At 39.1% G+C, this 144,179-nt stretch overlaps 2 protein-coding genes across 15 annotated transcripts; both read right to left on the bottom strand.

Moving 5' to 3' along the window:
• Positions 1-25,450: 25,450 nt before the first annotated feature.
• Positions 25,451-46,109, bottom strand: zbtb16b (zinc finger and BTB domain containing 16b). Its single transcript, XM_039782302.1, has 7 exons — positions 45,981-46,109; positions 43,536-44,809; positions 40,777-40,874; positions 38,296-38,382; positions 30,607-30,777; positions 29,340-29,507; positions 25,451-28,136 (listed from the first exon to the last, which is right to left on the bottom strand). Exons 2-7 carry the CDS (start codon positions 44,711-44,713, stop codon positions 27,907-27,909), a joined length of 1,932 nt encoding a protein of 643 aa, XP_039638236.1. The 5' UTR covers positions 44,714-44,809; positions 45,981-46,109; the 3' UTR covers positions 25,451-27,906.
• Positions 46,110-52,646: 6,537 nt separating this feature from the next.
• On the bottom strand, positions 52,647-134,947 carry ncam1b (neural cell adhesion molecule 1b). Of its 14 annotated transcripts, none has more exons than XM_039823324.1 (24): positions 134,654-134,947; positions 99,291-99,365; positions 97,913-98,122; positions 96,674-96,817; positions 93,937-94,074; positions 93,225-93,342; positions 90,118-90,278; positions 86,066-86,208; positions 84,752-84,775; positions 74,653-74,682; positions 70,588-70,738; positions 70,157-70,344; positions 69,553-69,649; positions 67,984-68,154; positions 67,220-67,348; positions 66,423-66,437; positions 65,650-65,682; positions 64,917-64,919; positions 62,061-62,185; positions 61,191-61,371; positions 58,603-58,801; positions 57,617-57,733; positions 55,747-56,859; positions 52,647-53,320 (listed from the first exon to the last, which is right to left on the bottom strand). In XM_039823324.1, the coding sequence occupies exons 1-24, from the start codon at positions 134,703-134,705 to the stop codon at positions 53,200-53,202; spliced, it is 3,738 nt and encodes a 1,245-aa protein (XP_039679258.1). In that variant the 5' UTR covers positions 134,706-134,947; the 3' UTR covers positions 52,647-53,199. The 14 variants fall into 14 exon arrangements, with proteins under 14 accessions (XP_039679258.1, XP_039679263.1, XP_039679339.1 ...); XM_039823381.1 differs by having other exon boundaries at positions 53,186-53,320; positions 55,729-56,859; XM_039823389.1 differs by having other exon boundaries at positions 53,210-53,320; positions 55,711-56,859.
• Between the last annotated feature and the right edge of the window lie 9,232 nt (positions 134,948-144,179).

The raw sequence follows: 144,179 nt of genomic DNA, 5'->3' as shown, positions 1-144,179 counted from the left end.
TGTATGGGCAGATATTGTGTGTGCATGCACTGATGCTTGAGTTTCCCTATGTTTGTTTAGTTGTGTGAGGAATATTTTCATGCTCCTTATTCGTCACTGGTAACCTGTACAATAAAAATTTCCAATCACAAAAAAAAAAAAAATTGATGATTCTCAGGCAGGTTCTGGAACTATGAGGAATATCTTTTTTCTAAGATTTCTGAATGGATTTATGGACATTTATTTGCCATGAAGATCGTGATGTGACGTAAATAAATATGTTCATGATATCCTCAGAGAGTGTAACTCACAAAATATGTGTATCATGCCATTGTGTGTTCAGATTGAATTCTTCAGTGTCTGACATGTCCAAACCATACAGCTTTGGGTGAAATGCTTATTTTGATCTACAGTAGAAGCTAAACTATTCTATTTTGGGAATATACTGTACCTCAGATGTATAGGGTCAAGAATTACTGAATGGACCTTTAACTTTGCCAAACCATTGGCTGAGGTTGTTGGCAGAGTCATGACACAATCATTTGTTCAAGAAGTGAAGCCCACTGTAAGCTGCCAGGTCATGATGCAGCACAGGGTGAGGATAGAGACCACTAATCTATGCCCCCTTCAATCTCAACACACACACACACACACACACACACACACACACACACACACACACACACACACACACACACACACACACACACACACACACACACACACACACACACACACACACACACACACACACACACACAGCCAGACACTCTTCTCTGTGCTTCAATAATTGACTTGCTCTGCTGGCTGTCACTGAGCTCTGCCTTCTCTGGAGCAGTAAATCCTCTGAGCTCGAGCCCTGCAGTTTGGCATGGATGTCAGCTGTGGTAGCGTACTGCCCTCTTGTGGTATACTTGAAAACTCCATGTAGGATGTGCTCAGGATATCCATGCAGCAAAGTCTAAGTAAAAGCTGGATTTATTTTTGTGTGAATATTCAGCAGAAACCATGTTCATCAAATGTATGACTGGACGATTAGTTGCTCATGACATTTTCCTTCTTCAATATGTCGAAGGTCACCGCTGGAGGACCCACTTAATTAAGAAGGGGAGCAGAAATGTCTGAGAAAAAGTACCCATGTTGGACAGTTTGTGACTTTTATAGGCTTTGACAACTATTTTTAATTTGGAGATTTCAGTGTGTGCAGCATGTTGTAATTACACAACAATACATCTATGACAGGTCTAAGCATGAGTGTTGCCTTATCATAGCGGCTAAATGGTATGCAGTTGTGTCTGTATTGAAAGTGGCAGGATGAATAAATAGCTGTCATGTATGTGTTTGTGTCTTGTCTTGTAGAGGCTAATGATAGCGAGGGTGGGTATAAGAGCAGAGCTGCTCCCCACCAGATGGTGGGTAATGTGGTTTGGTTTAGCTGCCCACCACGCTCACTCTAATTAAACAGAGGAGATTACATTAACACTGGCTCCCACTCAATCTGCTCCTCCACTGAGCGTGGCCTTGCACTGAAGGCGGGGTGGAGATCGGAGGTGGAGGGGTTACAGAGGTGATTGTAGTTTGCAGAGTCAAAATAACATATTCGCTTCAAAGCTAAATTAATTTCTTGGTAAGGAAATGAACACCGGAGAAGTTAGAAAGAAAATCTTCAGTCCAGACGGTTAGATCAACTATCCATCCATCCATCTTCGTCCGCTTATCCGGTGTCGGGTCGCGGGGGGAGCAGCTCCAGCAGGGGACCCCAAACTTCCCTTTCCTGATCAACTAGAAAAATCTAAAAGCTTTTCCCACACTTTTTACAACTGCTGTGGACTCTGTTAATACCTTTGAGCAAGGCACTCAACCTCAATCTGTTCTGGTTATGAGTTCAGTGGACAACAACACATGACACTAAATCTACCGTATGCCGCACCTGTAAATTCTTGCAAATGCTCATAAACTAATGAATTAATTGAACAATGAACAATAAAGCAAATTATGAATAGTGAATTAATTCATTAATACAAAGAGATTATATCAGAATTCACCAATCACTATGTCATTAAATCAATGGATGAATAACTAAATAGATAATAGATAGATTTTACAAAAGCGAAACATAGCTGTTTTTATTATAGGAAAATAAACAGTGTTGTTTCTTCTGAAATTGCAGTTTGATGTAGTAATTTATTTGTTTTCTTTAACATTTGCTGGCTCTCTCATCATTAATGCAGCACTCTCCGGGTCCTTGTGTTGTCAAAACTTTACTTATATACTGTCATATCTAAGAAGAGCTCTCATCGGCAGCTGAACTTGCTGATGACGCAAGTAGCTGTAACTTTAAAGATGGTTGAAGTGAATTATGTCTGCTAACAAGTTCAGGAGTTTGAGACTGGCGCCTTTAATCTCACACCACTTAATGCTTATGTCAGTGGTTCCCAAACCTTTTGGCTTGTGACCTTTAAAAGCAAAGCAAATCAACTTGCAAAGACCTTCTCAACAGTTTCATATGTCTATATGTTGTGAGCACTGCAAACAAAGACTGTATTTTAGAGAGCAGAGGAGGTAAACAACTCAATATTTCTCCAGAAAAACTGCAAACAGAGTATACATAATTGTATGAAGCATAAATCTGATTTATTTTATATTTTTAATCATCATGCAACCCCTCCGACAATCCTTGTCCCAAGTCCACAGGTTGGAAACCACTGCCTTATGCTGCTGTATGAACAAGAATGTGTCAAAGACCTGCCAGACGACCTGGTCAGTTTTGAGAATACCGTCTAATAGTATTTAAACATATATTGATAATGTTGACACTGTTGTTCACTGAAAAGAAGTGAATGGAGTCTTATAGTGTAGATAAAAAAAAAGATCCCTGTGCGTGGCAATACTGACTGAACTGAAATAACACAAACATTAGAAAACAAGAGAGTGTGATCTTTTTAGCAAGAAACTGTAAACACTGCAGGCTGGAATTCAGCTGACGGGGTTGAAGTAATATAGCTAGAAAATAGATTACACAATAAAACAGTTACAGCGTACTCATATGGTAATATAAAGACTATAGAAAAGGAAACTAAAGGAATACATTGCAGCAGCACGAAAACCTGTTAAATCCCAAAGGCATTAGGTGAATATAAAAACCCGACATCGAAAAAATGTACAGTAAATGCTGCCAGTATTTGTAATAAATAAGAGGTCTCACTTTCACTGTGCTGTGCAGGGAGCTGTGGCAGACCTGATGTACTCAGTCTTAGCGCCTTTCACATCTGGGACAAAACACAGGCAAGCTGTGGCTCTGGCAGAGTGCCATCCGAGGTCACCGCAGCGCCTGGAGTGACTCCAGCTGTTTGCAAGTCGCCCAGATGACACATAAACTCTATAAACAGCTTGCGACTGTGAAGGTTTGTGGCAGGAGCCAATAAACCGTTAAGAGGGATCAGCAGCATAGTCTTTGTCCAGATGATGGGCAGCACTATAGCAGCGCTGTAAAAGTAAAATGTTCTGGTTGAATTAGGACCACAGAGGCTGTGGAGAAAGGAGTTAGACCAGTGTCTACCCAAGGAATATGTGAAACCCCAATAGTACTTCTGCTGCTGTCATTTTGTGGAATGTCTAAAGCTCAGCTGATTTGGAAATACAATAAGGAATTTGCCCATCCCACCGCTGTAATTAGAGAATTGTGGGTTAATTTGTGTGAACGTGCATAGCCGTCTGAAGGGAGAGCAAATGTACTCATGCTTTTCTATTAAACCTTCCATCTATGAATGTACAAAGTGTAAAAATTGTGTTTGTGACAAATAATTATTATGACCTGAATATACAGTTATACCTGTATATAACATATATATATATAGTATTACAGCTTCTACACCAGAGCTACAGCACTTTAACACACTGTACCATTGACTGTTTTAACTGTTTTTAAATGTTTTTTTAATCTGGTTTTATATATTTTAGTCTATGTATTCTTACGTATGTCTGTATGGCATTTCTTGTTGCACTGCAAGTGACTGGTGGAGAACATTTTTCTTTACATTTTCTTTATGTTTGTAAGTACACAAAGAACTATGACAAATAAATGAATCTGAATCTGAACTGAACTCCAACACCCTCCTCAACATCATCACAACACTCCACAGGACTAAAACTGGATTCATTATTTCCATACTGTAAATAAGGGTATGTGCAATAACACTATATAGCATGCAATAATATATCATAAACTGTAAATAGAATTTGACACAATGTACAAAATGCCACTTCTTTTTATTACTTATTGTTATTTTATCTTCTTTTTTTATTAATATAAATTTTTTAGCATGACTGGTGCGAGTATGTGTGTATGTGGTGTGTAAGCGTGCGAGCATGTGTGGAATGATCATTCACCTTCTCAGGAAATGCACAGGAAATTTAGTTGTATAATTTGCAATTTACAATAAACGTATTAATGCATTCTGTTATTACTGCACTATAATGTGAGAGTTGTGTGTACCTTTTTCAGATATGTATGATGCACCTTTTGTATCATCCCTTCCAAATTTACAGTTAATACTCCTTGGAGCACTGCCCTTTGCACTGGATGGGGCAAGAGAGGGGGATGTTATGACCCTGGGGTCATATTTTGTAATTTGTCTTTCACTCTGCACTATCAGTTGATCTCCTCTGAGTGTACACAGGTATTGGAGAACAGGTGCGCACACCGGATTGGTCCAGCGGAGCTGATTGCTGTCTCCTGATTGGTCGCCTGGAGGACAGCAGCCATTTTAAGCCTCATCGGACAGGAACTCAGTCTCTCTTCCCTCTGCCATTCCCAATGTGTGTCTGTGTAAATCTGTGTCTTGTGTTTCAAGTTGTTGTGAGTAGTGTAAACAGCCTTTGGTGAAAATGATTGATTTGATCTCTTGGATTTGTTATCCTTCAGCCATTTTGTTTTGGCTGTGAATACATTTTCTTTGTTTTATATTGCTAGTAGCAGTTTGGTAGGAGTGAGAAGTCCTTTTTTGTTTGTTCCCTTTTTCTCCTGTTTTGCTATCAGAAGCCTAGATTACAGTTTTGTCTTTTCTTTACATTTTGTTTTGGTTTAGGAAAGTTGTAGGTTGTCTCTAGAGTTGTTTTGTTTGTTGTGTTGGGGCCTCCTCTCTGAATAAAATAGAAACTGCTACTTTGCAATTCTTTGTCCTGGCTATGTTTGGGAGTGGGAAGAGTGGGGGGGGGCACACGTTATGTTGCGTCCGGTTTACCCCTAAACATCAGGTCGTAACGAGGATCAGAAAAGGTTGGAGATAAAAGCAAGGGAGAGGGCTAGGGTACAGGGGCAAGGAGTCCACTGAGAGTCGGGGAATATTAGTCTATATCAACGACATTCCACTTCCGGTATTGTTCAGGTGCCGCCGGACATTTTAAACTTTGGTCGATTTATAAGGATTGTGGTTAACTGCTCTTCAGATCTCTGCAGGGTAAATCAAGACAGTAGGTCTGGGCGATATGGAGAAAATCAAATCTCACGATATTTTTGACCAAATACCTTGATATCGATATCACAACAATATTGTAGTGTTGACTATTGATGCTTTCACAAAATATTTACACAATAAGATTTTTGATAAATAATCATCAGTGAGGTGGATATAATGAGTGGGTAAAGGCAAATAATAGAACAGTTACAACAGTCTGGTTAGTCGAAAAAAGTCACAGTATAGTATGTCAAAAAAAGAGATAAAAAGTAATAGTATAGCATATCGAAAAGAGTCATAATATATAGCATGTCGAAAAAAGTGATAAAATGGTAATTCAAAAAAAGTGATAAAAAAGTCATGGTATAGTATGTTGAAAAAAGTCATAGTATAGTATGTCGAACAAAAGTGATAAAAAAAGTCATAGTATAGCCTATCGAAAAAATGATAAAGAAATCACAGTATAGCATGTCAAAAAGTGATAAAATAATCATAGTATAGTATGTCGTAAAAAGCGATAAAAAAGTCATAGTGTAGCGTATCGAAAAACCAAAAAGTCATGGAATAGCACGTAAAAAAAATTTATTGTATTGTATATCGAAAAAAAATGATAAAAAAGTGATAAAAAAATCACAGTATAGTATGTCGAATAAAGTCGAAAGTCGAAAAGAAGCAATAAAAGGTTATAGTATAGTATGTCGAAAAAAGCAATAAAAAAGTCACAGTATAACCTATCGAAAAAAGTCACAGTATAGCATGCAGAAAAAAAGTGATAATAAAATCATATTATAACAAGTCGAAAGAAGCGATAAAAAGTCAAAGTATAGTATGTCGAAAAAAGTCATAGTGAGGCATGTTGAAAAAAGTGATAAAAAGTCATAGTATAGTATCTCGAAAATAGTCATAATATAGTATGTCGAAAAAAGAGATAGCATATCGAAAAGAGTCATAATACATAGCATGTTGAAAAAAGTGAGAAAATGGTAAAAAATCATAGTATAGTATGTTGAAAAAAGTCATAGAATAGCATGTCGAAAAGTGATAAAATAGTCATAGTATAGTATGTCGAAAAAAGCGATAAAAAAGTCACAGTATAGCCTATCGAAGAAAGTGACAATAAAGTCATACAACCCGAATTCCAGAAAAGTTGGGACGTTTTTTAAATTTTAATAAAATGAAAACTAAAAGACTTTCAAATCACATGAGCCAATATTTTATTCACAATAGAATATAGATAGCAAATGTTTAAACAGAGAAATTTTACACTTTTATCCAATTAATTAGCTCATTTCAAATTTAATGCCTGCTACAGGTCTCAAAAAAGTTGGCACGGGGGCAACAAATGGTTAAAAAAAGCAAGCAGGTTTGAAAAGATTCAGCTGGGAGAACATCTAGTGACTAATTAAGTTAATTGATATCAGGTTTGTAACATGATTAGCTATAAAAGGTATGTCTTAGAGAAGCAGAGTCTCTCAGAAGTAAAGATGGGCAGAGGCTCTCCAATCTGTGAAAGACTGCGTAAAAAGATTGTGGAATACTTTAAAAACAATGTTCCTCAACGTCAAATTGCAAAGGCTTTGCAAATCTCATCATCTACAGTGCATAACATCATCAAAAGATTCAGAGAAACTGGAGAAATCTCTGTGCGTAAGGGACAAGGCCGGAGACCTTTATTGGATGCCCGTGGTCTTCGGGCCCTCAGACGACACTGCATCACTCATCGGCTTGATTGTGTCGATGACATTACTAAATGGGCCCAGGAATACTTCCAGAAACCACTGTCGGTAAACACAATCCGCCATGCCATCAGCAGATGCCAACTAAAGCTCTATCATACAAAAAGGAAGCCATATGTGAACATGGTCCAGAAGCGCCGTCGTGTCCTGTGGGCCAAGGCTCATTTAAAATGGACTATTTCAAAGTGGAATAGTGTTCTATGGTCAGACGAGTCCAAATTTGACATTCTTGTTGGAAATCACGGACGCCTCCTAAAGAGGAGGGAGACCTTCCAGCATGTTATCAGCGTTCAGTTCAAAAGCCAGCATCTCTGATGGTATGGGGGTGCATAAGTGCATACGGTATGGGCAGCTTGCATGTTTTGGAAGGCTCTGTGAATGCTGAAAGGTATATAAAGGTTTTAGAGCAACATATGCTTCCCTCCAAATGACGTCTATTTCAGGGAAGGCCTTGTATATTTCAGCAGGACAATGCAAAACCACAGCTATTACAACAGCATGGCTTCGTCGTAGAAGAGTCCGGGTGCTGACCTGGCCTGCCTGCAGTCCAGATCTTTCACCTATAGAGAACATTTGGCGCATCATTAAACGAAAAATACGTCAAAGACGAACACGAACTCTTCAGCAGCTGGAAATCTATATAAGGCAAGAATGGGACCAAATTCCGACACCAAAACTCCAGCAACTCATAGCCTCAATGCCCAGACGTCTTCAAACTGTTTTGAAAAGAAAAGGAGATGCTACACCATGGTAAACATGCCCCATGCCAACTATTTTGAGACCTGTAGCAGAAATCAAATTTGAAATGAGCTCATTTTGTGCATAAAATTGTAAAATTTCTCAGTTTAAACATTTGCTGTTATCTATGTTCTATTGTGAATAAAATATTGGCTCATGTGATTTGAAAGTCTTTTAGTTTTCATTTTATTAAAATTTAAAAAACGTCCCAACTTTTCTGGAATTCGGGTTGTAGTATAGCAAGTCGAAAGAAGCGATAAAAAGTCATAGTATTGTATGGTGAAAATAGTCATAGTATAGTATGTCGAAAAAAGTGATAAAAAGTCATAGTATAGCATGTCGAAAAAAGTCATAGTATAGCCTATCGAAAAAAGTGGTAAAAAGTCATAGTATAGCAAGTCGAAAGAAGCGATAAAAAGTCATAGTATAATATGTCGAAAATAGTCATAGTATAGTAAGTCGAAAAAAGTCATAGTATAGCAAGTCGAAAGAAGTGATAAAAAGTTATAGTATAGTATGTCGAAAATAGTCACAGTATAGTATGTCAAATGAAGTCATAGTATAGCCTATCAAAAAAACAAAAAAGTCATATGTCGTATGTCGTAAGTCGTATGTCGAAAAAAGTGATAATAAAGTCATAGAATAGGATGTCGACAGATGCAACAAAAAGCCATAGTATAGTATGTCGAAAAAGTGATAAAAAAAGTCATAGTATAGCAAGTTGAAAGAAGCGATAAAAAGTCATATTATAATATGTCGAAAAAAGTGATAAAAAGTCATAGTATAGCATGTTGAAAAAAGTGATTAAAAAGTCATAGTATAGCAGGCCGAAAAAAAGTGATAAAAAGTCATAGTATGTCAAAAATAGTCATAGTATAGCATGTCGAAAAAGTGATAAAAATGTTGTAGTATAGTCTGTCGAAAAAAGTGATAAAAAAGTTACAGTATAGGATGTCGAAAATAGTCATAGTATAGTATGTCCAAAATAGTAATAAAACAGTCATAGTATAGTATTTCGAAAAAAGTCATAGTATAGCATGTCGAATAAAGTGATAAAAAGTCATAGTATAGTATGTCAAAAAAAATGTCATAGTATAGCATGTCCAAAAAAGTGATAAAAAAGTCTAGTATATTATGTAGAAAATAGTCATAGTATAGCATGTTGAATAAAGTGATATAAAAGTCATAGTATAGCAAGTCGAAAAAATTCATAGTATAGTATGTCGAAAAAGTCATAGTATAATATGTCCAAAATAGTCAAAGTATAGCATGTAGAAAAAAGTCATAGTAAAGCATGTAGAAAAAAGTGACAAAAAAATAGTTATAGTATAGTAAGTCGAAAATAGTCATAGTATAGCATGTCGAAAAAAGTAATAAAAAAGTCATAGTATAGCATGTCGAAAGAAGTGATGAAATAGTCATAGTATAGCGTATCGAAAGAGTCATATAGCACGTCGAAAAAAGTCATAGTATAGTATGTCTAAAAAAGTGATAAAAAGTCATAGCATAGCATGTCGAAAGAAGTGATAAAAGTCATAGTCGAAAAGAGTCATAGTATAGTATGTCAAATGAAGTCATAGTATAGCCTATCAAAAAAACAAAAAAGTCATAGACTAGTATGTCGAAAAAAGTGATGAAATAGTTATAGTATAGCATGTCGAAAAAAGTGATAATAAAGTCATAGTATAGTATGTTGAAAGAAGTGATAAAATGTCATAGTATTGTATGTCGAAAATAATCATAGTATAGCATATCGAAAAAAGTGATAAAATAGTCAAAGAATAGGATGTCGAAAGATGCAATAAAAAGTCATAGTATAGTATGTCGAAAAAAGTGATAAAAAAGTCAAAGAATAGGATGTCGAAAGATGCAATAAAAAGTCATAGTATAGTATGTCGAAAAAGTGATAAAAAAAGTCATAGTATAGCAAGTCAAAAGAAGTGATAAAAAGTCATAGTATAGCATGTTGAAAAAAGTGATTAAAAAGTCATAGTATAGCAGGCCGAAAAAAAGTGATAAAAAGTCACAGTATAGCATGTCGAAAGAAGTGATAAAAAGTTATAAAATAGTATGTCCAAAAAAGTCATAGTATAGTATGTCCAAAAAAGTAATAAAAAAGTCATAGTATGTCGAAACTAGTCATAGTATAGCCTGTCAAAAAAAGATAGAAAAAGTCATAGTAATGCCTGACGAAAAAAGTGACAAAAAAAAGTTATAGTATAGTAAGTCGAAAAGAGTCATAGTATAGTATGTCGAAAGAAGTGATGAAATAGTCATAGTATAGCGTATCGAAAAGAGTCATATAGCATCTCGAAAAAAGTGATAATAAAGTCATAGTATAGCAAGTCGAAAGAAGCGATAAAAAGTCATAGACTAGTATGTCGAAAAAAGTGATAAAAGTCAAAGTATAGTATGTTGCAAAGAGTCATAGTATAGCATGTCGAATGAAGTAATGAAATAGTCATGGTATAGAACATTGAAAAAGGTCATAGTATAGCCTATAGAAAAAAGTGATAAAATAGTAATAGTATTGTATGTCGAAAAAAGTGATAAAGTCATAGTATAGCAAGTCAAAAGAAGTGATAAAAAGTCATAGTATAGCATGTTGAAAAAAGTGATAAAAAAGTTACAGTATAGCGTGTCGAAAAAAGTGATAAAAAAGTCATAGTATAGCATATCGAAAAAAGTGATTAAAAAGTCATAGTATAGCCTGTCGAAAAAACTAAAAACTCATAGAATAGTATGTCGAAAACAGTGATTAAAGTCATAGTATAGCATATCGAAAAAAGTGATTAAAAAGTCATATTATAGCCTATAGAAAAAGGGATAAAAAAGTAATTGTATAGTATGTCGAAAAAAGTGATAAAGTCATAGTATAGCAAGTCGAAAGAAGCGATAAAAAGTCATAGTAAAGTATGTCGAAAATAGTCATAGTATAGTATGTCAAATAAAGTTATAGTATAGCCTGTCGAAAAAACCAAAAACTCATAGAATAGTATGTCGAAAAAAGTGATGAAAGTCACACTATAGCATATCGAAAAAAGCGATAAAAAGTCATAGTACAGCAGGTCGACAAAAGTCATAGTATAATATGTCCAAAATTTCATAGTATAGTATGTCGAAAAAAGCGATAATAAAGTTATAGTATAGTATGTTGAAAAAAGTGATTAAAAACGTCACAGTATAGCCTGTCAAAAAAAGTGATAAAAAGTCATAGTAATGCCTGTTGAAAAAAGTGATAAAAAAGTTACAGTATAGCGTGTCGAAAAAGTGATAAAAAAGTCATAGTATAGTATGTTGAAAAAAGTGATTAAAAAAGTCACAGTATAGCCTGTCAAAAAAAGTGATAAAAAGTCATAGTAATGCCTGTTGAAAAAAGTGATAAAAAAGTTACAGTATAACGTGTCGAAAAAAGTGATAAAAAAGTCATAGTATAGGATGTCGAAAATAGTCATAGAATAGTATGTCCAAAATAGTAATAAAACAGTCCTAGTATAGCATTTACAAAAAAGTCATAGTATAGCATGTCGAATAAAGTGATAAAAAGTCATAATATAGTATGTCAAAAAAATGTCATAGTATAGCATGTCCAAAAATGTGATAAAAAAGTCTAGTATATTATGTAGAAAATAGTCATAGTATAGCATGTTGAATAAAGTTTTTTGACATCTATACTAGATGTCAAAAAAGTGAAAAAAGTCACAGTATAGCATGTCGAAAGAAGTGATAAAATAGTCATAGTATAGTGTGTCGAAAAAACTGATAAAAAGTCATTGTATAGTATGTAGAAAAAAAGTCACAGTATAGCATGTCGAAAGAAGTGATAAAAAAGTCATAGTATAGTGTGTCGAAAAAACTGATAAAAAAGTCATAGTAAAACAAGTCAAAAAAGTCATAGTATAGTATGTCGAAAAAAGTGATAAAAAAGTGATAGTATAGTATGTCGAAAAAAGTGATGAAAAAGTCATAGTATAGTATGTCGAAAAAAGTCATAGTATAGTATGTTGAAAATAGTCATGGTATAGTATGTCTAAAAAAGTCATTGTATAGCATGTCGAAAAGAGTAATAGTATAGTATGTCGAAAAAAGTAATAAAAACGTCATAGTATAGCATGTCGAAAAAAGGGATAAAAACGTCATAGTATAGCATGTCGAAAAAAGTGATAAAAACGACAAAATTATAGCATGTCAAATAAAGTGATAAAAAGTCATAGTATAGTAGGTCAAAAAAACGTCATAGTAAAGCATGTCGAAAAAAGTGATAAAAAAGTCTAGTATATTATGTAGAAAATAGTCATAGTATAGCATGTTGAATAAATGAGGGAATTACTGGAATTGTTGGAATTGTTGGGGCTTTGTAAATTATAGAGTGTGGTCTAGACCTACTCTATCTGTAAAGTGTCTCGAGATAACTTATGTTATGATTTGATACTATAAATAAAATTGAATTGAATTGAATTGAAATTGAATGTCGAAAATAGTCATTGTATAGCATGTCGAAAAGAGTAATAGTATAGCATGTCGAAAAAAGTAATAAAAACGTCATAGTATAGCATTTAGAAAAAAGTGATAAAAACGACATAGTATAGCAAGTCGAAAATAGTCGACTTGATAATAAAGTGATAATAAAGTCATAGCAAGTCGAAAGAAGCGATAAAAAGTCATAGTACTGTATGTCGAAAATAGTCAAAGTACAGTATGTCTAAAAAAGTCATAGTATAGTATGTCGAAAAAAGTGATAAAAAGTCATAGTATAGCATGTCGAAAAGAGTCATAGTATAGCATGTTGAAAAAAGTGATAAAAAGTCATAGTATAGCATGTCGAAAAGAGTCATAGTATAGCATGTCGAAAAAAGTCATAGTATAGCCTATCGAAAAAAGTGGTAAAAGTCATAGTATAGCATGTTGAAAAAAGTGATAAAAAGTCATAGTATAGCATGTCGAAAAGAGTCATAGTATAGCATGTCGAAAATAGTCATAGTATAGTATGTCAAAAAAAGTGATTAAAAAAGTTATGTATAGTATGTCAGAAAAAGTAATAGTATAGCATGTCGAAAAAAGTAATAAAAAAGTCATAGTATAGCATGTCGAAAGACGCGATAAAAAGTCATACTATTGTATGTCGAAAATAGTCATAGTATAGTATGTTGAAAAAAGTCATAGTATAGCATGTCAAAAAAAGTGATAATAAAGTCGTAGTATAGCAAGTCGAAAGAAGCGATAAAAAGTCATAGTATTGTATGTCGAAAATAGTCAAAGTACAGTATGTCTAAAAAAGTCATAGTATAGCATGTCGAAAAGAGTCATAGTATAGCATGTTGAAAAAAGTGATAAAAAGTCATAGTATAGCATGTCGAAAAGAGTCATAGTATAGCATGTTGAAAAAAGTGATAAAAAGTCATAGTATAGCATGTCGAAAAAAGTCATAGTATAGCATGTCGAAAATAGTCATAGTACAGTATGTCGAAAAAAGTGATGAAATAGTCATGAGTATAGCGTATCGAAGAAAGTGATGAAATAGTCATGAGTATGCATGTCGAAAGAGTGATGAAATAGTCATGGTATGGCGTGAGAAAAAGTCATAGTATAGTTATGTCGAAAATAGTGATACAAAGTCATGGTATTGTATATCAAATATAGTCATAGTATTGTATGTTGAAAAAAGTCATGGTATAGCATGTCGAGAAAGAAGTGATGAAAGTATAGTCATGTATAGCATGTCGAAAAAAGAGTCATGTATTGCGTAGTGAAAAAGTCATAGTATAGTATGTTGAAAAAAATTATAGCGTCATAGTATAGCATGTGGAAAAAAGTGATCAAAGCGTCATAGTATAGCGTAGAAAAAGTCATGGTATAGCAGTCGAAAAGTAATAGTATAGTATGTTGAAAAGTAATAAAAACGTCATGGTATAGCATGTCGAAAAGAGTCATACTATAGCATGTCGAAAAAAGTCATTAATTATAGCCCTCGAAAAAGTGGTAAAAGTCATAGTATAGCATGTCGTAAGAAAAGCGTCATAGTATAGCATGTCGAAAATAGTCATAGTTACAGTTATGTCGAAAGAGTGATGAAATAGTTGATAATTATAGCAGCGTCGAAAAGAGTCATATAGTATGCCGAAAAAGTGTATAAGGTATGTCGAAAAAGTGATACAAAAGTCATGGTATAGTATGTAAGTTGAAAAAGCGATAAAATTAAAGTTGGTATAGGTATGTCAAATGAAGTTATGAAATAGTCATGGTGTAATGAAAGAAGTGATGAAATAGTCATAGTATAGCATGTCGAAAGAGTGATGAAATAGATAGTGTATCAGCACGTCGAAAAAGTCATAGTATAGTATGTCGAAAATAGTTGATACAAAAGTCATAGTATTGTATGTCAAAAATAAGTCAGTATTGTATGTTGAAAAAGGTGATAAAACGTCATAGTATTGTATTTCGAAAATAGTCGCAGTATCGTGTATGTTGAAAAAGTCATAGTATAGTATGTCGAAAGAAGTGATGAAATAGTCATAGTATAGCATGTCGAAAAAAGTCATAGTATAGCATGTTGAAAAAAGTAATAAAAACATCATAGTATAGCATGTCGAAAAAAGTGATCAAAACGTCATAGTATAGCATGTCGAAAAAAGTCATAGTATAGCATGTCGAAAAAAGTCATAGTATAGTATGTTGAAAAAAGTAATAAAACGTCATAGTATAGCATGTCGAAAAAAGTCATAGTATAGCATGTCGAAAAAGTCATAGTATAGTATGTCAAAAAAAGTGATTAAAAAAGTTATGTATAGTATGTCAGAAAAAGTAATAGTATAGCATGTCGAAAAAAGTAATAAAAAAGTCATAGTATAGCATGTCGAAAGACGCGATAAAAAGTCATACTATTGTATGTCGAAAATAGTCATAGTATAGTATGTTGAAAAAAGTCATAGTATAGCATGTCAAAAAAAGTGATAATAAAGTCGTAGTATAGCAAGGTCGAAGAAGCGATAAAGTCATAGTATTGTATGCGAAAGTAAGGTCAAAGTACATTATGTCTAAAAAGGTCATAGTATAGTATGTTGAAAAAAGTGATAAAAGTTGTATAGCATGTCGAAAAGAGTCATATATAGCATGTTGAAAAAAGTGATAAAAGTCATAGTAAAACTAGCATGTCGAAAAGAGTCATAGTATAGCATGTTGAAAAAAGTGATAAAAAGTCATAGTATAGCATGTCGAAAAAAGTCATAGTATAGCATGTCGAAAATAGTCATAGTACAGTATGTCGAAAGAAGTGATGAAATAGTCATAGTATAGCGTATCGAAGAAGTGATGAAATAGTCATAGTATAGCATGTCGAAAGAAGTGATGAAATAGTCATAGTATAGCACGTCGAAAAAAGTCATAGTATAGTATGTCGAAAATAGTGATACAAAAGTCATAGTATTGTATGTCAAATATAGTCATAGTATTGTATGTTGAAAAAAGTCATAGTATAGCATGTCGAAAGAAGTGATGAAATAGTCATAGTATAGCATGTCGAAAAAAGTCATAGTATTGCATGTCGAAAAAAGTCATAGTATAGTATGTTGAAAAAAGTAATAAAAACGTCATAGTATAGCATGTCGAAAAAAGTGATCAAAACGTCATAGTATAGCATGTCGAAAAAAGTCATAGTATAGCATGTCGAAAAAAGTAATAGTATAGTATGTTGAAAAAAGTAATAAAAACGTCATAGTATAGCATGTCAAAAAAAGTCATAGTATAGTATGTTGAAAAAAGTAATAAAAACGTCATAGTATAGCATGTCGAAAAAAGTCATAGTATAGTATGTCGAAAAAAGTGATACAAAAGTCATAGTATAGTATGTTGAAAAAAGTAATAAAAACGTCATAGTATAGCATGTCGAAAAAAGTGATCAAAACGTCATAGTATAGCATGTCGAAAAAAGTCATAGTATAGCATGTCGAAAAAAGTAATAGTATAGTATGTTGAAAAAAGTAATAAAAACGTCATAGTATAGCATGTCGAAAAAAGTCATAGTATAGCATGTCGAAAAAAGTAATAGTATAGTATGTTGAAAAAAGTAATAAAAACGTCATAGTATAGCATGTCGAAAAAAGTCATAGTATAGCATGTCGAAAAAAGTAATAGTATAGTATGTTGAAAAAAGTAATAAAAACGTCATAGTATAGCATGTCGAAAAAAGTCATAGTATAGCATGTCGAAAAAAGTCATATTATAGCCTATTGAAAAAAGTGGTAAAAAGTCATAGTATAGCATGTCGAAAAAAGTGATAAAAACGTCATAGTATAGCATGTCGAAAATAGTCATAGTACAGTATGTCGAAAGAAGTGATGAAATAGTCGTAGTATAGCGCATCGAAAAGAGTCATATAGCACATCGAAAAAAGTCATAGTATAGTATGTCGGAAAAAGTGATACAAAAGTCATAGTATAGTATGTTGAAAAAAGTGATAATAAAGTCATGGTATAGCAAGTCGAAAGAAGCGATAAGAAGTCGTAGTATAGTATGTCAAATGAAGTCATGAAATAGTCATAGTATAGCGTATCGAAAGAAGTGATGAAATAGTCATAGTATAGCATGTCGAAAGAAGTGATGAAATAGTCATAGTATAGCACGTCGAAAAAAGTCATAGTATAGTATGTCGAAAATAGTGATACAAAAGTCATAGTATTGTATGTCAAAAATAGCCATAGTATTGTATGTTGAAAAAAGTGATAAAAACGTCATAGTATTGTATTTCGAAAATAGTCATAGTATCGTATGTTGAAAAAAGTCATAGTATAGTATGTCGAAAGAAGTGATGAAATAGTCATAGTATAGCATGTCGAAAAAAGTCATAGTATAGCATGTTGAAAAAAGTAATAAAAACATCATAGTATAGCATGTCGAAAAAAGTGATCAAAACGTCATAGTATAGTATCAAAAAAAGTCATAGGGTATAGTATAAATTTTAAAAATAGTTTTTAAAAATTTATAATATATTCAGAAAAAAGTAATAAAGTATATGTCGAAAAAAGTAATAAAAAGTCATAGTATAGCATGTCGAAGACGCGATAAAAAAGTCATACCATTGTATTGTCAAAAAAAGTCATATAGTATGTTGAAAAAAGTCATAGTATAGCATGTCAAAAAAAGTGATAATAAAGTCGTAGTATAGCAAGTCGAAAGAAGCGATAAAAAGTCATAGTATTGTATGTCGAAAATAGTCAAAGTACAGTATGTCTAAAAAAGTCATAGTATAGTATGTTGAAAAAAGTGATAAAAAGTCATAGTATAGCATGTCGAAAAGAGTCATAGTATAGCATGTTGAAAAAAGTGATAAAAAGTCATAGTATAGCATGTCGAAAAGAGTCATAGTATAGCATGTTGAAAAAAGTGATAAAAAGTCATAGTATAGCATGTCGAAAAAAGTCATAGTATAGCATGTCGAAAATAGTCATAGTACAGTATGTCGAAAAAAGTGATGAAATAGTCATAGTATAGCGTATCGAAAGAAGTGATGAAATAGTCATAGTATAGCATGTCGAAAGAAGTGATGAAATAGTCATAGTATAGTCGAAAAAAGAAGTATAGTATATCGAAAATAATGATACAAAAAGTCATAGTATTGTATGTCAAATAATCATAGTATTGTAAGTTGAAAAAAAGTCAGTATAGCATGTCGAAGAATGATGAAATGGTATAGTATGTCTAAAAAAGTCATAGTATTGTAATTCGAAAAAAAGTCATAGTATAGTATGTTGAAAAGTAATAAAAAGGCCATAGTATAGTACGTCGAAAAAGTGATCAAAACGTCATAGTATAAGCATTTCGGTCGAAAAAGTCATAGTATAGCATGTCGAAAAAAGCAATAGTATAGTGATGTTGAAAAGTAATAAAAACGCCATAGTATAGCGTCGAAAAAAGTCATAGTATAGTATATTGAAAAAGTAATAAAACGTCATAGTATAGCATGTCGAAAAAAGTCATAGTATAGCAAGTCGAAAAAAAGTCATAGTATAGTATGTTGAAAAAGTAATAAAACGTCATAGTATAGCATGTCGAAAAAAAGATCATATTATAGCCCATCGAAAAAGTGGTAAAAGTATCATAGTATAGCATGTCGAAAAAAGTGATAAAAACGTCATAGTATAGCATGTCGAAAATAGTCATAGTACAGTATGTCGAAAGAAGTGATGAAATAGTCGTAGTATAAGCATCGGTGCGAAAACATCGAAAAAGTCATAGTATAAGTATGTTAAAAAAGTAATAAAACGTCATAGTATAGTACGTCGAAAAAAGTCATAGTATAGCATGTCGAAAAAAGTAATAGTATAGTAGAAAGTAATAAACTACCATATATAGCGTCACGTCATAGTATAGCATGTCGAAAAAAATAATAGTATAGTATGTTGAAAAGTAATAAAAACGTCATAGTATAGCATGTCGAAAAAAGTCATAGTATAGCATGTCGAAAAAAGTAATAGTATAGTATGTTGAAAAAAGTAATAAAAACGTCATAGTATAGCATGTCGAAAAAAGTCATAGTATAGCATGTCGAAAAAAGTCATATTATAGCCTATCGAAAAAAGTGGTAAAAAGTCATAGTATAGCATGTCGAAAAAAGTGATAAAAACGTCATAGTATAGCATGTCGAAAATAGTCATAGTACAGTATGTCGAAAGAAGTGATGAAATAGTCGAAATAGTAGCATCGAAAAAAAGTAATATAGTTACTGATCGAAAAAAGTCATAGTATAGTATGTCGAAAAAAGTGATACAAAAGTCATAGTATAGTATGTTGAAAAAAGTGATAATAAAGTCATGGTATAGCAAGTCGAAAGAAGCGATAAGAAGTCGTAGTATAGTATGTCAAATGAAGTCATGAAATAGTCATAGTATAGCGTATCGAAAGAAGTGATGAAATAGTCATAGTATAGCATGTCGAAAGAAGTGATGAAATAGTCATAGTATAGCACGTAATGCCACGTCGAAAAAAGTCATAGTATAGTATGTCGAAAATAGTGATACAAAAGTCATAGTATTGTATGTCAAAAATAGTCATAGTATTGTATGTTGAAAAAAGTGATAAAAACGTCATAGTATTGTATTTCGAAAATAGTCATAGTATCGTATGTTGAAAAAAGTCATAGTATAGTATGTCGAAAGAAGTGATGAAATAGTCATAGTATAGCATGTCGAAAAAAGTCATAGTATAGCATGTTGAAAAAAGTAATAAAAACATCATAGTATAGCATGTCGAAAAAAGTGATCAAAACGTCATAGTATAGCATGTCGAAAAAAGTCATAGTATAGTATGTTGAAAAAAGTAATAAAAACGTCATAGTATAGCATGTCGAAAAAAGTCATAGTATAGCATGTCGAAAAAAGTCATAGTATAGTATGTCAAAAAAAGTGATTAAAAAAGTTATGTATAGTATGTCAGAAAAAGTAATAGTATAGCATGTCGAAAAAAGTAATAAAAAAGTCATAGTATAGCATGTCGAAAGACGCGATAAAAAGTCATACTATTGTATGTCGAAAATAGTCATAGTATAGTATGTTGAAAAAAGTCATAGTATAGCATGTCAAAAAAAGTGATAATAAAGTCGTAGTATAGCAAGTTGAAAGAAGCGATAAAAAGTCATAGTATTGTATGTCGAAAATAGTCAAAGTACAGTATGTCTAAAAAAGTCATAGTATAGTATGTCGAAAAAAGTGATAAAAAGTCATAGTATAGCATGTCGAAAAGAGTCATAGTATAGCATGTTGAAAAAAGTGATAAAAAGTCATAGTATAGCATGTCGAAAAGAGTCATAGTATAGCATGTTGAAAAAAGTGATAAAAAGTCATAGTATAGCATGTCGAAAAAAGTCATAGTATAAGCATAAATGAAATAGTCATAGTATGTAAAATTAAAGTGATGAAATAGTCATAAGGGCTAAAGAAGTGTATAAAAAAGTCATAGTATAGCAAGTCGAAAGAAGTGATGAAATAGTCATAGTATAGAGTATGTCCAAAATAGTAATAAAGCAGTCATAGAATAACATTTTCGAAAAAAGTCATAGTATAGTATGTCGAAAAAGTGTTCAAAAGTCATCGTATAGTAAGTCAAAAAAGTGATAATAAAGTCATAGTATAGCAAGTCGAAAGAAGCGATAAAAAGTCATAATATAGTATGTCTAAAAAAGTCATAGTATAGCATGTCGAAAAAAGTGATAAAAACGTCGTAGTATAGCATGTCGAAAATCATCATAGTACAGTATGTCGAAAGAAGTGATGAAATAGTCGTAGTATCGCGCATCGAAAAACTCATTTAGCACATCGAAAAAAGTCATAGTATAGTATGTCGAAAAAAGTGATACAAAAGTCATAGTATAGTATGTTGAAAAAAGTGATAATAAAGTCATGGTATAGCAATTCGAAAGAAGCGATAAAAAGTCATAGTATAGTATGTCAAATGAAGTCATTGTAATGCCTGTCGAAAAAAGAAAAAAGTCATAGACTAGTATGTCAAAAAAAGCGATAAAAGTCATAGTATAGCATGTTGAAAAGAGTCATAGTATAGAGTATGTCCAAAATAGTAATCAAACAGTCAAAGAATAACCTTTTCGAATATAGTCATAGTATAGCATGTCAAATAAAGTGATAAAAAAGTCATAGTATAGTATGTAGAAAAAAGTGATAAAAAAGTCATAGTATAGTAAGTCGAAAATAGTCATAGTATAGCATGTCGAAACAAGTGATGAAATAGTCATATTATAGCATGTCGAAAAGAGTAATAAAAAAGTCATAGTATAGCAAGTCGAAAGAAGTGATGAAATAGTCATAGTATAGCGTATCGAAAACAGTCATATAGCACGTTGAAAATAGTCATAGTATAGAGTATGTCCAAAATAGCAATAAAGCAGTCATAGAATAACATTTTCGAAAATAGTCATACTATAGCATGTCGAATAAAGTGATAAAAAGTCATACTATAGTATGTAGAAAAAAGTGATAAAAAAAGTCATAGTATAGTAAGTCGAAAATAGTCATAGTATAGCAAGTCGAAAGACGCGATAAAAAGTCATACTAATGTATGTCGAAAATAGTCACAGTATAGTATGTTTAATAAAGTCATATTATAGTATGTCGAAAAATGTGATAAAAGTCATAGTATAGCATGTTGAAAGAAGTGATGAAATAGTCATAGTATAGAGTATCGAAAAGAGTCATATAGCTCGTGAAAAGAAGTCATAGTATATCATATCGAAAAAGTGTTCAAAAGTCATCGTATAGTAAGTCGAAAAAAGTGATAAAAAAGTCATAGTATAGTATGTTGAAAAAAGTGATAAAAGCGTCATAGTATAGCATGTCGAAAAAAGTAATAAAAACGTCATAGTATAGCATGTCGAAAAAAGTCATAGTATAGCACGTTGAAAAAAGTGATAAAAACGTCATAGTATAGTATGTCGAAAAAAAACATAGTATAGCATGTCGAAAATAGTCATAGTATAGTATGTTGAAAAGAGTCATAGTATAGTATGTTGAAAAAAGTAATAAAAACGTCCGAGTATAGCATGTCGAAAAAAGTCATAGTATAGCATGTCGAAAAAAGTCATAGTATAGCATGTCCAAAAAAGTGATAAAAACGTCATAGTATAGCATGTCGAAAAAAGTCATAGTATAGCATGTCCAAAAAAGTGATAAAAACGTCATAGTATAGCATGTCGAAAAAAGTGATAAAAACGTCATAGTATAGCATGTCGAAAAAAGTGATAAAAACGTCATAGTATAGCATGTCGAAAAAAGTCATAGTATAGTATGTCGAAAAGAGTCATATAGCTCGTCGAAAAAAGTCATAGTATAGTATGTCGAAAAAGTGTTCAAAAGTCATCGTATAGTAAGTCATAAAAAGTGATAATAAAGTCATAGTATAGCAAGTCGAAAGAAGCGATAAAAAGTCATAGTATAGTATGTCGAAAAAAGTGATAAAAAAGTCATAGTATAGTATGTTGAAAAAAGTGATAAAAGCATCATAGTATAGCATGTCGAAAAAGTAATAAAAACGTCATAGTATAGCATGTCGAAAAAAGTCATAGTATAGCAAGACGAAAGAAGCGATAAAAAGTCATAGTATAGCATGTCGAATGAAGTGATAATAAAGTCATAGTATAGTATGTTGAAAAAAGTGATAATAAGTCATTGTATAGCAAGTCGAAAGAAGCGATAAATAGTCATAGTATAGTATGTCAAATGAAGTCATTGTAATGCCTGTCGAAAAAGAAAAAAGTTATAGACTAGTATGTCAAAAAAAGTGATAAAAGTCATAGTATAGCATGTTGAAAAGAGTCATAGTATAGAGTATGTCCAAAATAGTAATAAAACAGTCATTGAATAACCTTTTCGAATATAGTCATAGTATAGCATGTCAAATAAAGTGACAACAAAGTCATAGTATAGCAAGTCGAAAATAGTCATAGTATAGAGTAAGTCCAAAATAGTAATAAAACAGTCATTGAATAACCTTTTGAATATAGTCATAGTATAGTATGTCGAAAAAAGTGATAAAACAAGTCATAGTATAGTAAATCGAAAATAGTCATAGTATAGTATGTTTAAAAAAAGTCATATTATAGTATGTCGAAAAATTTGATAAAAAAAAAAATTATAGTATAGCTGTCAAAAGGAATGGAATAGTATAGCATAAAAAATAAATACAATATATAATGAAAACGTCATAGTATAGCATGTCAAAAGTGAAAACAAAGTCATAGTATAGTATGTCGAAAAGAGTGATAATAAAGTCATAGTATGTCAAAAAAGTCATAATATAGTATGTTGAAAAAAGGGATTAAGAAGTCATAGTAATGCCTGTTGAAACAAGTGCTAAAAAAGTCATACTAATGTATGTCGAAAATAGTCATAGTATAGTATGTTTAAAAAAGTCATATTATAGTATGTCGAAAAATGTGATAAAAGTCATAGTATAGCATGTCAAAAAAGTGACAAAAACGTCATATCATATCATGTCATATCATGTCGAAAAGAGTCATAGTATAGCATTTCGAAAGAAGTGATGAAATAGTCATCGTATAGTAAGTCGAAAAAAGTGATAAAAAAGTCATAGTATAGTATGTTGAAAAAAGTGATAAAAGCGTCATAGTATAGCATGTCGAAAAAGTAATAAAAACGTCATAGTATAGCATGTCGAAAAGAATCATATAGCTCATCGAAAGAAGTCATAGTATAGCATCTCGAAAAAGTGTTCAAACGTCATCGTATAGTAAGTCGAAAAAAGTGATAAAAAAGTCATGGTATAGTATGTTGAAAAAAGTGATAAAAGCGTCATAGTATAGCATGTCGAAAAAAGTAATAAAAACGTCATAGTATAGCATGTCGAAAAAAGTCATAGTATAGCATGTCGAAAGAAGTGATGAAATAGTCATAGTATAGTATGTCTAAAAAAGTCATAGTATAGCAAGACGAAAGAAGCGATAAAAAGTCATAGTATAGCATGTCGAATGAAGTGATGAAATAGTCATAGTATAGCGCATCGAAAAGAGTCATATGGCACGTCGAAAAAAGTCATAGTATAGAATGTCGAAAAAAGTGATAATAAGTCATGGTATAGCAAGTCGAAAGAAGCGATAAATAGTCATAGTATAGTATGTCAAATGAAGTAATTGTAATGCCTGTCGAAAAAAGAAAAAAGTTATAGACTTGTATGTCAAAAAAAGTGATAAAAGTCATAGTATAGCATGTTGAAAAGAGTCATAGTATAGAGTATGTCCAAAATAGTAATAAAATAGTCATAGAATAACCTTTTCGAATATAGTCATAGTATAGCATGTCAAATAAAGTGATAAAAAAGTCATAGTATAGTATGTAGAAAAAAGTGATAAAAAAAGTCATAGTATAGTAAGTCGAAAATAGTCATAGTATAGCATGTCAAATAAAGTGACAAAAAGTCATAGTATAGCAAGTCGAAAATAGTCATAGTAAAGAGTATGTCCAAAATAGTAATAAAACAGTCATTGAATAACCTTTTTGAATATAGTCATAGTATAGTATGTCGAAAAAAGTGATAAAACAAGTCATAGTATAGTAAGTCGAAAATAGTCATAGTATAGCATGTTTAAAAAAGTCATAGTATAGTATGTCGAAAAAATTTGATAAAAGTCATAGTATAGCATGTCAAAAAAGTGATAAAAACGTCATAGTATAGCATGTCAAAAAGAGTAATAGTATAGCATGTTGGAAGAAGTGATAATAATATAATATATATAATATAATAATATATATACAATATATAATGAAAACGTCATAGTATAGCATGTCAAAAGTGAAAACAAAGTCATAGTATAGTATGTCGAAAAGAGTGATAATAAAGTCATAGTATGTCAAAAAAGTCATAATATAGTATGTCGAAAAAAGGGATTAAGAAGTCATAGTAATGCCTGTTGAAACAAGTGCTAAAAAAGTCATAGTATAGTATGTTGAAAAAGTCATAGTATTGTATGTCGAAAAAAGTGATAAAAAGTCACAGTATAGTATGTCGAAAAAAGTGACAATTTAAAAATGATGAAAAAAGTCAAAAAAGTCATAGCATAGTAGGCTAAGCCATAAAAAGTCATAGAATGTCATAAAATTATGTAAAGATAGTATAGTATAGTATCTCATAAAAAGTCATGAAAAAGTGATCATTTAGTGTCATAAAAAGTAAGTCATAGTATTTTGAAAAAAGTTAAGTATGTCATAAAAATGTCATGTAAAAAGACAGTATATTTCATAAAAAGTTAAAGTATAGTATGTCATAAAAAGTCATACTATAATAAGTCATAAAAAGTAATAACAATTTATATTCTAGTATTTCATAAAAAGTCATAAAAGAATTATACACAGCATAGTATGCCAAAAAAGTCATATTTGTAGTATGTCATAAAAATGTCATATTAATAGTCATAGTATAGTGTGTTATAAAAATGTCATGTAAAAAGATATAGTACAGTATGTCACTGAAATGTTAAATATTCCTAGTATGTCCTAGTATGTCATAAAAAGTTGTAGTGTAGTATGTCACAAAAGATATCATTAAAAAATGTCTCAAAAATGTCTCAAAAATCATTAATTTGACACACGGTTGGAACTCATATTGGCGATGAGGTCTTAAAATATACAGAAAGAGTCCTACAATTAATGAAGTTTAACTTCAGGATTCCTGGTTGAAATCCATGGTTTTTACTCTAAGTAATGGATGAACAGCTCGCTTCTACTGGCAAAAATCCAAGTCTAAGTGGTGGATACAAATGCAAAGTTAACCAGACCAATCTAAACATTCACAGTTCAATTGTATGAAAACATAACCGTATCAGTTTGAACTTTTACTGTATATAGCAATTGTGCTAAATAACGTTCAGTATAAAATCAATTCATATAGAGCACGTGTGGAAGACTGCGGATGCAGATGATGTCAATGAATGGGTGAGTAGTTGATCTGTGAAAAAGGTCGGGAACCACTGACATACAGAGTTTAATTATTGACAGCAGAAACAGTGGGCAAATAAGACAAGATGCATAAAATAGTAAATTGTTTTATTCTTTTTTTAACCATGCCACTGAACACTGACGCATACAGAGTTGTGCCTGAATCCACACTGAGAAAACACTTCCACACACTGTGTTACAAAGCTGTAATGAAGAGGGATTTTACTGCACACATGGCAAGAAGAACAACCCTGATTGGATACCAGGTCGAGCTTTGATCTGGCCCTGAGGTAGACAGACATTGACATAATCTAAACAATGCTAATCACATCCTTCTAGGACACATCAAATAAAAGGACATCTGCATTATTACAACATAGAAAGATCAAAGAAAAAACCCTTTTCAAACAAAAGTGCTCCGTTTCTTTTGGTCCACTAAGGAAATCCATTTATAGTGCATGTTCATGTAGAATAGATACAGTGAATGTGTGTTTTCATGGCACTGAGTGTTGTTGGCTACTTAAGAAGGCATTGGTAATGCCCACAGACGCCAAGATTTGCTATACACACCGTTTTCATCCAAAGATCTCAGTCCATTGTCACTTCGAAGGGAACAATTTGATGCAAGTTCCAAGCAATTGTGATGAAAAAAAGTACACGCTTGTCTCAGAGTATCAGCCACTATCACAGTATGTTGCTTCCAGTTGCAATGTTCAGACAAAGTGGATCTACATGGCAGTCTATCTTTAATTAAGTAACAATAAACAAACACCCAGAAACAACTACCAATAGCACAGACCCATGTACTCAAGCACATCAATGCTCTACTTATAAAAGAGGCACAAGGAAGGGATCTTAATCAAATCAGAGACTTATAAAACACACATTAAGATGTTTCTCAAATCATACCAAATGTAAACAGATAGCAAATTACTGTAATACAAAAATACAACATGTTTAAATCTATTAGGCCTGTGTTAGGCTCACATAAGGGAATAACATACCATGACAGTTTGTACATTACAGCTACACTACAACTGACAATAACCTGCTCATAGTGATTCAATGTCAGAATTTTCTTTTCAGGTTTTGTAAAAAAAACAACTACTTCTTTTCATGTTTTCTTCAATTTTCTCCTAGAAAATTCTGATTCTGTGATTTTTAGAAGACATGTATATATAGTTAATGATAAAAAACTACACATAAAAGCCATGTCGAGGCTGTTTTTTTTTTTTTTTACACACTGCTTGTCCATTTAAATTCTGATGTATTTGTTAGAAAATTAAAACTACCGATGACTGAACGATTTGCAGTGGGATTAGAAGTGAGGAGAGGTAGAGCTCGCTCTACTAGAAATCATCCCAAGAGACACAGAGGGTGTGATGAAAACCAGCACATATTTGGTAACAAATAAACAACATATAAATAGCAAAACCTACTACATTGCAAGAGGAACTCAAATTGTAAGCCAGCTACCTTGAAACAATAACACCCACCGCAAGAAAGACAAGGCAGTTAATGAAGAGATCAAGCTTATGAGGTCAAAACGTGGCAGCCATTCAAGTAAAACATGCAGAAAATGAGCAACTCCAAAATAAAAAAAATAAAAATCCAACAGCAGAAAACAAAAGTGAGATGTCACAGGAATTTAGGAGGGAAAATGTTGCAATTTTCAGCCAATCAAGCCTTTGTGGAATTATTTTCAACATCTACTGCACAATCATAGAAGATGACTCATCAATCCAAAAGCTCCTGCTACACATACAGGTCAGCAGTCGCAGCCATTGTGGCTTAGATTTTAACCACAGTGGATCCATTACACATACAGCTATTATCAAAAGTGTGTGTGTGTGTGTGTGTGTGTGTGTGTGTGTGTGTGTGTGTGTGTGTGTGTGTGTGTGTGTGTGTGTGTGTGTGTGTGAGGGAGGGAGGGAGGGAGGGAGAGTGTGTCTGTGTATACTTGTGTGCACTAGGGCCGAAACAACAAGTCGTCAGAAACTCATTGTCAACAATTTTCAGTCATTTTGCAAAATATTCACAGTTTCCTGCTTCTCAAAATGTGAGAATTTGTTGCTTTTCTTCGCTTTCTATCGTTGTAAACTGAATCTCTTCAGACTGGACTGTTGGGCGGACAGAACTAGTTATTTGAGATGTCACCTTGTCACCAAAATGTGACTACTTTTCTGACATTTTTCAGACTAAACGATTAATCACTTAGTAGTAAAAATAATAATCATCAAACATATTCATATCAATAATAATCTAATTGATAATGGAACTAATCATTAGTTGCAGCCCTAGTGTGTACACACATTTGGATTCGTGCTTGCATGTCTCTGTTGTCAGGTAAAAACCTTGCATCTCCCAGAACGACAACTTCCCACAATGCATTTTTCAGTTCATCCCAAAAAAGAGTCTGAATGTTTGTTTTTTTTAAACACATACAGAGACATGTAATCTTTCAGCATGAAAAAAACAGCAACACTGGAGTTACGAGGTTTTCACCCAACAGTAACAGCGTGTGTGTGCGTGCGGTCCAAGTCCTGCTCAGACGTAACAGACATACAGGTAAGTCTTTTCTATCCTCCAGTCGGCCGGCACGTCCTCCGGTTTGTGGCCCTTCATGTGCTTCTGCATGGCGGCCAGGCTCGGGCAGAAGTCCTGGCAGATGGTGCACTGGTACGGAGACGCTCCGTTGTGAGTGCGCAGGTGCTTGATCATAGCCGAGTAGTCTCTGGACCGTTGGTGACACAGCTTACACTCGAATGGCTTCTCACCTGAAAAATTCAACAATACAGCATTAACCTTGTAGACCCGGAGCCAGAGGGCCTGCCAGGTGAAACGGGACTCACCTCTATTTCAGTCCACTGTACTTGATGTGGTATTGTGTGGTGTTTGCGTGTGTGTGTGTGTGTGTGTGTGTGTGTGTGTGTTTGTGATCTAGGATTAGACCTATATCGGTTTGCTGATTAGATATTGGCCAGTCCGCGTCATTTACCCTGCAAATACGACCTCAGCAAGGAATCAGGTAGCATTTAAAAGATAAAATAAAAGATAAAATTTAGACCTGTTGCACATCTTAATGATGTAATTTAATGGTTTGATAGTGTTTTAATATGAAGTAAGTACATTTAAAGGCACTCTGTAACTTTCCTCTTCCATAACATAGCTTTAAAAGCTGCAAACCATCATAATTTTGTGGTAAGAATGTATTTTTATTTTTTATTATTTAGTTCCAATTTTAGTCCCAATTTCAATAGAATTTAGATTTTTTAAATAATATATTTTTGTAGGACACACTGTTACTTTAGCTGTAATAGTTTTTAAATCTTGCATTATTCTATATTTTATCTGATTTTACTACAGTCCCACAAAAAGACCAAAACCTTAATGCATTAGTCTGACTCTTAATATTTTTTGGACTTCTCTACCCTGTCTGTGGCACACCAAAGCCAATTTGTTCAGAGAATCTTTAAATCTTTAAAAACAAAAATATAGTATGCTTTAACAAAAAAAAAGTTAGGTAATTTTCTACAACAGCTGTAGCACTGTAGTTTTTAGCGAACACAAGTAAAAGTAAATTAGTGGGAGACTATTTTCAGCTGCGTATTAACACACATTTAGTGAGTGTTTTTACGCAGCAGGACAGTGTACATGGCATGGACTCAAAATAAACTACAGTGGCTGTGTTCTTAATAATGAAGACACCATGTCACCCAGTGCAAAAGTGTGGCTTATTTGTGCGTTTTGGAGGAATAAGCTTCACAAACAATACTTGTCGTTAAGATCAATTCATTGTTGGTTTTTGCCTATTTATGGGATTGACAATAAAACAAACACTATCACTAGCCCTATCTTAAATTTGAAATTTGAAAGATATTGAATAACAGTATAAAATCAGCCCTATTAGCAGCACTGAAATACCCTGAAGACCCTGCTCTCCTGTATGTGTGAGTGTGTTTTCAGCTCTGATCTCTCACCTGTATGTACACGGTAGTGTGTTTCTAGCTGGTGTTTGAGGCTGAACCTCTTCCCACAGCCGTTGCACTCATAAGGCTTCTCTCCTGTGTGGATGCGTTTATGGCCCCTCAGCGTGCCGTCGTCTCTGAAACAGCTCCCGCAGAATTCACACTCAAACGGGTGATCGCCTGAAAACACAGTGGTGTCACAACAGCAGCCACAACACCAACACAGCCCATTATCGTGAGAAGCATTGAAGGCTAACTTTATCCTTGGCACGACATGGAATGGGCGCATATGCAGCTGCGTAGGTCAAATAGTCACAGAGCCCTTTCTGCACATGCATATCAAGCAGGGAAATAATGCGCTTTCAGACGTTGCTAATGTTATGACATGAGGACACTCCTCTTGGCTGTCTGCTAATAGCTAATAAAAGTCCTCCAGGCATGTGCTGCTCTGTTCTATACACTGTAGTTAATCTATTTCTCTCCTAGGCTGAGGGTTTGACTCATCTCCAATGACCTACGTGCCTCATTATCTCAGTGTCCACAGCAACAGCCAAGTCAGAGGATACATTGCTCTCCTCATTACAGGCCGATTCTCCCCAATCCCCCACCCCACTGTGGAGCAGATGACATTTACAAAATGTTACTTCCAAGCAGAATGGCATACAAACAAGATACGCTGCCATGGCCAAAACTCCCTTCACTTCTGTCTCTTCACATCAATTATGTATTTCTCCTGTCTAGACATCAAGCCATCCTGACAGCTGGGAGTGTTATTTAAGGTAAAAGAAGAAAGGGGGACATCTTTTCAGTAAATATCTCTCCGTCTCCTGCGGCACTAACACTCACCCTCAGTAGAACACACAGACAAGTCATTTCCATTTGCTTTTCCTTCAATATTTATTTGGGTTTCCTCTATCATTTTGTGTGAACCACACTAGAACTGACAGCCGTGAATTGCAGAAGCCCAAAGGCTGTCTAAGAACCCAAAATATAAACAGGATGAAATTGCCCAAAATATGCACCGGCCATAACGGTACAGTGCTGTCATCAGAGAGGTGAGTCATCTTATAGAGAAGAGAAAAGGAGGGTGGGAGAGGATGCATGCAAATTGACTAAACCCTCAAAGCCAGTAACCTAAAGGAAATTAACCTATATACAAAAATAAACCCAGCCGTTTTTGTCTCCTTTTCAACATGTGCATGCATTTGACACCACATGCATATGTTCTATGAAAGGACACTATAGACAGCGATGATGGTGCCAATGATCCGTCTCTTACCCGTGTGCGAGCGCAAGTGTCTTTTGAGGGTAGTGTGGCTGGGGAAGGGGCGCTCACAGTGGCTACAGATGTAGCTGTGCATGCCTGCGTGGACCTCCATGTGCTGCTGCAGGGCCTTCTGGGTCTGGAAGCGCTTTGCACACAGCAGACAGAACACCGCCATGTCAGTCCCTGGAGAACGCACAAGACACAGACACGCAGTTATTTCAGTACCATACACAGACAGGGCCTTAAGTGGGGAAACTGGGTCACTTCAACTTTGTGTGAGTCCTCAGAGGGAAAAGCTTCTTTCAAAGAGCAAGTGCCTCTACCTAAACTAACTCCCCTAAAAGCCCGGAGGCACTTTCAACTGCGAGTCTTTATGCGTTCTATTTTAAACCATGAAAGTCATTGTTTTCTTTAAGAATTTCCCACACAATGCACAGCATGCCAATCACACAATCAATGGCTTCCTCCTGGTGTGTTAGATGTGTAATTATTCTCTTCATTCCCCATCAGGAGTCAGCTCCAGCCTGTGAAGTCCTCTGTCTCTGTGCTCAAAGAGCGGCTGATAGTAGCTCCACCCTAAATGATGCCTACACTATGCGCTCTGTGCAGAATGTTAAGTAGTGATATCAAGCCATTAAAGGCAGGACTGCAGGAAAAAACACAATCCAGTTTAATCCTGTGTGTGACCTGGCATCTCTTTGGGGCTGCTTTCCTGTTGCACGGAGTGTGGAGAGGAATACAGATAGGGAGTCGCTGGCAGGCTAGCTCAAGTGAAAATGGCTATGTGAAGAAGATCCATTGGCTGTCATACAGTCAACACTTGATTTACAGTCTGTGTATGCCAGCACTCAAATCCATTCTGGCATTCACACCGATGCAAATTTATATGTGCGCTAAGACCGAGGGACTGGTTAATCAGCTGCATTGGACATAATGTGCATGTCCTGGAGAGTGAGGCTTTAATGTGAGATTATGAGGTCCTTATTTCTCTGTCTGCTCAGGTTGCAGATCATTTACAATGATAGCAGGTCCCATTGCTCCTGACTCAGATTCAATCAGACATCTCCAGCGGAGGATCATTAGTAAACAGAGGACTGTGCCAGCACTTCATTGGAATTCAAGTGGGGTTGCTGTGTCGCATTTAAAATGCAGTCTGATGAGGTCCACTAAATCAAATCATTTGTTACTGTTATTGAAGTGCCTTGAGGCAACTGGCAATTAAATTGGAATTAACGCAGGGAAAGGGATACAGCACACTCATACTAAGAGGGAAGAGTGTCAGACACTTTTGGTTCAATCAAGTTAACAGGCAAGCCTGTTCAAAGTGGAAAGAAAAAGAAACAAATCAAGCAAATTCACATTTTCAGGGATAAATCAGAAACATTCACTGTGCATTGTTTACTAATCCAAGTATCACAATTTGCTCAAACAAAGCAGGACGCTCTTTTAGACTTCACATTTCACGGATAAATATAATTTGGCATAGAACCACAAAGCCTAGTATTTCAAATAATGTCGCTTCTTTTTTAACCTAGTTTTGAAATCCCCAAAAAACAAAAACCCGGCACTAATAGAACTGATCATTCTTAATCATTAACAGCAAGAAGACCGGATGAAAGACATTCCCTGATCTTAACAATCCTGCAGAGAGGCGATCCGGTGGAATGAACTGCACCTGTTCAGAGGCTTTAGTCTGTGGACTTTTGTACAAAGGGCACACAATAAGGTTCAGGCCCTCATTGACCAAGCCCATTAGTCATAGGCTCCTTACGCAACTCCTACAATCCCTGTCTTTATGCTGTCGCCTAATGACCAAGGCCCTTTCTCACCCACGGATCACAATATTTTAGTTGAAGACAAAAGACCCTCCATTCTCAACGCCTCCGCGCCCTCCCCACTCCCCCTTAGCCGCTGACCATACAGGAAATCCTTTCGCCTAACCAGCTTCACTTTCTGCTTGAGTCATGCCTAACTAATGCCAGTTCACTATGCACTGTGCAACAGTAGAGACTGGATAATGATCTACCTAAAAATAGCTAAAGGCATTTTAAAATGCAGTCTGCATGACCTGTGATGAGGAAGCCTTGATCCACTTTAACCAGTTTCTCTTGTAATATTGGCTGCAGCCAGCAGGGGGTGGTGCTTTCTGTTCCAATGTGCGCAGGATGCTTTTAGCTACAGGCAGAGCAGAGCAGAGCCCTCAACAAGCTGAATGGCATATTAACCACCTTGTAGATACTTCAAAGCTACTTTAATCATCCTCCCTCCACTCTTTCTTTATTAACTATCATGTACTGTAAATGCGTGTTTCAATACAGCCTGCGTACTTTGTTCAGCCTGCGCTGAAAATTCAACATCCCAGTTTTCTTTGTGGAGGTTAAACCCGTTACTTCCTGACACACTCGCAGACTCTCACAGATGTATATCCTGATCCTTCTGTCACCAGCAATACGGAAACTTGAGCAAAGAAATATGACAAATATTCTGTCACAAGAATCTCACTCTTGATCTCAGGCTGTCACACGGTGACAACAGCTCAGCAGTCGTTTTCGGTTCATTCTGCGCAACTGACGCTGGAAATAAAAATAACAAATAATATCTTGAAGTGTAAACAAAAACCTTTCCGTGGCAAGGAAGTGTTTGTATGCGTTAGTGGTGGCATTTCTCCTCGCTGCGCTCTGTTAACTTTTCAAAGAAAAAGGATTTGCAGTTGTAGAGTTTTCCAGTAAGCTTTGGTAATAAGTGCAGAGGAGCTTCTTTATGAGAGAATAAGCCCTAAAGTTGGCTGTCATTGCCCCCTGCTTTCTCACCCTTAACCAGACAATGGGTTTGGGATTTGGGTTTTAAGGCACAGGATGACCCCTGACCCTTGCCCCTCAATGGGGTAAATACCACGTAATCAATGGTATTCCTCAAAGGCTGGAGAGTTGACTGTGCATTGTGTTTAGTGGGAGGGGAGCCTAACAGTGGGAATAATGATTTACTTTCAAGCAAATCTGCTATGAGGCAGAACATATAATCATTTACTGTGTGCATTTTATTAATGAGCGGCTTGTCTAATGCACAATTAGCTTGGCAATTCAGGATGGTTTGAGGTTGCTATGCTATTTCAGCATATCTCCACTAAGACCATGAGTATGCCCATGTGATTTAACATGGTCTGCCTTCATACATCTGCCACTTATTCAGTCCAACCGAGGTGGGAGCCAGCCACGCTCTCACGCTGCCTAAGAAACAAAACCATGTGTCTAGGCAACCAGATAGGATCATGGTCCTTGTTGGGGTGAAGTGTTCAAGCTAATCCCTTCATTCACAAATAAGCGCAGCCTGTTTCTTTTCAAGCGGCAAACAAAAGTTTTCCCACCCTGAGAATCTGGGAGTAAACCCGCTGCAAATTGAACAAGAGATTGTATTCAGTGAAGACCGCAAATCTGTATAATTTCTTCTGTGTTAATCTTAACTTTAGTGTCCGGAGCACACCAATTAAACCGATTGATTTGTGAATAATTTGTCTTTTATATCTGCTAAAATAAATAAATAAATAAATATATATATATATATATATATATATATATATATATATATATATATATATATATATATATATATAACATGTAATATAACACGTAATTTGACCTGCATTATTTTAATAAAGGCTTGCAGAATTTGATCTATTAAGGTTATTTGTTTCAGTAAATTGTGAATGAAGTCAAAGCTAAACTAATCTTCTGCTGCCATCAAAAAGGGCAAATCATTTCACACAGATTTCACAATCTACATTATTAGATCATGGCTGATCATGTCCACTAGCTGGAGTATGCAATGTGAAGACACTAGAAACTATGTCCTAAGGGCCCTGCTCGGTGTATGTGCTCGCTGTCTGCCGGCTCACTGATATCACCCAGTTAAACATACACACATTATGCAGGCTGCATTATGTGCTCGACCTCACATGACACACTACTGTATGTGTTCATGCAGACAGCTCCCTGTAGTTGTGGCAGCTCGAGAAGCACATACACAAACGCTACAGTACCTTAAACAACCCCGGGCGCTCATCAGCAGACTGCTAATCTACCCGAGTGAGGAACAACCAACTTAATAATTAATGCAACAAGAGATACGTTGCTCGTGTTTAACCACCATTCCATGGATCGGTTCATTGAGGTCACACACGGTTTTATTCCCCTCCATTTCTGGAACGTTTACAATATTTTCTCTATCTGCTATATATGAAATGACAAGGCATCCCGGGGCTTTGTGTATCATGACAGTGCATGCAAATAAATACTGGGGGCACAATGGCCAAACAGAGCACAGTTCAATTCAGTTTAAGCCTGGTATGAATTGGGTATAAACAGGAGGGAGCAGTATGATAACGGACACACAATTAGGCAAGCTAAAATTTCTGCGTTATAAAAGCCCGGGCTGTATCTGAATGGACTACAGGACTGTTTAATTAGGGCTCGGACAGAAGGTAATATTATTCACTTGATGAAGCAGCCTGTAATGCGCGGAAACAGTGCAGCTGCTGTGAGTACACAAAGGAGCACTCTTATGGTCTTTGCCTTAAAGGCAAGGTGGCAAAACGGTCTGTCAGCATGGCTCGAAGCACATACAGTCAATTGCTGTGCGTGCTGTAGAGATAAGATACAGTCTTGGGTTTTCCAAAATTGAGAGCTTGGTGCCCCAGAGCCTTTGACTTGCTCTGATGAAACAAACCCCTTTGTTGTGAGAGCAATTCAGAGACAGATCCATTCTTTTATTTTGGGCACTGACAAGTAGGTCAGAGGAGGCTATGACAGTGCTGTGGTGAGGAGTAAACAGCAGCACATGATGTTGTTTTCCCTCTCAGTCCTGGCATTCAACACCAGCAGCAATCCTCTTGCCCTCAGGAAGTCCTCACATACCCCTCTCCTTCCCACAGTCCACTCCGCCCCCAACCCCCCCTCCCACTCTTTGATCTCTAACTTCAACAACCCACGGCCATTCACCTCTGACATATCAAAATAGCTAAAGAGACTTTCACTGTAGCCAGTGTTGCCAAATTGCTTCAGAGTAAGGTTCTCCCAAAAGTAGTATTATTTCTGTTCCAGAGGAGGTGGACAGCAGTGTTGCAGCTGCTGAGGCCTGACACGTGTTAATCTGCTCAAAGGACACTCATTTGGCTCACTGGTTATGCCACATGGCAAATTAAAGGCAAGGCGGCCCGATCGACATGGACATATCCTGTGTTTTTAGGAGAAATAAAAACCAGGTTATGTTTATTGAATGTAAACGTTCATGCCGTTGGAGCATATCATCGACACAGATGATTAAATTACCTGTAGCTGATGCCGGTTGTAGACTGTGAGAGCTACAATAAGAGTCAGTAAAAAGGGTCATGCGTCACAGCAGAACGAGCTAAGATCATGACTAAATGAGAGAGCAATGCCCTCCTGTACCCTGCTCTGGATACACTGCCAAGCTGAAACCGAGCTCTGGATGTTTACAACTTGGGCAGATAAGGGTAGAAACTTCTGGGCATCGTTAACACCCCTCCATGTCCACATCCATTAAGTATTCATACTGTGTGTGCCACCTGGAGTTACAGTTACATGCCAATGCTCCTGAGAGGGTTATCACCTTTCTCTGACAGTAGCAGAAAAGGTGTGGATTCAGACACGGTCAGGTACACTATGTGTGTCGTCTGACAACAATACTGCCTGTATTTCACAGTTGGAGAGTTTTGAGTCAAACAAGTGTTGTTAAGTCTTTCTCACAAGCTAATGGGGTAATATTCAAGAGTAACGTGCCACTTCACTACAAGGTGTACTTGTTAAGGCTTTATAGGTTGCCAGTGATGATTTTATCAATGGCAATACAACAGTTATCAATGCTTTAGACCTCGCCAGATTGTGGCTTCATATTTGACTGATCATGTAAGTTAGTGTTTATTATTATTATTATTCTGTGTAAAAACTGGGTCATAGGTTATTGTTGTCCTCTTTATAAAAAAAGGGCTGCAACTATCCATTATTTAAATTTTTATTTATTCTACTGGTTATTTTCTTGATTAATTGTTTAATCTTTTCGTATATGAAATGTGGGGGTAATAGTAGAAAATGTCCATCAACATTTTCCAGAGCCCAAGTAGATGTCTTCAAAATGCTTGTTTTGCCCAACCAACAGTCCAAGAACCCAAAGATGTTAATTTTACTAACAAAGAAGGCTAAGACAATTAGCAAATATTGACACAGAGAGGCTGGTTGCAGTACATGCTTAGCTGTTATGCTTAAAAAAATACTTATACGATTAATCAATCATCAAAATAGGTAATTATGACTGATCGGTGAATAGACTAAACATTTCAGCTCTACTTCAAAATAAACCAACAAGCCTAAAGTTATAAATGATATTGTAAGTCATTAAAGGTTTTATTTGTTCAGATTTTTGAGAGTATCAGGGATTAAACAATTCCCAGGAGGTTTTCTTCCTGATTAATCAAAGAGCTAAAAATACAAAGCAGAGAACATACACCAACCAAAAAATTATAAAATGTAGGCACACAACCTGGCAACTGCAGAATGTCCTTATATATATATATATTTTTTTTTTAATATAAATTGTTTTATGTTCGCTCGTGTGGTGAGATTTTGCAATTGTATCATTATGTTTTATCATCTTAGGTTAAAAACTCTGCATTTTATGTTTCAGATGGCCCTCACGGATAATGAAGGTAAAGTTGATAGAGAAAGTATTAATGAATTACCTATTAACCATCAATAAGGTCGTGACAACTTATAAACCCTTTATAACTCTACTATCATAATAAAGTGGCACCAGAAGTAATAACACTCTTGATGATAGTAATACAAATACTAAGTGAAAATGCTACTCTGGAAACCCTTCTATTTAATAGGTTATACACGTAATTTCCCTTGTTTTATATATTGTCTTATCTTCTTATCATCTTATCTTCTTCTTATACTGTAAAGCACTCTGTTACTGCTTGCTACTAATAATACAGAAGTCTGTTAATGTGGGTTTAATGAATTGATTAAAAAGATGAAAGTGACTTCAGCTCCTCAGGCCGGTTGTTCCAAACACCAAAGAGCTCAGACAATACATCACATGACACCATCCAGGTTTGTGCAGCCACTCGGCCAAAAAACTTTTAAGAAAAAAAAACTAAATTGGATTTTTTCTGATGCCAACTGTTAATGCCACAAGAAAAATGTTGTACAAACATTTTCTACATTAGAGATGATTGAGAAACAGAAGGTGTTCATCTTGTTTGAGGTAAATAATTCCACAGGCACTCTCAGGCAGGAGGTGAGGATAGTATGTCTGTCAAACTGTAATGCTGGCGCTGTAAAGCTACAGCTGTGGCAAAGTGCCACGCAGTAGGTTTGGATGCCAAGAGATATTAGTGGGTGATATGTGAGAGGGCCTCCCACCTTCATGATGATACATTATGGAGCATCATGACAGGAACAGTTTAACCCAGCCAGCATGACAAGCCAGTTTAGACCCACAATCACGAGTCCTGTAGTCACAGCCTACTCCATAGCTCAATGCATGCTCTCCAGGTTAAATGTGATGTGTGTGTGTGTGTGTGTGTGTGTGTGTGTGTGTGTGTGTGTGTGTGTGTGTGTGTGTGTGTGTGTGTGTGTGTGTGTGTGTGTGAAGTACCTGTGTGTGTGTGTGTGTGTGAAGTACCTGTGTGTGTTTGCCTGTGGGCTTCCAGAGCATCCTCTGAGGAAAATGTTGCTCCACACTGATCACACACCAGCGCCTCTGCAGGAGCTGTAGATAAAATCAAAATTTATAATAAGGTATCATGATCAAACAGTAAACACAAACAGGTGTGTTTGTAATTGTTAGAGTAAGTCAGTTAATTTGGCATTTAAAAAGAGAACTGTGGAAAAAGCAACAAGATGGGAACAAAGGCGCCCTATTTTAAAAGTCACCAAAAGAGCCTCGCTTGTCACACACTTGTGCTTTTCAGGTGTTAACACAAGAAGCAAATGTGCGGAGTACAATGGAGCAGAGGAAAGCGCCGTAAAAACACAAATACAAAAGACAAAAAAGAGCCGAGCTGAAGAGTTTTATTTACCGAGCCCTGTTATCAGTCTGAAAAGTGAGCAGACTGTCTGCCGGAGAGGCCACAGAAGGACTGGGTGTTCTCTCTACAGCAGACGCTTCCCGCCTGCGGCACATCCCTTTATCAAAAAACACTTCAGAGTCAACACCCCAAATCCCATCGCATGCACTGTAACTACAGTTCCCAGTTCACCTTTGGAATGCCCTTGTCTATTCTGATGAAGACATGAAAGACAAAAGTATGCATACTGCTTGCAGAAATGTTCAATCCTTGTTCTGCACTAACCTCACACCTGCACAGAGAGACACATAGGACAGATATGCACACACGCACACACACACACACACACACACACACACACACACACACACACACACACACACACACACACACACACACACACACACACACACACACACACACACACACACACACACATTCTCTCTCTCTCTCTTTCTCTCTCTCTCTCTCACACACACACACACAGCTGTTTGGATGTGGGTTGGCTCTCACAGAGATGTAAATCGGTTGCAGATCCATACTGGCCCAGGGCTCATTCACTGATCTATTTTCTGCTCAGCTGGCTTTAAATGAAGTTAAAATGACTCATTAAAACACCCACAAGCTTTGGGAACTCTGAGCGCTACAGCCTAAATGTGGTCCTCTTTCAACTCTTACGATGCCTCTATACACAGACACTGTGCCACTGTTCCCAGTGCTGCACACAAATAACAGAAAAAGCCCCAATCTGTTCATTTCTAAAAGCAACACTTTTTGAAAACAAACTGGTTAGTGTTTGGGAACGGTGCGTTTTATTACACGGAGCAAAATAAAACTTGATGGAGAGAATTCTTATATAGGAGCAACACTAGAACAGCGTTGTAGATGCTGATGTTTTGTGACGCTGTCCAGTGTGGTGTGTTGTGTTGTGTGAGATTGTGTGATAAGGGAAGAAGAGAACATAGTGCATTGTCTTGTGCAGTCAAAGGCACGGAGTGTGCTCTCATCCATAAACCATCAAACTGTCTCCAGACGCGGCTGCAATCGTCCTCCATCAAAACACTTTGTCTGGCATACCAAAATAAGAGCCAGCATCGAGCTGAATACCAAATCAGCCCATTAGAGCAGTGGAGCACTCGCTCCTTAGCAACCAGCGGGATCTAAGGCTGCTATACCGAAATACACAGTGACAAAGAAATGAGATCCACATCTCTCTTTTTTTGTAGTATTATGGGTTGACACATTGGGATGGGAGAGTTTATGCAAAAATTTCAAATTAGGTTAAAGGTGCCTCTGTCGTGGATGTCACTGCGAATTGAAAATCCAAGCGTGTTGTCTAAGGTCTACAAGTAATGCAAGACAATATGTGTGGTTAGGGGTTATGCAGGGCAAGGGTATAAAGGGACGACTCAGGTGAAGTTTAAAGAAGCAGATTCTCTCTCATCTGTCAGCAGTATGTCATTCCCGAACAATCCTCAGAGAGAGAGCAGTCGGAGAGGACAGGGACCTTTCCTTGTCTATACAAATATTCCAACTGAGGTTTCTGTTTCTGTTTTAGTTTCATTTTTAGTCCCTGATCCACCCTCCCTCCGCCTCCTCTTTCTCTATTTTGGATAAAGTAGCTGGGAGAGCAGTCAGGTCTGATTAAGTCTGCATTTGGGTACAGTGTGTTCCTGGACACACATCTGCGAGCGAGCCATCACACACGCTTCGGAACACTGGCAGAACACCCAGGCCTGCCGGCAGCTGATGATGTCATCACTCAGAAGGGGCAGAGCTGGCGTGCTGCCAGAGTCTCCGAAAAAAACACAGAAACGATTCAAATGGAGAGAGAGAGAGAGAGAGAGAGAGAGAGAGAGACACTAGAGAGCGACGGAGAGGAGAGGGAGGGAGAGGTACATAGACCTAAGCATGGAAAAGAAAGCATGATCCAAGTATTCGGAGCAGCACTAACTGGTAGGAGGAGGAGGGAGGGGGTGGGGTGGGGGGGGGGGGTGGAGTAGTAGTATGAACAGGTGCATTTGAAAGGCCGCACTATCAAGAGGCTGTGTAAGCACTGAATACTCTGAGATGTGAGTGTGAGAGTTCCTAAGTACCTGTGTGAGACAGCATGTGCATCCTTAGCCGCATGCTGTCCTGGAAGTGTTTGCCACAGTATTCACAGCCGTGGCCTTTCTCTTCGTTATGCAGCCTCCTGTGGAAAGACAAACACAAATGTGAGCGTGTTCAACAGATCCGAAAACAGAGCGAGGAACGCACTTGTGATAATAAAAGTATCTCGGTTCTGTGCCTTTTTTTTTTCTTTCTGTAAGATCTCCCAAACCCAGAAGCATCATTGTCCTCCTAACAAGAGGAGCATGTTTTAATTCCGGCAAGAATCCCTCGCTGAATGCAGCATCATTAGTGTAAGAGGCCCTTGCAGTTGTGAATCACAACGCATGAATGCTAAAAGAACACAGACAATAGGATATCTGGCTAATTTCAGAGTGCAGACATACGCGTGCCTCCACCCGCCAGCACTGCAAGACACTGGGTACGCACACAAGAACACATACACACACACCAAGTGCATGCACACATACTCACAACCCTAGCATAACATGCACACACACACACACACACACACACACACACACACTTCTCCTGTAACTGCAATGAAAAGGAGAAAAGACGATGATGCGCCTAAGTTGCGCCAGCAGCAAAACCCATCATATCATATCACACACATAAAAGCATGCAAGGCATCTGTACTGTTATCCTTACATCACCCTGCTTACCGCCTAAAAAGGACTCGATCAATAAACACACTCTGTGGTCTAAATAAATGAGCTACGAGATGTAACTTAGCACGCATGAAATCAACATTACCATATTTCGGGAAAAAGAATGATTTTGCTCAGGAGCACTGACGGGTTTTTGGCTTTTTACTGTAGTTTGAAGATTTGACTGAAAGATGATAATTTACTTGAGCATTTACGTGAGACTTTTATTTGGGGTATCCTGATGGCCCAGCAGTCTGAGGTGTCAACCGTGTAATTGTGATGTATATATATTTTTTCCTCTCCACTGTTAATAACTAAATAAAAGACCAACATATGGAGCATCCTGGTGGTCTAGGGGGCTGACCGTATATAACCACGACGTTCTCAGTTCGAGTCCAGCTGGACATGTTTGTTGCATTTTATTCCCCATCTCAATCCTCTCATTTCCTATCTCCTCTCCACCATAATAAAGACAAAAATACCATAAAAATGGTAATTGGTAATATTCTAATTCCCAAAAAGGATGCAATGACAATTATTAATTCTAAGTTCATTAATTTAAGAATACTGAAAACAACCAAAATATTACTATAATTAGTTTTATAAACAGATGTTTCGGTAACCTTTAAAGATGACCTGAAATAATGTAGTTTAATGTTGTAGTCATTTTGTTATGAAGGCATCAACTTTATTTTTTTTTTGCATATTTCTAATTTAGGAACACAATTTCTTTATTTCCTGTTCCCTTCTTCTTCTTGGACTACTTAAGAAAAGAAATTGCAACCTAAACCGTTTCGTTTCAGTAGTAAAGAGTGCCAGGAGAAACGTCTTTAACAACAAAAACTACAAAATGTCAATCTGAAGACCAGGTGTATGCTCAGTGACCTGGTTACAGACCTACAGAAACTTCATTACATCCTTAAGCAGTGCCACCAATGCAACTCCTTCAACCTGCGGACATCCGCCTGTCTCCATGAGTAAGCAACGCGCATCACTAAATATCCCACAGGATGCTCTGTTTCACCGGGCGGTTTCAACGCAACTCTGGAGCTACACGAGGCTGAAATGTCAGCCACGGGCGCGGACAGGGAATGGCTGCGATCCTAATCCTGAGCTAACTGCGTAATAGGACTGTTGGCTAACAGATTGTCTTGTTTCTAATGATTAGTGATGAGTCAAACACTGCCAAGCACGCACAATTATAAACATCTGCAATCAAGTTAATGAGAGATGTCATTGAGCTAGTCTGTAACTTTGTGTGCACAATGACAAAATCTAAACTGACAAGCTGGTGAATAAAGGAGGAATGAAAAAAAACAAAAAAAACAAAAAAAAAACAGAGCAGGTCGGGAAGCAGAAGTTATCCATCATCTAGCTGAAGCGTCCAGTCTGGTCCCTGCTGAGAGGCTCCTCTCTACTGATGCAAAGGAATGCATATCAAATAGCCTGGGAGACAGCCTGTTGTGTGAGGCACGCTTTTTTCACAAATAATCAGAACAGAATTTACCATATAAGGCTTTGTAAATAACAGCGTTATGCGACACCAAGGCCTCTTTGTATCAAATACCTCACAAAGACCTGATTGAAAACTTGCCCCAGACGTATAACTGTTAAAACAGGAGTGCAGGTGTCCCTGAGAATAAATTAACATATTTGCTGTTGCTCCTTCCAGCTTTTAACTCTCATAGCATTTTAACATGATGGAGCAAAAAAAAAAAAAAGAAATACTGCAGACCGAGAAACAAGTCAATTCAAAAGACACCAACCAGTGCTTTTCCTAACAGCATAATCAACTACTTCATCATACCGCATACAAGCACAAATGCACCTGCACATCCCTCAGATCTTTTATTAGACGCAACACACGTTTGTCAGTAAAGATGTTGAGCAGCGAGTGTCCTCTTTCTTTTGGATTTTGCAAGTGATTATCAGAATTTGGGCACCAAGTGGTTACACATTTTCACTTTGTTTCATTTCCCATTACTTAAGATACTAAAATAGATTTAGAATATAGTGTAATGTTGCAGGAAGGTGTAAAAAAAAAAAAAAAAAAAAAAAGGTGGTGGTGTTGATGGATGTTTTGTGCATGTTACCTGTGCTGCTCCATGGCCTGCCTGCTGTGCAGCTGAAGCCCACACTCCCCACAACACTGCTGGCCATGAGTCTGGCCCTCGTGCCTCATCCCTGCTGCAAACTGGCCCAGCCTGCTGAGGAGCTCCCTGTGCAGCAAGCCTTGGTGCAGGAGGCCGCTGTAGGCCCTCGGATCCAGTGGCACGCCAAGGGACGGGGCCACCGAAACGGACACTGGCAGCATCCCCTCCCCTGGGTGGCTGGAGGGCACAGAGTATATGGAGGCCAGATGTTTCTCAGAGATCCCGGGGAAACTGTCCAGAGTGTTACCAACCACTTGTCCTCCGTCTTCAGGGCTTGAGTGCAGCTCTCGAGCGCTGGTGATCACGCTGCCCCTCAGGGGCGTCCCTGGGCCCTCGTCTCTGGGCTGGTCGGACACGCAGCTCCCCCCCCCAGTGCTGGAGGACCTGCCCTCGCAGCCGTTGGCATCGTCCACCTGCATGCTCTCGGATTTTATACTTCTGCCAGGATCCAGGGATGCCGCTTGGGATAACTCTGCGCTGCGGCGCTGAGGCTGCTGGGAACTCTCCATGTCGACATCCGCGTCCAGCTTGGGGCACAATTCAGGAGGCGCGTTGGGCTCTAGGCCAGGAGAGCTCCCTTCCCTCATGTGGTACAGCGCCAGGTGGTGCAGAGCGGTGGGAGTGATGCGGTTGGGTCCATCCTGTATGGAATGCTTCTTGGACATCAACATGTGCCTCCAGTGCCTGGCCCGGCTGTGGTCGCTGTGGTCTCCGGAGCTGTGGGTCCTCGCCGCCACTTCCTCCGTCTCCTCCGCCTGGATGGTCTCCAGCACCTTCAGGCACTGCTCCTCCAGGTACTCTATCTCCAGGATCTCAGCGGCGTACAGCAGGTCATCCAGGTCCTCGGCTGTGGCCTGGAGCGAGGCGGTGTAGGCGTACTCCAGGATCTGCTGGAAGGTCTTGGGGGACAGGAAGTCCAGGGCGTAGCGTAAGCTGCTGCGGTGGAACAAGATCTCGAACATTTTGCTGGTGCAGGCCAGGACGGTGCGGTGAGCCGGGAACTCCTGGCCGTCCACCGTGATGATGACATCACACAAGGTGCCGGTCAGACGCATCTGATTGGCCCGCTGCAGAAGCGTGCTGGGGTGAGTGGGATTGTGGAGCTGGAGCACACCCATGTTTGTCAGACCCGTATCCACTCGGACCTTTGCCGAGCCCACGCATGAGGTGTGGCTGTCCTGCCTGCTTCACTTGCCTTCAGCTGTTTGTAGTGTCTGTAGTGATTTGTGTAGAGGGGGAGGGTAGAGGATCATTAGTGCCTGTCTGGCTTACATTGTGATGTAAAAGGCGGTTAATTTAACTCCAGTGTACACTTTCACTGATTATTGGTTTGGAATATTTCTTCTTTTTTTTTTAAATAATATAAATCAAAACATGTCAAATTTGATCTCATACACCCTACATGTTTATTTATTTTAATTAAGAACCGAAAGCAGACAACAGGTCGATAAGCACAAAGCAACAGTTTCCATTGCAGGTGATTAGAGAGCGGTCACGTCGCTGTAATAACGTCTGCATACTGAGAAGTGACGGTTCAATTTATCAAGCTCCACACACACGCTCGCACGCACGCACGCACGCACGCACACGCACACACACACACACACACACACACTCACACGCACATGCGCACGTGCCCTCAACAGGTAGGGTCGCTATCAACAAACGCCTTGCATGGCTGATTAGTTCATTTACGCTGCGCACGTACACGATTAGACGTGTTAAAGACAATTAAGCCGCTCTGTTAAAAATCCATAAATAAGTTATAAAAGTATCAAATTGATGAAAGCATGAAAACGAAGCGCAATCTTGACACCAACATGTATTTTCAACACATTTAAATCCCGAAACGACAGTCTCGAGTAACGATTAGACTCTCAGTCAGCAGCAAAGGTCTCGAGTGATGCTGACAGGCTGCATCCTCAACTAACCGCAACATCAGAGCGCATCAGGTGCACACGCACAATTCCACCTTTATTATCCAAACACATTGCGACAAATTAACCCCGTCCACGCGCTTGTGTTTACTGGCTGCGCGGTGTTTGAGGGAACGCTTGCTTGTCCGACAAATAAAAGACCCCAAATGTATCCCAAATAGTCCAATGATATGTCGGAACAGTCTGCGATACAGTCTGAGCTTAAAATCAAGTTTTGTAAAATCCTAAATCCGTCTGCGGACAAACTTGGGCTCGATTCCCCCCCCCCGCCCCCCACCGCCACTTATCTGGTGTAAAACGGCATTATAACAACCCGCCACAAAACTGACATTTGACATATTACTTTGTTGAAATGAGTGAACGAGTCTGGAAAGTAGTTCATCGGAGAGTAATCACACGTAAAAATGATCAGAAGTATAAAAGTGTCGGCTGTCACAGTTGTTCTTACCTGTGTCTCCTTAACGTCCTCCGCTGATTACCCAGGCAACATCATGGTTACACATTTCACAGAACCCGCTCCAAACTCAGTCCTGCTCCGAGTAAGCAAACCATCATCCAGCCAATACAATCAAACCAGCAGGGGAGAAACAACACTTCCGGTTACACGTTTCAAAATAAAACCTGTCTCGAGAACCACGTGTTGAAATATTTCAATAGTGTTATTGTTAAGAATAGCAAGAAAGAAAAAAAAAAAAAGGAAATTAAGAGAGATGTTCAGTTAATAAATAATTATGTTGCAACCAAACTTAAGAATGAAGGCTATTTAAAAAAAAAAAAGCATTTGTTTTGTGAGAACTTGATGATATAGTCAGATTAAGACTATCAAATTAAAATGAAGATAGACTCAAAATAGCGTAAGCCAATAATATTATTTTTACACTATGATGTCATGTAGCTCTAATTGCTTCAAGTGTTGCAAAAAAAAAAAAACATGAAAAGAAGCAAAACATTTGGTTCCCTTTATCTTGCTAGAATATAACACTACAGGTCATTTTTGCCAAAAAGAAAATATAGTAGAATAAGTAAGCTCACGAGTTGGCTGTTAAAATTTTTACAATTTCACACATTTTTAAGGTAACAATTTGTGAAAACTGTTAGCAATTACAGCGCAATTGGAGTACAAATGGTTAAAGATGCATTATATTATTATCATCCCATAGTTCGAGAGGAACTCTTTTTTTGATGGAGGTTGTCTGCCTCAACATACATGCTTCCTTTCAAGTTTTTAACTCAGACTTTATCTTTAATATGTTGCTTTGCTTACCTTCATTTGGATACCAAGTTATACTTGGATGAAGAAGAAAAAAAAATCTGTTTAACTACTACATTTCTTCTGTTAGGACTATCACTGCTGGGAATGGAGGTGTTTAGAGACACATTTGGAGAATACACTTTTTGTCTTTCAAGTCAACCAAAAATGTGGGAGTGGTTCTGTGGTGTTCAAGCAAATAGGGGGAGGGGGAGCAAGAGTGACATAACTCCAACTTGTGACTGACTAAAGGATATTGAGATGTTGCAAAAAAAACAAAACTGTATTCTGCTACTGCAATTCTTATTTTATTTATATGACATTTCAACAGATTTTTGCAGATAGAAACAGGCCTGTATAGAAGATTTTAGAAATACAAAGGCAAAGAATCCTGTTGACCTAGTGCTTTAAGACCCTGACCCAAGAGGGCAACTGAGGTCAAGAATGTCAGTCCACAAGAAGAAAAAAAAAAACCTCCCCCTTCAGGCTCCAGCATTTTTTAAATATGTGTTCCTGGATTCCCAAATCCTGGTGGATAAAACACTAAATAGTTTCTTTCATTTTTTTTTTCTTTAATGTTGATTTAAAAGCAGGCCCATGTATTGAGGCTAAAACTAACCAGCCTATAAAATAAACCACAATGTGTATGTTTTAAACTGTAGAATGCCGTGGTGAAAAGTAACTTAGTACATTTACTCAATTTTGAGATTCTTAACTTGATTACACCCATTTTATGGTATTTGACACGTTTATTCCACTGCATTTATTTAACAGCTATGGTTAGTAACTTTGCAGATTCATATTTTACGTAAAAAAACATGTATTTTATAAAATCCAATCCTTTGAGTATACATTAAACTACATAACACATAGCCTACACATATATAACATGATATAAAACAGTTTAAATTAGCTCCACCTGGACCAGCTGCAACATTTACATGTTCTTGACACGATACTGTATCAGTAATAATCATCCAATAACATAATAATGTAACACGGAATCCATGCTTTCTGCGTAATGACTACTTATACTGGTGATACTTAAGCAGCTGATTATACTTATGCACTTTTATTGAAGAAACCTTTTGAATGCAAGTAACGGAGTGTTATCGCTTTTTTTGAGCGAATGACCTACATACTAGAATAATAAACTTCCTGTAATTCCAAGTTAAATTACAAAGGAAATCAAAGCTGCGAGCAGCATTGATTGGGCCCTCGCACCCTCTCGCATGTCAGGGGTGCTGGCGAGACGCCGTTTAACGCGGCCGTGCATATCTGTGACCATCGGACACCGCACACACGAGATAGACGTATTGACCTTTGTTGAGCATGTGGCACTGAAAATACCATATTGCAAATTTTGCACCAATTCCTGTGTCCACTGAGTGGCGCTAGAGAGCACACACTAATTATTACTAATGTCATGTTGCTGAATATCACGTGTAAAGGCGCTGACACACCAACCCAATAATCGCCCATCGGACAGTCTGGCGAGGTCACTGACTCGAGTCTGTTCGGTGTGTTCTGTGCCGTCGTCCGTCGGAGGAGCGGTCGGCCTTCATTTGGGCCGATTTGACTTGTCGAATCGGAAGGCGGGAAGTCGGACTCAATGGACAATCTGATTGGTGGAGTAGTGCTAACCTGGAAATGACGAGCGGGATGAGCGTGACTAAGCATCTCAAAATCTGACAGGAAATCTTTTAAACTGACCTTTGTCGATCTGAAATGAAGACTGCGTGGCCTATTTCTCGCTGAAAATGTTTTCAGAGACACGTTTCGGTGAACTATCTTCGTAAAACATGAGATCGTATTCCGAACGAAGCCGCCATTATGCCCTGCTGAAAAATCCGGGAGCAGCCAGACCCACGTGACGCGTTCGTCCAATCAGCTGCCGGTTTTAATTTTTGGTCGACAATACAGATTAGCGCCGCTTGCTGTTATGGAGACGTATTACGTCTCGTGCACGCACGGAACGTACGCTGAAGTCGGCATCGATTCGGGGTGTACCGAGGCACTTTTTGGACCTCGGGGAGCCGACTGATCAGTGCGACTGGCTTTTCTGCCGACGGTCGGCCGTTGGGTTGGTGTGTCAGGGGCTTAAGCCACACCATAAACATTTCATGTAAATGTCCTCAGGCCTGGACTCTTAACACGCATGTGAAGTTTGGGGCAGATTGGACGATGACGTATATTCAAGTTACAGCAACATGCATTATGTAGCTCTATATAAATATGAAAAATGTAAAATGCAACTTAGTTCTACAGATAACAATAAACATAGCAGTTTCAACAGGGCCTTCGCTGACAGACATGGTGGGTGCTCGGGCCCTAATTACCTTGAATGGTAGCTACAGCTCTTTTGTACAAGCGCCACGTTGTCATACAGCTCCTGTTGCACTGCAAAGCCCACCTGGAAGGTGCTGCGGGGCGTTAAAGACCCACACTGCCAGGCTGTAACAGCTTCTACCCCCAGAGCCATCGTTGACCTGAATTACACAAAACAATGCCCCCATTTCCACCACCCCCAACATCATCACAATACTCCCCTCAACAGGACTAAAACTGGAATAGTATTTTCCATACAAATGAGGTAATGTGCAATAACAGTTTTATAATGTGCAATAACATCTTCATAAGGTGCAATAGCACTTGGCACAATGTACTAATAGTAGATTCTGACGTGTTACTTTTTAAGTTCTTTTTTTATTATCATTAGTTATCTGTATGGCGGCAGGTGCACGTATGTATCACAGACTGCATAAAACAGGCATGTGGCAGGTGGTGCATGAGTGAAATGTAAATGTAGCCTACCACAGAAATGAAATTACGAATGTAAACCAAAAAAGGTACATTTCATAGGACGTTTCAGGGGCTGCACAGCAAATGTCGTTGTACAGTGACAATAAAGTAGGGCTGGGCGATATGGAGAAAATCAAATATCACGATATTTTTCACCAAATACCTCGATAGCGATACCGCAACGATATTGTAGTGTTGACTATTGGTGCTTTCACAAAATATTTACACAATGAGATTTTTTATAAATAATCACCAGTAATGTGGATATAATGACTAAGTGGGTAAAGGCAAATAATAGAACAGTTACAACAGTCTGGTATGTTCAGAAAATGACATCACTTTACTGCAATGCAGCCTTTTAAAATCAGGAAAAGGCAACACTTATGGGGCGGCTGTGGCTAAGTGCCAATTGGAGGTTGGTGGTTCGATCCCTGGCCCTGCAGTTCCATGCCGAAGTGTCCTTGGGCAAGACACTGAACCCCGAGTTGCCCCCGATTCTGCGCCATCGGAGTGTAAATGTGTGTGAGTGTTTATCTGATGAGCAGGTGGCCCCTTGTACGGCAGCCTCGGCCACAGTGTATGAATCTGTGTGAATGGTGAATGGTTCCTGTACTATGTTAAAGCGCTCTGAGTAGTCGTTAAGACTAGAAAAGCGCTATATAAAAACAGTCCATTTACATTCATGCCATATTACGATATCCAAAATCTAAGACGATATCTAGTCTCGTATCACGATATTAATATAATATGATATATTGCCCAGCTCTACAATAAAAGCATTCTATTCTATCGCTTCTCCTTTTTTACGAGTGATTTATTTATTTTTTACTTTTTATTTTGAAGGCCCCATCACCTAACTTCCTGTCTCATCACGGCTGCCTGCTGCTGACTTGACAGGCTGCAAACCATCACCGGGGAGACGTCACGGCTCTGAATGATCGCCCTCTGCTCCTCGTCTCTCCATCAAGGCTGCAATCAGTGACATCTACAGGGCAGCTCAACTACTGACAGGCAGCCCGCTCAGGACCATTTTTTTGTCCTGGAATAAGAAGCCGACATTGGTTAATGCAGATTTGACTATATAAAGATCTTAAAACAGTTTGTATTTCACAGGACAGTCGGGGATAAAATAAAATTAGGTAAGAGGGGATAGTCGGTCAGCGTGGGGAGTGAAACAGGATGCCGTGCCGGGTCAGTGCGGGCCGCTGTGGTTGTTGACTCTCTGTTGACACAGCACCGGTTTGCGTGTTCATTTCACATCAGAGGTAGCGAGTGGAAGAAAGCCAGAGCTGAAAATATCCAGCCCTTATTGGTACATAGTATTTTGACATCCTAGCCTGGAAGTATTAACTTCACTCCCGCACAAACATGCATTATGTAACACGTGTTTATTTGCTTCCCCCCACTCCCCCACATCTATCTCAACAAGTAGCCCGGGGAATTTTCCAGCCCCAACATAACCTGTTTGCTCTGTAACCTTTCTGTAAATAGTCCTGTGTGTCCATGACATGGCGAAAACAAAAGGGGATACAAAATTAGGGATTTGCTGCCATCTAGCGTTTAAAATAGGTCGACACATGGTCTGAATCCAAGGACTCAGTTTCTTGAGAAAGCGAAATAAAAAAATAAATAAAATAAAACTAATGACAAAAATGGGCAGGACAAAATTTGATTCGGAAACCATTTTTTTTTTATTTTGCAAATGGGTTATCACTCAGACTGTACACAACAGATATTTTCTGAGTTTGACCCAATAAAACCAAAAGGAGCGTCCAAGTGGCGAGGGAGCAAGGTGGTCATGTTAACAGCAGTGGAGTACAAGGTGAGTGAAGCTCGTCTTTTTGCTCTTATAGACCTCCGATCTGTGTTTACTTCTCTTCATCTAAAGTTTGATCTCTCTTCCGTTTTCAGGTGGGACCACCCTGCTTCCTGCCAATGTTTATCCCGAAACGTGTCAAGCAGTCGCTCTCGGTGAGTGATTTTTATACAAAAAGACAAAAACAAAAAAAAAAAAAAAAAAAAAAGATAATTCAAAGACCACATTACAGAACACTTGAATAACAACTGGGGGGGAGAAATAAAAACAATGTGTAGGAATGCCAGAACAAGCCCCAAAGGTAACACTCATTAAATCAATATGAGAACTATTTCTGCCAAACAATCTGCCTTGTATTTATACATTATAAAGTACCGACTGAATTCATGCCAAGGCTCAAAACACCTTCCTTCACTATAGCTGGCAAATATATAGTGCTGTGACCAGAGACGGACGATTTCATACACTACACGTGTTATAATGACCACATTAGTCCATTTATCGTACTTTTCTTCTAATAATACAATATATTAAATAAAAACAATAGGCTAAATCTCTCACGACACAGCTATGCAGGTTATCATAGAAACTGATGACGAGACAATCTATCGACACAGGCACATTGCACAAGCTTGCAGGCAGGAAATGGAAAAGAAGTCTTTGTAGTTTTTTTTAAATAGTACAAAAATGCTTTTTAGAGTTTTTAGAGTTTTTTGTTTTGTTTCAAAAGCACAACCATTGATCTGCTTTGATGTGAGGAAGAAACGGTAGCTACCGTAGTGGTTGCCCTCCAAACAAATATGTGGCGTAAATTTAGCTCATAAGATACAAGGTTCTTAAACCCCTTGGCTGAGAATCAGCAGTCCTGCTGGCAGTTTGTGTCTTTCTGTGGAGTTCAATGAGTTGGCTTTTTTTTGTTCTTTTTTTAATCAAATCCATTTGATTAACGAATATGTTAACCAACGCTGTGGTAAGGCGGTGATGTACTGGAATACATTTGATCACGAAATGGGCCAAATCTGATCTGATCGTGCACACTGTCGCTGTGTTGTGGGATTCTTTCAGTCTCTTTCCCCCCTGCAGCTGGCTGTGGGTTAATCCTGTATTTTTTATAACCATAACAAATATAGTTATGATCCAAACATTGCAGTCTGTGGGCCTGTGTTTAATCAATGCCAGCGTGTCTGTGAGAGATGGAACATCCCTGTAACAGACAAAGTAAACAAAACTTAACAACCACTTGCAGGTCAGACATGCAGAACAAGCTATTTTAATGAGACAAGCCCACAAATAATAATGATAAAAAAAAATGCCAACAGTTGAACATGAAAATAAGAAAAATAATTTCTATATATAGTCAGGTTTTTTTTTTGGTTCTTTTTTACATTTCTCAGATAATCCAAATACTTGTGCGTCGTTGCAATTCAAACTAAAAACACAGAACAGAAGTTAGAGTCCAATTTTCACATATTTACCAAGCGACTATTATAATAAGAGATTGTCCTTAATCATCCTGACTGGTTAAATAAAATAACAATAAAAAAATAAAATAAATCTCTTATGATCTCAAGATTAACTCCTCAGGTGTAGTAAACATTTCATGAATGAAACCAGAACTAAAAGCACAGTCGTAGTGCGCTCTAACCAATCGACACGTGTGTGTGTGTGTGTGTGTGTGTGTGTGTGTGTGTGTTGTTTTGAATATGTAGTTAAGGGCACTGGAAAACAAAACTCCTGCAGTGTTTCTAGCTCTTTGCTGCTGCAAAATGTTTTAGATTGGGCTGGGGTTTCCCCGGCCCATCATGCTTTGCTCTCGGTGGTTTTTGTCTGTATGACACTGTTGTGTTCTGCAGCGATCTCCGTCAAGACGTTTGACAAGTCTGCCTCCTCCAGTTTGCCTTTCTCATCAGAAAAAATCTTCCTGCAATGGAAAAAGGGGACAATGTGCTAAATTAGAAACCTGGTCATCTCTGGGTACAAAACAAACACTTTAGTTGAACACAATTTTAACCATTTATTCTCAATGACACCTTCACCCAATATGTAAGAAGACACCGTTTATATTCTGAGGTCTTCTTACATATTTCTTCACCACCTTGACAACAGTCAGATAAAATTACACAAACAGATAATGGCATACTCTTATAATTCATCCGGTATCCACTAGCCTTCCGGAATCTAAAACAGTGTCAATATGGTCAACTAATCGGTTCTGCTTCAAAGAGACTATGATGGCACAGTAAATGAGCCCTGGGCTTGTGGTATGTGATATAGGCTATATATTCATGTTCATCTTATAGCAGTGAAGCACAGTATGTAGATCCCGCCTGCAGCTCTTCTCCTCTCTTCTGCGGTTCAGAGCAGAAAAAACACAGTCTAGCCTCTGTTCTCTTTAGTGGAGTTGGTGAGGATTGAGGCAACACTCAGAGGCATTCAGTTACTGCCTGAGACAAAACAATTTGTCATTAAAATAAAGCCCCTTTCAGACATGGAATATGTAACGTTGCTGGCTTCATCTATCTGTTTAATTAATACCCTTTTATTATTCAGATACACACAGGTATGGGTTACGGCTTAATTCAGAGAGGACAGGAGTGTTATGCAGTGCCCTGCTACGCCCTCTAACGCCCTGCAGTGCCCCGCTACGCCATTAACTACTACAACTACTATTTCTAGTCATAGTTCCATGATCTTTATTGTGACTACCCCCAACCGGCACCGTCAGACACCGCCTACCAAGAGCCTGGGTCTGTCCCAGGTTTCTCCCTAAAACAGAGTTTTTCCTCGCCACTGTCGCACTAAATGCGTGCTCTTGGGGGAATTATTGGAATTGTTGGGTCTTTGTAAATTACAGAGTGTGGTCTAGACCTACTCTATCTGTTAAGTGTCTTGAGATAACTCTTGTTATGATTTGATACTATGAATAAAATGGAATCGGATGGAATTATGGAAGAAGCCACAATGCTTGTGCGATATTGCCATCTGGTGCACGAGAGGGAGTAGTGGCACAGCTGGGTCGGAAAGTGATATAAGTGATATAAAGGAAGAGAGCTCTTTCTGTTCTCTTAACGGGCCGCATCAGTGCATGATTTAACAAGTTATTTTCCCGTTGAAGCTTTAATTAATAATAATTAATGCCACGTGCCATCGATATTCTTAACAAAGTGACTGATGAGATTTCATGACAGACATTAGAATGAACTGTTTTTAATGTGGAGCATGACTTTGTCTACGTGTTTGTTTTACTAACAGCTAGTCTGCTTTTTATGCTTTTATGTTGTTTTAATGTCTACCAGGGTGGTAGACAATACAAATATATTCCATCCAAACTATTTTGTCCGAAGATTTCATTTGTAGAGACTGAGGCGTAAAGTCTCCTCAACCACTTCAAATTGGTTCATTTACAGTGTTTCCTGGTTTATTAAGCAGATTTAATTTATAGTTAAGTGACACATTTCTTACAGTGCTCTTTTGAAGGTGGAAAGAGACGGGCATTTCATTTCTCTGTGTGTATTTAACTAACGTTATGTTAGGGATGGGTTACGCTCAAAAATGTGTTGCCCGACCATGTTAGAAGTGATTAAACCTGTTCTGAACAGCCACAACTCAAAGGTGGAGAGAAAAGCCGGCCGTCATAGAGGGGGCCGAGATGGGATAATCGTATAAATATGTGACTAGCGGTGCACACTTTCAGATCGTCTCTGCTGGAAGGTATTTATAGTAATGCACGCTTTTGTAAAGACAAAAAGTGACAGAAATAGTTGTGTAACTAAAGGGAGCATTAGAGAGAAAAGTTCAAACGCTGCTTACTCTTTCCCCTCTGCACGTCAGATTGTCAGTTTCGATTAGTTTTCGGAAAGATGTGGGGGGAGGAGGGGGTTTCCGAAGCTGATCATCAGAAGTGCTTAGTCGGATTGTTGAAGCACACTGGCAGCTTTAATCTGACAGCATTTAGCTCAGACTTGTGCCGTGTTGGACGTTTTACGGAAATGTAACTGGGCTAGTAATATTGTCGTTGTGACTTTTACACTTAACTCAGACGTGAGACAGACGTATAAAATAACAAGGCGCATGTCTGAAAGGGGCTTCAGTGTTCTTGTGGTGAATATTACTGTCGGAGAACTGTTACACACACACAAGCATAAGAAACAGACCCATGGTGTCACTCGTCTATCACAATCCACTGCATCTTACTAATAATCAACCCAATGTCATTACCACAGTTTACCATTACAATAGTTCATATTGTGTGGTCAATGGCAAGATGCGGTGGTGAATGAATGGGCATACAAGTTACACACACACACTCACACAAACACACAGATAAACCTCTAGAGGGAGCCGTACTCATCGTTGACAGGAGGAGCAGTCTTGGCCAGAGTCTCTGACGCCTCCAGAACTGGGCCTGAGGGGGGGAGGTCTCCTCTGTCTCCATTGGGCAGAGAGGGGGCAGAGGGCGGGCTCTCTAAGCTAATAAGGTCAGCGGGGGTCCAGGAGGGTCTTTCTGTCCCGTTAGTCAACTCTAACTCTAAATCTGCACTTTTGGGCCCCACGTCACAGGTTTGCAAGTTGTACGTGTCTGACGGCGATGTGAGGAGATCATTTGGAACCGGCGCCTCAACAGTGGCGGGGGCAGGGGAAGAAGGGATAGGGGTAACAGGCAACGGCGAGGGGACGTCTGCAACTAGAGGAGCAGATTCTTCAGCTTCCGGGACTTTAGGAGCACTGTGGATCACTGAAGGAGAACTAGTTGGAGCATCTTTGTCAGTGTTATTATCAACAGTTTTGTCAGCGGGTCTATTATTAGCATCAAAGGCAGTAAGGCTACACCCACTAGGATCTGGGGTCTTTGAATCGGGGTCTGGTTTTGGAGGGGCAGCGGTTGCTAGAGTGGCGGCCGTTTGTGCTGGCGTCTCGGTGTCTGAGTCTACGACGTGTGGCTGTATGGGGAGCTTATTGACCGGTGGCCTCGGGGCAGGCTTCTTGGTGTCGAGATTGGGAGAGGACGATGAGGAAGACGCAGCCAGCGGAGATACAGGCGGGCTCCCTTTAGCATTCAACGCGGCAAGTTTAGGAGAGTGTCTACGCTTCGGTGGTATGGGTGTCCCAGATTTTTTAGCTTTAGTCCATTCAGGGGTACTAGGAGGAGTGGTTATTTTCTCCTGTTCTTCTGGGGTGATACTTCCTCTCTGTTCCACTAACGGGGCCATTTTAGCTTCGACGGCTGAGGTGAAGCTGAGGGGAGTCGGCGGGGCAGTGTTTGACTCTGGAGTCGGGGCTGGGGCCAGGACGGGGGTGGGTGAGGGGTCGTTGGCCGGGGTAGACAGGCTACAAGTGAGGGTAGTGGTCTCGCTAGAGGGGCTGTCCTGACCGGGGTCAATGGTTGCAGTGGCTGTGTCAGAGTTGGTGGCTACGGAGGAGAGGGTGTCCAGTGCCAGAGCAGCGGTGTAAGCCGCCAGCCTGAGAGAGCAGGGAGAGAACAGAGACACACAGACTAGACACCAGGGTGACCGTGACAGAGGAAGGGTGGCTCGGAAGAGAGCATGCAGAGGGATTAGTGCGCTTTAGAAATTCACACAAACGTAGACAAAGCAACTGAAAAACAGCAACTATTAAGCCTAGTGAGAAAAAGAAACAAAGAAAAAGAGGGTTGCCATGCTGTGAGTGGACATCAAAGGATACATCCCATACACACACCAACATGGAGTACACTGACTAGGAAAACTAATGTGCTAAACAAAGTCTTTCTGCAGAAAACTACAGCACCAGGCAGAACCACCTATAAGGGTTAAACAGTACCAGTGACAATCTCATACTGTATCATCTAATTTTTCTAGACTGCTGCTAATGAGAGATGAATTGCTGAGGTTGTCAAATGGCTTCATGTGACTTGACCACACTCAAGAAGACAAAAAGCCTTTCTGTGTCTTTAACTGGTATTGCTTCAACCTTGGTACAATGAGACAGAAAATCTCCAGAAGGCTGGAGTAGAAACACAAAGTGCAGTAATCGCTCTGAAAGGGAATACAAACAGAAAAGCAACAGTTCAAGTGGACTCCACCCAAGAATGACCTGAACTTTGTTTTAAAGAGAGGGTCAAATTTTGTCCGGTTGAATAAGATAATTATTCTTTGTAGTGGAGTGCAACGTACAACAGCTAAAAAGACTTGAGCGGTAAAAAAGTTGTGTGCTGTACGGCAGTTTTTTTTTTACTCACTCTGGCTCTGTGAGAGGCGTGGTTTCATTGGGTTCGGTTGGTCCTGCTGCGTTATGATTGGCTGTGCACTCGTCCTCTGTTCTGACTTCCACTATTGGCTCTTTGGACTCATCTTTCCTGCAGGACAGAGACAAATATCTTATATGTTAAAATGGCAAGAGATTATCTCAGAGAACAGTTATCACGTCTGCCACAATGAGAAAAGGTGATAGGAGAGCGGTAGACAGTAATTATGTGCGAGTGGATTATCTTTGTAACTCAGTCACAGTCTGAATATTCGAGCCGGCTCATGTGAAGAAGTACGTAGCACAAATTAATACACAATGCAACTTCCCCCTCAAATTGATTAAAACTGCCTTATTGTGCACAATAGAGTATTTGTTCAATTCTTTGCTTAAACCCAGCATCCTTCCTATTTTCCCTGAAAGAGAAATCCACTCTAAAAACTCCATCTCATTTATGGGCCTGTTATATTGATTTGTATATTTTTCCTGTTCCTGCGGATCCTGACTGAGCGGACCATAATGCACTGCAGTGACAACACAAGCGGTGTTGATTTTGCTCAAGAGACACAACAGTTTTTCTTTAATGGAAAACCCTTCCCCAGTTATCTCTTGCTTTATCAGCCTAAACATAAAACCTTCAGCAAAGACTGTTAATCATCTTCAATGTCAGTCCACAAAGGCCTTCTGGGGAATGTAGGAAGTCACTGATTAAAGTGGAAGTACAGTAGATAAGGTAGACAAAATGTTAGAAAATATTAATATATGTTTGTTCGTCTGCCGTTCTGCGTACAGTGTGTTTATGAGAAAATGAGAAACATATTCATTAGAATTTCATCTATGTTGCCAGTGTGTGAAAATAAAATGCATATATGAAGAGTTTAAATTAGAAAATTGAGTCCTACATCATAACTAAATGTGGCCAAGGGTAACGGCCACTTTGTAAAGATTGCACTGCATGTAACTGTTGTCACCGATACTCACATGAAGGCTGCCTTGCCCTCCTCCAAATTGTGCCCTTTGGTGCCTGTGCCTGATTTACCGCAGAGGCACATGATGAGGCCACATTTGTTGACAAAGAAACAGGTGACATCCACAGCTAGCAGCAGGAATACAAATACTACGACAAGGATCCCTGTCCAGAGCATGGTGCCCATGGAGAACGCTGCCTCTTCACCCAAATCTGCCAGACAAAAGACAGGAGAGGGAGCGTGCTGAACAACTGTAGCGTGACACAGTTCTATACAAACGGCCAGGAACAACTGAATAAAAGTGCAGCTATGCTACTGTAACAGTTCCATAAAACAGAAACAACTCACCTGCTACGAGCAGTGACACGTTCTAGTTGTCTCGGCATGAACCGAGATGCAGTGTGATGTATGTGTAGACTGTGCCGTCTGGCTCGTGTTCAATAACTGATATAACTTGTGGCATGTTGAGGAATTTATATGCAAACGGCTGTTGTTAAAAAAAAAAACTTAAAAAAAAAATAATGTATATATTCAACCCATTTATTTGGTATTAGAAAGAAGAGCAAACCAAAGCGTACACTATGTTGCTAGTTACCCAGAAATGCACGATATTTTATGGACAAAAATAATGTGAAGCTTTTCCAAATATCACAAAAGGGTATGATGCATCTTTGTGTAAAGTCAACTCTGTAAAATATCCTCTCTGTTTCTAGATAAATGTAACTCTTTAGATACCAACCATTAATCAAGATCTGCTGGAGAAGAAAACGCAGCTGATTAAAGCACCTTCCAATAGAAATGTATAAAAACAGGTATTTTGTGAACGCTATTTGATACACATTACATGCATGATAAACAAAAACATCTATTTGTCTTAGTAAACAGCACAAAAATAACAGTTGCCTTGTGATTATTCTGTATACAGCTTGTCAAACTGTTCCAATATTATTATTACAAACATTTTTCAGTTAGGTCTTTTTGTTTTCAATAAAGTGAACGTTAATGTTACAAACCTTTTACAGTACATATGCAATCATTTTGTGAGCGATTAAAGAATATATTACAGGGTTTATGTAAACGGACAGGCCCAGCACTCAGCCTTCATTCTGTTCTAAGTGCTATTTTGTTTCAATATAACCTCATTTCAGTTTCACTATTGTTCATTACTGTAAACTGGCAGACCTCTCTGTAGTCTAGTGCTGATGACTAGCTGTGCTAATGCTGAGCAGAGTCAATCTGTGGGAGGCGGAGGATTTCCACTGCCTTTGGTTCAGCAGGTCTTGTCTGGTCTTTTCTGAGGCTACACGGCACCCTTTTCTCACCCATAACAGAGACACGTCTGTCACGGACAAAGTCTGTTTTAAGGAGTCAAAGTGTCCAGAGAGACAGCCAGGCCAGAGAAAGGGCGAGCTTTCCTCTACAGTTATAGTGTGAATTCCCCACGAAAACTATGAGAGCTGGAGTACAGTGATGAGGGACAAGATGAGTGATACCAAAGTGCATGTCACAGATGAACAGCCCTGATTGACTGAGGAGGGACGGAGAGGGGGGGTGGGGGTGGTGGGGGCAGCACAACCCCGACCACACCAATATGCACACAGGGCGAGACGAAAATGTTCACGTGGTCCACCACACCAATGTCCGGGACCAGGCAAGAGAGCAGGAACATTGAGAGAGAAGATAAAAGAGAGAAGGGAAGAGAGAATAAAGAGACAGGAAGAGGGGGGGAAATGAAGGGAAACAAAGAGGTAAAAAAGAGAAGGGTGGGGAAAACAGAGGAAGAGAGAAAGTGAAAATGTGTCAGGTCTGAAAACCAAAAGTGAAAAAAAAAACAAAACAAAAATAACAGAAAGAAACCAATTTCTTGTATTGAGGGAGGGGAAAAAATACTGCAACACATCAACGCAAAAGCACAGCACAAAGAGGAAAACTACACCGTGTGGACTAGATGGTGACTGGTGGGTAAGTGGGGAATGCTTTAGATTGGAAAATGAATTAGAAAAGAAGTGAGAGAGAGACATAATGGTCTGTGATGTTTCAGCAAAGCACTCGGCAGTGTCTAGCACCTAAAGGGAATCTGACAAGCTGTGTGTGTGTGTGTGTGTGTGTGTGTGTGTGTTTTGTACGGTTGGTAAAAAAACCTTCAGCTGCAGTTAAGACCTTAAGGTAAGTAAGTTAATCAGTCGTTATCAAGGGTCAATTTAAAGGCTGCTTCCACACAGGGACAAACTATCTGCTCTGGCTGCTATTTTAGCTGTAAACAAAGCTAAAGGAAAACTACAATCATTCAGAGGAAGTCATTTGATCCTCTGTGGAAGGAGCCTGTCCCAGTTCTGCGAGCGCAAACTCAAGCTCATTTAGCAGGGGCTGTCAAAACTTTAAAGTGAGAAAATTCAGCCGGAAAATCATTTCTGGCTCACAGTCGTCCAGTAGATCTATTTTTTTTTTTTTTTTTGTAGATTTATTTAGTTGTCATTCACCTTTCAGAGCAAGAGAGGTAAAAAATAGAATGTGACGCTCTGGTTCTGAGCTTGGAGTTTGGCTTCTCAGTTTTCTGGATGTTTAGTTCCAGTTTAGTGTGAGTGACCCGAGGAAGGGTACCTTGGATGGCCTCTGGCTCCGTGGAGGTCCTGAAGGACATGGTGGCCGGCTGGGACTTGCCCTTCTGATTCTCTGCCACCACATAGACATTGTACTCGGTGTCCCACTCTAACCCGCTGAGAACCACGTGCTCGCTGCCGCTGGGCAGTCGGATTTCTGGTTTCCACTCCGACACCTGTATCTAAGGACACAGAGAGATATACAGTGCATGTTTTTAGGGCTGAAACTAATGGCTATTTTCATTATTGATCAATCTACAGTTTCTTTTTCTTGATTTTCAATCAATCAATTTGGTTATGATGTAAGACAAGGAAAAGCTTCTCAATTGTCACATTTGAGGAACTTGAGCGATCAAAATGTTTGCCATCTTTTGGTTTAACTGATTTTCAAAATGGTTGGCAATTCATTTTCTGTCAAGCAAACTCATTTTAGCTCTACATGCATTAACATGAAGGCTTGAACACAACAGAATAAGACTATAATTTTGACATTTTAAATTAGGTTTTTGAAGATGTCAGAACTATGGAGCTTCATTAGAACCATCATTAGGGCTGCAACAAACTTTCATTATTTTCATTGAAGATTTATCTGCCAATTAAGTTCTCGAGTAACCAATTAATCGTTGGTTTGTAAAATGTCAGATAAATTGTAAAAAATACCAATAAGAATTTTCTAGAAAAAAAACAAAGATATTCAGTTCACTATCATAAAAGACTAACAAAACCAGCTAATATTCATATTTGAGAGGCTAGCACCAAAATAATTGTTGCCATTTTGCTTAAAAAAATGATTTAAATGATCAATCGACTATCAAAGCAGTTGCTTCAGTTGACATCGACAAATCATTTCAGCTCTAATCGCCATACTCACTGGTTTATAGCGGACAAGATAATGTAAAATGGGCGAGCCGCCGTCGTCCTGCTTGATCCAGCTGACTTTGAGGGAGTTGCCTTTGGGTTGAAGTGCCCCTTCGAGTTTAGGAGGATTGGGATTCCCTACAGGCACACAGGAGCAAGATAGAGATTATTTAAAGGCTCAATAAAAAGAAGCAGAGATTATTTTATTGGTAGAAGATTCTGTCAGCCAACCATTACCTTTAAAATTGTAAAGCAAAGAAAACGAAGACCTTGATTTGAAAACTTTGAAATTGGCCTCTTTGTTGTTGTTGTTGTTGTCCTTTTAAGTCACTTGTCCTTGCTTAATCACTCGCCTCAAGATGGTATGTCTCAAGTCAGACTAATTACCGAATGACACAAAGCCACATGCTTATCTGATTCAGTCCGAGTTGCTGAGTGACATTTCCCAAGTGTCATACAAGGCTTCAGGGGAAAGGGTTATTCATGACATTTTTATGTAAGATTTGCATTTCACAGCATAATTTAATGGGTTTACCTGTAAAGATTACCATGGGGTGAAAGGTTTGTGCTGTACAATTTACTTGTAAAGCTATAAAACTGTAAAACTGCTGTAAAACTAGGTTTTCCCCATCTCAAACTCATAACACAAAACAATTGCGTCAAATAGAAATGTGGGTCAAGATCGCTAGTTCTTTGTATCCATCACAGTGTCTGACTGTGCTCCTCTGACCTTTTGAGTTCCTCATGGGTCAATCCTGGGATCTTAATCTTATTCTCCCTTTAGGACACATTTTGTCAGTTCGTCTTTCATCATTGCTATATCGATGGTGGCCAGCTTTACGTATCTGTGAAACTTTCATATTTTCTAATTTTTTGTCTGAATGAGATCAGTGCCTTGATGTCTCCTAGTTTTGTCTCTTCAATCAGACTTTTGAAATGTCAAAATGTCCAGAAACTTAGGGTTCATTTTTTAGTCCCATTTGAACTCTGAGAAACATCTTAAGTCATTCATTCAGTCCTGTTATTTTTAAATTAAGAAACAGTGCCAAAGTATGCCACCTCTTCTTTCCAACAGCTTGAAGAAATCATCCATTGTTTTGTCTCCTCACATTTCAACAATTAGTAATGCACTCTATTCTTGTTTAAGCCAAGAAGCTGTAGCACATCTACAATTAGTTTAAATTGCTGCTGAATTATTACTAACTACTGTAGGACGATGCTGAAATCAAAATCCTTTCAATTACATCTACTGTGTTTGGAACAATTGGGCTGCATTTGGCTCTCCCTCTAGGGGTCAGATCAGCAAAGTGTTTTTCAAGACCTATTTAATCTCAAAAGCACTGGATGCTTTCTTGCCCCTATTTGTTCTTATTCTTTAACAATTTTGGCTCATCTTTTTTATCTTCTAACTAACCGTGAAGCACTTTGTAACAATGGCTTAGAAAAGTGATATATAAATAAAGTATTAGTTACTAACAGACAACAAGGAAGAGGTGTATAATGGTTAGTGTTCATACTCTGAATCATAATATTGCTTGCCTTCAAAACCCTGGTTAAAATCCAAGTGAGTTGATTTAGCCTTTAATGCAGCCTAAGGTTAAACATGATAAGCAATATGTAGAGTACAATGCACAGGATGGCTATTGCTCTCAGCATGAATACAAACCCTTGATTGAGAACCAGAGCATGCTGCCGGTAGGAGCAGTTTTTTTGCAGTAGACATTGATAAGTATTCTCCTGTGATGTTTATTACACACTTGATTTATAGGCACACATCCCAAAAGGAGGAGAGGTAACATCCCTTTAGGTAGCGTGCTATCAACATCATCCAAGTGATGCTGATATTAAACACTCTTGACGATTATATACAGTATATGACTGTGAATACAGCTCTGGCTCTCTCTCATTTATCCTGCTGAGGCAAATATCTACACGACTGATTAAAGGACAAATCCGGCGCAAAGTGAACCTATGGGGTTAATAACACGTGTTCCAACGTTCTCTGGGATATGTTTTCATGCTAATCGAATGTGACCAGTTTTATCGCAAACCTCTAATCAGCTTATAACGCTATTCCTCGGGGCATGGGTAAAGTAAAAAGAAATCGCTATTTCTATACTACTAACAAGGCTCAAAATAGCACCACACTTCCACGGTCGCATAATGAGGGTCCCTACATGTAAACCGAAGCATTGAGAACTTTGTAAGTGTACAGACAGTTTATTAAAAAGATAGTTTAGAAAGACAATACCTTTCACGTATACAGGCGGGCGCCATCTTGGGAAAAATTGTCACTTGAAATCTCCCACGATCCGTGGTTTCCCAATGGGTCGATAGGAATTACGTTTGTGAAATGTAATTACATGGAAATGCGTGAATTATATCTGTTTATTAAAATATATGTACAGCGTTTGTCGTTCGACTGGTCGGACTGTTTTCCCAAGATGGCGCCCGCCTGTATACGCGAAAGGTACTGTCTTTATAAACTATCTTTTTTAATAAACTATCTGTACACTCACAAAGTTCTCAATGTGCTTCGGTGGTGCTATTTTGAGCCTTGTTAGTGGTATAGAAATAACCATTTCTTTATACTTTACCCATGCCCCGACGACTAGCGTTATAAGCTAATTAGTGGTTTGCGATAAAACTGGTCACATTCGATTTGCATGAAAACATATCCCAGAGAACGGTCGAACTCGGACACATATGTTATTAACCCCTAGGTTAATTTTGCACCGGATTTGTCCTTTAATGGGATTGAGGTAGACGTGTATTACATGACTGCATAGAAGCAATTAACGTGTAACTGTGGGATTCGCCGACTAAAGTGAGGGGGTCTTCTTTCAAAAAACCTGCAACAGTAAGTTACCTTCTGCAGTGTGGAGGGGGATCATCAGAACCATGCAAGCCAAATAACATTCACAGTCACATGAAATGACACATGCGAGTGGTCATTTGGAGGAAGAAGGACATGAAAGACAGAACACAGTTACAGGTAGATGACAAAAAAAAACCTCTTAAATGACAAAACAAAAACCTAAATGGCCTGGACTGGAGACAAATTAAAACGATGGAATCGCAACACAGTTTTGCAACACAGGTTTTCATACTAATAAACAACCAGACATTCCTCTGATTGGGCTGACTTTAGAGACTTTATAATTTGCAAGGTAACTAATTAATCAATGTCGAAGGGCCTAATCGAAATGTATACATCTCCAAATTACACCAAACAGCTGGAGCCGAGGGCGAAAGGTGCAGCTTTTGAGATGCAGACGCTTGCCGTTAATTCACAATACTGTCATTAAGCCAATTAATTCACAAGCCGCAAATCCAAATCATATTAATATTTGGATAACTCAGCTGTCAACTCAAAGAATGTGGGTGAGATAACATCTACAGCTAACCGACACAGAGGAGTTTGCATTTTTATAATCAGGCCATACAAGGTCACAGTGTGAAGACAAATAAACAAGTTTTGCTATGCTTTAAAGTTATTATAAATGCAGCTAATCAGTGGGGGTGAGGGGGTTATCCTGCAGGGGTAGAAACATCTACAGCAGCAAAAACTAATCGTCTATTATCCTCTCTACAGAACAAACCTGTGTCTTCAGTGAAAAAATTATAAATGCCGTCTAGGGACATAAAAGAGAAGATATCAGGCAATCAGAATCAGTTGATTGACTAAATGACTACCTGAATCTCTGTAATAACACTTCACTGGGGAGTTTAGCGAGACTCATTTCTGCCATACTGCACCAGAGAAGCAAGAGGCAGCAAAACATTTCATTCAATGATTGCCACATTTAAGGTTAGAATGAGACAGAGGCAGCACACATCAAACTAAATAGCTGTTCTAAGACAAAGCTTCAAAGGCAGAATTTTATGTATTTCAAGGAGAATATTCCAGCACATGTACTGCAGTTATTCTAATTTTAATTACTAACTCAATGGACATCAAACAATGTTTGTGTAGTGTTATGAACTGCCATTACAAAATGGTCAAAAAACCACTTGATTTGGCCTGCTGTCTCAGTTCTGAATTAGCAATTACTGAAACATTAACCATTGCCATTTTAAGTCAATTAAATAATGCAGTTTTTAATAACAAAACAGACACTAATTGATTTGCCATGGCTTTGGATGTCATAACAACACAGACAGGGAAGTTAAAACAAAGCTGAGATAATGCTCTAGAAGCATATTCCATTTATTTTTCATAAAAATATCTAGCTTCACGTGTCCATATGAGTGGGATTGAATTGATAACAGAGAAGCTACTTTTATCTATCTATATGTCTTTTTCCAATTTACTGATGAACACTTTAAAGCACCTTATACGTGGGAAGGAAGCAAGAAGATATGAAGAACTTACTGTTGTAAGTATAGCCTGATGGATACAACAGTCAGATGAGCAAATATGTCAAAAAATAAAAGAAATAAAAAAAAAACAGATGATGAAAATCATCAATTATGAGTCAACAGACACATTCAATGTGAAGCCAACTGGGTGAAGCGGTTTCCACTTCCAAAATGTGCATCCCCAACCAACAGAGGGGGCTAACATCTAAATAATGGCTTCAAGATAAAGTACAAGGCTGCTATTCAAAGGACTGAGGAACAACTTCCTATTTCATATTCTAATTCATGGTTTGCAAGCATACAACAAGCCTAATAAAATACTATAAAACTGTGGATTTTAAAAGACTGTTCGACTGGATCCAAGTGTGACATGTGTGATGAAATCAGAGTGCAATTTGTGTAAAATAGCAAGATGGTGTTAAACCAGTTGGACCTTGTGACAATTTTTTTTCCTGAATTCTTAGATTTCAAGTTCTATTCATGGATTAAACTAAAATAAACAAAACTTACTCCATGTTGTCAGTTTGACTGCCGAACAAACAAACCAAAAAACTTGGAAGAGGACAAACTCAGACTGAAAGACCAGGAAGCTTTGTGACGCTGTCCAAACAGTCTCAATGCTGAGTTGTGTGTGGCTGTCCAGCAGCTGACTACACTGAGTAGTAGCTGAGCTTTTATCGATCAGTAAGTAATTCTTACTTCAAGACATAGAAGACAGGAATCAGGTAATGGGTTTGTGGAGACAGGGGTCAAAAAGAAGCGATAAAAGCTTTGCAGCGTGCTGTAAACTTTGCGACATGTGCCACTTACGGACAGGCTGCGTCTTGAAGAACTCCGCAGGGCTGCTTTCACCTTCCCCCTTGCCGTTGATGGCTGACAACTTCAGTTCGTAGCTGGTCTCCGGCTTCAGGCCTGTGATAGTCACCTCGCTGGTGTAGCCTGTTACAATATATCAGAGGCAGTGCAATCCCCGTTGAGATCACCTTGATCATTTTGATTAGCGCTGAAACAAACGCACCCCCAGCTCAAACAACACATGCATAATTCATTCCGCCACGAGTAAACACTGATTAGCTCAATTTCCGTTTCATTCCAACAATGTATAACCAGATAAATCTATTTAGAGATGGTCTAAACACAGATATACACAGAAACAGAAATAACGGACAGCTGTTTGTACAGATTACTTTTGGGATTAGAATTACATTCTATACATCATTTACCGTGCCTACTTTATAATACTGCTATTATTTGTTTACTTATTGTCTTATTTCATGATTTTTATTCTTCTCTAAAGATAAATTTTTGATCTCTGTTTAACAAGAAAAGTGAAAAATAAAAGTTCAAAACTATATGTAACTTTTTATAATGTCTCAACAAAAGGAACAAATGCAAATTATGGAATTGTTTTTACAATATGGGCATAAATCTCTATATAAAATATGTAAATTCACTTAACATTATCATCTAATGTCTAACGCAATGAACTGTGTTCCAATGTTATGTCATGAAACAAAAACCTTCACAGAATAAAAGATACCTTGCATAACTCTTTGATTTGTGTTCTTTCTTACCATCCTGGACTTCATAGACCCGTTGCACCCAGCTGCCCCTGCCCTGAGTCCTCCACTCCGCTCGGTATTTGAGAACAGAAACACCACCGGTGGATTCTGGCTCCTCAAACTGGATCTGTGCCGTGGTGGAGAAGGGTCTCACCTCGCTGACGGATGGAGCCGATGGCACCTCTGGTAAAGGCAGGAAAATGCAGCGCGATTGCACCAAAAACTGTAAGATTGCAGCACGCCAACGCTGTCTGACGCCACTGCTTCATTACACTAACAGACTGAGCTAACAGCTCCTAACAGTCCAAAAAAGCCTCTAAAAACTGCTTCAGCTTTGTAAGAAATGTATGATTTGTGACATTAATGCGGTTTCTCAGGCACCGAATGCTGCATTCTCTTGTCGTTACGTCAGAAAATTAAATTAAAGAAAGGAAAAACGTTCAAATGGTGCTATGACGGACTTATTCAAGTACAAGCTGATCCCAAGTCAGTCAGCCTTAAATGACAATGGCAAAAAGAAAACCACAGCAAAAAGTGAGCTACTTATTGGACCTTTTAAAAAGAGATGTAGATTATGATAAACCTTTGATCTGGGAAAAAAAAAGATTAGTTAAGTTCAGCTAGTGAACAACATAATGTTTCATTAAATGCAAATATCCCCAAAACAGCTGGTATTGAAGGGGATGCTTTTGGTGATTACTAAACGCCCATACGTTTTGTATTTGTGGAGAAAATGTCTCCCCTGTAGAGCACACAATTATTTCCACATTTACATTCACGTTAGTCAAGTTTAATCATCAAAACAACCAAATATTGGTCTGCCCACCACTGCACTCTCTATTTGAGAGAAAATGACAATATTTAAACCACGGAGATTGGCCATATCAGAGTACTGGTGGCTGTTCATAAAAGTGAGCACAGTTCTGTATTAAATCACTTTGATCTTCGAAATGAAAGGCACACTGTGATTACTGTGGTTGTCCATGTTTTGTTCCGAGGGAAGACTGTGGTGTTTTCAATTCATTTATTTCAGATTGTGGCCTAAGAGTGCCATTATCTCTCTGCTCTCGGTTCCATTTGTCTAATGTGTTGGTGGATCTACAGTGTTTGGTATCAGCTTGGTGGTGAGTTGATGAATTTGCAATAAAATGTTGTCACTTCGGTAAATTGTCTTTTAATTAACAATGCTCACAGTAAACCTTTGGATGTGTACAATATTATATTCTGTTCTTGTTCCGCTTTAGTTTCTAAACAACCAGAGGGAAGGAACGTTAAATTATCCGATGCTGGTTACATCGCCTTTTCATTTGAATCTATTATCCATCTAAACCAACACTGCTCTGTGTAATCCCACGTCGTGGTAGATGTTTTGGTCTAACGTGTTTTGAATATGGGTGAGCAATCTGTTTCTGAAGCCAGGAAAAGCCTTATAATTTAATTTATGTGCTACAATAAGGTTTACCTTGACTGCAGATTGTTTTCCCAAGCATTCATAGAAAGTGTCCACCCTACATATCATCAACATTCATTTAAATAGCACAAATAAACAACAACAAAATGAATCACAGAATCACAACTGACCGGCCTGAATGAGCAGGAACTCCTTGGACTCTGTGCCCATCTCATTTGAAGCGGTGCAGTTGTAGCTCCCAAAGTCATTTTCAGACTCGGGGGTTATCTGGAGGAGAGAAAAAAAAAAAGGCAAATATATGAAGGGCAGTGTACCAAAACAGAAGAACAAACTTGTGTGTCAAACACTCTGAGGGTGACCTTTTTGTTTGTCCATTAGAGGAGCCTATTTTTATTTGTTGCTTTGAGCTTTCCTGCTGCTGAATTATTCATCAGATTTCTTTTCCACAATGGAGCTGAAAGAAAACCCCTTCACTTCAAGTCTATGCTCATGAAATCTTGATGACACAAGAGGTATGTGTGTGTGTGTGTGTGCGTGTGTGTGTGCGTGCAAGGACTAAGTGTATATGTGCACATTTTCTTTATGAACTGTAAATTGTAGCTTGATGTGTGTGTGTGTGTGTGTGTGTAGGTGTGTGTGCATGGAAGGACTAAGTGTATATGTGCACATTTTCTTTATGAACTGTAAATTGTGGCTTGATGTGTGTGTGTGTGTGTGTGTGTGTGTGTGTGTGTGTGTGTGTGTGTGTGTGTGTGTGTGTGTGTGTGTGTGTACCTGCAGGTAGCTGGCTGACGGGCTTCTGAAGATCTTAATGTTGGTGGTGTTTGAGTTGGGGAGCTGCAGTCCATCTCTCAGCCACACAATAGATACATCACTGGGATGAGCCTTAACCTCGCAGCTAATATTAACAGCATTTCCCTCCCAGGTGTACACTGCCACTGCACCGCTGATCTTAGGGGCATCTGGTGGAAGAAACGCACGCATTACAAACTCTCAAAACATTTTAGGTTTCTGCGTTTCGTGGTTTTAACAGTGCCTGAAAAAATGGGCCATTTGAATAAAAGTGAATTCAAGAGCTCTATGTGATCAGGAAAAAGATTATTTTGTTCAGTTACAAAGGGTGGACGACTAGCAAGTCACTTTTACTACAGCATACTAATTTTGTAGTCCGAAGCACTTATGTTAAGAGAGAAGGAAATACTCACAGCGGACCTCCAGATATGCCGGCTGATCATCCTCTCCAATGGCACTGCGTGCTGAGCAGAGGTACTGACCCGCGTCTGTATACTTGACATACTTCAGAGTGAGGGAGGACACACGAGCATCACTCCTCACCACTACACTTCCATCCAGACTCTAATTGGAGCAGAAAATAGCTTGGTTTAGGAAAAAAACAAACCATTCGCATCAGTTATTTTCCATCAGCATGTTTCACATTTAGATGTCATTTCTGCAAAAAGATGCGACCTGAAATAAAAAGAAAAGAAAATGCTTAAGAAAGCCTGCTTTTGATGAGCAGAAGAGACATTACGTTAATGAAAAAGGCACACTCTGCTCTGTAAAGACTTGGAAACATAAGGACACAGTTGACAGAACAGGGGAGCTTATCAATAATAGATGACAGAAGGCACTAGAAACCATCTAGAGCTTTTCACACGGAGGGCTTACCAACTCGGGAAATATGCTGATGCATGACGCTAGACAGCAGAGCATTACCTTACATGCCACACTTGCACTTTTATGTTGAAGACACTTGGGGCTTAGTGCCACTGCACACATCATATATATATATTTTTTTTTATTTTTTAGTAAAACAACATTTTAAGTTAAGCACTTGTGGTGTTTTTTTTTTTGGTGATGCCTCAGTTTCAGTGATGAAGGGCACATGCCAAGTCACAAAGCATTTGAAGCCAAGGGAATAACAACAGACAGCTGGCTAATGTGAAGTGTAAATGGCCTTCCTGCTCTACAGATACCTGGTTTCATTAACTTGATACGCAGAGTTACAACATCCATAAGCGCTCCCCTGACCTTCAGGGTCAACAACTCTGTTGTTTTGGTCGCTGACACTAAACTGTGGGTGTACAGTTTCAGACAGACCAAATTTCTACTTTCCCAAACGGGATATTACTAATTAAAACATGTGTTATGCAGATTCTAAACCTTGTTTTCCTCAACGTAGATGTTTGCCGATGCTGCTAATGGCAGAGCAAATGTTCAAACTCAATACGACTCGTTCATTTTATGGATTTGGGGCACGCAAGTGTTTTTATATAGTACTCTTTTATACTGTACAGTAAGCTTTGGCGTTTTTGTGAATCGTTCCTTTTACAAGGTGCCGCAGAACTGGATAGGTTAGCCTTTCTATTGGATGCTTATATGGCTTTGATCCAAGCCGCAGGCAAAATAATGGCACGGATGCTTTTACACATATTGAATTAGGGCCCAGTCTGGGCAGCCATGTAAGAGAAACCCTTGTTAGTTTGTATTCAAATTCAATAGACAAAGCATGTTTGAGGCATTCATTATGCATAGTGGGTAGCAGGACCAGGGAGACACTTACATAACACACTACCCTTTTATTCTGACCCCTGTGCACAAAGCATTCTCCCTCGACCCCTGTGGCACTGCTTCTGACTCCTGCATCTGTGCAACATGCCACACTATGTACCACCACAAAGTCCTAGTTAGTCAGTATGCTTCAATATTAAGTCCTTTTTAATTGTGTGCTCCTACTTTTCGGAGAATGCGGCATCAAAATGTCACCTAAGCCAGAGCAACATATGGGCAGTTTCTCTACTGCCTCTCATTCCCCATATGAAGCCCATAACGAATATCATCTACCGGAGGAAAATTATGTTTTCACTGCAATTTAATGTTGCCATTCATTAATGTTTTATAACAACGGCTTTTCAGTATGAATGCAGGATGCGCCAGAGTGGTTGTCAATAGGAAACATTCTTATTTATAAACATCCATAATTTGTGGACTTTACTGCCTTTAAGAAAGAGATACAAACCCACTTTACATGTCTACGTGCAAAACCTGCAATAAAACAGATGGGAGGGAAGAAAATAAAAGACTTTCAGACAGAGGCTCCTCTAATAAATCAGACCAAACTGACAGCAGAGCTCTCCAACAGCTTCTGCAGCTTTACCAGCAGAGGAGAGAGAGAGAGAGAGACACTGCTGGAACATCGGAGCATAACACTGAGGATACACTGAGGACATGTTAAACTCATGTCTTACCAAAATTGTAACTGGTCCTGCATACAAATGCACCTTGCCGTGAATGTGCCTTCCCTTCCGTGGCTTGTCAAATGAACACTCAGCTGCCTACGCACTTGCAACAAACATGCTCAGCATGCTCATACTGCCCCATGCTCATACTCCTCCCCTGTGTGGTTTGTAATGGGATAACTTGCAGGGACACACACTGATCAATTCAGAGTGCAGGTGGACTCAGCCCCATATCATTATATCAGAAAGTGAAAATAATAAGTGCCTCATACATTAATACCCAATGCACTCGCAACCTGAAACCACAAATATGCTACTGAGATATATATAATATGTGAGAAAACGGTTAACTAAAAGTGGTTCAAAAAATGAAGTAGGATGGCATAACTCTGCTTTTAAGCCATGTTTTAGGGAAAAGTGGCACTTGCTTTGGATCATCTTTATCCTTTACGCTAAAACTGGGAAGATTAGATAACTAGGATACACTGTTTGGCCTTTTTTGTGCCAGTTGATGCTGACGTATTACTGCTGATGCACAAGAATGTGCAACCATTGTGTAAATCACAGTTTTACACAAACCTAGTCATTACTGTCAGCATGAGCTTAATGAGAAAGGTGCTTCCTCATCTCCTGCAGGGAGTAGAGTGTGATACGTTTTTTCATTCAAAACATTTTGTAATCATAGGTGTTATTAACGAGTGATTGTCAAAATGTCAATAATTAGTGATTGGTTGGAAACGGCGAATGTAAAAGAATGCCCATTCTCAAAAGTAAAAGGAAAGGACCAATTCGCTTGATGTGCAGAGCTCCCTGCAATTTAAAAATAAAATAGCAAGGCTATTTGAAGAACCAAATAGTCTAAAAATATGCATTTGTTTTCTGTTAAATGGTACAAAAGTATAAATAACAATGGCAAGCCTAATATTTGATCTCGCACCTGAAACGGTGATGAGCAGATCATCGACGACACGCGTCGTGAGAGCACAAACTTCCGTTAATTTGAAAGCCAAAAACATGAATCTGTACTGTCCTCTAGTACAGTGCACTCAGCACTAATATTGGAAATGACAAAGATTCTCACCAATTTTCTCACATATGTAAAACACATATTCTACAGTGAAGTAGGCAGCTCTTTTTTCATGCCAATTTTCACTTTCTTTCAGGAACAGTCTCTGGGCTGCTGCACAAAGACATCTTTCATTTTCTCTTGCATGCATATTCATTCATCTTCGTTAGAACTATGAAAAAAACATCTGATGTCAAAAACACATATATAATCAAGAATTGCCATCATTTTTTTCTTCTTTTTTTAAATTTACAGTAGGTATGTATACACACATACACACATACATACATACACACACACACACATACATATACACATATATATATATTTAATTATTTGATTTTTGTTGTACTCTTGTTCCTATCATTATACTTCTTTAATATATACATATGTTCTATTTTATTTTTACTCAAATGACTATGCAAAAAGGGAACTGCTTTGTTTGCATAACTCTGAACATTAATGTCAATGCAAAACGTAATAAACAAAGTGAAAAACGTGGCATCAGACTGAGTGAGACCTGGAGACTTGGGTCGGAGGACAGAGACATCTGAGGAGAGTTTTACCTCAACAACATCTGCTTTTGAGAGAAAACAGGTTGACATGCTGCATGGAACAGGATCATGCATCAAATCTATAAATTATCAACTAAAAGTTATTACGAAAATCATATTTGAGCAGGCAAAAGTCTTGTATTGACTTATGTTCTCTCGCAGGTAGGTTACAGGTCTGAAAGAAAACAACAGGCTGAAGTAGACTACTGCATGTTGAGTGACATGGAAGCCAAACAAGTAAAACAAAGAGATCCAGACAGACAGGCCTGTTGGCATCTTTCTCAGGGTTTATACTCTCCCTGGCACTCATTTGATCGGAGAATTTTTATCTGCATCCATCCAGAATTGTATTAGAATCCACTGACGTGAAAGATGGATGGGTGTAGGAAAAAAGTCATGCATTTAGAATACCTTGTGTTGCTCGGGCCGAGTCCATGATGCCTGTAGAGGACAGAGACACAACAACAAACACATGGCAAAGCAATTCTTAGAGAGTTATCCTTATCCAGGCAAAGCACATTGCGTGCAAGTATTAAGTGTCCAGTTTATTTTCCGTACATCCACAGTCCCTGAGCTGAATGTATGATTTTGCTGAAAGTCTGACACAGTAACACAAGGATTTCCCTACCGAAGAAGCTTATTCTTTTTCCTCTAAATAAGGTGTATTTCAGGGGGATTTTTACGGTGTGCTATGTTCTGTACTGCCTGCTGGAACAAGACTGCTTCTAACCCCCAAAGAAGAAAGTCTATTGGCATCACGATAATGAAAAAAATGCTCACAGGTGAGAAGGTTATTGGTTTATCAGGAAGAGGTGAATTTATTACTCTGCAACACCAGAGGCATGTCGGCCTGTTTGGCAAGTAGAACAGCAATTATCGACTCACGATCCATTTTTGAGGCTTAAAGCAATAATGAGAATAAAAAACCCAATAAAACTGAATTTGTTCTAGTGCAGCACTGTTTTCTATCCATGAATGTAAAAAGAAAAGCATTTAAGAAGCAACAAGTTCTTCATCAAGTCTTGCTGTGCTTCTCAATAAGCAATGAGGGGTTTGAAAGAAGCAATTTTGTTGCAGCTCTCCCTGCACACGCACACACCTGGAAATTATTCTTTGCCTACTACTGTGTCACATTGTTGTTGTTGTTTTTCTGCTCCAAATGTTAACACATGAAGTCTCAAATGAAGTTGTGTATGCTTTGATTGTATTCCAAGGCTAAAATATACAAAAATGCGATTTGAATAACTTCAATTTCATTCTTTAAAAAACATATGATAGCTGTGGATATATATAAGTCTTCAAGCATGCGAGGATTACAAACATTCATTTCTGTATTATAAGAATGGATGCACTAAAGATTCACTAAATGACCAAAATTATATCATTTAAATAATAGCTAGCACTGAGTCATTGTGGAATGGTATCAATAAATGCCTCTCCATACCATTATGGGGTGAATGAGAAAATTCTCACAGTTCAGTTCTCTTGTCTAACTGATGATGCTACATTTCAAATAATTATAGATACTGCATATTTTATATGTTACCAGCAAAACACTTAAAGCTCATTTAACTCCATTTCTGACTGGGATCAAAGTGAGTTGAAGATCGTATCATATTATTTAGAGCTACAGAGGAGATACAATCACATAGATCAAGATGAAGTGATCATCACAATTATGTTGGTTCTATCTCCCGCTCTACTGCATACAGAATGACTTCACATCATTACAGATCAAATCAAACGTCTGGATAACTAACAGATACTAAGAACTGTTCTAGTCAGCATGCCATGTCAAGTTAAATCACAGTGACACTGAAAAGCCCAACACCCACAAGACGGAAAGCTTTTTGGAAAGCATGCTCTATGGAATTCATGACGCTGGAGAGAAAATGTTAAAGCATGACAATGGGATGTGATGGCTCACATAGAGAGAAAGTGTTGGAGCGTAACAAGCAAAATGATAAACAGCTATTTCATCAGGTGCAACTGCAAGAAAATGTCGATAAAACGAACGCAATCTGCTGGAATAATTGAAGGGCAAAACAGTGAATCAAACCATCAATTAATTCACATCTGAAAACCACGCTCTCATAATCAATGCGGGTGGTTTGTAAATACCACAAAGAACATATGGCGTGTTGGAATTCAAGTACTTTATATCACAGACAAACCAGATTCACCTTTTACTACGAAAAGAAGCAGGTAAAAAAAAAAAGAGGAGACGTTACAATACTAATTGGACAAATCATATGCAAAGCTCCCTGTGTGAGTGTAATGTCACTGTGCTCTTAAGAGCACTCTAAGTCCCCTCCTGTCACAGTAAAACACACAGTCACCACGCATTTTACAAACAGCAGTTGGCTGCATATCACCACAGCGCCGCGAAAGAGCAGCAGTCCAATTAAAACAGGCAACCTAATAGCGTGGAACATCGCCGCCTCATCCGCACAAACACTCTCGTCTGCAGCGATGCTCCTGCAGTAAGTGAGCTGACAAGTATCGGCCTCATATCTGTGACAGGTGTTTGTTAAAGACAAAGAGACAATGAAGAGCAGCAGACGCGAGCGTGCAAAACAGAAGACACTTAAACAAAATCACTCCTCCGAGCAAACGCTCTCAGAAAAATATGGTGACGGCTCCCTTGGGTCTCATCATTTTTTCCAGCCCATTGTTGTTACCTTCTATAGAGAATTATCCTCGCTCTTTGTTCTGACGTGAAATGTTGTCAGTGTAAAGAGGGCAATGTAGCGAAAGAGGAGACACACTAACACAAATACACTGAACACATAAACGCACAGAACCCTGGTGGCGTTTCATTCACTGGGCGACGCCTGACTAAAACTGATGACGATGCATATTGTCATCGTCCTGTGTCATTAACTGCTGAGCCTCGGAGCCTCTGCCAGCACATTATAGAAAACTGACATTTTAGTGAAGAAGCCCTTACTTTCCCCCCACTACTGAACTAGCAGGCGTGCTGTTGTAAATGAGTAGCCTTTTGTCTTTGGAGAAAACAATGCTCTCTCTGCATCGGCACGCAACCCTTAAAGCATTGCTCTGTTTCAGATGGCCTGTCTAAACCACTGACACACCACATGAATTACTTATTCTCTAAGCATCTAATTACTTCTAAAATAATCATGAATTTCTGTTCTCAGGTCTTTAATTTCTAATTGCCAATCTGGATGTTAGACAGAGCAAGCCCTAAACGCAGATTTGCGTATTGAAACTTGAATATTTGAGGAAAACCCAAAGATTACAGACATAATATGCCATCACCCAATCAAGCACAGACGTTAATGTGCTTTTAAGTTTTTTACGATTGGTCCCCTCTTTCACTCCAATTTCCCTCTGTATAGTTACAGTTCAAAATATTTCCAGATAATTACAGCTTAGAAAACTCCATGCATCAAGCAGAATATTTAATATGTATTCAAATAAGCCAAACATTCATTATGTAGATAATGTACAAAGCATGGATAAATACTTCATTTACATTTTCTGTTATTAAACAGACTTATCGAGAGCGACTCGCAGCGAATGCATTCAAAGGGCTAAAAGAACCAAACACCCTAACGTGAAAGTTGATGCAAGTTTTACAATAAATATATTAACACTTCAACTTTAATTACTGTATACACAAAAACAAAACTATCCCCAGATAAGTGCCAATTTGAATTTGAAACAACTCTACGCAGGCATGCACCCACAAGTGTAGAAGACTTTTTTTTTTTAAACGTACTCCTTTTATCCCCGTCTTTTTGAATGTACAGTACCACTGCTTTTCTACAGTGTGATAGAGTAATCTCCCTCAATCCTCGCACTGTGCCCCCGTTTTACTCACAACAATGCTTTTGTCTGCAGACACTGAACAGTTTGTGTAGGAGGATATTCAGAATGAATTTATTTCTCCCCGTCTTAACCTTTCAAACCCGAGACAGCGGTAAAAAGGAAACAGAGTGAAACGAAGCCAAACAACGATTTCAAACAGACAATGAATGGCTAATCTCTTACAAAATATCAGAAGTAGCATAGACTAAATACAGTATAACACATAAATACAGTATCATAATGTATTCTCTAATCCAGATCTTTTGGCTCAAACGTTATACAGTAATGAGCGACAGAGACCTCCTCCATCTGCTGCATTATATATTATAGTTCTCACATGAAAGGAAAAGATAACATAATGAAAACCTTAACCCTTTGCTCTCTATCCTTGTTACTTTTACATGTAGGTCTACTGAAAGGGTCCACTGTAAAGTAATTGACAGGTTGAAAGGGTTAAAGCATAAAAGGTATCCTGTGGAAGTTTTTGACCACCACTAGCACTACGGAACAATGCTTTTACATGTGGGTCCACAGTTTGTTGTTCTTGTGCACGTGCATGATGCCATACACACTCCTGCCAATGGTTTCAAGGAATCACTGCAACAATTGCCATTGAAGAAGACCCCTAGCAAGTAAACATGGAAATGCAAGTTTCAAACTTTTAAGAAAAATTGGCTTTGCAAATATTTTGTTATACCTCAAGGATACACACAATGGGCCTCATTCACCAATAACATCCTACGTTTTTTCTTTATAATGTGTTCTTAAAAAGGTCCCATGGCATGAAAATTTCACTTTTATGAGGTTTTTTAACATTAATATGAGTTCCCTCTGCCTGCATATGGTCCCCCAGTGGCTAGAAATGGCGATAGGTGTAAACCGAGCCCTGGGTATCCTGCTCTGCCTTTGAGAAAATGAAAGCTCAGATGGGCCGATCTGGAATCTTCTCCTTATGATGTCATAAGGAGCAAGGTTACCTCCCCTTTCTCTGCTTTGCCCACCCAGAGAATTTGGCCCACCCATGAGAGAGAGAGACATTATGGCTTTCAAACGAGCAAAGTGGCAGTTGGTCAAGGCCACACCTCCACCCTCCACCTTGTCCCCCCCCTCTCCTCCTCAATAGCTACAGACACAGAAATGGCACATACTCATTGTGGGACTGGCTCTAGTGGCTGTAATTCTGCACCAAGGCTGAATTTTGGGAAAGAGACTTCAGATACAGTATTAGGGGACCACTAAGGTCTATATAAGACTTCAGATACAGAATTAGGGGACCACTAAGGTCTATATAAAAGAGACTTCAGATACAGAATTAGGGGACCAGTAAGGTCTATATAAAAGCATCCAAAGAGCACCATGTCATGGGACCTTTAAAAAAGAAAGTTTCTAAGAAAAGTCAACGTCAGATTCATGGTGTTCTTAAACCACAGAATTGTTCGCAACTGTGTTTTTTATAAAGATGCAGTATATTCCATTCTTCTCGTAAATTCAAACCACGTGCCAGTTGATTCTTATTAGCATAGGTAAACGCCCTGCCAATCCACATAAACTGCATTAGACTGAAGGGCTGTGTGCAAACATATTGAAAAGAAGTGTTAAAAGAATTAAGTCAAGAATGCCAAACGAGCTGACATGTTTAGTAGCGCCTCACTCTCCCCAACATATCTAATGGTCCTGGAAGATGTGTTCCCTACTCAGGGCACGATCTGAAACATCTTGCAGCAGCAGTAAATATGATTTTGTGCGAGCAGCCTTACATAGGGCCTCCAAATGCCTGATCAACGAATAGTTATTGGATTGCATGGTTCCCAATTAATAGCCTGACATCGTCATACTCAGATTCTATTCAGAATATGAGTCTGATACTGCTCCACTGGGCTGTGATTATGGGGCGTGTTTCAACCAAACCAGGAAAGAAAATGCCTCTGCACTCAATTGGATAGACCTACAACCAATCAGAGCAATGGAGTTGTCAACAGACCTCAACACCAATGAGACGAGACGGTGTATCGTCTCCATAGCGACCACTCTTTGCACTTCCGTCCTAACTTCCGACTTTTAGACTTTTTTGTAGCTGGATATATCATTTGTTTTGTGTAAATATGAATGTGGATAAAGTTAGTGATAGGGAGATGCTTGCTACAGTTGCATTTCTAGTGATGAATCGGCGAAAACACGTTTTATGTCTCTGATTCACGGCTTTGTTCTAAGGCGTCCGGTATACTCGCCACAGCCGACCTCTCGCGCGCAAATGTGACGTCATGGGAGCGCCGTAACAGTTTATACTCGCACGTGGTGGTCGCGACACTAGTTGCAGTCTTCTCCTGAACAGAGGTGTCGCTAATGAGGAAAGGCTACCGACTTTGCTATTTCTACGGACTAGAAGAAGAAGAAAAAGGTAAACAACGGTAGAACTGGCAGCAGCATTGACGTCAATGTTTCCATTTGATTCGATGACCTACTTGGTCGGATCAAGCCTTTCATTCGCCATAAAAGAACTCATCTTAACCCAGTAAGTTTACGAGAGAGACTTGCAGTCACTCTGAGAGCCCTGGCATCCGGTTACCCTCGAACTCGTGCGCCGCTGATCTCAAAATCCTGGCGCGCAAGCGAGATCTACGTCATTTTGATGACACATTGGCGTGCGACAGGTCGGCTGCGGCGACTGTAAAAAGGACTTAACGCTGTCTTTAGTCACTCTCTATCTCGCGCGACCATATAATGTTACCGTGCTTTTGGGCGGTCGTTGAGGCTCCGTCTAAAACTCTGCCATTTCGTACAGCTGTTTGTAACATAAAAGTAAAATGGATTATAGCTGACTTTACCAGCTGACTTCTCTATTGACTGTTTAAACAGGTGACGTCTCTTACGTTCTAAAACCAGCCTCTGTGACTTGAACAGTTGAGTCGCAGCGACACCATCAGCTGGTTTGAGTCGAGCTGAGACGGGCCGGTTGATTTTAAAATGAATGCGCCGTCGATATCTTCTATAACAGACGTGATGGCGGAATCTACACATCTCAATTCTCCAGCGGCAGACACCTTTGTTGTAAACAAATTCAACCCAAGCGCTCTTTGGTGACGTGGTTAATTACGTTACTGTCCATCATCGTATAAAGCCCGCCCTGACAATTTGATTGGTCCAAACAGCTCTGCTTCGAGCATAGTTGATCCACAACGGATCAAGTCCAGACCAAACTTCCTGACCTCAAATGTTGTGGGCGGGGCTAAGTTCGGCTGGCATCCAGGCTACCCAATTAAAGGTGCTGTAGGTAGGATTGTGAAGATCCAGGACTTAGCCAAAGAATTTGAACATCGACAACTTCTCAGTCCCTCCCCCCTTTCCGCTAAAGCCCAAAACGGTCTCCTAAGCCCCTGCCCACACAAGGGAGAATTAATGTGTGTGCATGAGCAGTGACTGACACGCAGTTAGACACCACCCTACCCTGATTGGAGGATCTGAACACGGAGCGGTGGATTTTTGCAAATCGCACTACAGGCTGTAGGTGGTGCCAGAGGAGCTGGATTTGTTTTTTAAATGACCTGCCTAATGTAGTTCTACTGGAACATAGGGTCAGTTTCAGCAAATATGACAGAAAGTTAGTTTTATAAGTCTTACCTACTGCATCTTTAACATAATTGATACAAATTAGTATACATTAGTGTAGTGTTTATTTTAACAGCCCATAATGCTTTGTACAAATAATAAAAACAATTATTAAAAAATATTATAAATGATAAAAACATTAAAGATGGAGTAGGTAAGTCTTATAAAACTAACTTTCTGTCATATTTGCTGAAACTGACCCTATGTTCCAGTAGAACTACATGAATTATGTAAAATAAAAAAAAACTCTGGCACCACCTACAGCCTGTAGTGCCATTGGCAAAATTCCACCGCTCCCGGGTGATTTTCTCCAATCAGGGCCACAGGGGGTGACTATCTGCCTGTACACGCATATAAACTCCCTTGTGTGGGAGGGGCTTAGGAGATGGTTTGGGCTGCAGCAGAAAGGGGGGAGGGACTGAGAAGTTGTCGATGTTCAAATTTGTTGGCAAAGTCCTGGATCTTCACAATCTTACCTACAGCAGCTTTAATGTAGACACTCAAATGTGTGCAAAAGTGCTCTTTTTTGTTATTACCTAAGAACAAATCCCAAACAAAAACATTGGTGAACATCAGAATATTTGTGAAAACTGCGTATGAACGTGAGAATCTTCGTGAAAACTACGCAAGAGGGTTTTAAGAAGAAATGTCTTCTTAAGAATGGTTGGTGAATGAGGCCCAATGTGTTTTGGTGAGTACTACTGAATGTAAACACAGACTTTGTTTGTTACAAGAATACTCCACAGGGCACCTTTAATAAACCATAAATAGATGGGGGTTAGGGTTGTTCAAGGCTTTATTCTAGCTGTAAAGATGGGAGCAAACCAAAACCATGTACAAAGTCTTTTTGATGTTTAGTTTCTGAGGCGTTTTTTCAAAGTTTCAATCTTTCTAATCATATTTAGACTGGAGTACGGAACGATGAAAAGAAGTTATGGACCCTCACAAATGTAAAATGTTAACTGATCCACTGTATAAAGCAGAACAGACCACAGTCTGCTATGCAGTCAGGGCAGATAAACTTAATATCAGAGTGTCTGTTTTTACATGTATAAGGCCTGTTCCTCATTGAGCAGTATCCAATAACTACTGTACAAGGGGAAGTTGATTTTTTTGTAAAACTAAACCAGTGTTTTTTTTCCACATAACTCCAATAATGCTCTTATTTCATGCCCCTGGATTTTCTGTCTAACAATAAGCAAAACATCACTCATACTGTATGTGTGACAAAGTAAAATATAAAAAACTTTATATTTTTATGATCATGGATTCTGCATAACAAGGTCCATGTTCTGCACAGTACTATTCAAACAAATTATTTGTGTATATTCAGCACCAGCGCACATCCAAAATGGCACAGTACAGATCTGCACTGGTTTTCTGACCAATACAAAGATCTCCCATCAATATACTAATGAGAAAATCCTGCACTTAACATCCTTTAAAGTTTGCTGCCTCTTTTTTTTTTTTTTAATTCAGCATGTCCACCCCAAACGAATGTTGTTTCAACCGTCACACCATCGTAGATGAAATACAGCTGTTATGATGATTACAGATGCATGACAGACGGACATCAGATGAACCAACAGAACAAGACAAACAATTAGCAGCCGTTTCCCTCATGCATTTATTAGAGACCCACCATGGAAATCATTCCCCTTGCTGATTATTAGAACTATAAAGAGGAAAATAGAAAAAATCTACATCTACTCTTTCTAGTATACGGCGATTCAGCAAGGCTGCTAATCATTTCTTTGACGACGGCTGGAAAGAAATGCCACAGATAACGAAACCTACTGCAGACTGAAATGCAAAACACACTGCCACCACAGCATAGCAGGCATGCCACGGTGCTGCACGTCCACAGGTCTACACGCTGCAGAAAATGGGTGGGTAATGCGTATTGTACACTAGTTGCCTGTTCCTTTGTTACTAACAGAAAGCCTCTGTGTGTTATTTATTTCCTCAGCATCCAGAGTCGATCTTCCCACCTACATTATAGATTGCCAGGTGATGTCTTTTTATCACACATAATGGTGTGATGCAGAGCTCTGAGAGTTCTCCTCATCCATTAACACAGCCCCATGGCCACATAAGAAGACAATGTGCAGACGGAAGAGGAAGTCGAGGTACTTCAGCAGGTTTGTTCTGCGAAAAAAATAAAATAAAATGCTGCTTCTCGCAGGACATCTACACTGGATAATGGTGTAAACTGTTACTGGGCGTCGTGTCCATGTATGCCAGACATTGCGACTCGCCACTGTGGGTGTGTGGGTTTACAAAGAGAAAAACAGGCCTGCCGTGACGCGCGTCATATGGTGGAAGCGTGTTTTGCACTGGAAGTGATGCTTCGCCCAAAACCTATTTTTGAATATCAAAACACTCAGCCTTGAAGGTTTGACAGGTGGCACAGTGGCCGTAGTCTGCTTGAAACCACGTCAATCACAATGGATTCCAAGAGCAACCAGCTGGAAAAAACAATGCCCGTTTAACCTCTTCTTGCAGGATAATCCACTTCTCCACTGGCCATCTTTATGATGGGTACGTTCCAAACACTCTTATTGCCATTTCTGTCTGCAGGGTGGGTTTGATACTCAAAAGGTTTTTAGGCGGAGCACTTTTACCCTCAATTTTCAAGTGATACTGACATAAATGTTAGACAATCTACTGTACTATGGAGATGACAGACAGACTGAGCTGGGCTTGAATCCAGGCAACCTCATGCTGTGATGTAGAGTTTGAAATGATCAGGCAACAGCGACACAGAAATGGTGTTTCTCTTCTATCATCTTATTAACCAAATTGTGGTCTGATCTCGTGGGATAAGCGCCACACACTTTCTATCACAAGATCAGTGAAGTTTTCAGGCTACACTGTATTTGGGAAGCATGCAGCAGTCGAATCAATTTCATGAACTCTGATGAGATCATTCCTTGGGGTTTTCAAGAAACAGCTGGGAGATTTTCAATAAAAATGGATTATTTGATTTCACTGGGGGATTTTGGTCAAATCTGGAGGCATACTTTGCAACCCTACTCCAGTACATTTCTGTGCCACGCGGATTTCATACCTGATAGATCCTGTTTAGATGTGCCTGTAGGAAGAAAATGTAGTGCATGTAATGGAGTGGCTCCAGAATTCCTCCAAGAACTACAGCATATCTCTGAAGCATTTCCCCCTCATTACCACTCAACTGTAGCAAGACACCAAGACCTTGAAGAAGGAGGCCATGTGGGCAATAGATGTACGAGAATACCAATCAGGTATTCATTGCTTTTGATGGTTTGCACATAGTATCAAGGATGTAATGGTTGGTAGAAAAAGAAAAAGCTAGCTCAAAACAAATTCAAAAGATGGTGGCAGAATATCCATAGACAAACTAAATGTAACTTTTCAATCCCCAGCATGAGCAGAAGAATGATAATGGTGATTGAAAATGCTAAACAAACACTTGATCATTCAAGTGCTCATTCTAGCAAATACTGTCCAATAAGAAGCAGACAAAGTTCAATTAGTGCTTCAAATCGCATGCTTATTTTGGGATTGTTATAATTGAGTTTCTGATGCTGATTTTCTTGACATTCGGGGGGGGGGAAAAAAACCAAGTCAAATCTGAGTGTACTCCACATTACGGGCTGAGTATTATTGAGCTAATTACATGAGATCCTCTGGGCCATCTAGAAGGAGCCGCTAACTCAGGGGAAATAATCAGCAGTAAGTACACCTTGTTGAGGAAACTGTAGAAGCCCCCCCCCACCTGTGCATGATCAATATACCTCTTGAATTTAGATTTAGGGTAAAGGTATTCAATTCCTCTCCTTGAGACACCGGCGTCCTGCAGGTTTGTGTTCCTCCCTGGTGATTACTAGTCCGTGTGCCCCAATTCCACATCACATGCTAATGCATTATAAAATATGCTATAAGAAAGTTAAGTGTATGTTTTTATTTTGTACATACAGGAACTCATGATTATTCAGATTAATTGAGGTCAGCTGAACTGCAACTTCAGAAATATATAACCAATTTCAAATATGGAAGTATCACAAAATGCAAAGTAAAATAACTAAATTACTTCCTGTGCTGTCACCAGTGACAATACACCCCTATCATGTCATTTTTATTTCATATTTTTAGCATTGAACAAGTGGTTTTATTAATTTCTTCAGTGTGTACTGGTTACTTAAAAACTTAAGAGGTTATAACTAATGTATAGTATGCAACTTGGACGCATATAATATCAGTCTACTTTGCACCAGCTGTGGTTCATTAACTTCGGGAGGAAGAATTGCTTGCAGGACATCGGCCCTCAAGGGCCAGAACCGAGTACCTAAGATTTCAGATGTTGAGCTTTCTCCTGTCATCCACACTGCCTTCATTATTTTACCTGCTCTCCTTCGGTGAAGACGCGCTCACCAGAACTCCAGCTGATGGTGGGAGTCGGATCTCCTAATGCCTCGCAAGTCAGAGTTACCTGATCCTCCATCTCTGAAGTGCTCTGGTTTTCGATGTATGTGATCTTAGGTTTGACTGTAAAAACAAGCACAAAGTCGTCTCAACGGCACTAGCATAACAAGACAAGCAAGATGGTGTGGCAGCACAAGTATAATCAGTAAAAGAGCACCTCTGTGGATGTGCGATGGAGTTCAAAGCGAGGAAGAGGATCAGCAGCTTGACAGGTGGCAGCAATACTGTATTTGAGCTTTTTCAGTACCAGCAGCAGCATGATAACCATGTTTGGATCCATACTTAATTCATTTATTTAGCCTATCTCAAAAGGAGCCGGTCTTCTTTTTTGTTCACATTTGAGAGAACTGTCGGGTTACAGTACACCTGAGCTAACCTGAAAGCACAGCAGGGTGCCACAACTGTCACATGAGCAGAGCAAAGCAAAGCAAACTGTGTTCAAGTGCTACTTCTAAAGCGTGAGGTTGAGCATTACTCTGCGCATTTATATTTTTCACTCCACTCCACTCCACGGAGAATAAATGCATGGGTTAAGCAATAAATTTGTACATTTTAGGCGTGATTCAATCGAGTACATAGTGTATAGTTTACGATTTCTAGCACAAGAAAACAATTCAAACCCTTTAATTAAAAATTAAATTATTCATTATTAAATGAACAAAAGGGACAAACATTTAAACAAGCAACAATATGTATTCACAGCCAGGGATTAGTATCAGAGCTGATTACGGTTTATTTAACCCTTGTGTTGTCTTCCCGTCGACCATGCGACTTTTTGTTTTTCTGGGTCAAAATTAAAAATGAAAACTTTTTTTTTCAATATTTTGGTCGTCTTTTTCGACACTTTCTTTGTCGCTTTCCCCCCCCCAATGTTTTTGTCACTTATATATTTTTTCCCCACATTTTTGAATCTTTTTCCGACACTTTCGTCACTTTTTTTCAACGTTCTTTTACCAATTTCTTTTCGCCAAATGCTAGAAAATTGAATAAAACACCCAAATTCAATGAAAGTAATGAACATCATTAATTTTACTTGTGAAGAGCGTTGTAGGGAACCATCCACGTTACCTTTTTATGAAAATTTGGTTGAAAGAAAACCCAAATGGGTCAAATTTAACTGGAGGGTTAATGGACGGTATCAGCTATGTTTGTGTAACCCAGTTTCTTGTTTATCGTTAAAACGCTGGAACCGTTTCCTGGGACACAGCATTATGAGCGGATAGGACCATGGAACGGCATGGACAGCGGTTTTTGATGTGTGTCAGCAAGTGAAGTGAGCGGAGCTGCTTTGAGTATTTTGCAGGTGCACGACTCCTCTTAAAAGCTTCTGCTGCTGTCTACAACAGCATTTAAACTTGAAAGAAAGAAATCCTGCCTAAACTCTGGTGCCGCTGCAGCTCCACGCTGACACTCAGACACACTTTTCTCCAAACATATTTTCAGTTCAGAGGTCGAACAGTTTGCTTTCCTAATTTCAATGTAGCCCTGTTTAAAATCTATTTGCTGAATCGGATTCTGACTTTGAGGTATTGGTTATGTCACATGAGAGATGTCTCTGTTCAGTTTTTTTGTCCGTGCTCTTCGCGCTGATTTGAAGTGGGTGAGGTACACATACTTCCCTGCACTAATCAGAATACAGCAATTTGAATCTAAATCAAAGGAAGTTGGGAGGGCATTGATGAAAAAGACACCCAACGCAATTCCTGATGAAGCTTTAAGCGTTAAAACTCCTGATAAATAACACGGAAAGACCCATTTGGAAGGGATTTTAATATTCACGGTGCTCCTCAGTTATTTAACTCATCGTTCCAGGCAACATTTAACCATCAGGAAATTACAGGAAATGGGCTGTAATAGACATGGACAATTAGCAGGACAAAGCCAAAAGAGAAAGCCAAAAACCTCACCAGGGACCGCACGGGAGAGGAGTGGGGAGACGCCAAGGGAGACGCGGGGTAATGATACTGCATGAGGCCAATTTCAGTTGAAAGAACTCGCGTTTTAATATTGTTCAGTGTGATTTACACTTCCCAAAGATATTATTATCTGCAATATCTATTGTGAACAAATGTCCAAAAATCCGCTTAGAAATCATAGAAAAGACACTATAAAACTTAACACTATAAAAATAATAAAATTTTTACATTTTCTTCAGTAAAATCAAAGCAATCCAGTGATAGTTGTCTGTACATCCAATGCAAACAACTGCTAACAGCTAATTCTGCATACGTTTAATAGGCATAAAAAGTAAAACCTGAGAAAAAAAAAAAGTAAAGAAATACTGTATAGGCTTAAGAGAACAATAATATAAAAACAATCTCCTGATGACTTATATTTTCTTCTGTCATCATATTGGGTCCCAAATAGGCCTATACTGTATGTTGGTGTTAGCACGTTTCCATCAGATTAGCATTAGACTTACTCAATTTTCACACAAAAGACACATTTCACACTGACCTGCTCCTGAAGCAGAATTTTAAATACCTATCCTTGAATACAAGGACGTAGCTCCGGACAGGATTTAAATCACAGGATGAAATAACAGTAAGCAATTGTGGCTGTAAATATTACTGAGGTTTAGGTGAAAATTAACCACGGACACAATGGATGGGATTAAAATCAGTAAGCAGTAACGTTAAAATCACCCCAGCTCTTAAAGAACGACCGGGCCCAAAGAATCCGGCCTGACCCTACATGAATCCGCATCGTTTCTCTCCAAGTCCTACCCGAGCCCAAAACACCTCGGCAGGTTCGGGCCCCGTGCCCGTCTTTTTAGTGCGGTAAAAGAACTTGGTGACACAATCTCCATCATGCACCTTCTTGACTGTTGTACAGCCCAAAAACTGTCATGTGCCATATTAAATACAGATTGTGTAATATTTCTCCTCATTAATGAGAGGCGGGAGTGTCAGGACTGTTCCAGGCAACTGCTGTTAGTGACATGATTTTCGAACAGCTGGCGGTCACACACAGAGGTACACAGCCAATATATTATTCATGACATTACACCAAGGTCTGCATTTTTAAAAACTTGAAAAATTGAAATGTGCGCAAACCCAACCCAATTCAAGCCTGAGGGAACCTACAGAATTTAGGCTCTTGCCTACCTCACCTAAAGAAACAAATCCAGTCAGAATAGGGGTAAAGGATGATTAGTTCCAAGCATTTCCTTTAATCGTTGCTTATTTAGTTAGAGTTATTGAATATTATAGAGAAATAGTTCAGATTTAAAACCATTTTCAGGGGCTTTCAGGCCAAGTGTGCCCCATGTAGCTGTAACATGCAAGAAAATATAAATATCTGATCAGACTTGGTATTGACAGGTACTTAATTCAAAAACTCCAATCAGGATCAGAGGGGGGAAAAAAAACACATTTCATCAGAAGTGGAAGGACATGCCTGATTGCATCTTTTCCCACATTGATGTAAGGAGACCAGAGCCTTGTGAGTGTGAGAATTGTTTTCAGATAATGAGGTAAATATTGCTAAAATGGTTTGAGTCATTTTATGGTAATTTGTTTACCTGTTGAGCTCGACTGAACCAGGCCCGGGCCACCTCTGTTGTTTGGGGAAAATGAACTGAACAACATAACTCATTGTAAATTTAATTGACGTGACTAGATGATGCCCTGATATTGTGGTTGTGATTGAGATGATGGTCGTTATGTGACAAATTAAAGACAACAACCTAGTGGGCAAAAAGAGGACAAAAAAAGAAAAAGACTTCAAAGAGTTCTGCTGAGCTCATCCCACTTGGCCAGTTCTCCGGATCCTTAAGCTTCATCCTTACATGAAACAACCACAACCCACACTGAAACAACACCTCATCTTGTATCCCTTAGAAAACAGACACACAACCATACTATTGTTCTTCCCCCACCCACATACTCTTATACCTCATTCCCACACACACTAAGTACATTTTATACTGTCACTTGAGTTCATGTATGTATAGAAAACATTCTGCCTTACCAAACACTCTCAGACTGAGTTCCTGCTCACTTTCCCCAGCCTTGTTTTTGGCAATGCAGGTGTACTCTCCCTCATCCAGCTTGGCAACATCCATTAATGTCATTTCGGAGCCATCATCATTAAAGCTGTACTTCTCTCCTGCCTCGAGAACCACTCCATTCCTGTGGAAAACATGGGTTATACACATCCATCTACTTTGATATTAAAACAGCACTTTTAAAGCGCACCATTTTACAAAAGATTTGACATTTTAAGAAGTTTTCCTAATCATTGACCCTTAGGTTTTATACTCAGACTAATATAATAATCAGTAGTTCCTAGATCCTTGAAAGAGAAAAAGATGAAGCGTGAAGTAGAAGTGACTCTTCTGCCATCATCAAGTATTTTCAATTTGTCCTAATAAACTGTTTGTCACTGTTGCCAGCCATGTAAATGAGATAATGATCTCTGGCTTCCAACTGTCTGGGATCACTGGTTTTGGGTTTCAATAAGTTTCAATAGAAAAAATGCCAAAGGCAACAAAATACTAACAACCAGCAGGAACTCCTGGGCTGTTTGCACTCTGTTTTGCCCGCCCCCCCAATCTAAGTTGTCTACACAGCTAACTGCTGTCTTGAAAACGAGACGAGCAGGAACCGTTTAACAAAGCAGGAAGCTATCAATGGCTGTATTCAGACACACAGAAGAATGTGGCTATTGATGACACTCCAGTCTTCAGGTTTCACTGTTTACATGCACCTTTGATACCCTGTTATTAAGTATCCCATTGCAATGAATAAACCAGTATACCCCCAATATCTCAGAGTGTCTTCTTGATGTGGGTGTGTTACTGTACAGATATGTAATGGACAGTGTTTACATTTGACTATTGCAAGTGTAGCCTATGTATTCTGGTTCTGTAAAAACATTTTCTTTACATCATGATGTAATATTTATATATTATTGTATTATATACAATAATGAAAACACTGTTGGCCATTAAAGTGATGGTTCGGAGTAATTCACCCTAGGGTCCTTTGCACCATGACCTCGAGCCAAACACCCCCTGAAGCTTTTTTCACCTGGGTCTAACATTGGGAGAGTTAGCGTAGAGTAGCGTTATCAGCTGAATAGCTTAGCGCAGGGGCTAGCGGAACAGTTATAAGATATATAGTGTATGCACCAGAAGTTTATTATGTTTTAAATAAAATAACACTTGCCTGCTGACTCCTGTCTCTGCTGTTGTTGTTTGGTGAGATGCAGGTAGGGATGTCTACAAATTACAACACCGAAAAGAGATGCAACAAAAATATTTTTTAATTTAACTTTTTTTTTAAAGTAAGTGCTGTAGTATAACTAGCAGGAGACAAGTAATAATTGAGTAAAATAATTAATAAATATTTTTGTTGTATCTCTTTTTGGTGTAGTACTTTGTAGACGGCCCTAAGCACTCGTCTAACGGCAGGTAGCAGCAGCAGCAGCAGCAGCAGCAGCAGAGAGCTGAAGAGAGCAGGCAAGTGTTCATAAACTTCTGGTGTACTTACAAACTTTCCAATCCATCGTTTTATGAGAGCATAACCTATTTGTACTACTTGTAGACGTTTGGTATCATTTCTGGCATTATTAGTGGGGTAACTTACAAGATACAAACGTGGGTCCATTAGCCCCTGCGCTAAGCTATTCAGCTGATAACGCTACTCTACGCTAACTCTCCCTATGTTCGACCCAGGTGAAAAAAGCTTATATATATATATATTTTAGGGATGCACCAAAATGAAAATTCTTGGTCAAAACCGAAAACCGACAAAGAGGAAACCAAGACCGAAAACCGAAACACCGAAAGAAATTATGCCAATTATTAGTACCATTGCATTTATGGCTATGACTGTGTACTAACTTTACTAAAATCCAGGCATTGCAATTGTATAAATTAATATTAAAGTTTAATCAAAAAAATATCTAGCAGAAATATGGCTACAATCTGATAGTCACATACATTATATGGTATCCTAAGAACAGAATAGCTTACCTATTGTTATTATTATTATTATTATTATTATTTGAGGCACTTTCTTACAGGATTTCACTGAACATATCAGACAACGAGGGTGCATGCCCCTCATCTGGTGCAGAGAGACGAGTCTTTTTTTCTGCGCTCTGATCTCCTCCTGCGCTGGGCGCTGCTCTGTGCGCGCTCCGTCTCCGTCTCCACGCGGGTTCTCCGTCTCCATCGCGGCCTGGATCATTTCTCGTGCGCCCTGCTTTATTTCCGCATCAAAGTAATGGTCTTTATAACGCGGATCAAATACAGTCGCGATGAAATGCAGAGGATCTGAATAGATCTCACTGAAACGTGTGCTGACAGACTCTGAGAGCACTTTTCATTGTTTTCACTCCGTGGTCCGTCTCAACCTCTTTGCTTAGGAGACGCTTTGCAGGTGGAACGGATCGGGTACTGACACACGTGCAGGTCGCGGTTTCTGTTTGCGTCATCACAACATTTTCGGCCGTATTGTTTCGGTGATAAAAGTATTTCGGCGATAAATTTTTTCCGGTGTCCGAATATTCTGCACCGAATATATAAAACCCTTTAGAAACTTCTATAAATACCACCGATGGGGAAATCTAAACATTTAGGAAAAAACATTTCCACATTTTTAAGATGATATAAGCTCTTACGCCCACATAGTTTATTATTTTTAATTAGTCCTTTCTATTTAGTCCGTTGGTGCCAGCTTTTAATGATACTGATGTTATGGGTCAGCAACCATTTGTGCAGTTTTACAACAACTGGAGCCACTACCGTCAAAAACTTAAACTTGTACAGGCTTTTAAGTTACATCCAAGATTGACAATAAATGAGGATCCCTACTAATTTTGTATGTCCAAATTGTCACAAATGATAAAACAAAAAACAGAAAAGACTAAGTTGCTTACATGCAGCAGCAACCGCTTTATTATTAGATTAAGACAGGCATTTTTATTTATTTTTTCTTCGGCCAAACTACAGGTTAATTGTACAGATAAACACATAGAGTACATTGTTGAAATGATTATAGCAATGTGCCGGCATCTAACAAGTGCTGCTGCAAAGCATTAGTCTCTCTAGTTGCTAGCAGAGTTTTTACCTTGTCCACGTCACCATGGGTTCAGGATAGCCATCAACAGCACAAGTCAACATGGCAGCCTGGCCGACATCTGCTGTGGCATTCACCTCGGACTGCCATACCCTGATGGTCGGGAGCACTGAGAGAGAGAGACAGACAGACAGACAGACAGACAGACAGACAGACAGACAGACAGACAGACAGACAGACAGACAGACAGACAGACAGATAGATAGATAAGATAGATCAGACAGACAGATATTTAGATAGATAGATAGATAGATAGATAGATAGATAGATAGATAGATAGATAGATAGATAGATAGATAGATAGATAGACAGACAGACAGACAGACAGACAGAGAAAAAGAAATAATGAAAAAGATAGAAAGAAAAAGAAATTGGTAGATGCATGCACAGGCAGATAGTCACATATATAGCAGGGGTGGGGAAAACAGAGACAGAAGCTGTGACAAATTCAGAGCACTTATTTTGGGCACACTCATTTGCTAGTCTCAGAAGTTGCAGGAAAAAAAAGACTTCATTAGCATGGAACATCTTTGATACACGGTTGCTCTGGGCAACGGTTTTCCACATTGATGCTGAGCCTGGTAGCCTCTGAGGATATACAGCTTATTTAAGCACCATGGGACACCTGCCACACAAATACACGCGCACAGGAACAAAGGAAAGGAAGGGAAGGATGGGAGGAAACAGTGCGAGGGATGCTAACCGTTCACAACGACCTTGATGACCCGCAGATCAATCTCGCCGCGGGCCATGAGGCGACCCTCGCAGGTATAGGAGCCCTCGTCGGTCTTCTTTATGCCACGGATTTGAAGGTGATTGTTGCTCAGTACCTTAAAGCGAACTGAAATGAAACAAAGCAAAAAAATCATTGTCAGGTGTGTTTTATTGTTTGGAAAGTTTACATTAGGCGCAAGTCAGTATTTGATGATTAACAGCTGCTGTTGTGCTACCAAGAGGGTTCAATCATAAATGTAATGAAACTCTAGCCCCGCATCGCCACACTAATTCCTATTCAAATGCGTATCAGTCTAAAAGCTTGCAATTTCCAAGGGACGTTTTCAAAAAGGCACAGACCATAATGCCTGGACGTACAACTACTTCGAGCAGGGGTGTCAAACTCAACTTCATTAAGGGCCACACTGAAAAATGAGAATCACAATAAGGGCCATACATGTATAGTTTACTGACATGCTTTTATTTAACTGAAAATGTCAATTATCTTTGGGTGTTTGATTGCATTTCTCATATAGATTTCTCACGTACGGTTTGGTCGACATAAAGCCCTAAAAAAGTAAGCAAAAAAAGTTTCTTGGCCATCATAGAATTTAGCAAAACATGAAAAACAAAGATTACATTTTTAAAAGCAGGCTACCACACAGCTGAACCTGTTTCACAGCCTGAATATGTAAACTCTCTGGTTGTGGGGGAATTTCTGAGGCTCAAAGTCAGCAAATCTTCCAAAATCTTCTTTAAGTGTCACATAATTACAGTGTGACTGACTTTTTTGGTGTTGTGCACAGCTAGGCGGGCCAATATTAGTTGATTTAAATATATATGATATGATATGACCTAAATTGATATGTGGGCCGGATCAAAATTTGCAAGGGGCCGGATTTGGCCCCCGGGCCTTGAGTTTGACACATGTGACTTAGAGCAACAAAACAACGTAGCGCTGAGCGACACACGGAAGTTGGGGCGGTGCTTGGTCTGTTATGAAGCAGGAAGAATTTGTTTTTTAAATTACAGGCTGGCTAATAAAACTCCATATATAGAGACAATTGTGGTCTGAACCATGGCAACGATTCACTTTGATATATCTGGCTGACAACATTTTAACACTGAGCTCGTATCTCTGCATTATTATTACACATTTGATGTTGAATTTATGCATTTTCATTATGCTCCATTAGTCTCAGAAATATGCAATATTTTTGTCTGTCTGGGACACTGCTACTTAAAAAACAACTTTATTTTGGACACAGACTTCATGTTATTTCCACTATGTCACATTCATATCTGTGCCCAACACTCCTTCAACCAGCCCCAGGAAAGGAGAAATATGGCTCTCAAGAGCTCGCTCACTTCGAGATGAAATGTGAGCCGAACAAATTTAATCATGTAGTAATTCAAAATACTATCCCAACCCACACATGAGCTTGTCTTATTATTTTCCAGTGAGGCATACCAACAATACCAAAACATTATGATATTGCCCAGTGTCAGAGGAGAATAACAGAGAATCAGTTGTATTTTCAAATTCAAAACCAAATTAATTTTTCTTATCAAGGCGCAGGATAAACCCTGGGGGAGAATGGCAACAATGGCAGGGCATGAACAATTCCAAGCCTCTGACGCTGGTACATCTGCATACCCATTACAGCTTGCTGCGCCTGTGGTTGTGGTTGTATTTTGAGCGTGTAGTCTTGCAGTATGTGCTGTAGTAGTCTATGGCAATTACAGTCCCAATCATTTACTCACATTTTCAGTTTTAGGTTGGACTTTTGTTTTGAAATATGCTTCATGTTGGCTGTCTAAAATATAAATATAATAATATTTAATATGAGAATATAATATAAATATGAGTTTATTAAATCTGAACTCTAATACACAAATGAAGTCACTGAGGTAAATCTTGTTTTGGCCATTTTACATTGTTAATATGTTAATGGTTACATATCCAACTGTATGACTACCAAATGATTTACAGAAAGCAACACAAGGACCAGAAAATATTTAGTAATGACCCATTTTGGATCATTTTGATTCTTTCTAATATGATGGGACTTCAAAAGACATTTTATGCAAACAAAATATCAAACAATATATAAAACTATTCATTAGTTTATGTAGGGCTGCAGCTCTCGATTATTTTAGTAATCGAGTATTCTACCGATCATTCCATCGATTAATCGAGTAATCGAATTAGAAATACTTTTGTTTTATTGAATAGCAATAATATACAATAGTTTGGTTGAATTTTCGGAAAGTTTTTAATTACGTTTGAACTGATTCCAAATTTTGGACACTTTCTGTCGTTTTCTCCAGCCTGTCTCTTCTCTTAGCCCCTCACTATTTACGCTCTTTCTTCATTTTGTAATCAGACTTCATGGCATGTGTCGCCAGCAGCGTCAGCCCGGTGTGCGACAGTAATAATCCTCCGTGCGGAAACACCGTGAGCGATACAACGTTGGTAACGTTGATTAAACGAAGCTTCGAGGCAAATCATTTTTGCATCGAGGATTTTCAGTAATCGAATTATTCGAGTTACTCGAGGAATCGTTTCAGCCCTAAGTTTATGTGTGTCAAGGAGTTAGATTTAAAGAAAACACCAACATCTCAGGAATATTAAGAATGTCCCGAGTTTAAACAGATGATATCATTTAAACACCAAATCAAATGAAATAGAAACATGATGCCCATGCTGTTCAGAGCGCTCTTACCATCTTTTTCCAACTGTATTTTTGCTCCTTTATATTTCCAGAAGACAGTGGGTGGAGGCGAACTGATGACGTCACAAACAATGTTGGCATTGTCTCCTTCGGTAAACTCTTGGGGTGAGGGTGCGTTTGTAAAGGTGATTTTTTCTGGAATATAACAAACATACATCCTTTTTATTCATTGATTACTACTTATTTAAGTACAAAGAAACTCCATTTTCTTTACTTGGTTTGACTGCTGCTTTTACAGGTAGACAAATTTGTTAAGCATATTTAAAAAATAAAAAACAACAAAAACTATTCCACAGGCAACAGGATATCTTCAAAATAAAACTAGCATTTATTTTAAAATTCCCTGCAATTTTCCTGTAGAAAAAGAAATGTCAAACTAGAGGAGTGCTTGGCAATTTTACCAAGCACCATATTTTCTACGTACAAAAAATATCAAATTCTGAACCATTTAACAACCAAACAACTTCACTGTAGCAACTGCGAGGAGACTTTTCCCCACCTTCTAACTTGCTTTATCAGACAGTGATTTGCAAGCCTATTATCACTAACAACAAGCTCCCCTGACCTCTGTTGTGTAAATTGTCTGTAAGCACTCAAAAACTGCATTACATCTGCAAACTGCTGTCATACCTTCCTTTACTATAGGTGGCAGAAGTTGGCATGTGTGAACGTGAATGTGTGAGTTTGTGAGTTGAGAACCAGGCAGTCCAATGAAGTGCTTTGCCTTCACATCTAAAATAGTTCAAATGTCCTTCTTGAAACCAGTTTTTCCAATTTTCGAAACATTTACTGAGCCAAGACAAATGCAAATTGCAAACAGAAAAAAATATCTGCAATCTTATTTTGGGATAGACTGTATGTATTGATGTTAATATGCAGTATCCACATGGGTGACCACTTCTACTAATAACCTAAAATAGGAACTAAAAGAGAAGAAAAAGGATTTCATCTCTGAAAGACATTTGCTGATGCTTGGCATTCATGGAAAATAAAGCCATTACTCACAAGAACTGCACAACAGACAGGATCATTAAGCAGCCCTCTAATGGTCTTCCGACCGTTTATTGAACTGATGAAAAATCTATCCTCACTTGAAAAGAAAAAGAGTAATGTGTTGCCCTTGAGCAGTCAATAAAATACTATGAGTTCAATAAACAGGATTTCTTTCTTTTTCTGTGCTCATGCCACTCAATAATTTGGAGAGTGTATGGGGTGAGGGCAAATACTTACGGAAGATTTTCACTTTGACGGTTGACTCCGCTTGCTGGTCTCCATTGCTAGCGACACACTTGTATGTCCCTGCATTTTCAGTCCCAGCTTTATACAGTGTGAGGGTGGAAGATGAATCATCGTTACGGGTTACTGTTATGTCTGGTCTGTTCGGTTCTATCCTGTCCCCACTCGGTCCAAACCAGTCTATGTGCCTGGCAGCGGCATCGGCTGAGGGCGCAGTGAAGAGCAGCGTGTTAGAAAACAGTTATCCTGTGCCAACAGACTGAATATTGGAGGTTGGTTATGCTCCTGCGCCGACTGAAGCCTGTGGTTTGTGCATTTTAGCTCCTTGTAAACAACCAAAATGTCAAAAGTCATAAGAAAAAACATCATCCAATAATAAACAGTGTTTCCTCTATGTCGATTTGACCGTGGCGGCCCCCCGCGGCAACATTTCTGCCCCCCCCACGGTATCAGAAATAGGGCTGCATTGTCAGAGTGCAAGTCCGAGAACGTTTGTATTTTAGGTGCATTATTTACATGCTGATGTAGTGACACTGCATTAAGATAATGTAATTAATAGTGGGTTTATTGTTATTTGCTACAGAATGCTTAGCCTATATGTCAAGATCAAAGTTGGCCTATACAGTAACTCAAAAAATACAGTTCAATCACAACAGAAAATATGCCTCATTGTGTGTGTGAATAGAGGTGAATAAATAGATTTGTGTTGTCAGTTCTGTTTCATTGTTGTTGTTCGGACCTGCCCCCACTGCTAAAAAAAATCCTAAAGGAAACACTGAATAAACACAAACATGTTATGCAATTTTATTTGCCTTTAACAGATGGTGAAGGCAACAGGAAACCCTAACCCTAACCCTAAGGGGGTATCATGTAACAAAGGTCAATCATTGATTCATTTGATAACTAATACTGAAATATTTCAGCCATATGGATACATGTCCGCATCCTTGGACACCTAAATAATCACTAAATGTTTTTAAAAGATGGCTTTGTAAAGCAATGTGGTTTTACAATTAAATCCTGCTAGAGTATGAGTGCTTGGTAATGTGAAATACTTAGTACTGAAGTAGTATTTGTACTATTGTATTATCAATGATATTATTATCTATGTCAAAAATAATTAAAAGCATCAATTTAGTTTTTTCCAATTACAATTTCATTGATATATGAACAAATTATTATTTTGTTATTTTCATGAGAATATAAACACAAACCCAGACCTTTGTCTGTTGACATTTTCTATCTTTTCAACTTCTCTTCTTTCCACTTACTTTAGGCCAAATCTTTAGAGAAAGAATGCAAAAATGGAGGTAAAAGTGTGAAAGGAAACAAACTGAGGGTGTTCACAGTCAAGACAGTTTGGTAAACTTACCTTCACACATGAAGAATTTGGACTCTCCAAGACTAATCTCACCGTGACTTGGTGTGATCTCTACTTCCAGTGAAACTGCAACAGAAACAACACATACAATACAAAATCAGAAACTTATCTAGCAACATCAGTCATGAAAATCTAGACATATTAATGATTGCAATCTAAATGCAGGCAGGAAATTAATTTTTCAACGTTTTATATTTGAACTTATATTTTCTTTGCCAGTTACTGGGAAGAGTATTGAGTTCCCTCATGTTCCATCCTCACAGTCACAAGCAGATTTGAATGTGATTATTTAACACCAACTAGAGGTTGCTGTGATACAAATTTTCACTACTACTACTACTACTACTACTACTACTACTACTACTACTACTAGATTATGTTAACAGTTGGTACACATACTGAATGTAAAATTTTAAAAACACACAATCAAAGATAACACAAGTTCAAATTAAAATAAAGAATGGAGGTGTGACTCTTATTTCCTGAAGCTGGCCCAAATCACGGCAGCTATTATTTTTCTTGCCTGTAAGTGGTGACACCCATATCTTTGCTAAAAGATTTTACAGCGATAGATAAGGCAGTAGGTACAGGAAACCTGTGGAAAGTAAAGCTGGGAAATATATATCGATATTATATTGATATCGTGATATGAGACTAGATATCATCTTAGATTTTGGATATCGTAATATGGCATAAGTGGTGTCTTTTCCTGGTTTTAAAGGCTGCATTAAAGTAAAGTGATGTCATTTTCTGAACTTACCAGACTGTAACTGTTATTATTATGTCATTATATCCACATTACTGATGATTATTTATCAAAAATCTCATTGTGTAAATATTTTGTGAAAGCACCAATAGTCAACCCTACAATATCGCTGCGGTATCGATATCGAGGTATTTGGTCAAAAATATTGTTTGATTTTCTCCATATCGCCCAGCCCTAGTTGAAAGCGACGCACATGCATCAAGAAATTGACTATTCCAGTTTTGGCTCCGTAAGTCCTGTAACCAAAAAAAACCCCCAGACATTTCCTGTTCCTTTTTTTTGGCCTGCAGTCTTCCTGTCCTTTCAAGAAGAATAACATCCAGCCAGCACTGCAATTATTCAGTTAATACTCAGCAGTTGGTAAGAACCAATGCTGTGCTGCCAATGTACCTTGAGAGAAATCACATTTAAGATGCTTCAAAATAATCTTTGAGATCATGCTGTCCGTCTAACAAGATAAATGCAGCATGTCTCTAAGTGAAAGCCTGCACTTAATCAAAGACCGGATGTTACTTGACACGGGCAGAAGTATAGTCTGAAACATTTCTGTGCTTAATTAGAACAAAGCTTCACTTGTTTGGTGCAGAATCTCCCTCGGGGGCAGTCAAGGGTTCCTGTGGTGTGACTAATGGGCCCAAAACACATAAAAATTAATATGCCAGAGTGACCACTGTTAGGTATAACTGGCAAGAAGTCATCATTTTCCAGAGCCCAAGTTAACGAATATAAATTGCTTGTATTTTTTTTCAACTAATGGTTAGCCATCATATAAAGCCGGGGACACACGGGGCCGATTATCGGCCGTTGGACAGTCTGGCGAGGTCAGTGACTCGAATCTGTTCGGTGTGTCCCGTGCCGTCGTCAGACTGGGGGGCTGTCGGCTTTCATTTTGGCCGACCTGACATGTTCAGTCGGCGGCAGGGCAGTCGGGACTCACCCGAAATAACGAGCGGAATGAGGTGACTACAGTCTCTCAAAATCTGACGAAAATCTTTTAAACTGACCTTTGTTGAGCTGAAATGAAGACAGATTCAGCAACTGCATGGCCTATTTCTCGCTTAAAATGTTTTCAGAAACATGTTTCAGTGAACTATTTTAGTACAATATGAGATCATATTCTGAACGGCCACCATGACAGTCTGGCTTTGAATTTCCAGAGAAAACAAACCCATGTGACGCGTTCATCCAATCAGCTGCCGGTTGTCATTTCTTGGGCAACAATACAGAGTAGCACCGCCTGCTGCTATGAAGATGTATTACGTTTCTCATGTCGGTGTCGCCTCAGTGTGTCCCGAGGCAGTTTTTTGGACCTCGGGGACGCGACTGATCATTTCCACTGGCTTTTCTGCCAAGGGTCGGCCGTCTGGTTGGTGTGTAACCACTTTAAGACCAAAAAAACCCAGCAATCATTCACAATTGAGAAGCTGGAACCATTGACCTTTGGGGACTTTTGCCTAAAAATGACTTTAGCATTTGATTATTGATCATTTTTCTCTGGATTGCCTAATCTATAAATGTTTTAAGCCATCAACATCCCAGAACATCACACAAGATTGTAATTAGCGATACTGAAAAGCCTAAAGCTAAACATATATTTTTAATGTAATTTTTTGCTCATGTCACTGACAAAGATCCATGGGAACACACTGTGTAGGATAGGGTTCTTGCTACCTTCCAAATAGACTACATGGATGCACTGTATGTGGCAAATGTTGTTTTATGTGAATGAAAAATTTAATAAAAAGATACACAAAAAAAAAGATCCATGGGAACAAGGTATGCATCCAATACACACACCCTGAAAAAAGTAGGGATGCACCGAATATTCGGCCACCGAAAATTTTCGGCCGAAAATGGCCCAAAAGGGCATTTTCGGTTTTCGGCCGAAATACCTTTATCACCGAAACAATACGGCCGAAAATGTTGTGATGACGCCAAACAAAAAAACGACCGCACGCGTGTCAGTACCCGATCCGTTCCACCTGCAAAGTGTCTCCTCAGCAAAGAGGTTGAGACGGACCGCGGAGTGAAAACAATGAAAAGTGCTCTTAGAGTCTGTCAGCACACGTTTCAGTGAGATCTGTTCGGATCCTCTGCACTTCATCGCGACTGTACTTGATCCGCGTTATAAAGACCATTACTTACTTGATGCGGAAATAAAGCAGGGCGCCGAAATGATCCAGGCCCGCCATGGATGCGGAGAACCCGCGATGGAGACGGAGCGCCGCGAGGGGCGCAGCGCGCAGCGGAGATCAGAGGCGCAAAAAAAGACTCTCTCTGCACCAGATGAGGGGCATGCACCCTCGTTGTCTGATATGTTCAGTGAAATCCTGCAAGAAAGTGCCTCAATTAATAATAATAATAATAATAATAATAATAATAATAATAATAACAATAGGTAAGCTATTCTGTTCTTAGGCTACTGTATACTGTATGTGACTATCAGATTGTAGCCATATTTCTGCTAGATATTTTTTTAATTAAACTTTAATATTAATTTATACAATTGCAATGCCTTGATTTTAGTAAAGTTAGTACACAGTCATAGCCATAAATGCAATGGTACTAATAATTGGCTTAATTTCTTTCGGTGTTTCGGTTTCGGTTTTCGGTCTTGGTTTCCTCTTTTTTCGGTTTTCGGTTTCGGCCAAGAATTTTCATTTCGGTGCATCACTAGAAAAAGGTTTACAAAAATTGGAATGCACCAAATGTGTACTAGACTGTCCAAAGAGCGATATTAAGTGGGCGTGTGGAGCATGATCCCTCATCCCATCAGAGCAGCGGTGGAAGGTAACAAACTGAATGCAGGCTATGAAAATTCCTGTTGTTGGTATCCTCTGCTGTCAGAATATCCTCATTTTTAAGTCTACTTAAAACAAAGCTCTATTATTGATAGCATGCATGGCAGTGATTCAGCTGTTTGAAGGTTTATATTCATGAGCCAAATAGTTTAATTTTGACAGCAGGATTTGATGTTCAAAGTGAAGGAACATGAAAACCAGGCATCAAAAACCCCACTCATTTTATTTGAATATGAACTGCTAACTAAAACAATGTTATGCTAATTTTATGGATAAGGATTTTATTTTAATTGGACTGAAGAAATAAGTAGGGCTGGTATTCATTTAGTCAAAACAGGAACCTCATTTGCAGAGGAGGCATGATGATGATTATTCAAGTCAAGTCAAGTGAAGTTTTCTGTTAAGCCCATTATCACATTTAATGTCTGAAAGTGCTTTACATCAAAAAACACTTCCTAACCCAGCCTAAGCTATCAAAGCAGGTGTGGGGTAAAAACCTTAAAAACATCAGCAGTTACCTACATTCAACAAATGGCTGAAAACAAGAACGTAAAGAGGTAACAGAAACAGTTAGACCATGATTCTACAGTATTAGGGCTGCACGATTTCAAGAAAAAGTCATACTGCGATTTACAATACTGTGATTATGATTGCGAAAATAAGTTACAAAAATTTTGAAATGTGTCTTTTTAACTTGAACATACAACGTTAAACGAGCATAAGAAGAAATACATGAACAAAAATGTGCAATACTTTTTTAAATAACTTCATATTTTAGAAAATAACAAAAATACAAATTCTTTTAAAACGAATACATTTTGTATGCCGTTATAAACAATGACATTCAAGACGGGTGTAATATAATAACTAGTGATCAAGTAACGTACGCGACACACACGCTACCGCCTGAACAGACTGACTGGTCACTGGTCATCTTTTGTGGACGTTGTTACGAGGGGCGCGCTTAATTCATCCACGGGGGAGTGTAATTCAGAGGGCAGATTCAACGTAGATTCAACGCAGAAGAAGCATAAAGCAGCATTAGTGAGAGTGAGAACAGCAGGCGAGTGAGCGACGTCAGTGCCCGAGGGGTGAAGCGAGGAGAGCGACCGCCGGGGAGCGGTGCCGGACTGTCAGTCTATATCGACGACGTTTCATTTACGGGATTGTTTTTCGGTGCTGCCGGAGGTTCTGCCGGATGTCCCTCATTTCCGGCTGGATGTTCCTCATCGGCCGGATGTCCCTCACCTTCCGCTTTCTTTGTGTCGACGTTCTAAACGCCGATCGTTTCGGGAAACATCCTCTGAGCAAGAACAGACAATCAAATTATATTTATCTTTTTTTTTTTTTTGAGCGAAATTCTCATCACACACTCAACAGCCATTTCATTTCCAGAGCTCGCCTCCCTACGTGTACATGTTCCACCAAAACAAGTTCCTTCCCGAGGCTATTTTGCAGAGACACCGTTGCTCCGTCCGGTGCTTAGTGCCGCCAAAGACGATTGTGATTGGTTTAAAGAAATGCCAATAAACCAGAGCACGTTTTTCTCCTTTCCGGGAACGCTGTGTGGACTAGCCAGACCCTCCTACACAGCGCTGTGGAGAAAGGTCTGGCAATGCGAGACTAGACTTAGCCTAGAGGCTGTGTGAGGGGGAAAAAACAGCAAAAAAAACACGCGGTGGCATCATCTGTTGTTAATACTGTCGGTAAAGTGAAGGGTGTTACAATGTGGAGGCGTGGTGCGACCCAGTGTCACTCACACAGTGCACCTTTTTGTTTACTTAAATCACACAATTTTTGACATTGCGATTATACGCCCTATACAGAAGTAATACAACAGCTTCATTCAACATTAATGGGATAACTCAAGAGCTCCAATGAAGTAAAAGGGTTTAATGAAATAAGCTGCATTATTGTAGATTCACGAAACAGAACCAGTTAATATATTTCAGTTCCACGGGCCAGGTAGGAGGAGTGGCAATTAGGAAGAAGGGTAGGAAATGGGGGCAGGTAATGAATGAGTGTCTAGTAGTGTTAAGCCTATAGACTGAAATAGTCTTTTGCCAAAAATGCAGCGGTTGCAGAATCGTGCAGAAATACACTAAATACTTACCACAGCACGGTCTTTGAGGAGCAAATTAAATACAAAAATGATGTTAAATATTACTATGCATGTATTTTACGCTCAGTTGCCAATTTATTAGGGAGGCTACAACTAACAAAAGCTAATGCAGTCTTAATACAGCAGCCCTGCAATAAATCTGACCTACCAACCCATTTATATCAATGAAGGTAGACTAAATATTACAAACGCCTCTCAGCATAATTCAACTGCACCTCAAACTACAGCCTCCAAAAATGACCATAAAGGTGAATCAGCACTTTTATAAAACAGTTTTAACAAAACTAAACATCATGAAATTCATGAAGGTAGAATTTATTGCAGGACTGTTGCATAAGTCCAAGCTGGGTGCACAGGTACTAACCTTGCAACTGAGTCTTTAGTATTTTCCCTACATAATTGGCTTAATAAGGGAGGAACAGGTACTAGAAATTGATAACTGTTAAATTGCTAACATGAGAAAAAACTAAGTGTTAAGACATCACAAATGTTCATCTGACTGGATCAGCTGTATGCATTAAACTGGTCTCATGAAGTCAGAAAGCAACGCAGCAAGCCAGATTGTGAAACCTGTCAGTATACTTCACAGCACCGCGTTTCCAATATTAAAACCAACAATGCAAAACCGTTCTCATATCCTGCAAGCAAGCTGACATTCAAAAAGGATGAAGGTCCCAGAGGGAATTTCCATCAAACGATTCCCCACCCTCTTCACTGTCTCTCACTAGACGTTTTTCTCCTTATTCTGTAGAATATTATTTCACACCTGAACAGTCTGGGAGGTTTCTAAACTAAACTGTTCTGTAGCCCAAGCGATAATTTGTCCTCTCGGATCGAAGGCAGGGCCGTGGCTCTTCTTCACAGATAGTTATGAAGATAATTGCTCTGCAAAAACCAACAGCTCACTTTTCATGTAAGCTACAAGCTACTTTAGCTCAAGTCCAGTTAACAGGGCAGAAACGCTTTCAAAGCAGTGGCGGCCAAATTACAAGAAGCAACTGTGTGTCCCAAAAATGTAATCTGCATGTGTATCCCAAGTGATTAATCGATTTAAAACTTAAGTAGGGCTGCGATTGAATGGAGATTTTTACATCATAGAAGTTAAAGGAGCATTTCATCCAGATTAAAGAAGAGTACATGGTGAGTACAAGTGCAGAATCATCTATACACTACGTTTTGTTATTTTAAAGAGAAATGCATTTTTTGCCTGTTCTCTTGTTGCCTAAAGATTGATGATTCAATATCAAGGGCAGGGCTCATGTTACCAAAAATCTGCCAAGTGTGACTTAACATTTTCATTGGCAGCACTGCTGCTGCCTGACATTTAGCAGGTCTGTCTCTGCGAGTGTGGCGTTATGTTTTTCCCCCACCCGCATTTGTGTACTGTACTCCTCCTTGAGCGACATCACAACATACCTGTAATTCAAGATGAAGAGAACTATTGATTGTTTTTCCGTCAAGAAAAATGCTGCAGTGCCTGTTACACCTGTCCCCAGTAAAATGCCTAATCCGGACCAAACATCTTCGGCGGAGAGGGCCTCATCTGACTCCATGCCATGTCATAGGAATTTCAATGATTAATCGTAAATCAGTTAATCACCGTTAATAATTAAACCGATCAAAAGTATATTAACCGATAATGCAGGAGACAAGGGACGAAACTGTCAGAAAATGTGTAGATATGCTGTAGTATGCATTTGGGCCACTAGGTGGAGCCTCTTACTTTTTTACTGAGATTGAGTTACAGGTGTGTTTAGTGACCGCCCGAAAAGAGGGCCTGAAACAGTAAAGGTGTAACACTCTTCTCATCGATGACATGAGGTGCAGCGCTAAACCGTCTCGCGGTCGGTGCTTGCGCATGGAGCAGACAACTACCTAGGATCAGGATCGTTAAATATTGCCCTTTTGTCGAGACGTCGTCGCGTCTGCTGCATTTATAAAGCGTGCGCCTCTCACTCTACGCTGGTTGCTATTTGATCGTATCATCAAAAACGTAATTGTTTATTAAAAGTTATTCAGACTTTTCACGGCTCAACACCGAAAGTGCTTTTTTTGGTGCTATTTTCAGCCAAATAATTTCGGTTGCTGAACATTCTGTGAACGTTCCGCCTTTCCCTAATCGAGAGCCTATAATACAATAAATGAAACCAGGATTGTCGAGATAGAATGCAAATGAGAATTTCAGAGATATGTACAAAAGACCAAGAGGAATTTTCCACCAACAAACTGACGTCAGGAGACTGACCACAAGCGTTAAAAGTCGAGGTGTGGCTCTACCTCGGAGTAGCTCTAGATTCCATTTCACACCAACAATTTCCTGCTCAAGACTGAAGAGGAAAGGCATTCTGACAAAAACCAAGGAGGATAATTAGATTTAAGAATCTCTGCCTTCGAGACATTGCCATTTATGGATGCACAAGATGGTTGAAACCCCAAACATCAGCTGCCAACAAATGGATGAAGAATGCCGGTATGTCCCACAATCTGAGCAGTCAAATTGAGCCTTAATTACACAATGGCACAATGTGTTCAACTTGACAGATAAGCAGATGATGATGGTCTCCCTAAATTTGACCACAATACCAAACAAATATTTCCTGGCATGTAAACAGGAAAGCACAAGGCAAATGTGAATGCAAAACAGAAATTGTGGCACTCACATAAGCCGTTCATTTGTGATGTAACGGTTACTATAGCTGTGGGCAATGTCATGTTTGGATGCAGGCTGATCGTGAATATAGGAGACAGCTTGCATTGTCAATAATCCATGTCTCTGTACATCATCAACAAAACATAAGTGTTAGTCTTAAAGCAATCTCATTAAATATATACCACCATGGAGTAAAAATACTACTGTATACTATGTATATGTATATGTATATGTGTATAGTGGTGGCATATTCTCAGTGACAGAGTTCTTTTCTCTGCTACTTCTTAATGCAGGTCACAGCATGATGCAGCAAAATGCTAAATATTTGGTGCCATTTATTTGAGTGTAACTGCAGTTTTGGACCAGAAATGACTGCATCCTTCGCAAATTCAAACTATTTCTATTTTAGGATCAGCATCTTCATGATTACTTCAGTACAGCCATGAGGCGTTGTACTAGGCCTACTTAATACCACGGCATTCACATGTGCCTGCACATGTATGGGTGCGTTTGTGTCTGTCTGTGTAGTGATGGTGGTGGAAAGGGGGGGGGTTTATTTCTTGAATGAAAATGATGTACATTGATGTCCTTGGCCTGCAGTAATCAGTGGTTGCAGTTGGAGATCCTTAAATAGCTTATGTAGCCCAAATCTTAAATTTAAGTTCCCTACGGGACTACACTGACTTTAACACGGTTTTGTTGGAAGTGACTGATAAGATATGAAGAGCAAGCACACCATATAGATGAGAATTTATACAGAGCTTGGCCTCTTTCCTCAGGCCTCTGTGGTTATCTTAGACAACACCTCGGGTGCTATTGCGTGTTGTAGTAAGCCTCGACCCAAGCTGTGACTCGCTTCACTTGCCGTGTGGGATTATGCTCATTATCTATTCTGCCAGCGTAAAACACGCCACACACACACACACACACACACACACACACACACACACACACACACCAAAGTGACAGTCACAGTTTTAAACCTTAGCTTAACTATCTGTAATCTAAAATAAACAAAATAATCTGATCTGTCCTTCAAATAAACTGTAGGCTAGCCACCTATGGCTGGAAAATCACTGAGTAACTCATGATACAACACTTAAAATATATTATATATACATTCTCCCCCCCCCCCATGGTAAGGACAGTATACTACAAAGCAGGAATTACTGCGATTTGTGATACAGCACAAAACATTATCGATATAGTATAAATATATAATTATTTTCTTGACAGCAGGAAGCAAACCTATATTTACTGCATTAAGGGACACACAAACACACACTTCATAAACATGAACAGGGTTTTCCCCTACCATTATAAGGCTTAGGCGCAGCACCCAAGCCGTTTTGGGTACCACCTAAGCCGAATGAGCAACTAAATGACTTCTTGGATCTAATGATTGTAGTTTTGTCCCCAGTGGACTTCTTTAGCAAGTTTTGTCCTTAAGCTTATTGAGTGTTATGTATTTATTATTTGCTCTTTCTTTTCCAACATATTGTAATAATAATGGTCCATGTAAAATTGCATCTTTTTTATTGAAAAACTTAACATTTTGTTGACGGAGGACCCGTAAACACCCGCCAAACATGCGCGCTTAAGGCTTTCACTAATCTATGGAAAACACTGATGAATGTGCCACTATTTCAATGTCAAACAGCCTTTGTAATGCCTTTGTAATGTCTGAACTGCCGCAAAGCAGATCATGTTAGAGTTCAACTATCTGCAGGACAGAAATGCCTCTGCCTTAGTAATGGTGCCAGTGTGTTTCTAATGTATCGCAAGAGACGGACTTGCAATCTCTCACAACGTTATTTGTTGTACACGTTTCAGTTTAGAAAAGCTGCCAGTTATCACCCACTTAGACCAATTTATTGTATTGATTCATTATCGTTATTTTGAAATAATATACATTACAATGCAATGTGTACCGTAACTTGTTCTTTAAAAAAAAAAAAAGACAGGAACATAATTCAGGTGTTTGGTATTCATAACCCTTACACATTTTGCTTCCCCATTAACGATAAACAGATTTCTGTGAGAAAATAACTCGGAAGCATTTAATTTAGAACAAACACGGCACTGAGACCACAGTCTGAAAGGAACAATACATACCCAAAGTGGTTGTATTCAGAACAACTACTTTTAAGGAACAAGTGAGTGTTTGCTTGCCGCTCATGCCTCTCACCCACAGTTATACTCACTTCTACCAGTTGCTATGGAAACATTCTCTCTCTCTCTCTCTCTCTCTCTCTCTCTCTCTCTCTCTCTCTCTCTCTCTCTCTCTCTCTCTCTCTCTCTCTCTCTCTCTCTCTCTCTCTCTCTCTCTCTCTCTCTCTCTCTCTCTCTCTCTCTGATTGGCCGCAGCAGTGCAGTTGTTCAGCAGCGCACAACTTCCACTGATCACTGTGATTGCCTTCGGTGGCTGGGCCATTGATGTTATGATGCTCCGACGTCTGCACCGGCTATCCACAAACTGTAAAAGACGCAACTACCCTGTGTTATTCGGTGAAACGGTGAAACGCCCTGTTTAAAGCTTTAGTGCGTAACTTTTTGATATTAATGGACGTCAGTTACATTCAAGCCATTGCCAAATGAGTTGCTACAAAGCTAATTAAGACAATCAGCTGAAGACTATCAGAGATAATGACTTCTTCTGAAGAGTCCATCATGTTTTATTAATCCTCAGTGTCCTCCTTGGCTACTAGCAACTTCGTGGAGGAGGGGTGGGGGCGCGTGCGCGTTCACGGAAGGCTTGTATCATGTGGACACGCCAGCAGTGTTGTTGTTTTAACAATTCATTTGAGAATCAGCTGGTGCTTCCCGTATTATAGTCCCAAGCTGAGGCATCAATATCTGCCAGGCTTTAGACACTTAGGGCATTTCATTTGTGCATGACTTTTTAAACATGATAAGACTGCAGAACAGATGGCCAGCAGCTCACAGTTAATCTCTGTGAATTAGGTTTAAAGGAAATGGTTATATGCCAACCCCAAATGAACTACTACTAGTGCAGAGAAACTGCCTGGTTCTTAATAATATTTCGAGGCTTCCACTCCAAATTACCCTTGTAAAACCTAAATCTTAATCCCAAATCTTCTTTCCGTGGCATCTACAGCACTTAGTAAGGAGGCTTACAATGTAATTCATATGTACTTAAATCCTTTTTATTAGGTATGATTAATCATATCTGAAAATTGATTTACTCTGCAAATACAGTCAGCAGATAACAGGATTTGTTTCGTGGCAGGAGAATGTTACAAGGTAAAAAAACGAGGGCGTAAAATATCACTTGAAATACTGACGTAACGGTCATATTTATGGTTTACATAATAGGGCAGCACACATTAGAAAAAGAGGCCGAGGCAGCAGAGGCTGAGCTGCCACAGTGGAGATGATTCAGACTCCTATCTGTTGTTGAAGAGTGGCCGTTTGAAAGCTGTTTGGCTGTGATATTGAAGAATCATAAAGCATCTCATATTTTATGCCACATCACTTTTATCACTTTGTCATAAGCCAAATTAACATGTTAGTGCTGTGTACTGTAGCTGGATGTGCATCACTATGTAGCATCTAAAAGGCTATTTTTCAAAGTGCTCACTCCACATGAAACGCACCAGGGCTATATTACATCACTTCCAGCTAACTGAGCAAATGAGACCAATGAACTTCGAAAACAGAAGCGATCGCAAGCCTGCTGCGCAATTCTCCCAAAACTGCATCAGACACATCATCTAATAATTAAAAGTCTATTATTTTTTGTTCGGCATTTACAGTGGTAATGTTACATTGCTTAGCTCATGTGCCATTATCGCATTTTTATTTTTTATTTATTAAATGTATTCACAGGCTAAATTCCGATCAGGGAAGACACCTTTCCCGTCTATGCAGTTGCACATGAATGCACCATTCTCCCAGACTTGGCACTGCATTTCTCTTTGACTACTGACAAAAATAAATCATGAATACAAAAACACACAACCAAATAGATTTCTCACAGCCCAAAAATTGTATGAGTCTTTCCCATAAATTCTGCTCATGGGAAACACTGCTGTGGCACCATAACACCTTTTAAGTAACATCATGATTTCAAAAGAAGACAAAATAGGAGTTAAAATGAACTCTCCCTAATGGGTACATTCATCTCTGAGCTACAGTCCTCTTCCTCTCTTTGCTGAAGATGAGCTGTGACTCAATGAGCTACGGTGCACTCCATTTCAGCGGCCAACAGAATTCGCCCTCATTCAGGCAATTTAGTGTAAGTGCCCCTCAGCATCTGCCTCAGCTGTGCGCCACACAACAAAAGCCCAGGGAGGCGGAGGGCTGAGCGTCTGTGGCCTATCATGCCATGCTGTGTACTCCTGTAATGAGTCAGTGTTTAGAAGGCTGAAAACCAGGACAGAAGAAAATGCAGACATTGTGCTGGCAGGGACACTTAAAATATAGTGGAGAGAGAAAGCTTCTGGAAAATCTCAGGAAAGAGATTAATTGTGGCTTATTAAATCATTTTGACAATTCTGTGACTGCAAAGTACCACAATGCAGGATAAACATGTTTTGTCACCTACGAGAAACAGCCATTTGATGCTGTGAAATAATAGTTACGCCAAAAATGCCAGTTTGATTTTCGTCCAGATTAGGGCTCTGGCAGAGCTGTACAACCTGTGCGAGGACTAAGAGAGTTCAGTCTGTCACTATGTCTAAAAAGACACGCATAATCAGTGAGGTAGAACGATTCTTGGAGGCTGAATTCTGGGAACGGTGGACAAAAAAAACGGCTTGAATCCTGTGTGGCGACTACATACAAGAATAGGGAGTCTGTGTGGCATTAACAATGACTGAAATGGTAACGTCTCTGCGAACACAATGAATCACCACAGAATGTCACAAAATAACACCCTTTCTTCCAGATTAATCATAACAGTGGTTCTCCAGTGGCTTCCCTGTTAGTGCGAGTCGTGACACACTCCCATGAAAAAAGCCCACAAAAGCAACCGCCTTCCTGCTACTTGTGAGAAAGCTTTTAAGGTTTAGCAGAATATAATGCACTAATGCTGTGCTACCTGGGCAGAAAATTTCATGCATCCCTAATAATTCCTGTAAACAACAAAAGAGGCAAGAAAGGGGGACAGGGAGGGCAGGAGGGCAAAAGGGAGAGAGCCACAATGACCACTCAGCCACAAGCTGCCTGGGACTACACAGAGCCCCGAAGCCTGGCACATGCACACAGCGCTCTCTGTGTGTCCATTCAGAAGGCAGACAAGCTGGGACGAGCCGGATAAGCCTGCCTGTGACTCCACCAGGAAGAGGATCAATAAGAGGGAATGCACCATTTCAGATACAGCCAGACCGAGCCAGGGGCAGGGCAGAGAGGCAGAGCCGCACTTGAGTACTCACTATGGTGTGTAGGATGACACACGGTGTGTGCAGCCACTTCTTGAGGCGTCTATGAGTGGAGGAAGAAGATGCAGACCCATTAGAGATTACGGCAGACCGCACAGTAATTGGATTAAAGCGCTAATGAAAATAAAAACTGGCATGAGCGTGTCTCCGCCAAGGTTACAGAGCTGAGAAAGATAATTGTGTGAGCACACGTTGAGAGCAGGTGGAGAAACCAGAAGCCCAAACCTATAAGTATGGACCAGAGAAATGTTGAACAATGTTCACCACGGCCATCTACTCTCCCTCATTTGCTGGCATGGGAACGGTTGGCTGCAGCTGAGCATTTGGACATCACCCACCAGCAGTCAATCACATACAGAAGTCCCGCCTCCCATTCTAACAGAGTCTGATATTAACCCCTGCCAAGTATCAAATGCCAGAAAAACGAGCCTTTGCCAGTAAATAAACAAGGGTCACCCACCACAGTAGCCAAGATGATAATGCCTCAGCTGGTCCTTTCCTGTCCTCATATAGTGTCCCTGCAGACTACTCTACACTTCCGCCAACCATAAGCCAATCAAATCAAAGCAAAAACAGTGGCTGTGCATCAAACAGGCTTCTGATTAGCTGCCTCTACAAAAAGCTGCTAAACTGTTATTTCCCATTTGACTGAATGGTTTACCAGCCAAATAACCAGATAAACAAATACAACACAGCCAGCATGATAAAAACAGAAAGAAAAGACCAAGAATTTTGTTTTTAGAGATGCACCGATAGACCGGCCGGTGACCGGAATTGGCCGGTTTTCAAATGCTCGGCCATGACCGGCGACCGGCAGGTCAGTCTGACATATGCCGATTTCGTGCCGGTCAATGCTACAATTAACTGTCAACAGAAGTTATACGAGTTTCAGTTCTCAAGGACGCACGCACACACGGACGCGACAGCACAGTCTCTTTTTCCTTTCTCTCAACTTTTCTGCCGTGTGTCGCGCGTACCCGCTCGCGGTGTGAAGCGCGTGAAATGGTTCTAACATTGCACTATAGATGTGTGTGAATTTCCCACACCAGGAGTAATTTATATAGTTCTATTTTATAGTGATCCATTATCTGTTCAAAAAATGTTCTATGTTCTGTTCAAAATGTTCTATTAAAGAAAATAAATATTTGTGTGTGCTGTAAAGTGATTAGAAAAAATGAAAACGGAATCGGCTAAAACCGGTATCGGCTGGCCTAACTCAAAGAAATTCAAAAAAAATCTATGATAGAACTGTCTGACTGAGTTTTTTTTTTTTTTTTTAACAACATTCCTACTTAATACAGAACATGAAACAGCACTGAAAATGAGCAGGCTGGTGTTACAGCTCAGAGACTCCTCCAGAGAGAGGTCATGAAACAACAGCAATACTGGTAGTCTGACAAGCAGTCTGACAAGTACTGTAGAAAGAGACTTCCTTCGCATTAACCACAAAACTCACCAAACATGAGATTTAGCTAATGGTGGTAGGGCTGCACAATATAGGTTTGTTTTTTTCATCGTCATCCCAATATTAACTGGCGCAATAAACGTATCGCGAAAAGGCTGCAAAATATCGCAAAAGACACTTAGTGATTTTTTTTTATTTTTATCAGTGGAAAACTGCACTTTAAAATGTAACTTTGTTTTTAGTGGTGCCTTTTATATTCAATTCAATGTTCAATTTGTTCAATAAATGGAAGTTGGCGATTTGTTTTAAATTCAACAAGCAATGTGTGCAGCAGAGTTTGAGAACTTATACAGTTAAGCCCCAGTAATTCTCTATACATGGTGGTGAACATTTAAACTTTCCTTGGTGCTCATTAGTATTGATGTCAATTTGTATTTTAATCAAATGGAATTTCAAAACACCAAACAGCACCAAAATAATAACTTAATGTTAATTGTGTACAAGTGGCCAGCTTCCTGCAAAAGAAAATACCTACAAGCCTACCGATCTGACCTCCCAGACCGAAGACTGTGGTGTGTTTTCGCTCCATAATGTTTCCTCCTCAAGAATATGCATAGGATCTCTTGTTATCTAACTAACAAGATGACTGCTATTGAAGTGTAATTCATCTTTCTGATGTGTACGCGCAGTGCATCTCCCTAATGGGAAATTGTCCTTCTGCTAACCATATCAGAAAAAAAAAAAATAACCTTTGATCGTGACACAAGAGTCATCGGTGCTCCACTAAGAAGCTCATTTGTTTCATCCTATTTAAAATTTGTTATACTTCTAAGTCCCCGCGGGCGAAATTTGTCCTCTGAATGTGACCCATGTTAACCATTTAGGTAGAACGACAAAGCAGTGCTTGGGGACAAACTGCAGTTCTGAGGCCATGATCATCATCTGGTCACGGGCAATAGTATCCTACTAGAACTAATGTGCATGTCTTTGGGGTTGGAAACCAGAGAACCCAGAGGAAATCCATGCAAACAGTTAGAACATAAAACCTCTACACGGTTTACTGGGAGGCAACAGTGCTAACCACATCCAGGTAAAGCTGTAAGAGAATGAAGTTGATTGAATGAGGAGCTTGAAATGTGACTGATGATACAAAACCTCATCAGATTTAAAAATTCTATGACTAGCATAGCTACATTCATCACTTTAACACCACATTGCTTTAAATATTCATGCTCAGGGTCATGTTCCAAATTCTCATCTCTTTACACTAGAAACTTTCAATAAAGAATGTCAGATGTCTTTAATGGTCGGCAAATGCTTTTCTTGCCCTGCTGACAATGCTGGGTACTCCGGTAGCCTTGTAAGTGTTACTCACGGCCCTCCCTCATTAATCCATGCCACATCTAATTGTGCTAAGCCGTAACAGCGGGCCATGTGTGTGTTCTTAACGCCATGCTCTTCCAACATCTTTCCAGTTGCTGACTAATTAGAGATGTTGCTGACGAGCTAGATGAGAATGGGTAACACCAGTCAAGCTTTTAAAGACAAACCTGTGCTGGTCCAGTCGTGACCTGTGGAGCCTATCAATAACATTTATTCCTAACACATTTAAACATCCTATGTGCTGTACATTGGGGCTTGAGGAGGATTAGGCCGAAGGGCAGTCAAGATAGGTAATGGTCAGATAACCTTAAGAAGTAATGCTGTTGTGTTATCTTTCAGTCAGCCATGTCTGTAACACAAGTGTTGTGATTCAATCGTTTTGCACTTTTGGCGAGACAACAAATGTATACTCTGGGTAGACGAGCAATGACTCATGAACAACCTGTTACTACACCTGCTAAGCAAATCTGTTCATGTTGACTGTTAGCATGTAATATCAGGCATTCCTTTCCCTACAAATCCAATGCATATTCAAGAAATATATAGCACTGAGATTCATTGCAATTGATCATACCACATACATTTATCAGCTTGAAAGAACTAAAGCAAAAGGACTTGGTTTTGGTTTCATTAAAAGCACTAATTGGGAAGCTGGATCCTGTATTCCCCCTCTCCTGATACAGCTATCGGTACAAAAGAGCAAGGAAAGCCCAAGGTTGTGTTTTGCATTCTCTGAGACAGACTGGCTAGGCGTGGTCTGTCTTCATAACGGCTCCATTGAGGGCGACAGATGGCACGGAGGCACCTTATGACACAACATGAGCTTCCACACACACACACACACACACACACACACACACACACACACACACACACACACACACACACACACACACACACACACACACACACACACACACACACACCTTGTTGGCCAATCAGCGGCTGGACTGTAAAAATAGACACTGGGACGGGGCTAACCTCCAGAGAGTTGACTACTCTATTCCTCAGGGCTAGAATCTCCGGAGACATCTTCAGAGAGGGAAGACTATCACCATTAATCCAGGCACTTAAAAACAGGGTTGTGATGAATTAGAGTGAGGTAATGCCTTTTTCCAGATTTTATGCCTGCTCGTTATACATGTAATAGGACTCTCAATACGTGACAGTTTCAGCTAAGTGGCGTGGGCTAATTTCATTACAAGTGGACATACATGGATTTGAGGGTCATATCTTCATTGGCTTCCAGGTGTTATACTTTGACAGCAGAAAATAAGGTTTATATGAAGTAAGGTACATGTGCTGATGCTATGCAAATCCATTTGCACAAAACCATTGCATGTGCCATTATTTGTCATTGATGGTCATTGTTGGACCTCATTTGTTTGACCTTCAGATAATAACAACCAGTCAAGACAGCTGATTACTACAGCTCCAACTCCCTTTAAATTCATTCAATGCCATCTGAGGTAGAGCCAATGCCAAGGGAGTATACACTGCACGTTTGAACTGCAGCTCATAGGGTGTTCGGTTACAAATCCTGTGAGCCGCACTACTGGAATACGTTTGTCAAGAGCAGAAAAACCTGGAAAATGTAGTAGTAAGAAAGGACTAAGTCACCTGAGAAAGTGGATTTAAAGCTGGGGCAGGCAGTTTATTTTTGGTGTTGTTGGGCAAAAATTTATTATAATCGTTTAGCATATTGGAATTCAAGAGGTCTGAGAGAAAACTAGACTTCTGCATCTCCTACTTGCTCAGGCATTCGAAAATCTAGCCCTTGTCGAAAGACTTTGACACAGGCCATTTTAGAGAGAGAGAGAGAGAGAGAGAGAGAGAGAGAGAGAGAGAGAGAAAGAGAGAGAGAGAGCATTCCTATTGGCTGTCCTGCAAATGCAGATGCATGTGCACATGTCCCTTCAGCAATTCAAGGCTTACCTATTTATTAGATTAGATACTTAATTGTCATCCATATATCTACAGTACATAGAGGAACAAAATTGTATAAAAATGTAGTCCAGATTATTGTCCAGGGAGCGGACATTTTCTGTGAGAGCCGGTCTGCTGGGGTTAGTCTTTAGTCCAGCTCAAACATCGGCTCGTCTGTCGTCTTAGCGCTGCCTCTCACACGGCCTCTGTCTCCTCGTTCAGACGGCAGCAGCCTGCTACAAGCGCAGGCCGAAGCTGCGGCATCTCCTACTGCTGCCTTCCTGACGGGGAGACGCCGGAGGCGGCGTGAGAGGAAACGGAAACGCGGTAGACGAGCCAGTAGTTTAGCCCTATGCTCACAGCTGCGTCTAATTTACGTTTATTTGTTATGAAGCTAACTACAGCCTTGAATCACAGGATGTGACCCTCTCAGATAGGGCTGGGCAATATATCGATACTATAATCCATATTGATATACAAGACTAGTAATCGTCTTAGATTTTGGATATCGTAACATGGCATAAGTGTTGTTTTTTCCTGGTGGTATAGACTGTTCTAGTCCTTTTATTATTTGCCTTTACCTACAGTCCACATTATTGATGATTACTGATCTCAAATCTCATTGCGGAAATATTTTGTGAAAGCCCCAATTGTCAACCCTACAATATCAACATCCATGCATTTGGTCAAGAATATTGTGACATTTGGTTCTCTCTATATATAGCCCAGCCCTAATCTCAAAGGGCTTTGCAAAGAAAATGAGACAGATATTCCCATAGAACTTTTAGAAATTTAACAGCACCTGGGTGAAATGAATGACTAGTAGTCGTAAAGGTCACCGTATGAAGACGGTGCGTGCCTTTGCTCGTCTGATGGAAGGGGATGGACGGAGAGGGGAGAGGGAGAGCTGCAGGAGGAGTCATTTTCTTTAGAAATTCAAGTATTAATTAAATTTCAGTTTTCATTTACGTACATGATTTATAAAAGATATAAAACACACATTTACAAAAGAGGTGATACAAAAGCCAACATCAGAATACATTGAAAACATGTCCTAAACACAGACTGAATGTGTGGCTACTTAATTCTTTACTTTTCTTTTATTATTTCTCTGAGGGACACAGGAACTTCAACCAAAAACCAAGAGCTAAAATGTCACAGGAAATTAGGACACAGGGCTAAAAAGCCTGAAACAACGGTTTGACCTTGACATTATTGACTGCCCCTGGCATTAACAATTTTCTACAGTCATCTATTAGCAAAATGGCAAGTATAACAGCTGTTTCAAAACTACACACGTTTAATCAAGCCATCACATGCCATTTGCAACAAGTGTGGAGTCTTCTTTAGGAGACTGCACAAGGTGATATGTGCAATCTCCTTGAAAGATTCTGTGAAAAAAAAAATAATGTCATTGCTCCTCTGGTTTCATGTCTAATACAGAAGTTGTGTACTCCAACTTGGTTGAAAGTGGTGCGATTTGTGAAAAAAAAAGCAGAGCGGGGGAGGGGAATGTCTTTTTTAAAAATCATGCACACAAAAAAAACATGCAAGAATTAAATCCCCCTTTTCAATACCATGGATATGTTGCCACTCTGCCAGCCATGCCAAAAAACTTCTTTATGAATATTCAATGGAAAATAATCTCAACATGTAATAGCACAAGGTTGTGTCAACATAAAACACACCACCTTTAAGCCGGAAAGCGGAGTTCACTTCACAGCGAAAAAAAAAAAAAAAAGGAAATGCCCGTTGGTTCCTCTGGAGTGTTTTAATCCAAAACACAATTTGTTTCCTAAACTTAACGTTTAGTGCCTAAACTTAGGGCTGGGCAATATATCAATATTATATCGATATCGTGATATGAGACTAGATCTTGGATATCGTAATATCGTGATATGACACACGTGGTGTCTTTGGTTTTAAAGGCTGCATTACAGTTAAGTGATGTACTTTTCTGAACTTACCAGACTGTTTTAGCTGTTATATTATTTGCCTTTTCCCCACTTAAACATTATGTCCACATTACTGATGATTATTTATCTAAAATCTAAGTGTGAAGATATTTTGTTGAAGCACTGTCAACCCTAGAATATCGCCGCAATATCGATATCAAGGTATTTGGTCAAGAATATCGTGATATCTGATTTTCTCCCTATCGCCCAGCCCTACCTAAACTTAATTTTTTCTGGCTAAACTTAACTACCATGGCCCCTGAAAGGACTGTCATCTGGCTGTGCCTGTCGTCGGCTCGCAGTCACCTATTATTAAACAACTGCTGCTGGTAGCCGGCGTCCCGGGGCTCTTGCTCGGATTTGATCGTTCTAACCTTAAGGCACTATTGACTGTTCTATTTTAGGTATATAATATTTGGTCTATTGGTGAAGTAGCATTGATCACTTTGAGGGGGGGATACATTTTGTCCCCACCGGAGATAAAAAAAATGATTCAGCAGAGGCAGGGATATGTAGACCAGAAATCTTACCACTTTGTATGTGAATGATACCCTGAAGGTGTCTACTGATGACAACAGAGACAAGGGTGCACGTAAACAGATTCACTTGAAAAGAACAATTATTCAGTGTAAATAAACAGCCAGAATTTCACCTCGATGCTCTTGCCACTTGTTTGGTCACTCTTAAGGTTATTTAAACAAGATCTATTTAAACACTAGCAAACTAACCACAGCATGGAAGCATTGTGGGAAAACATGTCACCCAATCAGTGAATAAATATCCAGAACCTCAGGAAAAACAGCAGCTCCAAGAGGGAGCCCTCCAACCATGATATCTCTTGTTGCAAAAGAATTTCAACATTACATTCCTCCAAGAAAATTAGGTTCTGTGAAAAGAAAATTAGCTTGAAAACAGGGTTGCATATGTTGCTCATGACAATGCCATGCAGTCCAACTGAAATTAAGATGCTATAACTGAAATTTTGCACAACCAGATCTGCTATGTTAAAGGAGTCGTAGGGGGCGGTGGTGGAATGTAACTAAATACTTTTTTTTTCTCCAAGTAACGTACTTGAGAACACATTTGAGTCTTTTCTTTTCATGCCACTACTTTCTACTTCTACTCAACTTCATTTCAGAGGGAAATATTGTACTTTTGACTCCACTACATTAATCAGACATCTTTGGTTACTAGTCACTTTACAAATTAAGATTTTTTTTGCACACAAAACACATGTAGTTAATCAAATATGATGTTTTTATTATAAATTAAGCTACGCAACAATATATAGGCCTACAAGTACAAGCTGACTGAAGTGAATGGGGTTAGCCCTGAAGTTAGCGACAACTTCAGTCCAGGCTCGCTTAAGGTGGACTGTCCTTTAAGGTGGACCAGCTATTCTCATTTTAGTGGTACCACGTATACAGACCGTAACAGCAAGAAAGAAATTACAATAAACAATCCTGGATATAGTTAAATGATCGCAATACCACACTGAATGTCAATCCCACACAAATAACATGGGTGGATGCTTGTCTATCTGACTTCCCCATGATATCAACGTACCAGAAACCCTGTGTGAACACATTTACCAATATGGTGCAGTAAGACCGACGAATGACATGAATGCCACAACAACTGATGTCAAACATCTTTAATGCTCCCTGGTAAAACAGCGCGACCTGACCCTGTTCAGTCAAAATGGGTTTTAGCTGTGCGTTACTGTGGCCACTCAGGCAGAGGAAGCAGCCATGCGCTGTCATGAGGCAGAGAACAGCCTTTCACAGATATATCCCTGTGCCCCACTAATGGTGGATGTTGTGAAGGAATCTCCAGTGGGAGTAGATCTATACACAAATCACCAGTATGCCATTGAGAATACAGTGGATGATTACAGTTTTTTTTTAAACAAATTGCCCTGTGTTTCTAATAATGACCCATTAAAAAAGAGTGCAAATAGTGCTTTACAAAATGTATACAGAATGCTACTAAATGTTTATGGTGTATAATTTGTAACTAAAAACTCCCTATTCTACAAAATGTCTTTAGCTTGAGAGAGACAAGATGCCAAAAACAAGCTGTAGGGAATTGTAAGCAGCACGAAAGTCTACCAGGGTTTGGATGAGTAAAATATAAATATTAGCTTACTAGCTTACTACATTGTAAGCATTTTGAACACAACCATGAACATGAATCCACTGAAACTGCTTCAAATTATAGCTTTACAATGATAACTAAATATTTGGTAGCATTTAAGACACCTTAGAACAATGAAGGTAATCGTTTTTAGATAGCAGTAGTTGTGCTTCTTCCAGATGTTGTGCTATCATTGTATAGGTGCATAGACAGCCTGACTCTCTACACTGGCAGACCGTTTCATTTGCTTCAGAGGGCCTGTCATCTGCCTATGCACTCTATGACATCTATGGAAAAGATGCACAATGGGGTTCATGACACATCCGGCTTCTGCTGGCAAAGAGAGCAAGACGGCTTTCAGGAAGTGGAAGTCAATGAGTCATACTGAGAGGAGATCCTTCAGGGAGGAGCGTGAGCGAGATGGTAAAAAAGAACCAAGACAGACAAGATGCCAAACATACAGCGTACACAAAGTCAAGTTTACTTCAAAAATCTGACACTGCATTACATACAAATTTTGTTTGGATATAGTATTTTCAGTCTGCTGCTTTGGGTTGACCAAGTGGTACACTGAGCTTAAAATACAACCTTTATGTATTCACATGGTGTGTCGTTCAGGTCCGTTATGGCTCCGTAGCAGAGGTTTTTGTAAAAATAGGCTAACGATTGTGTCACATAGTAGAGGAATTACCGTATAGTACAGGAGAAGCTTGCAGGCAGTTTCGACTTACATGAGCTGTTTAGGTTTAATTACTAATGTTAACTAGCATTTTAGTTAGCAATAATTAGCCTGCGCCTATGTTATCTCCTTACATATACCTACGCTCTCCGTCTCTGCAAGATTGGGAATGATTGAGATTTCTCTTGGCACAGCTACCAGAAGACTTACAACTTTCAGACAGGATGCTCACGTCACATTTACGTTGTCTCTCTCAGTTGGAGGCTGCGCAGTAACGCTCAGCGCTCACCGGAAAAGTGCTTCTAATATCCTTCACTGGTCTCCGTCCAGAGCAACGGGATCTGTTGGTCCAGTTTATATACAGTCTATGAATTCACCTAGTGGGTATTGACGGACGGCGGAGCACGCAGCAGACACGCAGCGGAGCCGGTCCGCAGCCGTTATGCATTCAGTGGAAATCCGGAGTAACCTTGCACATCTTCTGTCCTTCACCCCTTTTATCTTCTCACTCTGCATTGTGCACTATCTTAACTACTTGTTAAGTGGTAGTAGCCAATATTTAAAGGGCACAATCAACACCGCCTTTAAATACTGAAATCCAAAGAACGGATCTAAGAGACATTGTTTAATTCATTCAATTTAAGATTTAGGGCGATTCAACTAAGAAAGTAGTAGCTAGTGCAGCTAGTGGGGGCACCAAACAACACACGATCATGTCCAAGAGTCATCTGTTCAGTCAGCCCAACAAGGTGCAGAGCGGTTGCACATATGGAACTGAAATTATAATAATAATAATAATAATAATAATAATAATAATAATAATAATAATAATAATAATAATAATAATGTTTGTGGTACAAATATTTGGAAAATGAATTTTGAAAAAGCCTACTTGAGCTTTCTAATATAATCTTGAGTATTTCATACATTTATAAGAATTTTCTGTGTTTTCTTTCAAATTTGAAAAGTCCAATTTCCTTCATAATGCTAACCCTACTGTTTGCCTTTGTAGAGCTGCAGACAGACGTGCAATGTGCTTCAACGGTAGGGCATAATGTGTGGGAGGTTTAAGCTATCCCAGTTCCTGCACTACTGGACAGGCACACCAACCAACCAGTGGGAGTTGCTAGTGCAGCGAAAAGGACGGAAATCATCCCCAGCTTTCCAACTACGAACAGACTGGGTTTTGTTGGAATGCACAAAAAGCAGAAGATACAACAGCTGGGAATTAAATCCCAGGTTGTGCATATCTTTCTGAAGTTGGGCTTGAGGGATGTTTGAGTTTATAATTCACTGTCACAGCTGTCAGTTACTGTAGCCAAATTTGGCAAATGTGGAACTGAGGTGTGTTAACCATGCAGTGTGACAGCCTAAGCGATCAGTCAGTCAAACATAAGACACCCTCATATTATCACACAGAGTGAGACAGCCACCCTGCAGAAAACCATTATTAGGTCTATACCCAATGCTTGTAACTAAAGGTGAGGGCTGACCAGCACACTACAGTTCAGTGAAGACAAAATTGCCTCATGCCAGCGTCAAACCTGGGCCTAGATGTTCTATCCATAAATATCATACACAGTAAAAGTGACAAGTCAACCCCCATCACGGTCCAATGCCAAAACCCACTGTGCTTGAGTTTATGCCAAGAATGCAAACAGAGCTTGAGGTTACAGGGAATGAATGGCTTGCAACAGCGGCCCCCCTGCTCCCTATATAACACAGGAAAACCCTGCCATAAGCCTTTCCAGGCACTGGAATAGCAAATCCTTATGACCTCTCAATCTGGCACCGGGTTAAAAGCTAGCCAACTGTTCCAAACATAGGTAAACCTGAGGCCCAACAATAGGCTTGAGCACCTTGGAAATCGGGTTTCAAGAGGGACTACACAGGGTGAATGCAGAGTAGTCAGAAAACACCCCAGAAATGGGGAACGTGGTGGTGTGCCGGACCAAGGGCACTGTTACCAAGCCTAACAATATCCAAACAGCCTTTAGCATTTCAGAACACATCTGATCCACCGCCAGCACTCTACCACTGAGGAGTTAACTGTAGTACTCCACTGACCTCCGACTCAGAGATGGATTCTAATCCCCTCCAATCTTCCAGCTACACCTCCTTTCTCTTTGGTTCAGGTATTCTGCTAAGTGCTCCGTTTAACTCTGGATGAAATTGCCTGTTAATGTTAGCAATTCAGTGCCCTCAATGAAAACCCCATAAATTGCCCTTTATAGCCTCTCAAAATTCCTTCCCACACCCAAACTTTAGTGGCTACATCTGATTGGTTGGGGACGTCTGTGTGTGAAAAGGGATGAGGTCTGTGGTAGATAGTCTGAATCTCTCTGTGTGTTACACCCTGTGGGTGTCCATGTGTATGAGAGGAAATGCACGGCTAAATACATTCCAGTTATCGGTTACCTTCACTTCAGTTTGAAGGAAACTGGCTGTCAAAAATTAAAAAATATGAATGTCACAATGCCATCGGTTACAAGGCCGGGAACAGCAGCGATATTTCTCCATGTACTACAAAGTGCAAGCAGCATGGCAAATGTCGGTACGAGGTGGTGTAACGTCCTTAACATTACTCATTTAGTATTCATTGGGATCAATCACCACAGGCCTGCAAGTGCTGTCCAGATAAACAAAGGTGAAGGTGGACGTTAAGATCTCGGCTTGCACTGTGTCACAATTATCACCCTGGTATAATATTCAATTTTGAATGAAAATAATCTTTAAATCTTGTTCACTGTGTGAAAAGATAACTACAGCAATAACGATAAATTTGATTATACAAAGAGCTTTAAAAAAAATAAATGTTTTTTTAATGTTCAACATGCTATGGAAACAGTTCGTCATGACCCATGCACTTGCCACCTGCCATGTGCCATGTAGGTTTCTTGCTATCTTTGGACATATCTGTTACATAATTTTAGATTACTCTGCATGAGTGAGGATTACATGAGGTTAATTCCCTTGCCCAATGATATCACTTTCTAAATGTTTCTTTTCATTCTAGTTCTCTAAAAATCCTAACACTGTGGGATGTACTAAAATATGATCAGGTTGAGAATAATGTGACACTCCCGGTAGCTGGGGGATATAATAGATTTATTTTTAAAAGTGTTGAATATTATATATTATCATCTTTCATGAGTAGGGGGAAATATCTTTGAATAAGAGTTAGCAGTTTGAACGCAAAATGCGAGGGCCATCTGTGCATGATTTCGTATCAAATACCCAAAACGCACAGCTATCATTAAAATCAGACAGAAAATGTTAAATGGTTAATGGGTTAAAACATACTTGAGTGACTGTTTAGAGTACTTCTGCTGGCTGCCAAAGAGTATAGCTTATCTGTAGGAATCACTGACACCCTTTGAAAGTGGATCCTGCACATTGAATGGATAAGAAACAGCTATATGTAGCGGCTATTGCTTCTCTGGAGATAGTGCCTTCTTACTGTGATCTAATTAGAGATAAAAAAAATAACTGATGTTTTTTTTTACTGAATGAGTGTCGCTTCACTTTTTTTTTTTTTTTTATATTACTATTAAGGCATGTCATGACTTTGTGTGAAACAGAGGTATCTCTAAGTTTCCAGGCAATGACTAAGCCAATAGAGAAGTATAACGTTAGAGGAGCGGGTGACACACTATGGTGACTGCTTAAAAAGAAAGCCTGGGGCGTAACAATCTGAATATCTCCTTGCTGTGTGCATGGTGATGCATCCTACAGTGTTTTATTAATGAATGCACCATGATGTGCATGGATGCATGCAAAGACACACACTGCTTTTCTTCACACTCCACAAAAGAAGTCTAGGGCTAAATCCTAGCCAACAGCATATTGCTTTCTTACGGTAAGATGAGGCATGCACTCATTTTTCTTAAAATCAGACATACTGTATCATGTGTTAAGAAGACTCATCGGTAACTATTGTAAATCGGGTCACAGTTCCTTCCAGCATGGATCAGTGACATGATCGTAAGCTCATTTCCTCTTTCGGGGGGACACGGCCAAAGGCTGTGATGACTTGGTTTGGGTCACAGGACTCCTGTTTTTCCCTGCTTCTCTCACACCCAAATAAAATATGCAAAGAAAGGGAGCCAGGAATTGCTCTCAGTCAATAACAGCCTAAGCAAAAAGGGGGAAATCCTTCTTTATTGCAAGTGAATCGGTGTAAAGAGAAAAAGGTGGTACATTTTGCAAAGTGCACCAAGCATTTATAGCTGAAGGCGACCGGTCAAATCAGATCGAATGAGAACCAAAATGAAAACAGGCACGTTGGAAATGGCCCCAAGTTGCTTTCACCAATGTCAAGAGAAGATGGTAGCCTGAACAAACAAGACAATTATACCTAGCAGATAATTGATACTTTGACAAAGTCTCCCAACACCCTGTCACATGTTCCTTTTGTCCCACAGAGCAAATGCTTCAAAGTGGAGAGAGGCCCTATAATGCCTAAAGTATTGCCAATCTAGGGTTACACGTCCACAGGGATCCTGTATTCACAGTGCTGGCCTCTTTTCATAGAATGACAAGGACACGCTGTTCTAATTTCCTGATAGCTCTGAGATCTTAGCACGACTTGACAAATTTGCAGACATACTGTAGTACGAAGGCACTGGAATTGCAAATCTTCGCAATCGCAATGTGTCTGAAGCAGGTTCTCAGTACTTACTGTAGTAACAAGATACACAACAAGCTCGTCTCCGAGGCCTCAGTGCTGTGTTTAACCCGTTTCGCACTCTTAAATTAAACCTGATTAGTAATATAATAACTCAAACCTCACAGGAAAGGCATAAGGATGGATGCTACCACCACCACAAAAGCTAATCACTGAGAAAAACAACCACTAAGCCCCACAGCCTGTGCCTCTTCTGTGAGCAAACCCTCAGGAAAGGAGGTTTAGGACTCCACAGCGCTTCACAGGGTCACGTGCATGTGTAATGTCATCTTTTTAGGGTCCTTAGGCAATGCAGCTCCTCTCAACCCTCTCAGACCTGGATCTGTCTGATCCACTCCCCATCACTAGTGGAGTCACGTAGTCCTGGTTGGAACAAAACCACAGTCTCTCTCTCTCTCTCTCTCTCTTTCCCTAATACTGGATGAAAACCTTAGCATCTATGAGATTTTAAAAAATTATGTGCAAGAGATATGGGATCTTTAAAACTACAATCTGATCTATAGGGAATGGGTATTTCACAAATTCTATTGTGCATGAAGGCAATCCAAACCCAAATATATCAAGCGCACCAAAACTAGCCTGAAATTTAACTTTGCACACAATACACAGACTTATACAGGATTTAAGGGATGATAACTTTCAAATCCACAACCTATTATGACCGTACAACGCTTGTCGTCTATGTGACAACACATAATCTCTCTCATCAGGGTTCACCCTCTCCTTCATTCGCTGTCTTGTCAGCTGCTCATATTGTTCGCATTCTTCTAAAATATTAGAAAAAGTGTGAGTACGCCCTAAATCATTTAATTCCCATTCAAGTTAGTGGAGCGCTAAACCGGAAGTAGCCGCTCTGGCCAGCAGAGGTCTGCAGTGTCCCTGCTCTATGGGCCGCACAATGCGGAAGTAGTGCCAATCATATGGGTCATTTTTGGCTCCATGATGGCTTTATGTGACACTGAGCAACTCTCAAAGGAATGAACGGGGCTCCGCCTCGAACGCTGTATCCAATTCTTATAACACATCCATGCCCAAATCACAACGGGTCTACCCAACTATAGGTTTGAAAGCACCCATCCCCTTATATGTGATTTACTGCTTGACACTCAAAGACAAAGGCATGTTAAGCAATGTCTGCAAAAGCTAATGACAGTATAATCCCTCCTGCTGCTTTGCTTCATAAGCAAATATTACTGGTGCCCACACCAACACGCTTTCCATGATCAATTTAATCAAACGCTTAATTGAGTTTTGCATTACTGGTCTAATGAAGCACCAAGCCATGACCATACATATTGTATATGTTTTGTTAAAAGGATTAACCAACTCCCAGAAGAATTAAATTGACAATAATTATCAGTTAGTCTAATCGTTTGAGTCATATATTAATCGAAAATGACAAACATTTGCTTGGTTTTAGCTTCTCAAATGTGAGTATTTGATTATTTTCTCTATTTTATATGATTGTAAAAGGAATACCTTTTGGTTTTGCTGCTAGTTGACAAAAGAAGAATTGAAGAAATAAATGAGAAATTGTGTTCTGTCATTTTACAGACTACTTGATCACTCAACCAATGGAGAAAATATTACATTATTATACAGTGCTAAGCATAAGTGAATACATCCATGCTAAAGTTGACTAAAAAGAGGAATATTTCATCCATTTCATGGATCCAGGATACTATGCATCCTGATAAAGTTCCCTTGGCCTTTGGAATTAAAATAACCCCCCCACATCATCACATACCCTTCACCATACCTATAGATTGGCATGGTTTTATTTCAGTTAGCCCAATAACTGGTTTGATTTGCATTGAGAGATGATCTTATGGAAAGTACACCATGCCAATCTCTTGGTATGGTGAAGGGTATGTGATGATGTGGGGCTATTTTAATTCGAGAGGCCAAGGGAACTTGATCAGGATGCATAGTATCCTGGATCCATGAAATAACTGGCCTTTAAAAATAAAAATCTGCCTGCCTCTATGGGAATTTAACATAGGGTTGTACTTACTTATGCCCCCTGTATTTTAAGGAAGAAAATGTATTTATTTACGATACATTATTCATTCACAAAGAAAATTGGTGTCCTTAAAGGTTGGATTTTTCCTCATTTTTTTTATTTAAGGCATTAAGATCAATTTCCAAAAGTTGATTTTTTTATTCCTCTTTTTAGTCAACTTTAGCATGGGTGTATTCACTTATGCTTAGCACTGTATAACATTGCTCGTCAATGAAAATGAACATTAGTAGGAGCCCTATATGTACATTATTTCCAGTGTGGCCTCTCTGCAAGCTATGACAATGGCCAGAGACAAACTGTAAAGGTCTTTGCACTAGGGGAGGGGGGGGGGGGGTATTGATTCTTAGATGCCAAGACATGTCATGATGCAGAAAATTCTATTTTGGTGGACCTCCTAAATAAATTGTAAATATGGGAAACACAATGTGCACACACTGTTCTAAAATAATCCCTTTCAAGTTAGAGCGGTTGGACGAGCAACCATTTCTTTTGGCAGAGTTGATTTTCATCGTCATGGAGTTAAGTCAGACGTAAAGAAGTCTGGAGCTGTTGTTAGTCGGCCTGGAGTCAGCAATGCTTCCATCTTGCTTTGTAAATGGAGCAGCGTGGAGCTACGTCATCATTCCCACATGATCTAAGTGGTGATGTAACACAGGCTAAGTGAAACAATCCTACAGTCAACTAGAGAGACACATTTTGCTGTTGAAGAGAGAGCCATATGGTGAGATGAAGATTGCAATTCATTCATCATATCCCACCGGTTGAGGACATTGGAAACTCAGCTCTTATGTCACCCAGTTTTGCTTCACTTCTCTCACTTTGATTTCTGGAGGCTATATTTCATTTTCTGTCAGAAATATTCCAGTTATCAGTTTGAAGAGGATCAATTAATAATTATGTCAAGAGGCTCAACAGGCCCATTCAGCATGCAGCAGGCAGAGAGGAAAGGAAGAGGAAGAGGGTTAATCCCTCCCAAATCTCAGTTCAGACATAAATACTGCAACTATACTTTATAATCTATTAAAAAAAATTCAGTTTTCTTTGATTTACATTTAACTCCCAAAAGTGACATATTAATAAAAGTACTATGTCTGACATCTGTGCAGCGCCAAACACTACAAAAGTATATTCAATAGAGGAATACAAAACAAATATTTTTATTTTAGCTTTAGTGATGGCACCAGGGCTCAACGCTAACTTTTTAAAGGTCCCATGGTATGAAAATTTCATTTTGAGGTTTTTTAATATGAGTTCCCCCAGCCTGCCTATGGTCCCCCAGTGGCTAGAAATGGTGATAGGTGTAAACCGAGCCCTGGGTATCCTGCTCTGCCTTTGAGAAAATGAAAGCTCAGATGGACCGATCTGGAATCTTCTCCTTATGAGGTCATAAGGAGCAAGGTTACCTCCCCTTTCTCTGCTTTGCCCGCCAAGAGAATTTGGCCCACCCATGAGAGAGAGACATCATGGTTTCAAACGAGAAAAGTGGCAGTTGGTCAAGGCCACACCCCCACCCTCCACCTTGCCCCCCCCCCTCTCCTCCTCAATAGCTAAAGACACAGAAATGGCACATACTAAGGAAAGCTCATTGTGGGACTGGCTCTAGTGGATGTAATTCTGCACCAAGGTTGAATTTCGGGAAAGAGACTTCAGATATAGTATTAGGGGACCACTAAGGTCTATGTAAAAGCATCCAAAGAGCACCATTACATGTCATGGGACCTTTAAGTGGTTGCCGGCTTGGCAACTTATGGTTGCCCAAATTGACAATACGGTTGCCATGTTTTAAACTGCCTATATTTGGAGCAATTGATTTCTTATGTAACTATACCACACATTTTAATAACGAAACAATGAGATAATGGCTTGCAATATAATTTCCCATCCCTGTCAAAGAGGGGTGCAACGGACAACAGAACTCACGGATCGGATCACGGTTTTGAGTCACAGATTGGATCAATTTTTGGGTCAGCAGCAAAAAAGGGGGGGATTTAACAGATTATTAAAAATGTAATAATAACTTTTAACAATAATTACTTCTTTCACCAGTAAATTGCCGTTAAAAGAGAAAAACAGATGAGAAAAGGGTATTTCACAATAACTTTGAATGCACCACGAGGTTCACCAGTTTTAAGCTTTTTAAACATAACATTTAGTCCTGTCCGTTTTGTTTTTCTGACAGTGACCAGTGCTAGTTTGTGTCTTTTAGCTCATAGCTTTAGCGGCAGACTGTTGTATGTCCCGCTGTTGGAATCCTCTATAATGAAATACAGTCACACTACACTGTTTAGCTGTCAGCATTTTAACTGTGTTAAATCCAGATGCTACTGTAGCTAATGGTGTTAGCTGCTGCCAAGTGTAACGTGTTATTAGTGTTAACTAGCGTGACATGCAGCGATGCTTCTGTTGCCTCTAACGTCCTTTTTGGAACATCAGAGAGCAGCGCAGACATTTAGGTGGCACCGTAATGAGGCACCGAAATCCGCGTTGCTATTCCGTCCGGTAGATACCGGGATTTTTACATACGCCGTTAACGTGAACAGAAAATGGCTTTGCCTGTAGCTATCTTTTCACAGCAAATGTGCGTGTGTGGAAAGCGGTCTCACAACAGCTGAAATATTGTGTTGGGCAGGAACGTAGTGTTTAAACTTTACGGAGACATCCAAATAAAATATTGACTTCTTTTTAAATAAGATTTTCCAGTTTTGTAGGTTTTGATTTGTTTGCATCTATTAAGAAAAACACAAATACTGAACAGGTGGTTCCCAAAGAGGACAACCAGAGGCCACAAAAATGGTTGCCAATTGACTCAATCTGGTTGCCAAGGGCAACCGTTACTGTCGAGCCCTGGGCAGATGAGTTATGAGAGAAGTGATCAGTCTATTACAGTGAAAGGTCAGAATCATGCAGTCCTATCTCTTTTATATCCACATGCATAAATGTATCATGGTAAACTCTGCATCGTCCACTTTCAGCAGTACATAATTGTTCATGTAAGGTAATGCTTGTCAGGCTATCAAATAGAATTCAAACCAAAACCCCAAATACCCTTTCCTAATTACGTTGTACAATAGAGAGAGTTAAACCGATTGGTCGGCTGTGGTCGGCTGGGCTGCTATATCAACCAAAATTAGGTTATTGCAGATAAGGTCAATAAGTAATGAGAAACTACAGTACAGAAATGCCAAAGATTTGGGCTTTTAGCAACTGTGTCATCATTACATTGTTTGTCCAAGTCTGATACGTTTATTACAAAATGTCACAATGCTTGAAACAATGATAAGCTAAATAAGGGATCCTAAAAATGTAATGTTTATGTAAAAATCTATATTTTCAAATATCGATATCGGCCTCAAACATCTCGTATGGAATCGATGGCTAAATGATATCGCCAAATAACTGTATTAACAAGATCCTTCATTTGGAGTGTCTCTAGTTGTAGAATTTTTGTGCAAATTTCATAGTTTCAGATGTTCTGTGCAAAAAAAAAAAGAAAAAAGATGTTCTCTCTCAAGCAGAATAGAGAATTTTCAGAGCTCATCCAAGGCTTCCATTAAATTAACAGGTTGCCTTTAATTTTTAAGTGTTTAGTGTAATTGGTGGTAACATAACAACATAACACATTTTGAATCAAGAGTGAAGACCTTTCTTTTTGAGGTTGCCTTTCTTTAAAAAAAATTTCATTTTTTATACTAGAGTTGCATTGTTGAAACTGTATGACAATCTATATATAAGCATATAAAGAGAATTAAAAAGTAAGACCTGTGGGACCAGCCCGTTGTGGGAACGGCATGGATTGCGGGTGTATTACGTGTATAGAACAACGGCTTATACATTGTCCCATACTAGCAGCCTGAAATCTCGTATTTTATCTGCTTTTATATTTAACTGTTTTTAACTGCTCTTTAATGTTTAATTTCTTGTACTGCACTGTAACTTCTATTCTCGTATTTTATCTGTTTTTAATAATTGTTTTAATCGTTTTTAACTGCCCTTTAATGTTTTATGTAAAGCACTTTGAATTGCCCTGTTGCTGAAATGTGCTACACAAATAAAGCTGCCTTGCCTTGCCTTGCCTAGTGTGTCAAATACATCAGAATATATGCTTAAATTAAATTATGGCTCAATGAGACCGACTCCCATCATTAGGGTCTTACAAATAGACATTTCTACATACAATGTTTCAATAAACCCAAGGGAAATTGCATTAACATGAGAATGCAGTGAGGTCTCCACTCCATGTGTGCTTTCCTCTCCTGCCTTAGGAACACCCCTGCACATATTGGATTGAACATAAAGGATTAACAGGCTATCCCACGAAACCCTGAGCCTGAGTGTAGCTGAGAGTACTACACCAACCGTACTGTAATCGCCTAACATGTCAAATTACTGATTGAATAAAAAATGGGCGTGCAAAGGCTATTCAAAATGTCACTGTCGTCACAAAACTCCCTCTTTTAGATTTACATAACGACACATTTGACCAACTTAGAGGATCTCATTTCAAAGCCTTTATCGTGGCATCGGATTACATAACAGATGATTCATAGACAGAAGTTGTGCTTGCTTTGCATCAGTGTGCCAGAGAGACCAACTAAACCCACATTGTCATCCTTCATGTACTGTATATGTAAGCGAGCATGCATTGTCAACCCCTCCTTTAATGCCATAACACCTGTACACATTGCCAGGTGCACTTCAAATTGCCATGTTTTATTTTGCACAATGTACCTTTAACTGAGAGAACGTGACTCAACCCAGAAGGCTGTGTGTGTGTGTGTGTGTGTGTGTGTGTGTGTGTGTGTGTGTGTGTGTGTGTGTGTGTGTGTGTGTGTATGTGTGTGTGTTTGTTTTTGTGTGTCTACAAATACAAGGAGCCCAGCATCACTTCCCATCAACAACATACTCGTCCCAGCCAAGCTGATACCAACGGCCGACAACAACACGATCATAAACGGGGGACAAATGAAATACCCATGGCACATTTCCATTCACATAACGCACACAGTAATGCTAATGCAATTTTAAAACCCTATCCTTCATTAGCATCATGTTTTATTTAATGTTCAATACCGCTAAGTCAGCGTACAGGCTGGTAACGCAACGAGTACGCGTTATATAGCCCGCTAAGAGTGTCTCCAGAGAAAAATGGTACCCTCACATTAGCAGCAAGCTAGTCTTTACTTTAAAAAAAAAAAATACATTAACCTGCTAGCGAGTAACGTAATTAGCAGCAGTCGCAGTACCGTTAACGTTACCGTTGCACCTGCTGAACGGAGTGCCTGCGGGCGAAGGAGGGAGGAGGAGAAAGAAGACCAAGAGGCGAGAGGATGCCTGCCGTCCTGTCCACTATTAAAGGGTGGTGAGATAAACAGAAAGAGAAACATTTCCATCTTAGGTGCTGAATGTAAAAGTGTCTTACCTGTGTAGCCCACAAGAAGCAGGGCTAGAAAAATATCCCTTAACTGGACCATCGCAACTCCCGAGTAACGTTAAACGTCGTAACGTTAGCTAACGTTTTATCTCCGCTCGGTCCCTACGGTGTTGCCCTCGGGTTTCCTGCCTTATCTCAGCAACTGTTCATCTTAAACTATATTTGTTAAAGCTGGTCGGTGATAACTGTCAGTGGCAGCGTCGTTGATGACAAGCAGCGGCCGGAGATTAGCAGTGATGAGCGCCAGTGCACTGTTCAAAGTCTGACTGACAAGCAGAGCCTTCTCACACACGTGGATTAATCCGCGGAATAAAGTACCTCCTGTTAAATAGTGCGCGGGTCTCAAAGGAAACCAGTGTCACGGGGAAATCCCAAAAATGCAGTCCGCATTATGCGGTATTATTATATCTGTTTAAATAGACCAAAGAATATATACTATAACAAATAATGATATTGAAATAATTAACCTTCAAGCTAAAAATATTTAGGCCTATTCATTTTAAGGTGTTTTCTGTGATTAAAAACAACATTTGATATGCTTTATGTTGTCAACACTACATAATGGAAAAATTTATTATTAATTTATTTTCACCCAGAATATACAGTGCAATTACAAACTTTATGTGAAATAAAGCATCCTTTGTACTGTTAAGGGTTTATGAGCTGTAATTAACTATTTATTTTGATGTATTAAAGCTTTATAGATCAGCTATAAGCCATTATTAATAACCACTTTTGGATTGCCAGTAGAGCTGAAATAATTAGTCAATTAATCCATTATTTAGACACTTAATTGGCAACTAATTTTGAAAATTGATTAATCGCTACAGTAATATATTTTTTAAAACAATTTAATTGTAGTAGTTAGTTTGTATGTGGGACCTGTCTTGAATGAGGACCCGCAATGTGGGCGGGTAAATGGGGGCAGAGGTGGTAGAGGTTGGCGGATGGTAGGGTTGGTTGGAGGAAGGGAGGTGGGTTGGTATAATCAATAAGTATTGAGGGAAGCATAGTATAAAAGTAGAGATAAAATTCTGATGAAAGTGATTTTGATGAAATTCTGAAATTGTTTTTTTCATTGTTGTTTCGCCCTTATTTTATGTACTTCCTGGTGATGACCCACAGAATTATTTTTTTTTTTAAAGAGAAAAGAATTGGCAGATGAGTTGTAATGATAATAAGTTGATGTTACACAACTACTATAACATATACCCATTATTTGAAAGCGGTATCTATTATTTTTAATAGCTAAACGATTACTGTTGTCAGACAATCAGAGCTATAGCCTGTATTTTAAAGTCAAGTTTAGAGTCTTTATTCCATCATGCATCCCAGCAATCATTAAAACCTTTTTACTATGCATCAAAATAAGTCAGTGAAACTTTTTTTCACATGTATTTGTTTTTTGAACTGATCAGTTTTACCTTCCAACATGCTGGTTCAATTTTTAAAGTCTTTCTCACATCACTGAGAATATAATACTGGAGGAGAAATATTAAATCCATCTATTTATTTTTAATTTAATGGTTTCATTTTTCTTCTTTCCTAAAGACAGTGACAGCTATGTGTGAAAAATATTAGAACGCAGCCTTCAAAACCCATTAAGTGCAATTTCTTTGTAACTGTAGAAAGGAAACTCCTCCAGAGGGGAAACAATGCATCTGTGTCCTCAATGGCAGCCATGACCCTGATGAACTCTAATTATAAATCCTATTCACTATTTAAAAAAAAAAAATCATTGGCATGGGGTACTTTCCATAAAATCATCTCTCAATGCAAATCAAACCAGCTATTAGGCGAACTGAAATAAAACCAGGCCAGTCTCTAGTTATGGTGATGGGTATGTGATGATGTGGGGCTATTGTAATTCCAAAGGCCAAGGGAACTTTATCAGGATTCATAGTTCCCTGGATCCATGAAATAATTGGCCTTTAAAAATAAAAATCTGCCTGCCTCTATGGGAATTTAACATAGGGGTATACTTACTTATGCCCCCTGTATTTCATGGAAGAACATTTATTTATTTACGATACATTATTCATTCCCTCTTTTTAGTGAACTTTAGCATGGGTTCCTAAACTCATGAGCAGCACTGAATGTAATACAGTATGCCATCCATTGCCAGAATGGAATTTTAGATTTAGATCACAGATAACAGATCAAATGTGAAACAGTTTAATTTGTAATTCACAACAAATACTTGTTACTGTAGGACAATGCTGTACTATTATCAAAATACTGTCAGAGTCCAACACTATATTTGAAATTCAACAACTTAAGAAATGCACACAAAACCCACAGTGATCGCTTCACACATACTTTTGTTAAAAACATCTGTGAGTCAAATACTCCACTAACCCCCCTTCACCACTTCAATGACCAAAGAGAGCCTTATGCAACACCCTGTTATTTAGGCTTTAAAGGGAGTGGTACCTGAGAGAACAAGGATGCAAAGGGAAGAGAAAGGTGATTGCTCGCACAGCAGGGTGGAACTGTAGCATTCGGCTCCCTGAGAGGCCGGTTTGCCTTTGATTTGCACTTTTGGCCAGCAGAGAGATGCAATGGGCCAAAACGTAATAAACCCAAATCAATCTGTGGGCTGGCTGAAAATGTATTGTGGTCACATCTTGCACATTTGCAGTAACCCATCCTTATTCAATAATGCCCTCTACACATACCACTTTAGGGAGTGTGGCCCCAAAACTGTTCACAGACTTTCCTCCCTTCTTCCTCTTTTAACCATCCGTCAACTCAGACGTAACTACTGTATAGTGAAAGCAGGGAGGAGAAGCTAGAGGGTTTGGGGCACTGTGGGGAGGGCTGGAGAGGAGGGAGGTCTGACAGGCGTTTGTGCTTCGGCATCATAGAAGTATGACTCAGCTGATGACTCATGCATATAAATGCCCTCCGAAATGTACGTGTTTTATTCAGTGTGCATTGAAGATGAAAAACTGATGAAGCTTGTTTTTTTTTTTTTTGGGTGAGCTTGTTAGTGTTACCTCACGCTCACTAACATTTGAATTTCCAAGACATTTTCCAGCAGTTTCTTTTAAAGGACGGAAATCAGGATAAATGTATAAATCTTCTGCTCAAGTAATCATTTATGCCTATGAAATCTCACGGGTCCCGCTGGCTAAATTCCTTGGGAATTAATTAATAGAAAGCTTAACTGGAGATATCATTTTCAATTAGTCTGTAGAAAAACTGACAAAATCCTATAATCTGAAATAAATCGGTTTAACAGTGTTGTGTTCTTAACTTCGGCTGCAGTCTTATTTTTTATTAATCTCATCTTTTTTTGGGGGGCAGTATAACTTGGGACTGCCACATGCCTTAATCTTAGTCATAAGAAAATGTTGAGCCATTGACTCAATTTCTGTTCAACTAAATATGCTGTCCATTTGTGGTGAAGCATACAACTGAACTCAATTCATTGATTGATTGAGAAAAGAATTGGCAGATTAATCAATGATGATAATAAGTTGCAAAATGAGTTGCAGCCCTGTTGCCAGCTTGTAAAAAAAAAAAAAAAAAAACAAGCTGGCAACTCAAAAAGCACACATAACATGCTCTTTCATGTACACAAATCACCCAGAATCCCTTTCAAAAGGTTGCCAAGATCTATTTGGTTTTATTACTTATGTTCAACCACATACAGCAAGTAGTAGCAGACTGTACATGCTGATAAATCTCATCTCCGTTTGTTTTACTCTCCTCAGTTTGGTAAAAAGAAGCCATTTTAAAAACATGTACAACCCTCTGAAACTTCAAAGATACACGTTTCATTACACACCAGGCTGTCTGAAGTTATTTCGGGCTCTCTATCTCTCTGTTTCTTTCTGTACAGTATACCCCCACCCCCCCACCCCCCTCTTGCTCCTGCCGCCTCTCATCCTCTTTCACCCATTAGAGCCATGACCACACATGCATACTCTCTTGAGCTCACGGCTAGAGGCACATACGCACGTGCAAGAGATTAACATCTACTTTTTCAGTGTTCATTACTACTACTACGGTATATTTTGTTTTTCTTTGTATGAATTATTAAATCAAACTATATCCATCCATCCATCCATCCATCCTGGCCATACTGTCAGCATATTTCCTGGAGAGGAAACATGTGGACATCCTCCACTGTAGGAGTTTTTAAAATAGCTTCTCTTACCTCCTCCACTACTGTAACAGAAGGCAACATACAGTACCGGTATGAACAGTTCCCGGGTCATGGGAGAAAAATAGAGGTCAGTAGTACAGGGAGGGGTTTGCATAATTACGTTTGGTGGGTATCAATCTGACTAACGAGAAAAGCGGGGGAGCTGTAATGGCTGGTTAGCATTGGTCGAGAAGACCCTCTGCCTCTTACTGACTCTTGCAGTGCATATTACATAATCAATTACTGTTCAAATCAGGCAAAAGAAAATCAAAGAAAAGCACACAGTGGTGTTACTGTGCATCAGCAGGCCGGTAGAAATGCAACATCACAGCATGGCAGGACAGCAGGGGTGTATCGATACATCGATTTGGCGCGATATATATTTCGATCCATGATCCAATATGATTGCCGCAAAGTGAAAATATCAATACTTATCATCTGTAAGATTCCCCTTTATCGTAGATTCCCACTTTGTATTTATTCTTTGTATTAAAAAGAATAGTTTTTTTTGTTGTTTTTAATGTCTGGAAGAGGTCAGTAATAAAATTGCCAAATCATATTTAAGTTGCTTTTTTGAGAAAACTAGAAACTGTGTTAAATGAGCATATGTATCGTCTCATACCGATCGCAGGTCCCTGAATTGAATCAATTCAAAATCGTAGCGTGACAGACTTTAATATAGCAGCAAATATTGTATATTTGTCCAAAGAATAGATATGTTATCGTATCGTGATAAAAACCTGAGATTTACACCCCAACAAGACAGTAGATTTGAATTTTATTGTATCACCTTCAACTTTCCCGTTTTGTCTTTGAACTTTTGGTGCATACTTTTACATTTCTCCGTAAAAGATAAAGACAGAACATTCCTGTAATCGCAACCAAAATCCAAAAGCCACAAGTAGAGCCACAAATGTCAATGCTTTTTGGCTACGCTAATTCAATGTCCTGCGTTCTGGATGAGTGACTCGGTGACAAGCATTGAGAAAGCTAGGAAGCATGGCTCCGTCATTCAATTACTGTCACCACCTTCATCACCTTTAGTGCAGAACGACTGAGCTCCCTATAATCTCAGGACTAAAGGGTGCATATCAGTTAGCTTGAGAGGGAGATGGTGTTGTCAGACAGGGGATTCATTGTCCTGAGAGTCTTTCCTGCAAGGCACACAGGGGTCCTTTGTGGACTGCAGATATTAATCTGCGTAGGCAGAGATCTGGAGGAGTCTGACTAAGCTCACATCCAACCACACACACACACACACACACACACATACACATCAGCGCACACACAGAGAGACACACACAGACTCAGCCATATGCATATTCATTATGTAACAGCAAAAAAGAGAGGATGCAGTGTCCAATCCCATACAGCTTCCCCCATCATAAAGATTGCATTCTTTTGAGACGATTTACACAATACATTCAGACCGCAGGCTTGCCGTCACCGCTGTAGACGTAAGGTGCCATTGCCAGCTGTCATGTCATGTAGTGCTCTAACCAACTTTCGTCATGGCCAAGCACAAAGAAGGCTTCGTTCCACTTCAGAGTTCGGTGTTTGACTGCCAGACCAGTGACAACACTTCACCTCTGCCTCATCAGCATAACGCAGAAGGCGAGAAAAAGATTCTGCTAACCACATAATGACAGAGTCAACAAAGTCACACAAAGAATTCAATTGAATTCAGTGAAATGTAAATTCAAGACCGTAAGTCCCAAAGTGGACACACTTACATATTGGAAATGTTCTTCAGGTGGAGTCAAACTGCAAAGTGCAGCACAACACGAGTTCTGTAATGAATTGTTGGATGAAATAATCCAATACAAGCAAACACCATAAACTGCACCAAAACCTCTCTCTGACACTGTCTCACCATAATTAAGCAACATATGCTTCACAAATACACGTATCCTGTTGTATTCGACTGTACAAGCACCTGTGTTGTGTTATCTCCTGTGCATCTGCAATATGTCCTAAGACAAACACAAATTAATTTTGTAAGATCTCACTACTTTCAGCTTTCAAAGTTCAGTTTTAGTTTTCAAATAACTTAAGAGATGCATGGCATTAAGTAAGCCTAATCATGGAGGAGAAAACTGAGTTTGACAAAACCAACCGAAAAGATGTAACTATGGAGATATCCTGGATATCTGCTGCCACCTAGTGATATACAATGATGCAGCATGGACATGGACACACGGCAACACACCCTTAACCCTTGTGTGGTGTTCATATTTTTGTTACACAGCCAATGTTCCCAGGTCTGCTCGAGCCACCACATTATTAGGCTTTTAAATCAATACAGCCATAACAATTTATGTAAAAATACTTAATACATCATATATACATCATTTATGGTTCATATTTGCCCCTGTGAGATCACATTTATGATCATATGATCATTTTCGTTTTTTGTGAGAAAATAAGGAAATCCAATTATAAAAAAGGTATAAAAAAAATAGGAACCAGATTTTTGATTATTAGTGCTTATTTCTTAGAACTTAATCAGAACAGGTGAAAGTGCTTGAAATGTAACACTTTTGTAACTTTTGTGTGGGAATAGCAGGTGCAGAAAGACATAGTTTCATAGCACCTACAATTAAATACACTCGGGTCCAGTAGACCCGAACACCTCATACGTAATAGTCATGTGCAGTCATTGAAAAAAAGTAATTTTTTAAGTTCTTCACAGAAAATGAGCCAAGGCCAATGAGTTTGAGTTAGAATAAATAATAAATAGCATAATTCTTCTTTTAGCAAACATTGAAAATGGGTCCCACAGACCCGAACACCACACAAGGGTTAAGCGGCACTTCATGTGTAATGTGGTCTTTCCGACATGTGGGGGAAGCATATCTCTACTTGAAATAGGATACTCGCAACAGATTTTCTTCACGCTGTATAATTCATGCATGTACAATGTACAGATGCAATTAAGAATTAATGAGAACTAACGTTGATCACTTTTCTACTGTAAAAGTGGTGTAATTTGGAAAATAGAAGATAATAGATTTTCACCGTGTGCCCATGGTGTCTGGCCTCCAAACCGGACTGTTTGACTGGGGCCCAACGCTCCAGCTGGGTGGGAGGTTTAGCACTCAGGCCAATACGACAGCAGCGAGATTTATTGGGCTAAATTTGATATGATTAGGGTTTGATTTTTTTTCTTGCTGTCTCTTATGTTGCTTTTAGACAAATGTTTCCTGCTGATTATTTTTAAAAACTCTCACCTACACAGTTTATTTTATGAAAGGTTAGCACCATTTTTCATACAGCATTTGCATCGATGGTTTCTCACTGTGCAGATATATTTAACTAAATCTAAACTGGCAGCAGTGGTACATGAGGCTGTTTACATTCATATATCATTAGTACTCTCTCTCATATACTGTTTTATATATATATATATATATATATATATATATATATATATATATACACACACAATTACGTGAAAGCTTATTTTCCAATAAACGTTACATTATCACTTATGTCCATCTCTTACGATTTAATTACTTATCATTTCTGAATCCAATCCAAATTGGTGGAAAACAATCCAACAATATAATGTGGTAATAATCAGTTAATAAAAACACACTCATTTAGCACCTTAGTAGTAACACACACACACACACACACACACACACACACACACACACACACACACACACACACACACACACACACACACACACACACACACACACACACACACACAATCCCTAAAAATTGTTATCCTAAAATAACAATCTGATAATGGCACGATAATGAGTTCAACACAGATGTTACATCTGAACAGGTGGCTAGTGATATAAATCCATCAAAAACACAAGGAGCCTCCTCTCCAAACGCACTCACTCAGACTCATTTTAAGACTTTCCCTGCAGACTACTCAAACATCCTGTAAACCGAGTTTAGCATGCGCCAGTTTCTGTAATGTGCAGTGACAGGGCGCATCAGATCCTCAGTCTTTCAAGAAGCCTGTCACTTTGGATTCCACTCAAGATGTATGACAAGCCTTTAACATACTCAAAGCCCATTTCAAACCCCAGGCTATGCAGAACACTACTATCAGTCAGCAAAGATGCTCTCTGCAATGCTGGAAACACCAAAGAATGTTCAAGTAAAAAGATATATGATATGATATATGAAATATGCATGAAATGTGTAATTGTTCAAAAAGATTAGCTTTTTTTACAGTATGAGATCAACAAAATGAACACAAACTATATACACTGAGTATACCTCAACAGGTTACAGGAAATATAGTAGATTTATGATTTGAACTAAAATAGGTCCTTGCTTTGCTTTTATGTGCACTCTGCATATACTCGCTGGACCTTTAAAAGCAATGTTATTTTCACTGTATGTGTTGGGACTATTGGTGTTAGGTGCCTAGTAGGAGCCCCAACGAATAAGAGCTCAGTGTGTTTGTTCATTCATTCTTACTTTAACAGCTTTTTCAATGTGCAGTGTTTATGTGAATAATGTTATGGCCTGGACAAGCCTCTCGAGTCCAGCAGTGTTGTTATCCTGCAAGCCAACCTGGAAGTTAACTCTGCCACGGTTCGTTGGCTGCAGCCGCCACTAGAACTTCAGTGGGGGTTTGAATGTGCCTTTAGATTGATGCTGAAAATAAGGAGTGTCAGGCAGACACCAGTTGAAATACAACTGAGGTTGCATTTGTTTCACTCTGAGCATAGCAATAGCCCTACGCTAGCGAATCTTGATCTCATAACATTCAAAAATTGAAAAGTGTGAATTTAAAAAATGTAATAGCTTCTAAACCAGGGGTGTCAAACATAGGGGCTGTGGACCAGAATCAGCCCGCCAAAGGTTCCAACCAGGCACACTGGATGACTTTGCAAAGCGTGAAAATTGCAAAGTAATTCATTCCAATTCCAGATTTACCACTTTAATCTCAGAGAATATCCGAGTTCTTTTTCCGTTAATTTATTTTTATCTTTTTATTCTTTAATACGCCTATGATTTTAGCAGAAGCGTCTGTGGCACATAAAGTTTCTGATCTTTCTGGAGTGGTTTACTGGTCTGGCCCATCTGAGATCAAATTAGACATATGTCATATTGACATTTGTTAAAGGAATAGCCTAGTTTGACACTTGAGGCTTTTTTTTTTTTAAACACTATTGGATGAAAAACAAGGTTAACAGAGGCACATGAGTTTAACACTGTGTTCAGTCATTTCTGTACTCTGTGATACCACCCACACTCCCACCGAGGCAGCTAGAAATATGTAACATATGTATTTTAGCACAACTTACATGAGTGTTTAGCAACAAATACTGTCGTAACATTCTGCAAAATTCGTCAGTTATGTGTCATCCATAAATAAAACATTTT

Source organism: Perca fluviatilis, chromosome 2 (assembly GCF_010015445.1).
Source record: "Perca fluviatilis chromosome 2, GENO_Pfluv_1.0, whole genome shotgun sequence".
NCBI classification, from domain to species: domain Eukaryota; kingdom Metazoa; phylum Chordata; class Actinopteri; order Perciformes; family Percidae; genus Perca; species Perca fluviatilis.
The sequence above is the reverse complement of the archived record's forward strand: the minus strand, read 5'-3'. Positions and strand labels throughout refer to the sequence as shown.

Coding starts and splice junctions, on each gene's coding strand:
- zbtb16b (XM_039782302.1), bottom strand. CDS start 44,713: ATGGGTGTGCTCCAGCTCCACAATCCCACTCACCCCAGCACGCTTCTG. Junction 38,383..40,776: donor GCACATGCTGTCTCACACAG/GTACTTAGGAAC, acceptor TTTTATCTACAG/CTCCTGCAGAGGCGCTGGTG. Junction 29,508..30,606: donor ACACTTGCGCTCGCACACGG/GTAAGAGACGGA, acceptor CTGTGTTTTCAG/GCGATCACCCGTTTGAGTGT.
- ncam1b (XM_039823324.1), bottom strand. CDS start 134,705: ATGGTCCAGTTAAGGGATATTTTTCTAGCCCTGCTTCTTGTGGGCTAC. Junction 61,372..62,060: donor ATCTTGTCCGCTATAAACCA/GTGAGTATGGCG, acceptor CTGTGTCCTTAG/ATACAGGTGTCGGAGTGGAA. Junction 57,734..58,602: donor GAGGGCAAGGCAGCCTTCAT/GTGAGTATCGGT, acceptor TCTGTCCTGCAG/GAAAGATGAGTCCAAAGAGC.